Source organism: Salvelinus namaycush, chromosome 4 (assembly GCF_016432855.1).
Source record: "Salvelinus namaycush isolate Seneca chromosome 4, SaNama_1.0, whole genome shotgun sequence".
NCBI classification, from domain to species: Eukaryota; Metazoa; Chordata; class Actinopteri; order Salmoniformes; family Salmonidae; genus Salvelinus; species Salvelinus namaycush.
The window spans coordinates 64,540,170-64,661,120 of record NC_052310.1 but is presented as its reverse complement, the minus strand read 5'-3'; the positions used below and the strand labels follow the sequence as shown (position 1 = coordinate 64,661,120).

General features: G+C 45.0%; 3 protein-coding genes and 1 pseudogene across 3 annotated transcripts; 2 read left to right on the top strand and 2 right to left on the bottom strand.

Annotated features, from left to right (window-relative positions):
• Positions 1 to 11,361: 11,361 nt before the first annotated feature.
• Positions 11,362 to 14,290, bottom strand: LOC120046729 (cystatin). Its single transcript, XM_038992186.1, has 3 exons — positions 13,978 to 14,290; positions 12,274 to 12,384; positions 11,362 to 11,709 (listed from the first exon to the last, which is right to left on the bottom strand). The coding sequence occupies exons 1-3, from the start codon at positions 14,182 to 14,184 to the stop codon at positions 11,629 to 11,631; spliced, it is 399 nt and encodes a 132-aa protein (XP_038848114.1). The 5' UTR covers positions 14,185 to 14,290; the 3' UTR covers positions 11,362 to 11,628.
• Positions 14,291 to 36,496: 22,206 nt separating this feature from the next.
• On the bottom strand, positions 36,497 to 39,724 carry LOC120045691 (MAD2L1 binding protein). Its single transcript, XM_038990634.1, has 3 exons — positions 39,362 to 39,724; positions 38,676 to 38,974; positions 36,497 to 38,373 (listed from the first exon to the last, which is right to left on the bottom strand). Exons 1-3 carry the CDS (start codon positions 39,711 to 39,713, stop codon positions 37,828 to 37,830), a joined length of 1,197 nt encoding a protein of 398 aa, XP_038846562.1. The 5' UTR covers positions 39,714 to 39,724; the 3' UTR covers positions 36,497 to 37,827.
• Positions 39,725 to 44,573: 4,849 nt separating this feature from the next.
• LOC120045960 lies at positions 44,574 to 102,054 on the top strand (annotated as a pseudogene).
• Positions 102,055 to 107,452: 5,398 nt separating this feature from the next.
• LOC120046728 lies at positions 107,453 to 118,215 on the top strand. The gene is made up of 7 exons (XM_038992185.1): positions 107,453 to 107,982; positions 108,389 to 108,676; positions 113,796 to 113,869; positions 114,103 to 114,327; positions 116,458 to 116,587; positions 116,690 to 116,843; positions 116,956 to 118,215. The coding sequence occupies exons 1-7, from the start codon at positions 107,614 to 107,616 to the stop codon at positions 117,204 to 117,206; spliced, it is 1,491 nt and encodes a 496-aa protein (XP_038848113.1). The 5' UTR covers positions 107,453 to 107,613; the 3' UTR covers positions 117,207 to 118,215.
• The last annotated feature ends 2,736 nt before the right edge of the window (positions 118,216 to 120,951 follow it).

The following is a 120,951-nucleotide window of genomic DNA, read 5'->3' as shown; positions in this document are numbered from 1 at the left end:
TGACATTTCCACCTTTAGATTTTGTGGTTTAGAGAAAGTTAAGATATCAGACAGGGGAGGGGATATTAATAATAGTAAAAGAGAATGTTTTTGGATTTTCACTCTCCAGACATTATTTCCTAAAGGACATAATGATGAAATGCCTATGTATGTTATGTTGTGAATTTGAACATGAAATATGTGCCTATTGTAGATTATTCTGACGTTTTTCGTACGATGTACCCAATGACTAATGAAAACTTGCTATGTCCTCATTGAGGTTTTACAGACGTGTTCAATACGCCTTATTTATACACTTTTGTAATATTTATGAAATGCATATTGTTATATTTGGTAGCACTTATTTGTTTTTCCTTTGCCTCCAACCCCCTTCGATGTGTAGAACGGATGTGGGTGGGGTCAGGTCTACATAAGGGTGCAAATTTCAAAAAATCACAAAAGCTCTGACGAAGGCCGTGAGGCCGATACGTAAGCTTATTAAATATCGGTGATACTATCAAGAGCAGTGTGCGGTTTCCTTTTTCCTTCATATTGAATCTAAATACAAAAGCCAGTTTCCCACTTCTTTCTGTGTAGACGACCACAGATAGCACTCAGTCAGTCCATCATGCAGCAAACCGCATACCTTTGACATATAGCCTGTTGTAGTCATTTGTCTGACTTTTTATCAATTTATAAATGAGGTATACAATAGGTATAATGCCTTATAACGTCTTTATAATGTGTTGATGGACTGACTGAGTGCTATCTGTGGTCGTCTCCACAGAAAGAAGTGGGAAACTGGCTATTGTATTTAGATTCAATGGAATGTTCTCGAAATACCTATTATATGTTAGCCTACTTGTGCTATAATTTTTCAACACTGACAATAAGCCTGTCTGTTATTTTGTCATTATGTGATGGGAGTCGAATGTTTATGAAAACTTGTACAATGGAATATTCCCAAAAGTGCAGACTCTAAAACAAACACACTTATTTAGATTCATGCTGCGAACTGCATACCTTTGACATATAGCCTATTGTAGCCCACCGGTGCTGCGGGCGAGCTAAAACAAACACACTTATTTAGATTCATGCTGCGAACTGCATACCTTTGACATATAGCCTATTGTAGCCCACCGGTGCTGCGGGCGAGCTAAAACAAACACACCTACAGTATATACTTACTTGTAACACATCCAATCATAGCTCCGAAGTTGACTCAAAATTAAACATTAACGAAGTTTATACCATTTGGGGACAGTCGAAAGCATAAGTAATCAAGTGATTTGGTTACTTTGTAGGCCTATTACTCCATTGTGCAAGGGTATAGGGTATAATTAGGGTATAATTTCAGCCTGTTTGTGGGTTCCTGTTGTGTGGGTAGTTGGTTTTAGTTCTGCTGACCGTTGTTTTGCTCAAGAATAAAGATTCTGAACTCGAATGAACTGCTGGTTGCTGAAATAATTATTCGATCACATTTATTTAAAATAAAATAAAATGTAATTAAATTTGTCACTGTAACGTTCATCTGGTGGTGTATGAATAGACCAAGGCGCAGCGGGTGATGAATACATAACTATTTATTACAAACAGACGAAACACTGACAAAACACTAGAACAAACTACAAAACAATAAACGAAGGCAACAGACCTGGACTACGAACTTACACGTAACAAAAGAACGAACGAACAAGTACTGACTACAAACAAAACGAACTCACGATACAGTCCCGTATGGTGCAACAAACACTGACACAGGAAACAACCACCCACAAACAAACAGTGTGAAAACACCTACCTTAATATGACTCTCAATCAGAGGAAACGCCAAACACCTGCCTCTAATTGAGAGCCATACCAGGCAACCCATTAACCCAACATAGAAAACACATAACATAGACTACCCACCCAAACTCACGCCCTGCCCAATTAAACACATACCAAAACAACAGAAAACAGGTCAGGAACGTGACAGAACCCCCCCCCTCATGGTGCGAACTCCGGGCGCACCCCTAAAACTCAAGGGGAGGGTCTGGGTGGGCATCTGTCCGCGGTGGCGGCTCCGGCGGTGGACGAGGACACCACTCCACCACTGTCTTTGTCCCCCTCCTTAGCGTCCTTTGAGTGACGACCCTCGCCCCCGACCATGGTCCAGGAACCCTCACTAAGGCCCCTCCACAATAGAGGAGACAACTCAGGACACAGAGGTAGCTCAGGACAAAGAGGTAGCTCAGGACAAAGAGGTAGCTAAGGACAAAGAGGTAGCTAAGGACAGAGAGGTAGCTCAGGACAGAGGGACAACTCCGGACTGAGTGGCAGCTCCGGACTGAGTGGCAGCTCCGGACTGTGGGGCAGCTCCGGACTGTGGGGCAGCTCCGGACTGTGGGGCAGCTCCGGACTGTGGGGCAGCTCATGACTGTGGGGCAGCTCATGACTGTGGGGCAGCTCATGACTGTGGGGCAGCTCATGACTGTAGGGCAGCTCATGACTGGAGGGCAGCTCATGACTGGAGGGCAGCTCATGACTGGAAGGCAGCTCATGACTGGAGGGCAGCTCATGACTGGAGGGCAGCTCATGACTGGAGGGCAGCTCATGCTTGGAGGGCAGCTCATGACTGGAGGGCAGCTCATGACTGGAGGGCAGCTCATGACTGTAGGGCAGCTCTGGCAGCTCCTGACTGGCTGGCGGCTCTGGCAGCTCCTGACTGGCTGGCGGCTCTGGCAGCTCCTGACTGGCTGGCGGCTCTGGCGGCTCCTGACTGGATGGCGGCTCTGGCGGCTCCTGACTGGATGGCGGCTCTGGCGGCTCCTGACTGGCTGGCGGCTCTGGCGGCTCCTGACTGGCTGGCGGCTCTGGCGGCTCCTGACTGGCTGGCGGCTCTGGCGGCTCCTGACTGGCTGGCGGCTCTGGCGGCTCCTGACTGACGGACGGCTCTAGCGGCTCCTGACTGACGGACGGCTCTAATGGCTCGGGACAGACGGGCGGCTCTAATGGCTCGTGGCAGACGGATGGCTCAGAAGGCGCTGGGCAGACGGATGGCTCAAAGGCGCTGGGCAGACGGATGGCTCAGAAGGCGCTGGGCAGACGGATGGCTCAGAAGGCGCTGGGCAGACGGATGGCTCAGAAGGCGCTGGGCAGACGGATGGCTCAGAAGGCGCTGGGCAGACAGATGGCTCAGACGGCGCTGGGCAGACAGATGGCTCAGACAGCGCTGGGCAGACAGATGGCTCAGACGGCGCTGGGCAGACAGATGGCTCAGACGGCGCTGGGCAGACAGATGGCTCAGACGGCGCTGGGCAGACAGATGGCTCAGACGGTGCTGGGCAGACAGATGGCTCAGACGGTGCTGGGCAGACAGATGGCTCAGACGGTGCTGGGCAGACGAGCAGTGCAGGCGGCGTTGGGCAGACGAGCAGTGCAGGCGGCGTTGGGCAGACAGCCGACTCTGACCTGCTGAGGCGCACAGTAGGCCTGGTGCGTGGTGCCGGAACTGGTGGTACCGGACTGGAGACACGCACCTCAAGGCTAGTGCGGGGAGCAGGAACAGGGCACACTGGACTCTCGAGACGCACAGGAGGCTTGATGCGTGGTGCCGAAACTGGAGGCACTGAGCTTGAGACACGCACCACAGGGAGAGTGCGTGGAGGAGGAACAGGGCTCTGGAGACGCACTGGAAGCCTGGTGCGTGGTGTAGGCACTGGTGGTACTGAGCTGGGGCGGGAAGGTGGCGCCGGATATACCGGACCGTGTAGGCGTACTGGCTCCCTTGAGCACTGAACCTGCCCAACCTTACCTGGTTGTATGCTCCCCGTCGCCTGACCAGTGCGGGGAGGTGGAATAACCCGCACCGGGCTATGTAGGCGAACCGGGGACACCATGCGTAAGGCTGGTGCCATGTAAGCCGGCCCAAGGAGACGTACTGGTGGCCAGATATGTAGAGCCGGCTTCATGGCACTTGGCTCAATGCTCAATCTAGCCCTACCAGTGTGGGGAGGTGGAATAACCCGCACCGGGCTATGCACACGTACAGGAGACACCGTGCGCTCTACTGCGTAACACGGTGTCTGCCCGTACTCTCGCTCTCCACGGTAAGCCCGGGAAGTTGGCGCAGGTCTCCTACCTGACTTCGCCACACTACCCTTAAGCCCCCCCCCAAGAAATTTTTGGGTTGTACTTGCGGGCTTCCAGCCTTGCTTCCGTGCTTCCTCCTCATATCGTCGCCTCTCCGCTTTAGATGCCTCCAGCTCCGCCTTGGGACGACGACACTCCTCTGGCTCTGCCCAGGGTCCTTCTCCGTCCAAAATCTCTTCCCATGTCCAATCCTCCTTGACCCACTGCTGCTGTCGTTGCTGTCCGTTAACCCGCTGCTTGATCTGGGTTTGGTAGGTGGTTCTGTAACGTTCATCTGGTGGTGTATGAATAGACCAAGGCGCAGCGGGTGATGAATACATAACTATTTATTACAAACAGACGAAACACTGACAAAACACTAGAACAAACTACAAAACAATAAACGAAGGCAACAGACCTGGACTACGAACTTACACGTAACAAAAGAACGAACGAACAAGTACTGACTACAAACAAAACGAACTCACGATACAGTCCCGTATGGTGCAACAAACACTGACACAGGAAACAACCACCCACAAACAAACAGTGTGAAAACACCTACCTTAATATGACTCTCAATCAGAGGAAACGCCAAACACCTGCCTCTAATTGAGAGCCATACCAGGCAACCCATTAACCCAACATAGAAAACACATAACATAGACTACCCACCCAAACTCAAGCCCTGACCAATTAAACACATACCAAAACAACAGAAAACAGGTCAGGAACGTGACAGTCACGTGCCGAATACAACAGGTGTAGCCCTTACAGTGGAATGCTTACTTACAAGACCTTAACCAACAATGCAGTTTTAAGAAAAATAAATGTTAAGTAAAAAATAGATAAGTAAAAAATAAAATAAATAAAATTAACAAATAATTAAAGAGTAGCAGTAAAATAACTGTTGCGAGGCTATATACAGGGGGTACCGGTACAGAGTAAATGTTCGGGGGCACCGGTTAGTTGAGGTAATATGTACATGTAGGTAGAGTTAAAGTGACTACGGCTGGAGTCATTGACAATTTTTAGGGCCTTCCTCTGACACTGCCTGGTAAAGAGGTTCTGGGTGGCAGGAAGCTTGGCGCCAGTAATGTACTGGGCCGTAAGCACTACCCTCTGTAGTGCCATGCATTCGGAGGTCAAGCAGTTGCCATACCAGGCAGTGATGCAACCAGTCAGGATGCTCTCGATGGTGCAGCTGTAGAACTTTTTGAGGATCTGAGGACCCATACCAAATCCTTTCAGTTTCCTGAGGAGGAATAAGTTTTGTCGTGCCCTCTTCACGACTGTCTTGGACCATGATAGTTTGTTGATGATTTGGACCCAAAAGGAAGCTCTCAACCTGCTCCACTACAGCCCTGTCGATGAGAATGTATACCTTTGACATATAGCCTATTGTAGCCCACCGCTGTGCTCGGTCCTCCTTTTCCTGTAGTCCACAATCAAATCCTTTTTCTTGGTCATGCTGAGGGAGAGGTTGTTATCCTGGCACCATACGGCTAGGTATCTGACCTCCTCCTTGTAGGCTGTTTCATCGTTGTCGGTGATCAGGCCTACCACTGTTATGTCATCGGCAAATTTGATAATGGTGTTGGAGTTGTGCCTGGCCATGCGATCATGAGTGAACAGGGAGTACTGGAGGGGACTGAGCACGCACCCCTGAGGGGCCCCGTATTAAGGATCAGCATGGTGGATATGTTGTTACCTACCCTTACCACCTGGGGGCGGCCCGTCAGGAAGTCCAGGATCCAGTTCCAGGTGTTTAGTCCCAGAGTCCTTAGATTAGTGATGAGCGTTAAGGGCACTATAGTGATGAACGCTGAGCTGTAGTCAATGAATAGCATTCTCACATAGGTGTTCCTTTTGTCCAGGTGGGAAAGGGCAGTGTGGAGTGTAATAGAGATTGCATCATCTGTGGATCTGTTGGGGCGGTATGCAAATTGTAGTAGGTCTAGGGTTTCTGGGATAATGGTGTTGGTGTGAGCCATGACCAGCCTTTCAAAGCACTTCATGGCAACAGATGTGAGTGCTACGGGTCTGGAGCCATTTAGGCAGTTTACCTTAGTGTTCCAGGGCACAGGGACTATGGTGGTCTGCTTGAAACATGTTGGTATTATAGACTTAGTCAGGGACAGGTTGACAGTGTCAGTGAAGGCACTTGCCAGTAGGTCAGCGCATGCTCGGAGTACATGTCCTGTTACTCCATCTGGCCTTGCGGCCTTGTGAATGTTGGCCTGTTTAAAGGTCTTACTCACATCGGCTACGGAGAGTGTGATCACACAGTCGTCCGGAACAGCTGATGCTCTCATGCATATTTCAGTGTTACTTGCCTTGAAGCTAGTATAGAAGTAATTTAGCTCGTCTGGTAGGCTCGTGTCACTTGGCAGCTCACAGCTGTGCTTCCCTTTGTAGTCTGTAATAGCTTGCAAGCCCTGCCACATCCGACGAGCATCGGAGCCGGTGTAGTATTTGGCTGTCCCCATTGGAGAACCCTTTTTGGTTCAGTAGAACCCTTCTTGGTTTTTAGGTGGAACCTAAACTCAGCAAAAACAGAAACGTCCTCTCACTGTCAACTGTGTTTATTTTCAGCAAACTTAACATGTGTAAATATTTGTATGAACATAACAAGATTCAACAACTGCCCCAGACCATGACGGACCCTCCACCTCCAAATCGATCCCGCTCCAGAGTACAGGCCTCGGTGTAACGCTCATTCCTTCGACAATAAACTTGATTCCGACCATCACCCCTGGTGAGACAAAACCGCGACTCGTCAGTGAAGAGCACTTTTTGCCAGTCCTGTCTGGTCCAGCGATGGTGGGTTTGTGCCCATAGGCAACGTTGTAGTCGGTGATGTCTGGTTAGGACCTGCCTTACAACAGGCCTACAAATCCTCAGTCCAGCCTCTCTCACCCTATTGCGGACAATCTGAGCACTGATGGAGGGATTGTGCGTTCCTGATGTAACTCGGGCAGTTGTTGTTGCCATCCTGTTCCTGTCCCGCAGGTGTGATGTTCGGATGTACCGATCCTGTGCAGGTGTTGTTACACATGGTCTGCCACTGCGAGGACAATCAGCTGTCCGTCCTGTCTACCTGTAGTGCTGTCTTAGGCGTCTCGCGGTACGGATGTTGCAATTTATTGCCCTGGCCACATCTGCAGTCCTCATGCCTCCTTGCAGCATGCCTAAGGCAAATTCACACAGATGAGCAGGGACCCTGGGCATCTTTCTTTTGGTGTTTTTCAGAGTCAGTAGAAAGGCCTCTTTAGTGTCCTAAGGTTTCATAACTGTGACCTAATTTCATACCATCTGTAAGCTGTTAGTGTCTTAACGACCGTTCCACAGGTGCATGTTCATTTCTTGTTTATTGTTCATTGAACAAGCATGGGAAACAGTGTTTAAACCCTTTACAATGAAGAGCTGTGAAATTATTTGGATTTTTACAAATGATCTTTGAAAGACAGGGTTCTGAAAAAGGTTTCTTTTTTTGCTGAGTTTATTTGGGTTCCGTCTTACGAAGCCACTCCTTCGTTGCCCGGGCGGTGTGTTTGGGATCATTGTCATGCTGAAAGACCCAGCCACGTTTCATCTTCAATGCCCTTGCTGATGGAAGGAGGTTTTCACTCAAAATCTCACGATACATGGCCCCATTCATTCTGTTCTTTACACGGATCAGTCGTCCTGGTCCCTTTGCAGAAAAACAGCCCCAAAGCATGATGTTTCCACCCCCATGCTTCACAGTAGGTATGGTGTTCTTTGGATGCAACTCAGCATTCTTTGTCCTCCAAACACGACGAGTTGAGTTTTTACCAAAAAGTTCTGTTTTGGTTTCATCTGACCATATGACATTCTCCCAATCTTCTTCTGGATCATCCAAATGCTCTCTAGCAAACTTCAGACGGGCCTGGACATGTACTGGCTTAAGCAGGGGGACACGTCTGGCACTGCAGGATTTGAGTCCCTGGCGGCGTAGTGTGTTACTGATGGTAGGCTTTGTTACTTTGGTCCCAGCTCTCTGCAGGTCATTCACTAGGTCCCCCCGTGTGGTTCTGGGATTTTTGCTCACCGTTCTTGTGATCATTTTGACCCCATGGGGTGAGATCTTGCGTGGAGCCCCAGATCGAAGGAGATTATCAGTGGTCTTGTATGTCTTCCATTTCCTAATAATTGCTCCCACAGTTGATTTCATCAAACCAAGATGCTTACCTATTGCAGATTCAGTCTTCCTCGCCTGGTGCAGGTCTACAATTTTGTTTCTGGTGTCCTTTGACAGCTCTTTGGTTTTGGCCATAGTGGAGTTTGGAGTGTGACTGTTTGAGGTTGTGGACAGGTGTCTTTTATACTGATAACAAGTTCAAACAGGTGCCATTAATACAGGTAAGGAGTGGAGGACAAAGGAGCCTTTTAAAGAAGAAGTTACAGGTCTGTGAGAGCCAGAAATCTTGCTTGTTTGTAGGTGATCAAATACTTATTTTCCACCATAATTTGCAAATATATTCATTAAAAATCCTACAATGTGATTTTCTGGATTTTTTTTCTCATTTTGTCTGTCATAGTTGAAGTGTACCTATGATGAAAATTACAGGCCTCTCTCATCTTTTTAAGTGGGAGAACTTGCACAATTGGTGGCTGACTAAATACTTTTTTTGCCCCACTGTACATGCTTGGCTACCACCTTTAAACATTGGCCACCAGGATTAGCTATTTGTAACTATTCTCTTAATAATTGCAGAACGGTGCAAGATAGAAACATGTTCAATATAGTTATATTGAGAGGTGATGTAACTAGATTCCTCCAAAAACATACAGGGCCTGTTTTTATTCACATTATATTGGAGTCAGATTGATGAATGTAGTTTATTATATTCAACATCATTTTCTTTTAACCATGTGTCTGTATCATCATATCCATTCTCTTTCCTCTACAGTGGCATTGAATTGAGGGTCTCCTCCCTGAACGAATCACACATTGACTTAGTTCGATGGGGACGAGCAGGGCTACAGGAACATTAAACCCATCAGTCACTTACTTGCATTTCCCCAAATAATGGTTAAGGTTAGTACACCCCGGAGCATGTAACATCTACACAGGTCTCACCTGAACCGTACCAAGGGGTGCTTTATATGTTCCCCCTGGGAAACAATTACCAAAGCTGTGGTTCCTATCCTGCTCAAGGTATGTTGTCAATAGGAACAGAGGAAAGGGCCTGGCCAAAGCCCTGGTCAGCAGCATGTCCAGGAGACTCTATTCTCAGGGCTTCCCAGTGTACTGCTTCGTTGAAGAGGAGAATACACTGTCCTACACTTCACCAACCTGGGCTTTACTGAGGACCCTCAATACAGGGCTGCAGGGTACCAGTTCAATTATTAGTGTTAGCCAGGGGCTGTTCGGTCATTGGGCTTCTCGATTATAAATGTGAATTGTGAAATCTAATCTACGCAGAATCACCATATTTGTTACGCTATCCATGTCTATTCATGTTGGGACCAAATAAAACATGTTTATATTTGTTTTAATCAGAAGCCTATTCATTTCATAAAACGTGCTTTTTTTGTTGTCCTGTCCTACTTTTCTTGAATGGCAGGTTATGCAACCATGATTTAACCAACAAAAATAACAATTTTAATTGTATTGAGTCATGGACATGTCTGTAGTCTTGTATTAAGAAGCCAAGACAAGATCTATCTTAGTGACTTGCCAAGCAGAAGTCATCACTGACAGTTAACCAGTGGTGTAAAGTGCTTAAGTAAAAATACTTTTAAGTTCTGCTTAAGTAGTTTTTTTGGGTATCAATACTTTACTATTTATATTTTTGACAACTTTACTTCACTACATTCCTAAACAAAATGATGTCGTTTTTACTCTATACATTTTCCCTGACACCCAGAAGTACTCATTACATTTTGAATGCTTAGCAGGACAGGAAAATGGTCTAATTCACACACTTATCAAGAGAACATCCCTGGTCTTCCCTTCTGCCTCTGATCTGGCGGCCTCACTAAACACATGCATTGTTTGTAAATGTGTTGGATTGTGCCCCTGGCTATCTGTAATTAACACAAAACTAGAAATGTGGACTGCTTTGCTTAATATAAGGAATTTGAAATGATTTACACTTTTGATACTTCAAATATATTTGATCAATTACATTTACTTTTGATAGGTATATTAGGTATATTTAAAACCAAATACTTTCACTGATGTGGTGTTTTATTGGAGTCATTTTCTATTAAGGTATCTTTACTCTTACTCAAGTATGACAAATGGGTACTTTTCCCACCAGTTAACACATCAGTAACGCCGCAGTTATTCAACACTGCTGTAGAGACTGGAATGAGAAAACGTTTCTCAAATGCTTCAACATTTTCCTGCAAATGTCAATTCACGAATATAACCTAGCCTGTACACAACCACGTGCTTAAACTAATTCTATAATATATTTAGCAATAAGGCCCCAGTGGGTGTATACCACAGCTAAGAGCTGTTCTTACGCGCGACGCAATGAGGATTGCCTGGGTTCAGCCCTTAGCTGTGCTTTAGTGCATTTGGAATGTATTCAGACCCAGACCTTTTCCACATTTTGTTACGTTACAGCCTTATTCTAAAATTGATTAAATCCCCCCCCTCTCAATCATTACACAATACCCCATATTGGACAAAGCAAAAACAGGTTTAGACATTTTTGCAAATTAATCAAAATAAAAACTGAAATATCATATTTACATAAGTATTCAGACTCTTTACTCAGTACTTTGTTGAAGCACCCTTGGCAGCGATTACTGCCTCGAGTCTTCTTGGGTATGATGATACAAGCTTGGCACACTTGTATTTAGGGAGCTTCTACCATTTTCTATGCAGATACACACAAGCTCTGCCAGGTTGGATGGTGATCGTTGCTGCACAGCTATTTCCAGGTCTCTCCAGAGATGTTTGATCTGGTTCAGATACTGTGTTGACCTGTTGGAAGGTGAACCTTTGCCCCCCCCCCCCCCCCCCCGAGGCCCCCCATACTGGCCCATTTTTCACAACATAAAAAACGTTTGACAGGCCCACTGGGCTAAAAAAAGACGAGCCCATCTGTCTTATTACATTTATCTGTCACGTCCTGTTTTCTGTGGGTTCTGTGACTCATTGGGCGTGTGACTGGCAGTTGTATTGCTCAACTTTGGACACAGTCATGTGAAAAGAACACATCTAGAACTTACTTTGTAAAGGAGAGGTTTGGGCATATGGCAACAAAATAAAGCAAATAACCACATGTAAATGTTCCAAAACATTTCTTTATTTAGTTAACTGTTGCATCATTTTCATTGTAATACTACATTCTCAAGACAGCAATGTGTGCATTAAGTGCTTATATTAGTGTGGGGATACAATACGTTTGAAAATCTTTTATTAGTGGGATTCTAAGAATACATCCTAGACAAGGAGGTTGAACTGCATTGGTAAGACTAACAAATAACACTAGTACTAGATAATACTAGTTATTGGGTAGACTAGACATTGATTGAAGTTCTCTTCATTGGGTCTTAACTATTGCACTGGTTCTTGACCATCTGGATATCGCTCAGCCAGGGGCGGCTCCACACCTCGAAGGTGCACTTGTAGGGCTGAGGAGACAGAAAGCAACATGAGTTGGCATAGTAACACAACCTTTCAGCAAGCAGAACACTTGACAATGGACTTGTTCGACATTGCAGCCGACTGCCTGATCTACAAATCAACTTGCGTCATAAATAACTACTCATTATTTGTAGATCAGTCACAATTTACACACAATATATCCGTTTTTATGGTCTTGAACATGGCCAAAGGCTGCACACACAGCCTCAATTCGTTAGGGCATGGACTGAATTAAGTGGATTTAACAAGTGACATCAGTTAGGGAACATAGCTTTCACCTGGTCAGTCTGTCATGGAAAGAGCAGGTGTTCTTAATGTTTTGTATACTCAGTGTATAGCAATAACAACTGAACTGAGCAATTTTAAGTAGTTTATCAACGGTTGTCTAAATTCTTAGTTACCAATGTGCTATGACTGTTTTCAACATGTTATAAACAATCTATGGACCAGTCATAAGCCGGACATATAGGAAGCTCTGATAACCGACTGGCACTTAGGCTGAGGACAAACCGATCTGGGAACAGGCTAGTCTAGGCCCTAGTGGTCCTTACCGCAGCCATCTGTGTGTCCTTGTGCACGGGGCAGACCTTCTCAACACCTCCCTTCCTGCATGGGGTCCTGGCCATCTGCACTGTGAAGATGTACTTCATCCCAGATACCACCTGTAGGCAAGAGGGTGGGTTACACAAACAATCTTTATAATCATGGCCATCATTTTATGGGATCATATCATTCACATATACAGAAATCACATCTGCTTTCAAAGTAATTTTGAAAGTTTTATTGATTGTCCACGTCATGTTAGATTAGGCCAGGGTGGCATTCTGTTTCTGCTCTTTTGCCAAATCCTGGCAGAACTGTAATGCAAAACACAGTACAGTAAAGCAAAAACAGATTGGCACTCTGACTATCTTAGGCTATGAGGTTAACTAACAGAGGTGATAAACAGCATTTTGGCCTAATCCTAGATTGGTTCTTCTCCCTATCATGCACGGATGATAAATAATTGAACAGGAAAAAACAGAATCCAATCCATGATCCACCCCTTCCGCATTCTATGCTGTGTTCTCAAATCAGCGCAGATGCTCGCCTGGTTTAGAAATGAATAGTCCTCTGCATAATGGCAAATGTGCACTGATCCAGAGGGGTTGGGAAATTGCCATATAAACACAGACAATCATTGAGCTTTCAATGTGGTGGTACTCTTGTGTTAATCTGATGAACTTCCTGACAATAAGACCCATTCCCATTTTCAGTCATATAGCAGATGCTCTTATCCTTAGCGACTTAGTTCTATTACTAGGCTCATTTCACCTGAGGAATGAAACATGAGCAAACACAATAAGCATGGACAGGCCCCGAGGTCTTTTGGGCGTCTATGTTTGGTTAAGATTTGGTCCTGCCTAGATTGGCCTTGTTTGTCCCAATCATAGACATCTATGTTTCACAGCACAGTACAGTACAGAAGAGCGCAGCACAGCACAGTAGAGAAAATGAGGTACAGTAGAATGTACCATATTGTACTCTACTGAATTAAACTACATTGTACTGTACTCTGAATAGTACTGTTCAAACTTGTGAAACAGCCTTGACGTCTATGATTCTTTCAGATTTGGTCTGGGCCGGACTGACCAAATTGGTACTTGTTTGTTGGCGACTTGTATTAGAATAATACGCAGCATGCCTTGTTCGTTTAAAAAAAAACATTTAGGTCGTTCAGCTTATCCAGAACGACTTACAGTCAGTGCATTCAACTAAGGTAGATATACAAAAATATATCAGTCATAACAATAAACAGTTATTTATATAACCGTTACTATGAATGTTATTGTAGTTGGTTTATTCTTTTGAACATCGCTAACATCTTTAAAGCTATTTTAAAAAGTTAACATAAGTCCATGTGACAGATTGGGTGGAATTTATTATTATAATAAATATGCCATACATCCATAAAATGTTAAATGACGAGACAGAGACATTCATGCGAGTAACCAGCTTTGTTCTGTACATCACAACACACCCGGGTATCTCAAGCACCCCGGTATAAATACATGAGTTGCAGTAATGAACATTTACCAACAGATGGCATCACTGTGCCATCTTACACCCATAACACAAGACATCCATAAAAGACCCATTTTGAACATACCAAAATGAGAAAATACGTATTTTCTACGTCATTTTGCTCACTGGGTAGACTACACAAACTAACAAAATTATCTTGTCGTGAACTAATAAATGGAAAAGGATCTGACCTGTTTCTGTACATTGACAACCTCGGCCACCTGCCTGACAAACATGTCGTTTGTTTTCTTGTTGTGTTCGACCACCGCGAACTGCAGGGCGTCTCTCGTTCCTTGGTCGTTCATATTTGCGGCCACGGGGCCTCCGATCAAACCGGCGCTCGCCACGGTAAAGGCCACCGCGAGCAAAGGAACGACGATCTTCCATTCCATGATCATTTTCCCGTTTTGATATATTTTTTAATCGTGACTCCAATCGTAACAAACAAACAAATCCTTGCCTCAGACGACTCTTATGCTGTTATATAAACACGGTGACGTCACTGTCTGCTTGCTGAGAGTGGGGCTTGTTCTTGATTCCACCAATCACTTCAACCCAAAACCTAAAGAGGAGGACCCAAAAGTTTACACGCATTAAAGTGCGTTTGTTTTGCCAAACGGCTCTTTAAAAAAAATATTTAAAAAATAAAACCAGGCAAGTCAGTTAAGAACAAATTCTTATTTACAATTACGGCTTAGGAACAGTGGGTTAACTGCCTTGTTCTGGGGCAGAATTACACATTTTTAGCTTGTCAGCTCGGGGATTTGATCTAGTAACCTTTCGGTTACTGTCTCAACACTCACCTGCCGACTGGCTTACCCAGTCTTGTTTGCCTGGTTGTACAGCGAAATACATAATTGAAAAATTCTATTATGAAATGTCACGAGACCCTGCTCACCAATGGAGCAGAATTTGATTTGATTTGCATATTCTTGGTACCATTTGAAAGGAAACACTTTTAAGTTTGTGGAAATGTGAAAGGAATGTAACCTCAAACTCATATTGTACAGATGAAGAATTTTGCAAACGATATATAAGTAAACTCAGCAAAAAAAGAAGCGTCCTCTCACTGTCGACTGCGTTTATTTTCAGCAAACTTACATGTGTAAATATTTGTATGAACATAACAAGATTCAACAACTGAGACATAAACTGAACAAGTTCCACAGACATGTGACTAAAATAAATTGAATAATGTGTCCCTGAACAAAGGGGGGAGTCAAAATCAAAAGTAACAGTCAGTATCTGGTATGGCCACCAACTGCATTAAGTACTGCAGTGCATCTCCTCCTCATGGACTGCACCAGATGTGCCAATTCTTGCTGTGAGATGTTACCCCACTCTTCCACCAAGGCACCTGCAAGTTCCAGGACATTTCTGGGGGGAATGGCCCTAGCCCTCACCCTCCGATCCAACAGGTCCCAGACGTGCTCAATGGGATTGAGATCCGGGCTCTTCACTGGCCATGGCAGAACACTGACACTCCTGTCTTGCAGGAAATCATGCACAGAACGAGCAGTATGGCTGGTGGCATTGTCATGCTGGAGGGTCATGTCAGGATGAGCCTGCAGGAAGGGTATCACATGAGGGAGGAGGATGCCTTCCTTGTAACGCATAGCGTTGAGATTGCCTGCAATGACAACAAGCTCAGTCCGATGATGCTGTGACACACCGCCCCAGACCATGACCGACCCTTCACCTCCAACTCAATCCCGCGCCAAAGTACAGGCCTTGGTGTAACACTAATTCCTTCGACGATAAATGCGAATCCGACCAGAGACAAAACCGCGACTCGTCAGTGAAGAGCACTTTTTGCCAGTCCTGTCTGGTCCAGCGATGGTGGGTTTGTGCCCATAGGCAACGTTGTAGTCGGTGATGTCTGGTTAGGACCTGCCTTACAACAGGCCTACAAGCCCTCAGTCCAGCCTCTCTCAGCCTATTGCGGACAGTATGCGCACTGATGGAGGGATTGTGCGTTCCTGATGTAACTCGGGCAGTTGTTGTTGCCATCCTGTTCCTGTCCCACAGGTGTGATGTTCGGATGTACCGATCCTGTGCAGGTGTTGTTACACATGGTCTGCCACTGCGAGGACAATCAGCTGTCCGTCCTGTCTCCCTGTAGTGCTGGCTTAGGCGTCTCGCGGTACGGATGTTGCAATTTATTGCCCTGGCCACATCTGCAGTCCTCATGCCTCCTTGCAGCATGCCTAAGGCAAATTCACACAGATGAGCAGGGACCCTGGGCATCTTTCTTTTGGTGTTTTTCAGAGTCAGTAGAAAGGCCTCTTTAGTGTCCTAAGTTTTCATAACTGTGACCTAATTTCATACCATCTGTAAGCTGTTAGTGTCTTAACGACCGTTCCACAGGTGCATTTCATTAATTGTTTATGGTTCATTGAATAAGTATGGGAAACAGTGTTTAAACCCTTTACAATGAAGAGCTGTGAAATTATTTGGATTTTTACGAATTATCTTTGAAAGACACGGTCCTGAAATAGGGATGTTTCTTTTTTTGCTGAGTTTAGGAGAATATAACACAATAGATCTGGTAAAAGATAATACGAAGAAAAAAACCAACCCTTCTTTTTTGTACCATCATCTTTGAAATGCAAGAGAAAGGCCATAATGTATTATTCCAGCCCAGCTACAATTTAGACTTTGGCCACTAGATGGCAGCAGTGTATCTGCAAAGTTTTAGACTGATCCAAAGAACCATTCTATTTCTGTTAAAAATGGTATCAAGACTGCCCAAATGTGCCCAACTTGTTTATTAATAACTTTTCATGTTCAAAACTGTGCACTCCCCTCAAACAATAGCATGGTATTCTTTCACTGTAATAGCTACTGCAATTTGGACAGTGCAATTTGATTAACAAGAATTTAAGCTTTTTTCCAATATAAGATATATCTATGTTCTGGGAAATTTTCTTCATACTTACAACCTCATGCTAATCGCATTAGCCTACGTTAGCTCAACTGTCCCGTGGACTGGACACCGAACCCTGAACAAGTTAAGTGTAATCCACCCAGCTTTATATCCTATTATATCCTATTCTGTTCTTGACAGTAGCATGAAACCATGAAAACAATACCTTGCATTTCTTCTGGCTAGTCTTTCCTTCCTAGCAACTGGATCTGCGTTAATCTTTTGTCTGTGCCGTGCAGCCCTCTCCTTATTAGACAACAGCATCTACAGTATAAAGATAATGTGCCTTGAAATACCTTAAAATGTCATAAAATTGTTTAAAATTATAATATTCATACAATAAGTAAATATGAATTGCATGATTAAATATAAACTTGTGAAAACATGGGATAACAAAGCTACTGTCCTTCAGTATAACGGGTGACATTGTGGTATAATATTGGTATAACACAACTTTTGTTGTGCTGAAGGACAAAAGTGTGATACTGAAGGACGGATTTCATACATAAACATATTTAACAGGCAGTTCATTGGCCACCTATATAAAGTAATGACCTTGACCTATAAAGATTTCTTACTTTCATATTTAATATAGCTTTTTATAAAATAATAACATTAATAGTATTTTTTCTGTGTTGTATTGAAGGACCTGTGTTTTTTGTTAGAAAGGTTACTAGAGGGTGAAAAGGTGAAATCATCAAATATTTCAGAGAGATTTCTTCACCTCATCACATTGATAGAGGGTCTTAAATGGGTCTTCTTTGTGATGTCACACACTGTCACATGATTATACCAAAATGTCTTTTTACCTTTGTTATACTGAATGACATTGATGAAGCGCAAAAGTCCAGACAAAAGTTATTCATGTTTAAAAATATTTTTTAGATACAGTATTATATATATTGTTGCAAACACTAACACAATTATGCCAATGGTGTTCATTTCTATTTTTAGGAGGAATTTCTCAATTTTACAAACAAGTTTGTCATTAGAATTTACACTGAAGGACATTTTGACACTTTACAGCTCAATAACTCCCTTAATTTAATAGTTTACAACACAAATATTAATGGGTCAAAAGAAGGGTAAGAGTTAAGTAATTTAATATTATATTTATACATATTTATTGGGCGTCAGGTAGCCTAGTGGTTAGAGCGTTGGACTAGTAACCGAAAGGTTGCAAGTTTGAATCCCCGAGCTGACAAGGTAAACATCTGTTGTTCTCCCCCTGAACAAGGCAGTTGTTCCTAGGCCGTCACTGAAAATAAGAATTTGTTCTTAACTGACTTGCCTAGTTAAATAAAAATTATGTTAAATGAATGGCCTTTTGACACATCTCGTCTTTGACCCATATATATAAATAAGTGATAAACTAAATAAGCCTACGACTAGGATTTATCGGCCATTATTGAATAGCTTTAGGGATTATTGGCTGTTTCTACATTCTATTACAGGGGTATTCAACTCTTACCCTATGACAGCGATCATCAACTAGATTCAGCCGCGGGCCGACTTTTTCTTGAGCGGATGGTCAGGAGGCCGAGACATAATTACAAATCATTTGTAGACTGCAAATTGACTGCAAGAAGCCTAAACAGATATATTTGGCTAAAACTTAATCAATTCAAACTTTGCTTACATTTGTATAAGATCACATATATCTCTGTATTATGCGTGGGAATAATTTGGAACAGATTTACTCAATTAAAATTACTTGGATCACTTGGAGATGCTGGTGTTTTTACAGTCTTTTCTGTCCCAAAAATAATAAAGTCACCCATGGGCCTCCAGTTGGGGAACCCTGCCCTACAAGGTATGGAGCCTGCTGGTTTTAACCTGATAATTAATTGCAATCACCTGTGTCTCAGGTCTAAATCAGTCCCTGATTAGAGGGAACAATGAAAAAATGCACAAGGCAGTGGAACTGGCATCGAGGTCCGGAGTTGAGTTTGAGGGAATAACATTATGACAGTGCATGCTAATGCAACCCTGTTCCTGGTGACCTACCTTTCTGTAGGTTTTCGCTCCAACCCCAGTTGCAACTAACCTGATTCATTTGATCAACAACCAGTTTATTCTAATCCGGTGTGCTAGATTAGGGATGCAGTGAAAACCTGCAGGATGATAGATCTCCAGGAACAGTGTTGGAGAGCCCTGCCTAGACTAGATTTGTGAATTGGCTTCTGTGCTTGTTATATAGCCTACAGTAACCTCATCATGACAACAATACACACAGGTTGGAGGAGTTGTAGAAAATCAAATCTTGTTCGCATAAACATATTTAGTAGATGTTATTGCGGGTGTCGCGAAATGCTTGTGTTCCTAATTCCAACAGTGGAGTAATATTTAAGAGATAGTGGCTGAGAAGCTGGTGTTAGAAGGGTATAGAGTCCCATAGTGGAGGTGTCATAATACCCATAAAACCTAGCAGTCAAACAGGGAAATGGTTCCAATCATTTTTTCACCATTCCTTTTTCCCATAGGGGATTTTAGAAACACTTAAAATAAGGTCTGTTTTTGTGTAGGCTTACCCTGGCGTGATGTTTTGATAAATGTGTAAATCTCTCTAGGACAAGGTGACTTCTATCAAAATATTTGCCTGTATTTACCCCCCCAAAATGAAATTCTAATTAGCTGCTAATGTGGCTAAAGAACAACCAATGCTATGGTCCTCTGGATGAAACTGCCGAATCAAGGCAAAAGTAGTATCTGGATTAACTAACGTTAAATTTAGTCATGAATAAATTGGCTACATTTCTTTAAATGGACAATTATGTGAATTGTCTTGTGCAAGTTTTAAATTGACACAATACCTGTTAGCAAAGATGTCAGCTAGAGATGACGTGCAGGAGCTTGCAGGGATTTGTAGTTTTGCATGACGCCTACTTTTATGTGAATTTCCATTCTCGAATCTGAGAGTAAATGGAGCCGAATATATTGATAAAAGTCACCTTTTCCTAGAGATTTACATGGTTATCAAAACGTCACGCCAGGATAATGCTACACGAAACACAGCCCTTATTTTAATTGTTTCTAAAATCTCATAGGGGAAAAATTAATTGTGGAAAAACTATTGGAACCATTTCCCTGTTAGACCGCAAGGTATTATGACTCATACTGTCACAGATAGAACAATGAGACAGATATTTCACTGGATGTATAAATATGGCGTTTCCACTCATTACCAAATATGGTAGTGAGAGGAAGCCCACGGGGGGCAGTGGGGAAAGTTGGAACGAGATGGATTTTGGCCTGCATTCTGCAAATGTTCTTATCGATGAAAACTAGAATCTGTTATGAACAGAGTGGACTAAGTTTTGTAGACTTGAGCCTTTGCCAAGGTTTTTAAAAATCGTGATGTTTAGAAGGAGTGCAAAGTCCAACTGAGTTAGTGTACACTCGAATTTCAAAGAGTAAGCGTTCCCTAACGGAAATATGCAGATGTATGCTAGAACAGGCCAATAAGATCTCGCTAGCTCGTGCTTGGCTCTGCCCACCTACCTATGTGTAGAAAATAGTAAAAATAAAGAAAAACACTTGAATGAATATGTGTCCAAACTTTTGACTGGTACAGTGCATTGGCAGCAGACTCTATGGTGCAGGGTTGAGTAACCGGGTGGTAGCCGACTAGTGACAGTGACTAAGTTCAGGGCAGGGTATTGGGCGGAGGCCGGCTGGTGGTGACTATTTAACAGTCTGATGGCCTTTAGATAGAAGCTGTCTCTCGGTCCCAGCTTTGATGCAACTGTACTGACATTAAATAAGATGGGGCCGAAGAGGATGGCTGACGTTTTACATGCTCATAACCAACTGTGCTATTTTGTTAGTTTTTATGCGTTGTTTGTAACTTATTTCTTTAACTTATTTTGAACATAGTGTTGCTGCTTATGTCTCTTATGACCAGAAATAACTTCTGGACATCAGAACAGCGATTGCTCACCTCGAACTGGAAGAAGCTTTTTCCTTTAACAAGTCCAACGAACAGGCCCAAATCACCCTCATGAAAATGGGGCGCAGGTCGGGCTGCCTTCAGAGAATCCATAGACGAGCGAGTAAACTACCAGTGCCATCAGTTCTACTAGCTAACATGCAATCATTGGGGAAAAAATGACCTATGATTACGATTATCCTACCAATGGGACATTAAAAACTGTAATATCTTATGTTTCACCGAGTTGTGGCTGAACAACAACACTGATAATATAGAGCTGGCGGGATTTTCCATGCACCAGCAGAACAGAGAAGCTATGTCTGTTAAGACGAGTGGTGGGGGTGTATGTCTATTTGTCAATAACAGCTGGTGCGCGATGTCTAATATTAAAGAAGTCTCGAGCTATTGCTCGCCTGAGGTAGAGCACCTTATGATAAACTGTAGACTACACTATCTACCAAGAGAGTTCTCATCTATATTATTCTAAGCCGTCTATTTACCACCACAGACTGATGCTGGCACTAAGACCGCACTCAACCAACTCCATAAGCAAACAAGAAAATGCTTATCCAGAAGTGGCGCTCCTAGTGGACTTTAATGCAGGCAAACTTAAATCAGTTTTACCACATTTTAAACAAGCATGTCACATGTGCAACCAGAGGAGAAAAAAATAAACTCTGGACCACCTTTAATCTACACACATAGATGCATACAAAGCTCTCCCCCACCCTCTGACCATAATTCTATCCTCCCGATTCCTGCTTACAAGCAAAAACTAAAGCAGGAAGTACCAGTGACTCGCTCAATACAGAAGTGGTCAGATGAGGCAGATGCTACAGGACTGTTTTGCTAGCACATACTGGAATATATTCCGGGATTCATCCAATGGCATTGAGGAGTATACCACATCAGTCATTGGCTTCATCAATAAGTGCATTGACAACGTCGTCCACACAGTGACCGTAAATACATATCCCAACCAGAAGCCATGGATTACAGGCAACATCCGCATCGAGCTAAAGGCTAGAGCTGCCACTTTCAAGGAGCGGGACACTAATCCAGGCGCTTATAAGAAATGCCGCTATGCCCTCAGACGAACCATCAAACAAGCAAAGCGTCAATACAGGATTAAGATTGAATCCAACTACACCGGCTCTGACACTCGTCGGATGTGGCAGGGCTTGAAAACTATTACGGACTACAAAGGGAAACCCAGCCGCGAGCATACCAGACGAGCAAAATGCCTTTTAAACTTGTTTCGAGGCAAGCAACACTGAAGCATGCACGAGAACACCAGCTGTTCTGGTCGACTGTGTGATAATGGTCTCGGTAGTCAACGTGAGCAAGACCTTTAAACAGGTCAACATTCACAAAGCCGCGGGGCCAGACAGATTACCAGGACGTGTACTGAAAGCATGCGCGAACCAACTGGCAAGTGTCTTCACAGACATTTTCTGTTACGATGAGTGAATGGGGAGAACCCAAGAGCGGACTCAGCAGAGGAAACCGGGATGAATGCACAAAATGTTTATTGAACACAGAAAATGGGGAGTGCAGAACTGGGGCAGCTCAGATGAGTTGCAATAACCAGGAGTGTAGAGTGAGGTTGGAGTTGACAGCGTGGAACAGGGGAACTGGTCCTGAGGGGAATCCAAGGTGATGGTGGTGAGTAATATCCAGAGCAAGGTGGTTGGTGGTGAGCTGTAGAACAGGAGACAGGAGCCGGAGACAGAGCAGTACTGCAAGGAGAGGACAAAAATGATGTAAGACAGGGAACGAGCACTGTAGAGCAACCAGGATCTTGAGCTAAGACAAAAGTTTAGAATCATTACTGACTGATCAGAGATTACGATCTGGCAGCGTGGAGATGGCAGGAATGAGTTTATGTAGATGTCTTGATTATGGGACGATATGCAGCTGGTAGGGATTTGCTCTGACTCCAGCACACCTGTCTCCAACCACACAATCACACCAAGAGAGAGAGAGAGAGAGAGAGTATACAGGGGGAGATCTGAAGGTTATGACAAAACCGGATGGACACCAGAGGGCGTAGTGGGAGCAGATGTGACATTTTCAACCTCTCCCTGACCGAGACTGTAATACCTACATGTTTCAAGCAGACTACCATAGTCCCTGTGCCCAAGGAAGCGAAGGTAAGCTGCCTAAATGATTACTGCCCTGTAGCACTCATGTCAGTAGCCAGGAAGTGCTTTGAAAGGCTGGTCATGGCTCACATCAACAGCATCATCCCGTATACCCTAGACCCACTCCAATTTGCATACCGCCCCAACAGATCCACAGAAGACGCAATCTCAATCACACTCCACACTGCCCTTTCCCACCTGGACAAAAGGAACACCTATGTGAGAATGCTGTTCATTGACTACAGCTCAGCATTCAACACCATAAACACCTCCCTTTTCAACTGGATCCTGGACTTCCCGACGGGCCACACTGGGTAGGCAACAACACGTCTGCCACGCTGATCCTCAACACTGGGGCCCCTCAGGGGTGTGTACTTAGTCCACTCCTGTACTCCCTGTTCACCCACGACTGCGTGGCCAAACACGACTCCAACACCATCATCAAGTTTGCTAACGACACAACAGTGGTAGGCCTGATCACCGACAACAATGAGACAGCCTATAGGAAGGAGGTCAGAAAACTGGCAGTGTGGTGCCAGGACAATAACCTCTCCCTCAATGTGAGCAATAAAAAGGAGCTGATTGTGTACTACAGGAAAAGGCGGGCCGAACAGGCCCACGTTAACATCGACGGGTCTGTAGTGGAGCAGGTTGAGAGTTTCCGTCAACGGTGTGCGCAACTGGTTAACTGAAGTTAGGTGCAGGAGAGCAGAGATGAGTGAACAGGCACACTTTATTTGGCAGAAGGAAAAACAGTCGGACGCAACTGGACACTCCCGCCAAAGGCAAAAGCGAATAGCACACTCGTCACAAAAATAATGTACACGATACAATACCACGGGTTCCAAACAAGACACGGCGAAAAACCTGCATGAAGCGTCACACATGACACGTAACGTACAATTACACACACGGACATGGGGGGGAACAGAGGATAATATACACGTAGAGTGATGAGGAGATGTAAAACAGGTGTGCGGAAAAACAAGACAAAACAAATGTAAAATGAAAGGTGGAGCGGCGATGGCTAGAAGACCGGTGATGTCGACCGCCGAGCGCCGCCCGAACAAGGAGAGGAGCCGACTTCGGTGGGAGTCGTGACAGTACCTCCTCCCTGACGCCCGGCTCCAGCAGCGCGCCGACACCGGCCTCGGGGACGACCCGGAGGGCGAAGCACAGGGTGATCCGGCCGGAGACGGTGGAACTCCCGCAGCATTGAAGAGTCCAACACGTCCTCCACCAGAACCCAGCACCTCTCCTCTGGGCCGTACCCCTCCCACTCCACGAGGTACTGAAGGCCCCTCGCCCGACGCCTCGAATCCAGTATGGAGCAAACGGAGTACGCCGGGGCCCCCTCAATGTCCAGAGGGGGCGGAGGAACTTCCCGCAACTCAGAATCCTGGAGCGGGCCAGCCACCACCGGCCTGAGGAGAGACACATGGAACGAGGGGTTAATACGGTAATCGGAGGGAAGCTGTAACCTGTAACAAACCTCATTTACTCTCCTCAGGACATTAAATGGCCCCACAAACCGCGGACCCAGCTTCCGGCAGGGCAGGTGGAGGGGCATGTTTCGGGTCTAGAGCCAGACCGGTGCGAACACCGGGGCCTCACTGCGGTGACGGTCTGCGCTGGTTTTCTGGCGCAGCACGGCCCGCTGGAGGTGAACATGGGCGGCATACCATGTCTCCTCCGCGCGCCTGAACCAGTCGTCTACCACAGGAGCCTCGGTCTGACTCTGATGCCAAGGCGCCAGAACCGGCTGGTACCCCAGTACTCACTGGAAGGGGGAGAGGTTAGTGGAGGAGTGGCGGAGCGAGTTCTGGGCCATCTCGGCCCAGGGCACGAACGCGCCCACTCCCCCGGCCGGTCCTGGCAATAAGACTGCAGAAACCTGCCCACATCCTGGTTCACTCTCTCCACCTGCCCATTACTCTCGGGATGAAACCCCGAGGTAAGGCTGATCGAGACCCCCAGACGTTCCATGAACGCCTTCCAGACCCTCGAAGTGAACTGGGGACCTCGATCAGACACTATATCCTCAGGTACCCCGTAGTGCCGGAAGACGTGCGTAAACAAAGCCTCCACAGTCTGTAGGGCCGTCGGGAGACCGGGCAGAGGGAGGAGACGGCAGGACTTAGGAAACCGATCCACAATGACCAGGATCGTGGTGTTTCCCTGTGAGGGGGGAGATCGGTAAGAAAACCCCCCGACAGGTGCAACCAAGGCCGTTGGGGAACGGGTAAGGGGTGTAGCTTCCCTCTGGGCAGGTGCCTAGGAGCCTTACACTGGGCGCACACCGAGCAGGAGGAGACATAAACCCTCAAATCCTTGGCCAAGGTAGGCCACCAGTACTTCCCACTCAAACAGTGCACCGTCTGACCAATCCCAGGATGACCAGAGGAGGGTGACGTGTGGGGCCCGGATGTACTCCAGGTTGTGGTGGTCAGTCCAGATGAGAAAAGGATATTTAGCCCCCTCAAGCCAATGTCTCCACGCCTTCAAAGCCTTGACCACAGCCAACAGCTCCCGGTCCCCACATCATAGTTTTGCTCCGCCGGGTTGAGCTTCCTCGAGAAGAAGGCACAGGGGCGGAGCTTCGGTGGCGTGCCCGAGTGCTGAGAGAGCACGGCTCCTATCCCAGCCTCGGACGAGTCCACCTCCACTATGAACGCCAAAGAGGGATCCGCATGGGCCAGCACGGGAGCCGAGGTAAACAGAGCTCTTAGGTGACCAAAAGCCCTGTCTGCCTCAGCCGACCACCGCAAACTTACCGGTCCTCCCTTCAGCAGTGAGGTAATGGGAGCCGCTACCTGACCAAAACCCCGGATAAACCTCAGGTAGTAATTGGCAAACCCTAGTAACCACTGCACCTCCTTTACCGTGGTGGGAATCGGCCAATTACGCACGGCTGAAATGCGGTCACTCTCCATCTCCACCCCTGAGGTGGAAATGCGGTACCCTAGGAAGGAGACGGACTGTTGGAAGAACAGGCATTTCTCAGCCTTGATGTACAGGTCATGCTCCAACAGACGACCAAGCAACTTGCGCACCAGGGACACATGCTCGGAGCGTGCACCGGAGTATATCAGAATTCATCAATATACACCACTACACCCTGCCCGTGCAGGTCCCTGAAAATCTCGTCTACAAAGGCTTGGAAGACTGATGGAGCATTCATCAACCCGTACGGCACAACGAGGTACTCATTATGGCCTGAGGTAGTACTGAAAGCCGTCTTCCACTCGTCTCCCTCCCGGATACGCACCAGGTTGAGATCTATCGATCTAACTACTGTGATTATTATTTGACCATGCTGGTAATTTAGGAACATTTGAACATCTTGGCCATGTTCTGTTATAATCTCCACCCGGCACAGCAAAAAGAAGAGGACTGGCCACCACTCATAGCCTGGTTCCTCTCTAAGTTTCTTCCTAGGTTTTGGCCTTTCTAGGGAACTTTTCCTAGCCACCGTGCTTCTACACCTGCATTGCTTGCTGTTTGGAGTTTTAGGCTGGGTTTCTGTACAGCACTTTGAGATATCAGCTATGTAAGAAGGGCTATATAAATACATTTGATTTGATTTGGATGTGCACGGTGGAGACCTGGTCTGGACTTTCCACCGTAGTAGCACCAACTGAAACCCCTAAACACCTCCCCGCGCACTCCCGCGACCACCCCGTGAGAGCCCTCTGTTGCCATGAAATGGTGGGGTCATGACGAGCTAAACATGGAAGGCCAAGTACCACGGGAAACGCAGGAGAATCAATGAGGAAGAGACTGATTCTCTCCTCGTGACCCCCCTGCGTCACCATGCCCAGGGGAGTGGTGGCCTCCCTAATCAACCCGGACCCTAATGGTCGACTGTCCAAAGCGTGAACTGGGAAAGGCCTAACCACTGGAACAATAGGGATCCCTAAACTATGGGCGAACGCTCTGTCAATAAAATTCCCAGCCGCGCCTGATTCGATGAGTGCCTTATGCTGGGAATGCGGGGAAAACTGAGGAAATATTACATGCACAAACAGGTGTACAACAGAGGGCTCTGGATGAGAGTGGTGCAGGCTCACCTGGGGTGACTCCAGAGTGCCCTGCCTGCTGCCTCGAACCCCAGAGGAACCAACCCGACAACGACTGGCAGTGTGACCTCTGCGGACACAGATGGTGCACGTGAAGGCCCCTCCTCCGGCCTCCCTGAGCGCAGCACCTCCCAGCTCCATAGGCACCGGAGAGGTGGTGCTGGGAGAGGGAACCGACAGAGCCCTCACTGGACGTCCGCGGGTGACCAGCAGGTTATCCAACCGAATGGACAGGTCCACCAGCTGGTCGAAGGTGAGGGTGGTATCTCTGCAGGCCAACTCCCGACGGACATCCTCGCGCAGGCTGCAGCGGTAGTGGTCGATAAGGGCCCTGTCGTTCCATCCCGCTCTGGCGGCCAGGGTCCGAAATTACAGGGCGAACTCCTGGGCGCTCTTCGTCCCCTGTCTCAGGTGGAAGAGGCGTTCACCCGCCGCTCTACCCTCGGGCGGGTGGTCGAAGACTGCACAGACATGGGGGGGAACAGAGGATAATATACACGTAGAGTGATGAGGAGATGTAAAACAGGTGTGTGAAAAAACAAGACAAAACAAATGGAAAATGAAAGGTGGAGCGGCGATGGCTAGAAGACTGGTGACGTCAACCGCCAGGCGCCGCCCGAACAAGGAGAGCGGGAGTCGTGACAGTTTCAAGTTCCTTGGTGTCCACATCACCAACAAACTATCATAGTCCAAACACACCAAGACAGTCGTGAAGAGGGCACAACAAAACATTTTCCCCCTCAGGAGACTGAAAAGATTTGGCATGGGTCCCCAGATTCTCAAAAAGTTCTACAGCTCCACCATCGAGAGCATCCTGATCAGTTGCATCACCGCCTGGTATGGCAACTGCTCGGCATCTGACCGTAAGGATCTCCAGAGGGTAGTGCGTACGGCCCAGTACATCACTGGGGCCAAGCTCCTGCCATCCAGGACCTATATAATAGGTGGTGTCAGAAGAAAGCCCAATCAATTTTCAGAGACTCCAGTCACCCAAGCTATTGACTGTTCTCTCTGCTACCGCACGGCAAGCGGTACCGGAGTGCTAAGTCTAGGACCAAAAGGCTCCTTAACAGCTTCTACCCCCAAGCCATTAGACTGCTGAACAATTAATCAAATGGCCACCGGACTATTTACATTGACCCCCCCATTTATTTTGTACACTGCTGCTACTCGCTGTTTATTATCTATGCATAGTCACTTCACCTCTACCTACATGTACAAATTACCTCAACTAACCTGTACCCCCGCACACTGATTCGGTACCGGTACCCCCTGCATATAGCCTTGTTACTGTTATTTTATTGTGTTACTTTTTATAATTTTTTACTTTAGTTTATTTGGTAAATATTTTCTTTACTCCTCTTGAACTGCACTGTTGGTTAAGGGCTTTTAAGTAAGCATTTCACGGTAAGGTCTACACTTGTATTTGGCGCATGTGAAAAATAAAGTTTGATTTGATTTGACCTCGCTCTCTGGATGGTAGCGGGATGAACAGACCGTGACTTGGATGTCTGAGTTCCTTAATGATCGTTTTGGCCTTCCCGTGACACCGGGTGCTGTAGATGTCCTGGAGGGCAGGCAGTATGCCCACGGTGATGCGTTGGTCAGACTGACTCACCTTCTAGAGAGCCCTGCGGTTGCGGACTGTGCAGTTGCAGACCAGGCGGTGATACAGCCCGACAGAATGCTCTCAATGATGCATCTGTAAAAGTTTGTACACTAGAAGGTATACTAGTAATAAATGTTCAATGTGAATACAATAAGGAGATTCACGAAGAAGAATACGTTATTGTCCATTGTCATTTTCTGATTCTGGTAATTGATCTTCGTTTTACTTTTTAACCAAGACCCATTCAGCAAAGTCTTACTATTAGTTCACTGTACTAGGACTAGGTAGGCTACTAAGGGCTATGGTTCCTCTGGTGTCATGCTAACTCATTGTATCCGCTCTTCTTCTGTGGTGTCCCTCCCGGCAGACTTTAACACTCTGGATGCAGCGAGGGTCTTCCACAAGCTCACTCATCAATACCAACATGGCCCAGATGAAGCCACAGTAAGAACAGAGTCCCAATTCTCCACTCTTTTCTAGATGTGTGCACTTGCACACTCCCAATCATGGATTTCAAAGCATGTGATTGGTGTAAGCATTGGCTGGAGTGATTTGCCAGCATTGTTTAATCCATGAGAAAAAAAGTGTTCATCTGTATACTTTGGGTGAAAATCAGGACACACCCTAAGAACAGAGAGACAGCTTGCCCCAATTGTTCTTCCCCTTGGACCTCTTCATCTTTGTTGATCTGTTAGGTGTGTTAGGTTCTTATTTTTCAGAGTAAATAACGGACACTAGAGAAGCTTAACCAAATGTAATTCTTACCAAAGGGTCATTACAGCTGTAATTCAGACAAAGACATGTTCCCACCATCACAAGTATATATACTCAACTTTAGACACCCCTCCTTCTCTCCAATCCATACATCTTATAGTTCGACAGGAAGAGGGTAAGAAGATAATAAACCATTATTTCTCCCTTCAAGGGATCTGACCTGATCTCCTGACCTCAACCCCTCCTTCACCTAATCCACAGATGTCTTCTAGTATCACCTATCGCACTCCCGTGACTCCCTCCCGTCCACCCAGCACATTCCACAGCCACTCTGTCTTTCTACAGAGAACCATTAACTTCTGACATAAAAACGAGTCTCTTTCAATCCTTTATATACCATGCTTCTGATCTATCATGTCTTTAGTATATCCATGTTCAAAGTTTACCCCCTGAATCCAACAGGTGGAAGCAAGCAATATGGTGGAAGCGCCACCACTATACTGCTTACACATACCCAGACCCTTCAGATCTGCAAATATCGAAGGGTTAGGGCTGCAGGTACATTAGTGTACACAGATTCAAATGTTTTAAGTGCATTGAACTTGTGTAAAATCCTCAACACTAAACCCCACTAAGCAGACAGCCCCCTTTGTTTTATTCTCTAAATTGAGTGACCACATTCATTGCTCTCTTCCTGTGCTACTGTAGGTGTGTGAAGGGTCTCCACCTCAACATGTTAACTGGCAAACAGAGGGGGTTGGGTGTCCTGTTTACTGTCCTGATTGGTCGCTAACTGCCCTGGCTGGGTTCACCCAGGAGGATGTCAGGAGATTGTATGGCTTAATAGGTTTCATGGAGGGGAACGTACTGTATATGATCCAAAGTGGCGCAACGGTCTAAGGCACTGCATCTCAGTGCAAGAGGTGTCACTACAGTCCCTGGTTCAAATCCAGGCTGTATCACATCTGGCTGTGATTGGGAGTCCCATAGGGTGGTGCACAATTGGTCCAGCATTGTCCGGGTTTGGCTGGGGTAGGCCATCATTGTAAATAAGAATTTGTTCTTAACTGACTTGCTTAGTTAAATAAAACAATTAAATAAAAAAATATGAGATCCTCAGGGAGACTGGCTAGCTGCACATCCAGGCCACCAAGCCAGACTCTGTTGGTGAGAATGTGATCATCATTTTTACCTCACTGTCAAACACACAAACTGCCCATCTGAAATTCAAAGTAGTAATATGATGTATTGTATGATCATATATGTTTTTAACCCGTGATATCCTTCGTGGAAGCAATAGCACTTTTTAATGTCCAAGACACATTTCCCCTCAGGGACAACAAAATAAATACTAAATCCTAATCGAGGCGTTCTGAAGAAACCTACACTGGATGGATTCGAGGTGGCTCTAGTCATGTAAATAAAAATAAATAAATACAATTTGTGGACAATGTCTCCCCTTGCAGGTTGAGGGGTGAATGACTCTCCAGTGGCTCTACAGACTGGAAAAGTTTTCAACCTGGACTGACTTCAACAACAGGGACTTGGGTAACACTTTATTTGATTAGTCCATCTGTAGTTTCTCTACAGACTATCTACAGATTATCAGTAACATTTCAACTATCTACTAAAACTAACCCTAACCTAGCAGTTGCTTATCAAAAGGTACACTGAACAAAAATATAAATGCAACATGTAAAGGGCTAGTCCCATGTTTCATTACCTGAAATAAATTATCCCTGAAATGTTTCATACACATAAAAACCTGTTAGTGAGCATTTATCCTTTGCCAAGATAATCAATCCATCTGACAGGTGTGGCATATAAAGAAGCTGATTAAACAGCGTGATCATTACACAGGTGCACCTTGTTTTGGGGACAATAAAAAGCCACTCTATAATGTTCAATGCCACAGATGTCTCAAGTTTTGAGGGAGCGTGCAATTGGCATGGTGATTGCAGGAATGTCCACCAGAGCTGTTGCCAGTGAATTTAATGTTCATTTCTGTACCATAAGTCGCCTCCAACGTTGTTTTAGAGAATCTGGCAGTACATCCAACCGGGCCTCACAACCTCAGACCACCTGTATGGTGTTGTGTGGGCGAGCGGTTTGCTAATGTCAAAGTTGTGAACAGAGTGCCCCATGGTGGGTGTGGGGTTATGGTATGGGCAGGCATAAGCTACAGACAACGAACACAATTGCATTTTATAGATGGGAAATTTAAATGCACAGAGATACCGTGACTGAGGCCCATTGTCGTGCCATTTATCCGCCGCCATCACCTGTTTCAGCATGATAATGTACAGACCCATGTCGCAAGGAATGACTTGTACACAGTTCTTGGAAGCAGAACATGTCCCAGTTCTTCCATGGACTGCATACTCACCAGACGTCACCCATTGAGCTTGTTTGGGATGTTCTGGATCGACTTATCCGACAGCGTGTTCCAGTTCCCCACAATATACCACTTCGCACACCCATTGAAGAGTGGTTCAACATGCCACAGGCCACAATCAACAGCCTGATGAACTCTATGTGAAGGAGATGTGTTACGCTGCATGAGGCAAATGTTGGTCACACCAGATACTGACTGGTTTTCTGATCCACGCCCTTACTTTTTTTTAAAGATATGTGACCTGTATTCCCAGACATGTGAAATCCATAGATTAGGGCCTAATGAATTTATTACAATAGACTCATTTCCTTATATGAATTATAACTCAGTCAAATCTTTGAAATTGTTGCATGTTGAGTTTACATTTTTGTTCAGTATAGTTTGTTGATAGAACATATACAGTGGGGCAAAAAAGTATTTAGTCAGCCACCAATTGTGCAAGTTCTCCCACTTAAAAAGATGAGGCCTATAATTTTCATCATAGGTACACTTCAACTATGACAGAAAAAATGAGGAAAAAAAATCCAGAAAATCACATTGTAGGATTTTTAATGAATTTATTTGCAAATTATGGTGGAAAATAAGTATTTGGTCACCTACAAACAAGCAAGATTTCTGTCTCTCACAAACCTGTAACTTCTTCTTTAAGAGGCTCCTCTGTCCTCCACTCGTTACCTGTATTAATGGCACCTGTTTGAACTTGTTATCAGTATAAAAGACACCTGTCCACAACCTCAAACAGTCACACTCCAAACTCCACTATGGCCAAGACCAAAGAGCTGTCAAAGGACACCAGAAACAAAATTGTAGACCTGCACCAGGCTGGGAAGACTGAATCTGCAATAGGTAAGCAGCTTGGTTTGAAGAAATCAACTGTGGGAGCAATTATTAGGAAATGGAAGACATACAAGACCACTGATAATCTCCCTCGATCTGGGGCTCCACACAAGATCTCACCCCGTGGGGTCAAAATGATCACAAGAACGGTGAACAAAAATCCCAGAACCACAGACCTAGTGAATGACCTGCAGAGAGCTGGGACCAAAGTAACAAAGCCTACCATCAGTAACACACTACGCTGCCAGGGACTCAAATCCTGCAGTGCCAGACGTGTCCCTCTGCTTAAGCCAATACATGTCCAGGCCCGTCTGAAGTTTGCTAGAGAGCATTTGGATAATCCAGAAGAAGATTGGGAGAATGTCAGATGAAACCAAAATAGAACTTTTTGGTAAAAACTCAACTCGTCGTGTTTGGAGGACAAAGAATGCTGAGTTGCATCCAAAGAACACCATACCTACTGTGAAGCATGGGGGTGGAAACATCATGCTTTGGGGCTGTTTTTCTGCAAAGGGACCAGGACGACTGATCCGTGTAAAGGAAAGAATGAATGGGGCCATGTATCGTGAGATTTTGAGTGAAAACCTCCTTCCATCAGCAAGGGCATTGAAGATGAAACGTGGCTGGGTCTTTCAGCATGACAATGATCCCAAACACACCGCCCGGGCAACGAAGGAGTGGCTTCGTAAGAAGCATTTCAAGGTCCTGGAGTGGCCTAGCCAGTCTCCAGATCTCAACCCCATAGAAAATCTTTGGAGGGAGTTGAAAGTCCGTGTTGCCCAGCAACAGCCCCAAAACATCACTGCTCTAGAGGAGATCTGCATGGAGGAATGGGCCAAAATACCAGCAACAGTGTGTGAAAAGCTTGTGAAGACTTACAGAAAACGTTTGACCTCTGTCATTGCCAACAAAGGGTATATAACAAAGTATTGAGAAACTTCTGTTATTGACCAAATACTTATTTTCCACCATAATTTGCAAATAAATTCATTAAAAATCCTACAATGTGATTTTCTGGATTTTTTTTCTCATTTTGTCTGTCATAGTTGAAGTGTACATATGATGAAAATTACAGGCCTCTCTCATCTTTTTAAGTGGGAAAACTTGCACAATTGGTGGCTGACTAAATACTTTTTTGCCCCACTGTAGTTGAAGTCAGAAGTTTACATACACCTTAGCCAAATACATTTAAACTCAGTTTTTCACAATTCCTGACATTTAATCCTAGTAAAAATTCCCTGTCTTGGGTCAGTTAGGATCACCACTTTATTTTCAGAATGTGAAATAATAGTAGAAAGTGATTTATTTCAGCTTTTATTTATTTCACATTCCCAGTGGGTCAGAAGTTTACATACACTCAATTAGTATTTGGTAGCATTGCCTTTAAATTGTTTAACTAGGGTCAAACGTTTTGGGTAGCCTTCCACAAGCTTCCCACAATAAGTTGGGTGAATTTTGGCCCATTCCTCCTGATATAGCTGGTGTAACTGAGTCAGGTTTGTAGGCCTCCTTGCTCGCACACACTTTTTCAGTTCTACCAACACATTTTCTATAGGATTGAGGTCAGGGCTTTGTGATGGTCACTCCAATACCTTGACTTTGTTGTCCTTAAGCCATCTTGCCACAAATTTGGAAGTATGCTTGGGGTCATTGTCCATTTGGAAGACCCATTTGCGACTAAGCTTTAACTTCCTGACTGATCTTGAGAATTCCTGTCCTGAGATGTTGCTTCAATATATCCACATAATTGTCCTTCCTCATGATGCCATCTATTTTGTGAAGTGCACCAGTCCTTCCTGCAGCAAAGCACCCTCACAAGATGATGCTGCCACCCCCAGGCTTCACGGTTGGGATGGTGTTCTTCGGCTTGCAAGCCTCCCTTTTTTTCCTCCAAACATAACAATGGTCATTATGACCAAACAGTTCTATTTTTGTTTCATCAGACCAAAAAGTACGATCTTTGTCCCCATGTGCAGTTGCAAACCGTAGTCTGGCTTTTTTATGGCGGTTTTGGAGCAGTGGCTTCTTCCTTGCTGAGCGTCCTTTCCGGTTATGTTGATATAGGACTCGTTTTACTGGGGATATAGATACTTTCGTACCTGTTTCCTCCAGCACCTTCACTAGGTCCTTTGCTGTTGTTCTGGGATTGATTTGCACCTTTTTGCACCAAAGTACGTTCATCTCTAGAAGACAGAACGCGTCTCCTTCCTGAGCGGTATGACGGCTGCGTGGTCCCATGGTGTTTATACTTGCATACTATTGTTTGTACAGATGAACGTGGTACCTTTAGGCATTTGGAAATTGCTCCCAAGGATGAACCAGACAGTGAAGGTTTACAATTTTTGGCTGATTTCTTTTGATTTCCCCATGATGTCAAGCAAAGAGGCACTGAGTTTGAAGGTTGGCCTTGAAATACATCCACAGGTACACCTCCAATTGACTCAAATTATGTCAATTAGCCTATCAGAAGATTCTAAAGCCATGACATAATTTTCTGGAATTTTCCAAGCTGTTTAAAGGCACAGTCAACTTAGTGAATGTTAACTTCTGACCCACTGGAATTGTGACAAGTGAATTATAAGTGAAATAATCTGTCTGTAAACAATTGTTTGAAAAATGACTTGTGTCATGCATAAAGTAGATGTCCTAACCGACTTGCCAAAACTAGTTTGTTAACAAGACATTTGTGGAGTGGTTGAAAAACAAGTTTTAATGACTCCAACCTAAGTGTATGTAAACTTCCGACTTCAACTGTATACAGATGGACTATCCGGAGTATCCAAATAAAGTGTGACCGGGACTTGGAAGACGGGGGGGGGGGCTAGAGGAGAAATCCACCCCCTTTTGATGGCCAGTCCTATCAGCTGCTGGTTATAACTGCATCCCAAATGGCACCCCAATCCTTTCTAGTGCACTACATTTGACACAGATCAAAAATAGAGCACTATATAGACAATGGAGTAGCATTTCAGATGCAGACACAGTATTCTTCCTGTTGTCAGAGCTGCTGATTGGTCCTTTCTTTTTCCTATCTTTATGAAGTTCACCCTAGACTACCTGCTGACCAACACCATGATCTACTGGACCACCGGTTCCATCGTCGCTGCCATGAGGTTCTAGAAAGAGAACCTCACGACCAACATCGAGAACAGACTGGATAACGAGTGAGTGTTTGTGTTGCTGCACAGTGCTCCATAATGACATAAGGCTGTTGGCTTTCTCTCTACAGGGCCTGTCATTTAATACCTGTTTAATGAAAACAGTAATGCCACTTAATATGCCATAAGTAACTTACTGTACATTTGTAGTTGTATGTGATCCTTGCAGGACTTGAACTCATGACCAACTTAATTACAGAGCCCTAATCATGTTTGCTTTATGATAGCAGGCTCCCAATAATGAGGGGCTCTAAGTGGTTGTTTGACCTACTTTAGTTGAATGGACTGATTCTAATTCACCCTGGGAAAGAGCGCCTGCTAAATGAGTGTCTGCTGTAAATAAAATGTAATTGTGTTGCAGTGTTTGTTCTCTCTCGTGTCCTCAGGAAGATGGTGTACAGTATGTGCCTACAGGCTTAGCGACATTCCTTAATGAGATAATGCATGTGCCCCAGCCGTAGGAACATCTACTCCCACTTCGCTGCCTTCGAAGAGGCACGGCTCTTGGCCGACAACCTGCTGCAGTTTGTTAGGAAGGTGGAGAAGTTGTAGGGCTGATGCAACAACAGCCAGTCCCAAATTGCTCCCTACCACCTGGCACAAACCACTCGATGCTTGCAGTTCTGTAGATTCTGGATAGGTAGAAGAAGTGCAGTGGTGAAGCTCACACCATATTTGCTGACACCTTAATAAAGATCTGCAGAAATGAAATTAGGGCCAAGAAATGGGTTAGGGCCAAGGAAGAGAGGTAGGAAGCGTTTGGGACCGTCAGGAGAAGGGGTGGGACATGGGTTTGGTATGTAATGAACACAACCCAGGTATGTTCACTGCACTCTCCAGCCAAGTGCCAGGAAGACAACCAACAGCACTTCAGGGACTTAGTGTTATCACAGAGGTGCACAACTAACTACTAATAGTCCAAGTTTCTCTAAAACCATTTTATACTGTTATCAAAGCTCAAAATCAAACTGTCTTATCAAGTCAATATTTGAAATACTCTGTCAAACAATGCTATTATAATTTAAGATCAATGTAATATGAATAAAGCTTAGTCATTTGATAATGTGCACTATCAGTCAAAACATAATTGACCAGCACTAACACATTCAGGTTACAAATGTCTTCCATATTGAACAAGAACTGTGGAAGCAACATATAATCAGATGTTTCAGCTCTTTCCTTCTCCTGTCCTTGTTGCAATAATGCACTACTGCTGTAATCACATCTATTGTGACAACCCTGTAATGTCTGGCTTGTTAAGTCTTTTGTAGTGTCTAATATTGGTGGGGCTGGTTTGCCAGAATAAGTCTAGTCCTGGGATGTATACTATAATTCAGCTTTTAGCTGCAGATGTGTACAATTCAAATGAACCTGAAATAATTTAGTGATCATGCTAAAACTGACAAACAGCACTGTATATTTACAAAAGATTGTTTCAGACCTCCATTTTTAAGCAATTGAAAACCATGACACGTGAATGTACAATACAGGTACAGCCAGTGTTGCGTCTCAACCAGATGAAAAGTAGGCATACTGTCCATAACATTTTTTAAAAGGCTATATTATACACAGTAACAGCACCAACACTGCTTTCATTACAGCACATAGCCAAGCTAAAAGTAAATACATAGCTAAAAGACAACATAATTAATAAAAAATTCTGTACAGATCCCGACAGCTTTCATATGAATTGTAATAAAAACAGTCCCTGGACTAGGCTCAGGGTTACATACGCTGTGTTTACACAGGCAGCACAATTTTGATAATTTTTCAATTTCACATGAGATCTTTTTCAGAGCTGATCTGATTGGTCAAAAGACCAATTAGTGAAAACAAGATCAGAACTGGACTGCCTGTGTAAATGCAGCCAGAGAGACAGGTGTCCCTGAAAGAGAGGTATGGCAAATGTGTAAATCCACTCGGTCAACACTTGGGCTGCTTTTACACAGGTCCATATTCACAAATGGTCTCAGAGTGCTGATCTAGGATCAGGTGCCCTAGGTCCATATAATGTTAGTCATTGTGATCCAAAAGGTCAAACTGAACCTAGATCAGCACTCCTACTCTGAGACACTTCATGAAGACAGGCCCAGTTTTGCCTTCAGATCAGTACGAGTAGGATTATTTAAACAGGGGGGACCTGATCCTAGATTAGCACTCTTACTTTCAGACTCTGAATACAGGACCTTGTCTCATCTCATACTATGCTATGGCTGTGGGTTAGAGTACCTTCCTTGTCCCTTGTATGTCACTTGCTGAAGCCTTTGATAGTCAAGGGGGCCTGAAACCACACATAGTCCTGCCAGGCAGTCTGCCCTCCTCCCTCAGACATCCCAGACCCAGAGACACTACTGGGGTCACAAGACAGAGAAATAACCTGGCTCTTCACCCGTGTGGGGACCTTGAAATCCAGCTTGGGCCGGAACCACCCCACGCCACAGTCCCTATGGGCCAGAACCATGACCGTCGTGGCTGTGAGCCGGACAGGTTTAGCGTCAGACAACAGGTCGGCCACGAAGAGCGTGCGGAAGACTTGGCGCAAACACGAGGAGACGCGTAGGCTCCGGTCGCCGGTGGCTAGTATCACATCCTCCATGTTGACTTCGTACAGCTCCTTGGGAAGGAGGAGGGAGCCGCCGAGCAGGAGGAGCACACGGGGGACCAGGGAGAGGGAGAAGAGCACTTCCAGTTGTTGTAGCACCTGCTCAAGGTCTTGGAGGGTACGCTGGCACCTCCTCCAGTCCAGGCCTTCTGCAGTGGACTGACCGGGCCTCCAGCCCACCGCCTCCTCATTCTGGGGGAAAGAGGAAGAGTGAGGGCCTGGGGTCAAACAGCAACTCATAGATCCTAGAAAACACTGCTAGGAGTAGGGCTATTATAGCAGCCAGTATTTATTCAATTGGAATAAATCTGTATTGCAAGAGGTTCTCAAGGTTCATCCCCTCCGACCTTCTCCAATGTATTTTGAGAAGGTGGTGAGAAGAGATGAAACAAGGAATCAAAGAAAGACAAATTGGGAAAACAGTCATTGATGTTAAATAATTAGTGAGAGAAACATGGTTGAGAACGTTGGAAGCATCACTGCCCAGCACTCACCTGCATGGCAGCTTGCTGTCTCTTCTGAGAGTAAACCAGCTGGTCATAGGTCATGGGCAGCTGTTGTCTTTGGTAAAGGATACACTTCAGTATCTCACTGACGAAGCGGCAGCAGGCCTCCTGTGTGACCAAGCCTGGGAAGACTACCTCCACACGGCCCTCCTCCCTGGCCCTCCGTAGCGTCGCTGCATCGTCAGCCTCAGCCTGCTTGGAGGGGGTCAGAGGGGGGAGAGTGGTGGCTGTGTCTGTGCTGCTGGTCTCGGTGATAACCTGACAGGTACTGTCTGCGGATGACGGATCTGTGGATAGAACACAATAGAATCATCTGATAGGTCCACCTCAGAATTTGAGCAGATCACTGTCAAATAACTTTTTAGGAGATAGGTGCTGGGTTTCCGAGACTAATGACAGCCTAGGCACCATGGTGGCAGGCAACCAGTCAGAGAGACTAGGCTGTCATAAGTGTTGTTGGTTCAATAAGCTTATTTTACAATACAAACAATTTCTACTGCTATGTTTCAAAGAATTGATCACCTGACATATCATGCGTATGACCTGGCTGACTGACGTATGATACATTTATCATCGACACAGAGAGATATCGTAGCTACAAGTACTGTAGCTACCTACGAATAGCAACACGTGAACATCATGCGCAAGTGAATAGGAATAGAAAAGAGACCGACCAACATCAGAAACACAGGAGAGGATGTAGTTTTCCTTATCTTCCGTGGTTACTACGATATCTTTGGATTTAATCTCATCTGACTTTGAGCTGTTTGGTGTGTTACATTTGCTTGTTGTTGTCGGTGTTTCCTGGGATAGTCGCCCCGAGGTTTCCGTAGCTGATTGTTCGTCTGAGAAGTCGTTTGTCCGGCTCGGGACGTTACATTTGGTGTCGGATTTAATGTGTATGTTGAGCCCTTTTCCTTGCGAAGTTGGGAGACACATTTTTGATCGGAGGTTGTGATCATTTGTGAATGTATTCGTTGTCTCTACGCTCCCCGTTACCACCTCCCTGCCTGTTTGTTCCGCCATCGCTGACTCGTTTTGAAAAATTCCACTCAGTGCGTTGCATCATGGGAAGACGAGTGGAAACCGGTCATTGCTTGAAGGGATCCAGCTCATTCTTCTTCTTTGAGGTTCAACCGCGGTTGGCATCAAATACATTTAGCATTTCCGCCACCTACTACACTGGAGTATAACTCCCTTATACTTCGCTTGAATCTTTAAATTAAAAACAAAAAAATACCCTACCATCTAAACCTACCAACCTACTCCACTATTTAAATCTATTTAGTTCTACCTAAGGCCAACAGCCTGAAAGGATGGGACACCACCACTTAACACACCCTGTAACTCTTCTGACGTCAAGTCTCGCACACCCAAATACCTCTCTGCAGCTGCCACCACCACCTCAACTTTCTTCACTGCCTCAGCATAAGACAACTTCTGCACTACTCTAAAACCTGGAAACCTCAACCTGCCTTTCTTGACCAGACATTTTTGATCCCCATCCTCATGGACACCCCTACAATTAACACATACCACTACTTTCCCCAGTGCTACACATTCCTTTGTCTCATGCCCTTCTGCACACTTCTCACACCTAGGAACCTCCCTCCTACATACTGCTGTGACATGCCCATAAGCTTGACACCTGTAACAACGTAATGTATTCGGCACAAAAGCTTGCACGGGATAACTTATATTTCCTATCATCACTATGTCAGGCAAAGACTCAACATCAAAACTGAAAAGGACAGACCGATTCTTCTTTTTCACCACTCACGCCACCCTGTCTGCGTCGCACCAAATGACGAGCATCACAAACACCAGGAATCTTAAGGGATCCAGCTTTAGTCAAATGAACGTCAAAAGTAGAATTTGGGGGGATTTTAACTAACCCTAAACCTTTTCTAAACATTTACCTAATTCTCTTAACCTGCTACATGTATTATCCTAACCTGCTCCCTAAGTTCTCTTAACCTGCTGTGAAAAGTCAAATCTGACTTTAATTTGACAAAAGCTCCATTATGAAAAAAGATTGCAGTCCACCATGCAGTCCACCATGCGACAAATACTGCGTCCAAAATAACATTTTTTTTACTGCAGTGATTTTACATTTACATTTAAGTCATTTAGCAGACGCTCTTATCCAGAGCGACTTACAAATTGGTGCATTCACCTTATGATATCCAGTGGAACAGCCACTTTACAATAGTGCATCTAAATCTTTTAAGGGGGGGGGGGGGGGGGGGTTAGAAGGATTACTTTATCCTATCCTAGGTATTCCTTAAAGAGGTGGGGTTTCAGGTGTCTCCGGAAGGTGGTGATTGACTCCGCTGACCTGGCGTCGTGAGGGAGTTTGTTCCACCATTGGGGTGCCAGAGCAGCGAACAGTTTTGACTGGGCTGAGCGGGAAGAGTGCAGTAGAGTGCAGTATAACTACTAGAGTTATTCTGCAATTACTGCGTCCAAAATACCATAGTCGACTGCAGTTACTGCACTTTGACTGCAGTTTCAAAACTCAAATCTTTTTTTGTAAGGCCTGGATCAAAGGTGTTTATAACTAACCCAAGACAGACCACAGCACTTCTTCTTTTGCTTCTTCTATGATATCATGGCAGACTGCAAACAAATGTTTAAAGTGAATGTAGTCACCTACTGTGCTTGAATGTCCGATCAATCATTATCTGCCCAATTCTATACTACCATGAAAATTCTAAACCAAATAAATCCCTACTAACTTCTACCACACCCTCTCCCCCAAAAAACTGCCCAACCCCATTAAACTTGATCTATATTATGCTGAAAAAATCCACCCTTAGGAGTGTTCAGCATGTCAGCAACCATTTCAACAGTAACGTATGTTACCCACAATATCTCTTCTGCCATCTCCACAATAACCTTCATCCTGAGTTTTCTGCTTTCCACAACCGAGTTGTATTGATAACTTTACCAATTAAAGCTATGAAGTCAACTTTATTAATTATCAAAGTGTCATTTGACACCGCACATTCATGAGTTCAAGATTTTATGAGCAGGCCTCAAAACTATGCCAAGACCAGTAGAAGCAATGACTACAGTTGCTACTACAGGAACATCCATGTAAGCTCCATCAGTCCGCAGTGTAGTTCTACCAATATGTCTTACAGCCTCTGCACATTATGACTGATCCTATATCTCTGGAACTCTCTAACCTCTCTCTGCACCTGGCATCCACCAAATGCTGCACTGTGTTCTCCCCCACAATTACAGCACTTAACCTTCACATTGCTTCCACAATCACCGTAATCATGTTCCTCTCTGCACTTGGCACATCTTTTCTTTCCTTTACACTGAGCAGCTTCATGTCCCATTCTTTGGCATTTAAAACAATTTGTATTTTTTGTATTTAATATGCTGCCAAAGCAGCAGCTACTCTTCCTGGGGTCCAGCAAAATGAAGGAAGTTTATACAATTTTAAAACACAATACATTCACAGATTTCACAACACACTGTGTGCCCTCAGGCACTCCACCACTACCACATATCTCCAGTACTAAATCCATGTGTATGTATAGTGCGTATGTTATCGTTTGTGTGTGTGTGTGTATGCATGTGTCTGTGCCCATGTTTGTTTTGCTTCACAGTCCCCGCTGTTCCATAAGATGTTTTTGCGTCAGTTACTTGTTGTGGAATAGAGTTCCATGTAGTCATGGCTCTATGTAGTACGGTGTGCCTCCCATAGTCTGTTCTGGACTTGGGGACTGTGAAGAGACCTCTTGTGGCATTTCTTGTGGGGTATGCATGTGTGTCCGAGCTGTGTGCCAGTAGTTTAGACAGACAGCTCGGTGCATTCAACATGTCAATACATCTCATAAATAAAAGTACTGATGAAGTCAATCTCTCCTCCACTTTAAGCCAGGAGAGATTGACATGCATATTATTAATATTAGCTCTCTGTGTACATCCAAGAGCCAGCCGTGCTGCCCTGTTCTGAGCCAATTGCAATTTTCCTAAGTCCTTTTTTGTGGCACCTGACCACATAAAAAAATATATAACAAAATTCACCTTTATTTAACCAGGTAGGCTAGTTGAGAACACATTCTCATTTGCAACTGCGACCTGGCCAAGATAAAGCATAGCAATTCGACACATACAACAACACAGAGTTACACATGGAATAAACAAAACATACAGTCAATAATACAGTAGAAAAATAAGTCTATATACAATGTGAGCAAATGAGGTGAGATAAGGGCAAAAAAAGGCCACGGTGGCGAGGTAAATACAATATAGCAAGTAAAACACTGGAATGGTAGATTTGCAGTGGAAGAATGTGCAAAGTAGAAATAGAAATAATGGGGTGCAAAGGAGCAAAATAAATAAATAAATACATGACTGAACAGTAGTCAAGGTGTGACAAAACTAGGGCCTGTAGGACCTGCCTTGTTGATAGTGTTGTTAAGGCAGAGCATCGCTTTATTATAGACAGATTTCTCCCCATCTTAGCTACGACTGCGTCAATATGTTTTGACCATGACAGTTTACAATCTAGTGTTACTCCAAGCAGTTTAGTCATCTCAACTTGCTCAATTTCCACATTATTTATTAAAAGATTTAGTTGAGGTTTAGGGTTTAGTGAGTGTTTTGTTTAATGCTTTTAGTTTTAGAAATATTTAGGGCTAACTTATTCCTTGTCACCCACTCTGAAACTAACTGCAGCTCTTTGTTGAGTGTTGCAGTCATTTCAGTCGCTGTAGTAGCTGACGTGTATAGTGTTGAGTCATCCACATACATAGAAACTCTGGCTTTATTCAAAGTCAGTGACAATGCAGTGCATATGGGACAAATTCTCAAACATTGAAACTAAGGAATCCTATCTGTACATTTTCTTTAATATCATCTATGGACATAGATAGTGTGACCTCTTTGATGACTCCGCTCAACATAGCATAAGCACCAGGTAAGCATTTCACTGTAAGGTCTACTACACCTGTTGTATTCAGCGCATGTGACAAATAAAATGGGATTTGAGGTACATTGCTTTTAATCTTCTTCCCATTAAGTTTTTCCATTTGCAGAATCTTCCCTTGCTGAGCCTGGCTATCCACAGCCTGTCGTTTTCAATGGGAACAAATTAGTCATAGTAGGCAGAACAATGAAGGGGGCAGAGCCAAGCACGAGCACGCGCAACCTGGCTAGCGAGATCCTATTGCCGCGTTCTAGCATGTATTTGGCTATTTCCTTTAGGGAATGCCTACTCTAAAGTGCGCGTGTGTGATAACTCAATTCGCAACTGTACTCCTTCTAAACAACGCAATTTTTAAAACATTTGGCAAAGGGTAAAGACTACAAAACTTAGTCCACTCTGTTCGTAATAAATTATAGTTTTGGGAACAGAAAACTGTTGAGATCAAATGTTTCATCGATGAGAACATTTGTCAGAATTTCGTCCACAATCCATCTCGCTCCATCTTCTCCCACTGGCCACTGGGCCTTCTCTAACCACCATATAAGGTAGTGAGTGGAAACGCCAAGCGGATGCTTCACATTTATACATCCGCTTAAATATCTTTCTCATTGCTCTATCTGTGGCGGAATACCTTCTTGACATGGCCGTGGAAGACTGGAGCCCAATCCTATGAACCCAAATCAAGTAGAGCCACCTAGCGGTGAGTCTGTGCAGACGGGGACAAGCACAATGGCAGCAGCTGCATCACGCAGTTAATCAAGTTGATATCAGTCCGTTCTGAGAAGTAAACTACTGGAAGAGGCCTGCAAACGAGTAAGTTTCCCACAGCTATTAAAGCTGAATCAGTTTATTGCCATTTCAAAGTTAACGGATTGTAGCTACTTATGTGACTGACACGGTGCAGTTCTCAGGTGACTTGGACGAAAGTGCGCTGTGCCATGGCGTCAGTGCGTGTGGCTGTCCGTGTACGACCCTTGATCAAAAGGTCTGTATACTGATGGAGTCAGTCAATACGCACTATGGCAACGTTAATGAACAGTATTTCCAGCACTTCTACACAGTTTGACATTACTTATTATTCTTCTCTTGGGTACATGGAGCGGCATTTTGAAAACAGTATAAGTGGAAAGTAAAAATGTTGCAGTTTTAAAGTAACTGTTCAGTTACTATCTCATATGTTCATATTCTGTTAACTCCTACCCAAATAATGTTGTTGACTCATCCTATAGTGGTATTTGTGGCCAAGGCATACATTCTAGAAAAAACATTTCCAAAAACTCCACCTCAAACAGCCCGTTTAAAACATCAATCAATCAATCAAGTTTATTTTATATAGCCCTTCGTACATCAGCTAATATCTCGAAGTCCTGTACAGAAACCCAGCCTAAAACCCCAAACCGCAAGCAATGCAGGTGTAGAAGCATGGTGGCTAGGAAAAACTCCATAGAAAGGCCAAAACCTAGGAAGAAACCTAGAGAGGAACCAGGCTATGAGGGGTGGCCAGTCCTCTTCTGGCTGTGCCGGGTGGAGATTATAACAGAACATGGCCAAGATGTTCAAAATGTTCATAAATGACAAGCATGGTCAAATAGGAGGCTGGAGGTCATTTTGCAGGGCTCTGGCAGTGCTCCTCCTTGCACAAAGGCGGAGGTAGCGGTCCTGCTGCTGGGTTGTTTCTCTCCTACGGCCTCCTCCACGTCTCCTGATGTACTGGCCTGTCTCCTGGTAGCGCCTCCATGCTCTGGACACTACGCTGACAGACACAGCAAACCTTCTTGCCACAGCTCGCATTGATGTGCCATCCTGGATGAGCTGCACTACCTGAGCCACTTGTGTGGGTTGTAGACTCCGTCTCATGCTACCACTAGATTGAGAGCACCGCCAGCATTCAAAAGTGACCAAAACATCAGCCAGGAAGCATAGGAACTGAGAAGTTGTCTGTGGTCACCACCTGCAGAACCACTCCTTTATTGGGGGTGTCTTGCTAATTGCCGATAATTTCCACCTTTTGTCTATTCCATTTGCACAACAGCATGTGAAATTTATTGTCAGTCAGTGTTGCTTCCTAAGTGGACAGTTTGATTTCACAGAAGTGTGATTGACTTGGAGTTACATTGTGTTGTTTAAGTGTTCCCTTTATTTTTTTGAGCAGTATATATATATATATATATATATATATATATATAAGCCTTAAAAAAAACAGACAATGTTTAAGAGACATATTTGTACAAATATCGGGACCAACTAAAGGCTCTAGAATGGGGATGACATGTTGCACAATGACTAAAATAACAATACCTCTCCTGTTTTATAAATTAATCTAAGCGATTATGCTTGTAGCACCTTTCCAAAGGCACCCCTGGCACTGGCCTGAAGGAAAGAGGCAGACAGTCATTCTCCTATGATTTCTCCTATGATTCTACCGATGTCGGAAGCCCCAACTTTGTGCCTCAGGAGAAGGTATAGAACACACACACACCTCTAAACCTGCAGCCACTCTCAAGCCAAGTGGTAAGCTGTTGGTTACAACTTCATCAGCTATACTCTGTGGTGTTTGTGTTCTCTTTTCTACATGGAGAAGAGGCTGTACATCTTATCTTCAGCTCCAGACTTGAGTCCTGCAGTGATGTTCTTCAAGCTCTTTGTACTCGAGAGCAGAACCCTCAGATACCGACTGAACTCACCCCGTTTTCACACATGCTTCAGGCTTAACCCCTATTTCACCTCTTACTCTCACCCCCAGGGCCCTCTTCAACCACCCCCATCACTGTTGCACCCCATATGATTACATATAGGACACCTCTATGCTCCTCTCTCACCACTCTCTACTAAGATTCCAGTGTTTTGTACACCATGCACTGTCTGAGGCTGTATATAATACTATACATGTTCAAGTAAGACCAACTCTTGTGAACCTGTCCCGAACCTTTGCATACTCTGTACCTAAAACCAAATCAAATGTTATTTGTCACATGCGCTGAATACAATGGGTAGACCTTACAGTGAAATGCTTACTTACAAGCCCTTAACCAACAATGCAGTTTTTTTTTAAATGCCTGGAGAGAAAAAAATGCCTGAAAAAATAATAATATATATAACAAATAATTGAAGAGCAGCAGTCAAATAACAATAGCGCGGCTATATACAGGGTGGTACCGGTACAGAGTCAAGGTGTGGGGGCACCAGTTAGTTGAGGTAATTGAGGTAATATGTATATGTAGTTATTAAAATGACTATGCATGGATGATAACAGAGAGCAGCAGCGATGTAAAAGAGGGGTGGGGGAGGCAGTGCAAATAGTCTGGGTAGCCATTTGATTAGATGTTCAGAAGTCTTGTGGCTTGTTTAGCTGTTTAGAAGCCTCTTGGACCTAGACTTTGCACTCCGGTACCGCTTGCCATGTGGTAGCAGAGAGAACAGTCTATGACTAGGGTGGCTAGAATCGGACAATTTTTAGGGCCTTCCTCGGACACCGCCTGGTCTAGAGATCCTGGATGGCAGGAAGCTTGACTCCAGTGATGTACTGGGCCGTACGCACTACCCTCTGTAGTGCCTTGCGGTTGGAGGCTGAGCAGTTACCATACCAGGCAGTAATGCAACCATTCAGGATGCTCTCGATGGTGCAGCTGTAGAACCTTTTGAGGATCTGGGGACCCATGCAAAATCTTTTCAGTCTCCTGAGGGGGAATAGGGTTCTGTTGGGGTCTGAGAATATGAAATATACTTATTCATGTCACTGAGGGAGAGAGGGTAATGTATAACGTTTACATTATATCAGGTATCCTATTGATATATTGAGTGCAAGGAAGTGATCACATGTGGCAGGCATTGGTAAGGGGAGAGAGCCATGGATTAGTGATGAAGGGGGGTCGAGATCAGGTCAGGTTACATTAAGGGAGAAATAAGTTTATGGCTGTATTACTTTGTCCTGCCTAGCAGTAAAGACAAACAAGATGTTTGTTCAGATGTGTAGGAGGAGACTCAGCCTAGGAGAAAGGGTTAAATGTCAGTGCTTCTGTGAACAATGTCTTTGTCTAATGCAGCTGTATTGATCCTCTGGGAAGAATAAACTTGGTTAAGCTTTCATAGTGTCAGTTGAGTTTTTACTCTGAGAATTAGTACGTAACAGTGCCCTCATCCTGATTGTCTTGGTGTGCATGGACCATGTTATTTTGTTGGTGATGTTGAAGCTCCACTACAGCCCCATCGATGAAAATGGGAGCGTGCTTGGTCCTCCTTTTCCTGTAGTCCACAATCATCTCATTTGTCTTGATCACGATGAGGGAGAGGTTGTTGTCCTGGCACCACACGGACAGGTCTCTGATCTCCCTATAGGCTGTCTCGTCTGTGATCAGGTCTGTTGTGTCATTGGCAAACTTGATGATGGTGTTGGAGTCGTGCCTGTCCATGCGGTCATGAGTGAACAGGGAGTACAGGAGGGGACTGACCACACACCCCTGAGGGGGCTCCGGTTCCTCTCTAGGTTTCTTCCTAGGTTCTGGCCTTTCTAGGGAGTTTTTCCTAACCACCGTGCTTCTACACCTGCATTGCTTGCTGTTTGGGGTTTTAGGCTGGGTTTCTGTACAGCACTTTGTGACATCAGCTGATGTAAGAAGGGCTTTATAAATACATTTGATTGATTGAGGATCAGCGTGGTGGATGTGTTAATCTTACAGCCTGGGGGTGGCCCGTCAGGAAGTCCAGGATCCAGTTGTAGAGGGAGGTGTTTAGTCCCAGGGTCCTTGGCTTAGTGATGAGCTTTGAGTGCACTATGGTGTTGAATGCTGAGCTGTAGTCAATGAATAGCATTCTCAAAAAGGTGTTCCTTTTGTCCAGGTGGGAAAGGGCAGTGTGGAGTGCAATAGAGATTGCATCATCTGTGGATCTGTTGGGACGGTATGCAAATTGGAGTGGGTCTAGTGTTCCTGGGACAATGGTGTTGATATGAGCCATGACCAGCCTTTCAAAGCACTTCATGGCTACATATGTGAGTGCTATGGGTCGGTCTTTTTCCTATTTTGTTGCATTACAACCTGTATTTAAATATATTTTTATTTGGATTTCATGTAATTGACATACACAAAATAGTCCAAATTGGTGAAATGAAAAAAATAACTTGTTTAAAAAAAAATGGAAAAGAGGTGCGTGTACATGTATTCACCCCCTTTGCTATGAAGCCACTAAATAAGATCTGGTGCAACTAATTCCCTTCAGAAGTCACATAATTAGTTAGATTGCACACAGGTGGACTTTATTTAAGTGTCACATGATCTCAGTGTATATACACACACCTGTTCTGAAAGGCCCCAGAGACTGCAACACCACTAAGCAAGGGGCACAACCAAGCAAGTGGCACTATAAAACCAAGGAGCTCTCCAAACAGGTCAGGGACAAAGTTGTGGAGAAGTACAGATCAGGGTTGAGTTCTAAAAAACATCAGAAACTTTGATCATCCCATAGAGCACCATTTAAATCCATTATTAAAAAATGGAAAGAATATGGCACCACAACAAACCTGCCAAGAGAGGGCCGCCCACCAACATTCACGGACCAGGCAAGGAGGGCATTAGAGAGGCAACAAAGGGAACCATAGATAACCCCGAAGGAGCTGCAAAGCTCCACAGCGGAGATTGGAGTATCTGTCCATAGGATCAATTTAAGCCGTACACTCCACAGAGTTGGGCTTTACAGAAGAGTGGCCAGAAAAAAGCCATTGCTTAAAGAAAAAAAATAAGCAAACATGTTTGGTCTTCGGCATGTGGGAGACTCCCCAAACATATGGAAGAAGGTACTCTGGTCAGATGAAACTAAAATGTAGCTTTTTGGCCATCAAGGAAAACGCTATGTCTGGCGTAAACCCAACACCTCATCCCGGGGACACCATACCCACAGTGAAGCGTGGTGGCAGCATCATGCTGTGTAGAGGTTGACAGATTCCGATTTTTCAAAGCCGATACCGATTAATCAGCCATTTTTTTTAAATTTTATATATTTGTAATAATGACAATTACAACAATACTGAATGAACAATGAACACTTGTTTTAACTTAATATAATACATAAATAAAATATATTTAGTCTTAAATAATGAAACATGCTCAATTTGGTTTAAATGCTGGAAAAACACAGTTTTAGAGAACAAAGTATAAGTGCCATGTAAAAAAAGCTAACGTTTAAGTTCCTTGTTCAGAACATGAAAGCTGGTGGTTCAATATACCCAGTTAAGAAGTTTTAGGTTGTAGTTATTATAGGAATTATGACGCATTGACTATTTCTCTATACCATTTGTATTTCAAATACCTTTGACTATTGGATGTTCTAATAGGCACTTTGGTATTGCCAGCCTAATCTCAGGAGTTGATAGGCTTGAACACATGAACAGTGTGTGAATCAAGCATTGCTAAGAGCTGTTGGCAAACGCAGTAAAGTTTGAATGAATGCTTACGAGCCTGCTGCTGCCTACCACTGCTCAGTCACTGCTATATCAAATCATAGACATAATTATAATATAATAAACACAGAAATACGAGCCTTTGGTTATTAATATGGTCAAATCCAGAAACTATAATTTCGAAAACAAAACGTTTATTCTTTCAGTGAAATACGGAACCGTTCCGTATTTTATCGAACGGGTGGCATCCCTAAGTCTAAATATTGCTGTTACATTGCACAACCTTCAATGTTATGTCATAATTATGTATAATTCTGGCAAATTAGTTTGCAACGAGCCAGGCGGCCCAAACCGTTGCATATACCCTGACTCTGCATGCAATGAACGCAAGAGAAGTGACACAATTTCCCTAGTTAATATTGCCTGCTAACATGAATTTCTTTTAACTAAATATGCAGGTTTAAAAAAAATATACTTCTGTGTATTGATTTTAAGAAAACCATTGATGTTTATTGTTAGGTACATTAGTGCAACGAATGCGCTTTTGTTAAAACATCACCCGTTTGGTGAAGTAGGCTGTGATTCGATGATAAATTAACAGGCACTGCATTGATTATATGCAACACAGGACAAGCTATGGTTGATGATATTACTAGGTTAACTAGTGATTATGTTAAGATTGATTGTTTCTTTTATAAGATAAGTGTAATGCTAGCTAGCAACTTACCTTGGCTCCTTGCTGCACTCGCGTAACCGGTGGTCAGCCTGCCACACAGTTTCTGCCTGGAATGCAATATAATTTTAGTCCAAAAATGCTGATTACCGATTGTTATGAAAATGTGAAATCGGCCCTAATTAATCGGTATGGCCAACTAATCGGTCGACCTCTAATGCTGTGGGGATGTTTTTCATCGGCACGGACTAGGAAACTGGTCAGAATTGAAGGAATGATGGATGATGCTAAATACAGGGAAATTCTTGAGGGAAACCTGTTTCAGTTTTCCAGAGATGTGAGACTGGGACTGCTAAAGCAACACTCGAGTGGCTTAAGGGGAAACATTTAAATGTATTGGAATGGCCTAGTCAAAGCCCAGACCTCAATCCAATTGAGAATCTGTGGTATGACTTAAATATTGCTGTATACCAGTGGAACCCATCTAACTTGAAGGAGCTGGAGCAGTTTTGCCTTGAAGAATGGGCAAATATCCCACTGGCTAGATGTGCCAAGCTTATAGAGACATACCCCAAGAGACTTGCAGCTGTAATTGCTGTTAAAGGTGGCTCTACAAAGTATTGACTTTTGGGGTGGGGGGGTGAATAGTTATGCATGCTCAAGTTTTCTGTTTTTTTTGTCTTGTTTCACCCCAAAAAAATATGTTGCATCTTCGAAGTGGTAGGCATGTTGTGTAAATCAAATGATACAAACCCCCAAAAATCTATTTTAATTCCAGGTTGTAAGGCAACAAAATAAGAAAAATGCCAAGGGGGGTAAATACTTTCGCAAGCTGCTGTAGGCAGGTTACCTTAGTGTTCTTGGGCACAGGGACTATGGTGGTCTGCTTGAAACATTTTGGTATTACAGACTCCGACAGGGAGAGGTTGAATATGTCAGTGAAGACACTTGCCAGTTGGTCAGCGCATATAGTTGCAGGTGTTTAAGGACTTGCACTGTGATGTTTCTGTGTCATTGCAGGTGTTTAAAGACTTGGGCTGTGATGTCCTGGAGGCAGCGTTTGATGGTTATAACGCCTGTGTGTTCGCCTATGGACAAACGGGATCAGGGAAGTCTCATACCATGATGGGAAGCCCAGTAAGTCACTTTTGAGAAGCCATGATAATATGCACTATTGTTGATTCACTCCGGTCACAGAGCTGTTTGTTGAGTTAGTGTTTGTGCCACAGAGATCCTATTAAATAATATGCAGTTCTATGTAGTGTTGCCTTCAATTATTTCAATTCAATCAATTCTGTAAGAAACCCTTAAGTTCCAATTTTCCTAATTTAAAACACTTTCTTCCTGAATGAACCATTTCTATCCATTTTTTTAAATATCTCTCTGCAACTGGATCCTGGACTTCCTGACAGGCCGCCCCCAGGTGGTAAGGGTAGGCAACAACACATACGCCACGCTGATCTTTAACACGGGGGCCCCTCAGGGGTGTGTGCTCAGTCCCCTCCTGTACTCCCTGTTCTCCCTGTTCACTCATGACTGCATGGCCAGGCACGACTCCAACACAATCAAGTTTTCCAATGACACAACAGTGGTAGGCCTGATAGCTTATAGGGAGGAGGTCAGAGCCCTGGCTGTGTGGTGCCAGGACAACAACCTCTCCCTCATCGTGGTCAAGACAAAGGAGATGATTATGGAATACAGGAAAAAGAGGACCGAGCACGTCCCCATTCTCATCGACGGGGCTGTAGTGGAGCAGGTTGAGAGCTTCAAGTTCCTTGGTGTTCACATCACCAACATACTATCATGGTCCAAGCACACACAGAGAGTTGTGAAGAGGGCACGGCAAAGCATATTCCCCCTCAGGAGACTGAAAAGATATGGCATGGGCCCCCAGATCCTCAAAAGGTTTTACAGCTGCACCATCGAGTGCATCCTGACCGGTTGCATCACTGCCTGGTATGGCAACTGCTCAGCCTCTGACCACACGACACTACAGAGGGTAGTATGTACAGCTCAGTATCTTACTGGGGCCAAGCTTCCTGCCATCCAGGACCTCTATACCAGGCTGTGTCCGAGGAAGGCCCTAAACATTGTCAGACTCCAGCCACCCTTGTCATGGACTGTTCTCTCTGCTACTGCATGGCAAGCGGTACCAGAGCGCCACGTCTAGGTCCAAGAGGCTTCTACCCCAAACCATAAGACTCCTGAACGGCTAATTAAAGGGCTACCCAGACCCCTCTTTTACGCTGCTGCTACTCTATTTATTTGCTATGCATAGTCACTTTAACTCTACCTAAATGTACATATTACTTCGACTAACTAAAGCCTCACTATTGTTATTTTACTGCTGCTGTTAAATATTTGTTACTCTTATTTTCAATGTTACTTTTTTTTCTTCTTAATAAAGCATTGTTGGTTAAGGGCTTGTAAGTAAGCATGTCACTTTAAGGTCTACACCTGTTGAATTCGAAGCATGTGACATAAAATTTGATTTGTTTCTCTCCACTAATCAGAAAATGTGATGAGTGGAGCCGTCTGAGTCCTGTCCATTTACTGTCTCTCTCCCATATCTCTTCTTGCACAGGAAACACTCAGTACACAAAAGTCAGACCGTCTGAGGCTAATGAGTTTTCTGCTTGTCTAACCACCAGGAGACTTTTATACAAGGTCAACAGCACCATACAGAGCTGCTGTCAACATGTAGGATAATCATACAGGGCTGTTAATAACATTATTCACTATCTGCTGTGTGTGCTAATTAGAAACAAGGACAGGACATCACAAATCAGAGTGGACCGACGTACTGTTACGCCTCAGTGACGCTAACTCCACATTAGATGACCTGGCTGGCTGGCTAGTTGGTATTTGTAGGCTGTTAAAGCAGTTGCCTGAATGGATGAGTCAGTGTGTGTACAGGACAGAAGAGGAGATGGAATATAGGAAACATTTTACCACACACAGCCTCTAATGGTGATCAGGGATAGTACTAAGGTTAATCAAATACAGTTTTCATTTATTTATAATAAATGTAAATAATTCTGAAGGGCTTTATTATATAATTACAGTATGTATGTTTAGCAAATATAAATGTAAGTCCTCTGTCATACTTTCTACTGTTGCAGGGAGTTATAGGTCTGATTCCACGGATCTGTGAAGGCCTGTTCTGTCAGATATCAGAGGAGAGCCAGGGGGATGGGGCCTCCTTCCGCACAGAGGTCAGGTAAGAGTCAGCACTGCTGAGCAACAAACAACAACCAGGATGCTGGCACGGAACATTTTATGGCGACGCAAGAGATGGCTACAAGGTACAGATTTCCTCTGGGGGACCAGTAGCAGTTTAAATACATCTGGCAGACACCGTGGTCCAACGGTCTTGGCTGGAGGGCATATTAATTTAGCTCCTATCTAACAAGTAACTAATTACCTGACAAGTGAGGAATGGACCATGTGCGGCCATCTCTGTTGGTTTTTGCTGCGTTTACCTGGCTAGACTTTTAGCCAGTAGTGCAGATAAGAACAATATGTGGAGGATGCCCCAACTGGAAGTCTGAGGGACAATAGCTAGCTATCCGCTAGCTGAATTAATTGCTTAACCCCATAGAGGAGTGATAGCTGTTCTGACTGCCAATCCTCATAGGAGCTGAGCTAATTGCTACAGTAGCAAACCTGACTGGCAAGCCTTAAGCTTCTGCCTTAATAGACTTCTGCCCATTGTGAATGACTGAGGAATACAGAGTGCATATGGTATGTCTGTATGCCAAGAGCATAAAGAAACGCTGTAATTTAATATCTCCTATCAGTAATAATTATTTAGGCTTTTATGACTAAATAAAAACATTTCCCCAGACACTGTCAGAATAAATGGGTTGTGAGAACTATTGTAATTCAATAAATATCATCTAGGTGTTTTAAAATGTTCTCAGGTGGAAGTTGTTTCAGCTTTCATTTGTGTACTCACAGAGAAATCATTGTGAGCATTAAAGTAGGCAGGTCGTTGACTCGAGTTTTCCAAACAACTGAGCAATAATATTCACTGTCATTTCCTCTCGCTAACAAACGAACAGAATCTCTGTTCAGGCTGTGAATATTATTTGCTCTGAAGTTAGTGTCTCTTTAATCTCTGTCAGTACAACAATCGATGAGAAAAAATCATGGATTTTAATGCGTTTTTCTGACATGGTTTAATTGGGTAATTTGTTAACTGAGAGCTGAAAATGAGCTTGAAAATACCATTTATGTCAGTGGATGATTTGGATCTAGTGATAAGTTGTGTCGATATTATTCTTATGGTTGAATGAAAGCAGCCATGTCAGTGTGACAGACATCAGGAAATGGAGTAGCTTTCTAACGTCTTCACAGACTGACGTAATTCTCTGAGGTGTGATAGTGGAATGAAGACAAGTAGTTTTAACCACAAATGGCAAACCTCTTTAGAGCATGTAGCTACTGAAGGAAGCTTTCGGTAGATTGTTCTGCAGCCCGACGATGGTGACGTGAAATGTTCAATGTGTTTTTCTGTTAGATACCTGGAGATCTATAACGAGCGTGTGCAGGATCTTCTCACGACTAAGAAGAGCCCAGAGAACGGGTCAGGACTCAAGGTCAGAGAACACCCCAAGGATGGGCCGTATGTGGAGGGTAAGACTTCCTCTCTCACAACCATACTATCGCATTGATTAAGAACAGACCAGTGGTATAATCTTAATGTTGACAAGCATATACATACAATGAATAGAGAGGGCATCTCCAGTCAAGTCAATGATGGCATAATGGGTGGACTGGCAGCCGTTTTGAGTATAGGAAGTAAAAGCTGAAAGTGTACCCTTCAATTTGTGCTGTAATTTGTTGAGTCAACTCAACTGACACTACAAAAATACATTCCATTCTAAATTACCATAGCAATCCAGCATCAGTTGATAGAACATTTCAAAATACCATGGACATGATTGCATCACAATACCAGGCAGCCATTACGAGTATACCCATGACTTTACCAGTCAAATTACCAGGGTTAGAGCTTCCAAGACCGTTCTATTCATTATATTACCCTTTACAGACAGAATGCCGGTACAGTGACGTGTCGATAGAAACAATTGATAACCTTTAAGACAATTTAAAAAAAGTTCTGCATCAGAAACATCTGTACTTTTTCAGACAGTAGAATTCTGCTCTGGCATAGAATGTTTTGTATGTTTCCCTGACCACAATAGACACCGCTGATTTTTACTGCAGTGTAATTTTTTATGGTATGGTAGCTAGATGTTTTATTTCTACTAAATGTCTTGGTAAGTCACAGTATTTAATTAACTTTAACATCCCTTTTTTTAGGAGAGTGGTCTGAGTGCTGGCAGCTGGAGATGATTTAATTGACAGTTCTGGTGATGGATGTTAGTCCCACTTCAGAAGCGGCATTCCTTTACAGACAAGTAAAATGGCTGTTCAGTGGCGCTTCGAAACAATCTCCAGAGGTTTCATGGCAGGCATTTAAAAAGCTGTAGTGTACCCTTACAGACAAACAAACATGTCGTAGCCGAGGCGCTTTCAAGGCGGCACGTTCCGTAAGTCTGAAAAGGGTATATTTCTATGTTGACAAGGCTCCTTTCTCTAGTGAGATTCTCCTACTGGTCTGGGCCGTAGACAGACATGATGCTAACCAACACAGACAGGTCATAGTGGCTAACAGGATCTGAGCATGTCAGCATATGTGATGTGTCAGGTGTGATTCTCCTTGGGGTGTGTGTGTTCAGACCTGTCGAAGCACCTGGTTCAGAACTACAGGGATATAGAGAAGCTGTTGCATGCTGGGAAAGCCAAATGCACCACGTCGAGCACGGGCATGAATGATGTTAGCAGCCGCTCGCACGCCATCTTCACCATCAACTTCACACAGGTACACACACACACACTGTCGGTGACCAAGTGTTCAGTACATATATTTTGATTAATATAACAATATATGCTACTTTTATCCAAAGCATCTCACTGTACATTGAGTCATAAAAATGTTTCTCTGTGTCACTGTGTGATCCCTGTAGGTAATTGAACCCACAACCATGCTTACAACCTTCTTATCAAGTGGTGTGTGTGTGGTTGACACTTTTGATTTTGTAAATACATTATCTTCTAGCCTTAGGGTGCAACCAAAGACCAGCCCTCAAGAGCCAGTTAGTCCATTTATTGAGTAAATTTGTCCAATATTAGTATCGAACATGTTTGCTTTGAGCCACATCCAGCTATACATGTTAAGTAGCACAGTATTGATTGTTAGTTCCCCTCTGTTAAATGGATGGTTTGCTTTGGATCTTTCTCTCCCTCCCTTCATCCATTCCCATGGATAACAGCTCTGAGTATATGTACCCATCTCCAGGCTCGTTTTGATGCAGAGCTGCCATGTGAGATGGTGAGTAAGATCCACCTGGTAGATTTGGCGGGCAGTGAAAGGGCTGACGCAACGTGCGCCACCGGTGCCAGGCTGAAGGAAGGAGCCAACATCAACAAGTCCCTGGTCACACTGGGCATTGTCATCTCTGCTCTTGGTAAATGATGCTTAGTACACACACACACACCAGGATTTCTGTTAGCCGATTACATTAAAAAAATAAATAATGTAAAGCCAATAAATAAAATAGCTGCTGGTCAATTGTCCGGGAGAAGAAAAACAATCGAATTGCAAAATGATGCTTTTTAGCCTATTCATTCATGGAAATTCTAGTCGATGGAAATGCATATCACTGTTCATGCTTATCAGTCTATAGGTTAATTTGCATAATTTCGTGAAATTAAATTGTTTTGCGTGTGAAGTATATTCGTTATGGATCTTATTTATCACACGGGTACAGGATACAGAGCCTTTGAGTGGAGAATCTGTCAGACAGCGTGAGAGCAGCTGCTACAGCATCTCAAACTGCATGCGTAGGCAACGCAAGTCAGGCTTCATCAGCGCGTCACACACCACTAATGAGCAGTATGCATTTTGAAAACATATACTTAATTCTTTTGAAACCTGAACGTTTTACTACATGTTATGAGGCATGTCTTGCTTCATAGAAGCCTAGCCAAAACCAGACCATATCCGTGGAGGCAATTATTTTATATAAACCTTCTTTCATTGTCCAGTATCCAAAGGCACAATCCTAGTCATATTAGCAACCTATGTTAGTTGTTGCATATTTGATCTCCCCTCTTTCTAAATGCCCACAAAAAAATGCAGCAGATCAGAACGTTTGGCTTAAAATGTTGATTCACTATTGTTTCTTCACATTATAAACACAGCAATATTTTAACCTCTGTCATATGAAACCGCATTGCTGAGCTTTTGAAAATTGCATTATGGAACGAAGATTCACCTGTAGCCTACTGCCTTGTGCGCATTGCTGAGCTTATTATGTGAAGAAACAATAGTGTATCAACATATTAAGCTAAACAGATCAGATAAATTATTTTAAAAGTTAAAAAAAATTGTACTTTTTACCCATTTTCCTCCCCAATTTCGTGATATCCAATTGGTAGTTACAGTCCTGTCCTATCGCTGCAACTCCCGTACGGACTCGGGAGAGGCGAAGGTCGAGAGCCATGGGTCCTCCAAAACAAGACCCTGCCAAGCCACACTGCTTCTTGACACACTACTTGCTTAACCCGGAAGCCAGCCGCACCAATGTGTTGGAGGAAACACTGTACAACTGGCGACCGAAGTCCATTTACAGGCTCCCGGCCCACCACAAGGAGTTGCTAGAGTGTGATGGAACAAGGACATGCTGGCCAAACCCTTCCATAACCAGGATGACGCTGGGCCAATTGTGCACCGCCTCATGGGTCTCCCGGTCATGGCCGGCTGTCTGTAGTGGTGCCTCAAGCACTGCAATGCAGTGCCTTATACCGCTGCACCACTCGGGAGGCGGAATTACCATATCGCATTTAGAATTTCTAACGACTGTTGGTGGATGCACTAATCATGTTACGCACCCCGGTACGTTTCTCAATGTCCATTTTAAATTAAAATTCTACAGTTCAAATGTCCAGTGCCACAAACCCTGACACAGACATGGTACACACACGTGCCACACCACATGCCTGATGCCAACCATGACACAACAACTTACTCCATTTTAGACTCAGTAAGGCTATTAATAAGTTAATAACACCAATTAGACTCTGGATAAGGATTCATTTTTTAAATCAGTCTGCTGCACAAGTGGTAGCTACATGTACCTATGATTCCATTTCTATCTGTCCAGTTTTGTGGCACATTCTTACATGCTTTTGTAGTTGGTTTTGGAGAGGATGTTTTTGTGTAATTTTCTATTTCAGTGTTGTGTGTGTCTCTACATGGAGGAGGAGTTGGAGGGGTTACCAAGAGGAAAAAGCAGCTCTTTGTCCCCCTATAAAGACTCTGTCCTAACCCCTCTTTCTGTCTGTGTGTGTCCTCCTAGATTATATAATTGGAGCATTAGGGAGTAAGTGAAGGCTCTCAGTCCCAGACCATGGGAAGAGGAGGAAGCAGCTGTTTATCCCCTACAGAGACTGTTCTGACCAGGCTTTTTCTCTATCTCTCTTGGTCTCTCGCTCTGTGTCTGTGTGTGGCTGGAGGAGGAGATGGAGGGGGCTCCCACAAGGGAAAAAGGAAGAAGCAGCACTTCATCCCCTACAGAGATTCTGTTCTGACCTGGCTCCTGAAAGACAGCCTAGGAGGAAACTCCAAGACCATCATGATAGCAAGTATGGTTGATCTTAGTCAGTTGTATTCAAATTGGGGTCACAATCCTATATTTATAAAAATTATAAAAATAAGTAAGAGTACATATTATAATGGACAATATACAGACTTTTTGAGAAGAATACATAGAAAAATAACATTTTGAGTAAATATAATTATTGGATGACTTGATTTTGATGAGATGAAAATGAATTGAAGGTTATTTCTTGTTGATGTAAAAATAGAAATGTACTGATTTTAAAGGTTGCCATTAGATTAAGGGTTGAGGTTGTGAAATAAATGGTGTCCCTACTGAAAAAGTTTGAATAACACTGATCTAATTCCTACCTCTGACACTACACAGTGTAACACATTCTTTGTTCCCTCCACCAAGCAGTTAAGCGATGCCTTTATATGTTGATAAGGTGGAACTAGTAATGTAACCTATTTGGTGGGGAATTTTCATACTATTCCTTTGAGTATTACTGTTTAGCACAGCTGCTGATTTAAATACAGGCTCGAGTTAAAGTTATCCTTCTTTGCGACGGATTTACGTTATATGGATTTCTACAATTTAATTTAGTATTTTTTGGGGGGAGATGTATATTAAATATGAATCCAATATTGAAAAGGACTGGAATTAGTCAACTATCATTTAATACATGATGGTTATTACTTTTTTTTACATGAAAGGGAAGGTTAACACTCGTCGTGCCGGAATTCCAGAACTACTAGAATGGCCATCCTGACCGTTGATATTTGAACTGTGTAAATATTCCAGAATAAATAGTGAAATTAATGCATTTTTTATGTTTAAAATATGTCATATATGAAACCTCAGGACACCAAATGTCAATTGTAATCAGACAAATGTATTGATTGATCCAGAAGCGCATAGACTGTAAATACAAAAATAAGACAATATTGTATTTTCGGCTTGTAAGACAGTAGTTGCCTGCCCAGCTAATGCCTGACCCAAACTACGCCTAAACTATATTGAAACTAAATTTGCACACATATTAGATGTAACCTAAAGACAAGATTAAATTGACAATAGTCTGATGGGTATAAAATTGTCTTAATATCATTTAAAGAAAATAAAAATCTATGACCTTCCTAAACAAAATATTAATGAATTTCTTTGTGATATATTTTAAATGGATTTATTAGACTGGTCTATTGTTACTTGTGGACGGCTGGCTATTTTACTGTTAATATGCATACAGTCATTTTGAGGTAGAAATGCAAAAAGTTTTTGTACTTTTGGGGTATTTATCTCAAAGTACTACTACTAAAATACACATATTTAGGAAAAGTCAGGGACAGGTATGTTTAAGGTTTTATTGAAATGAAGTTATTAAAATGACTAAATTGAAAACGGTCAGATTTTCGTGGTATTTCTACTGTTAACTTGGCCGCAGACAGTCGATCGTCTTACGTTTCAGTCATGGGATTATCATTTGCTTTAACTCCTGTACAGGGGATTTTTAGTAAGAGATGTGTTCCTGTCAATGTTCCCGCCCAGCTCTTTCTCCCGCTGACGTGAACTACAGTGAGACACTGAGCACGCTGCACTACGCTAACCGAGCTAAGAACATCGTCAACAAGCCCACAGTCAACGAGGACAGCAGTGTTAGTCATCAGAAAACTGCAGGAGGAGATTGTCAGACTGAAAGGTCTAGTGGAGAAGAACAACCAGGTAGATGGGGAGGGTGGGTGTGTGTGTTAAAGCATTTGGCTAATATCTGTACATGTGACTCTCCAGCAAAGCAACCAGGTGTGTGTGTGTGTGGGGGAGATTATGTAAGGGTATGTTGAAGTACAATGCTCATACGGTATGGCCTCTCTCGCCAGGCTCGCCTTTCTCCTCAGGATCTCTCCAAGACACTGAAGGTGGAGGAGAAACTTCACAAGAATGAGGTCAAAGTGAGTGCACTCTTCAGGACTACAGGAAGTGTTCCTGGGTTGACTTGTGTATGTTTCTCAGAGTGTGACTCCTAAGGTCTGGGTTCTATTCCTGCTGGGATCGCCATACACATTCTAAAGCTGGATGCATTCACTGTAGCCTATAGCCTATCACTGTAGCCCGTGTCTGCCAGTACCTAGTGGAATGTACTGAATGTGTTTCTCTGCAAATATGAAAAGTTGTATGTCAATGTTTTGTGACTACAGATCTGTTCTCAACAGTTCTCTCAACAACTGGAAATGCATAAGTTTAGCTTTTTTAATTAATTAGAAAATCAACAGTTATTTCTGGTTGTTTATTAAAGTTAGACAGCTAACTCATTGATCCTGCTTTGTAGTAAACTCTTCTGTGCTCTCCCACAGGTGTTAGAACTGACCAGGGAGTGGACCAACAAGTGGGGGGAGACCCAGAACATTCTCAAGGTACGCTAATATGTCATTTTTTAAATATATTTTTTTACAATTTATTTGACAATTGAAAAATGCTACAACCACACCTGTGGACACAATGGATTTCAAATGATGATGACCAAGTTAAACACATTTCCATTGTGGCCCTCTTAACAATTATGGAGATTAATAAAACAAAATTGATAATGCCATTGTAGCTTTTTTTTTTTTTTTTTTGGTGGAAGGAGTATGCCCACTCATGGTGAAGACTGGTGTTTCTGCTGGTAACCCACTTGAGTTTGATGATGGTTTGATGGTGGTGATGCAGTTGGCAATCCTTCCTCTGTTACTGTTTTGGATCTAAACCTACGTACAACATTTTCTCTGACTCACACAATTTTGGCTAGATGAGATATGCTCTCTCTCACTCATCCCCATCGCTGGCATATTGGCTGACTCATAGGTCAGCAACAAAGGCTCTCCACTAGATAGATGATATCATGTTCTCATTTTCTTACATCTGGGGTATGCTGGAATGTAGAAATAGTCTTGGCCGCTGGAATGTCAGTCACTGTGTAAACCTAGTGAACAATAAGACATTTGAACCTTTTCTTTCACTGGCTCTGTCATCTTGTCTCCATTTGTGTGATTATCGGTCACACTTTCTCAGACACATGCGCGTGCGTACACTTCTCCCAGTAGATCAGTCGAACAGATGGCTGTGTGTCAGTGTCTGAGCTTTGGGCTCCGTCTGACCGTCTATCTAGATCAGGGGTGTCAAACTCATTCCACGGAGGGCCTAGTGTCTGCAGGTTTTTGGTTTTTCCTTTCAATAAAGCCCTAGACAACCAGGTGTGGGGAGTTCCTAACTAATTAGTGATGTTAATTCATCAATCAAGTACAAGGGAGGAGCGAAAACCCGCAGACACTCGGCCCCCCGTGGAATGAGTTTGACACCTGTGATCTAGATCCACGGCTCCCTCAGAAGGCCATAGGCGTTTGACATGTATAAGCACTATTTATCTTTTAGGTTGTATCCCAAATGAAACCTATTCTCTTTATAGTGTACTACTTTTGGTCAAAAGTAGTGCACTACATAGGGTGACATTTGGGACTTACACTTAGTCTTGGCTGCCTGGCTTCTCATCTCACACAATTCTGTTGCTAGAATCATCTCTTGTTTGTGTGGCAGCCAAATAAGATTACAAAAAAGTTCTTAAATATCCAGGGACCAATTTGCTGTTGGTTCTGTCAACTCGGAACCTCTATCCCAAATGGCACCCTATTCCCTTTATAGGGCTCTGGTCAAAAGTAGTGCACTGTATAGGGAATAGGGTGCCATTTGGGACGTGGTAACAGAGGCTCAGCGGGCGTCATAGTGCTGTCTGGTGTATGGAAATGAGTTGGTTGATACTCGGCACAGTATAATCACTTGATGTAGCAGGACTTTGGTGGAGTATATTCTAGTTTTCCAGTAAATGAACATTTTGTTTTCTGCTTATTAGTTCTTCTGTCGTGGAGTGATTAGCTAGCTATGCTGATTATGAACTAAATAATGTTGCTTGGAAAGAAGAACCAAATTGTTTGGAAATTAAAGTTGGGGTATTTTGTAAGTAAACTTTGTTTGGAGGATTTTGCAAGATTGTTATAATACAATTGCACTAAGCCACACTGGCCACTTGATTTAATACTAGAACTTGCTCGTCCATGTACCCTTTTGTCTTCTTAACGATCAGCCCTTCGATTGGGTCTGTTAGCTTACCCACTTCAATCAGTGTAGATGAAGGGGAGGAGACAGGTTAAAGAATCATTTTTAAGCCTTGAGACAATTGAGACATGGATTGTGTATCTGTGCCATTAAGAGGTTGAATGGGAAAGACAAAATATTTAAGTGCCTTTGAACAGGGTATGGTAGTAGGTGCCAGGCACACCGGTTTGTGTCCAGAACTGCAACGTTGCTCGGTTTTTCATGCTCAACAGTTTCCTGTGTTTATCAAGAATGGTGTGTATCAAGAATGGTCCACCACCCAAAGGACATAAAAATCAAGCAGCAGTAAAATAACAATAGCGAGACTATACACAGGGGGGTACCAGTACAGAGTCAATGTGCGGAGGCACCGGTTAGTTGAGGTAATATGTACATGTAGGTAGAGTTATTAAAGTGGCTATGCATAGATAATAACAACAGAGTAGCAGCGGTATAAAAAAAGGGGGGGGGGGGGGGGGGGGGGGGCAATGCAAATAGTCTTGGTAGCCATTTAATTAGATGTTCAGGAGTCTTATGGATTGGGGGTAGAAGCTGTTCAGAAGCCTCTTGGACCTAGACCTGGCGCTCCGGTACCGCTTGCCATGCGGTAGCAGAAAGAACAGTATGACTAAGGTGGCTGGAGCCTTTGACAATTTTTAGGACCTTCCTCTGGTGAAGAGGTCCTGGATGGCAGGAAGCTTGATCCTAGTGGTGTACTGGGCCGTACGCACTACCCCCTGTAGTGCCTTGTGGTCGGAGGCCGAGCAGTTGCCATACCAGGCAGTGATGCAACCAGTCGGAATGCTCTTGATGGTGCAGCTGTAGAACCTTTTGAGGACCAATACCAAATCCTGCCAACTTGACACAACAGTGGGAAACATTGGAGTGAACATGGGCCAGCATCCCTGTGGAATGCTTTCGACACCTTGTAGAGTCCATGCCCCGACGAATTGAGGACAAAAGGGGAGGAGGGGGGCTGTGCAACTAAATTTTAGGAAGATGTTCCTAATGTTTGATATACTCAGTGTATATACACAACCGGTCTAAAGTTTTTTTAGAACACCTACTCATTCAAGGGTTTTTCTTTATTTTGACTATTTTCTTCATTGCAGAATAATAGTGAAGACATCAAAACTGTAAAATTACACATATGGAATCATGTAGTAACCAAAAAGTGTTAAATCAAAGTAGCCACCCTTTGCCTAGATGACAGCTTTGCACACTCTTGGCATTCTCTCAACCAGCTTCAGCAGGAATGGTTTCCAACAGTCTTTAAGGAATTCCCACATATGCTGAGCACTTTTCATTCAATCTGCGGTCCGACTCATCCCAAACCATCTCAATTTGGTGGAGGTCAGGTCATCTGATGCAGCACTCCATCACTCTCCTTGGTAAAATAGCCCTTACACAGCCTGGAGGTGTGTTGGGTCATTGTGCTGTTGAAAAACAAATGATAGTCCCACTAAGAACAAACCATATGGGATGGTGTATCGCTGCAGAATGCTGTGGAAGCCATGCTGGTTAAGTGTGCCTTGAAGTCAAAATAAATCAGACCGTGTCACCAGCAAAGCACCCCCACATCATAACACCTCTTCGTCCATGCTTTACGGTGGGACATGCGGAGATCATCCGTTCACCCACACCGCGTCTCACAAAGACACGGCAGTTGGGATCAAAAATCTCCAATTTGGACTCCAGACCAAAGGATACATTTTCCACAGGTCTAATGTCCATTGCTCATGTTTCTTGGCCAAAGCAAGTGTCTTCTTCTTATTGGTGTCCTTTAGTAGTGATTTCTTTGCAGCAATTCGACCATGAGGGCCTGATTCACAGTCTCTGAACAGTTAATGTGTCTGTTACTTGAACTCTGAAGCATTTATTTGGGCTGTAATTTCTCGGGCTGATAACTCTTATCGTCTGCAGCAGAGGTAACTTTGGGTCTTCCATTCCTGTGGGGTCCTCATGAGAGCCTGTTTCATCATAGCACTTGAAAAAACTTTCAAAGTTCTTGAAATGTTCCATATTGACTGACCTTCATGTCATAAAGTACTGATGGACTGTCGTTCTTCACTTAATTGAGCTGTTCTTGCCATAATATGGACTTAGAGCTATTTTGTAAAAGACTATCTTCTGCATACCACCCCTACCTTGTCACAACGCAACTGGTTGGCTCAAATGCATTATATTCCACAGATTAACTTTTAGCAAGGGACACCTGGTTGAGAGAATGCCAAGCATGCAAAGGGGGGTTACTTTGAAGAATCTTAAATATATTTTGACTGGTTTAACCCTTTTTTTGGTTACTACATGAATCCATATGTGTTATTTCATAGTTTTGATGTCTTCACTATTATTCTACAATGTAGACTGTGTATGTATGTCTGTATACTGGAATACTTATAAATGGTCATAAAGCAACCCAATATGGAGTTAGTTGCAGGTTTTCTACATTCCTACATTCCAGTTGCCTGTTTACGAAACAGTCTAACCAGCATTACCCTCTCTTCCTCATTCCGTCCCATGTAACTGCTTCTTATAGTTCCTGTATCCTACCAGCTGGTGTCAGTGTTGCTCTGCTGAACCTCAACATGGCGTTGCTATTTAATTTTCCAGCTATTTAGCTTAAATGGCATCCAGCTGACATTATAGCTGCTTAAATGGTCCTGAAGTCAACATCTGACACTGGGAGAAGAGTGAGGGAGAGAAGGGGAAACTCATCAGACATGCCTAATCGCTTACTCGCTCTACATCCCATATGGCTCATCAGTGTGCCGGAGAGAATTTCCCCCTTCACACTTAAGCGTGCCAGCCCAGAGTTTAGTTGATGCTACTCAGGCCCAAGGAAAGAGTTAGTTGATGTTCACTTCAGCTTCACAGAGATGACAGGTTTTGAGGCAAAAGTTGGATAAAGCGTTCTAGGGGGTGGGGAAAACACAGGTCGCGCAGCCACTCCATTTGAATCTCAATTGCATTTCCATGATTCCTCTCGTCTCCTGCTCAAAACCCATTGGATGAGAAGTTCAGAGGGGAGAGACCTCTGACCTTCTCAATCAATGGGTTTTGATAAGGTGAGGAATCAAGGAAAAGCAGTTGAGTTTCTCACATGGACTTGGCCCAGCTGAGACGAGTTGAAAATGACTCGATTTACTTTCACATTGAAATTGGTTCCACTTCTCAAGTAGGTATTGTTCAGGCCTTCAGTTTTCCTACAGTGTCTACATGGACTAGTCTTAGATGGTGGTGTTTGTTCCCCACGTAAGACAGCAGGGTCATACTCTAAGGCTTGAAAATATTGGGTATAAACCAGTGGAGGCTCCTCAGAAGAGGAAGGGGAGGGCCATTTTCAGTGAATTTCATAAAACAAAAAATAGTGGAACATTAAATGTTATCCTTTTTAGATACAACTATACTACAAATTAAGGAAAAGCGAGAACATTGCTTGCTATATATATATATATAAATAAATAAAATACACAGTTGAAGTCAGAAGTTTACATACACTTAGGTTGGAGTCATTAAAACTCTTTTTTCAACCACTCCACACATTTCCTGTTAACAAACTATAGTTTTGGCAAGACGGTTAGGACATCTACTTTGTGCATGACACAAGTAATTTTTCCAACAATTGTTTACAGACAGATAATTTCACTTATAATTCACTGTATCACAATTCCAGTGGGTCAGAAGTTTACATACACTAAGTTGACTGTGCCTTTAGCTTGGAAATTTCCAGAAAATTGTCATGGCTTTAGAAGCTTCTGATAGGCTAATTGACATAATTTGGTCAATTGGAAGTGTAGGAAGGCCTTGAAGTACATCCAAACTCAGTGCCTCTCTGCTTGACATCATGGGAAAATCAAAAGAAATCAGCCAAGACCTCAGAAAAAAATTGTAGACCACAAGTCTGGTTCATCCCTGGGAGTAATTTCCAAACGCCTGAAGGTACCACGTTCATCTGTACAAACAATTGTACGCAAGTATAAACACCATGGGACCACGCAGCCGTCATTTCGCTCAGGAAGGAGACGCGTTCTGTCTCCTAGAGATGAATGTACTTTGGTGAGAAAAGTGCAAATCAATCCCAGAACAACAGCAAAGGACCTTGTGAAGATGCTGGAGGAAACGGGTACAAAAGTATCTAAATCCACAGTAAAACGAGTCCTATATCGATATAACCTGAAAGGCCGCTCAGCAAGGAAGAAGCCACTGCTCCAAAACCGCCATAAAAAATCCAGACTACGGTTTGCAATTGCACATGGGGACGAAGATTGTACTTTTTGGAGAAATGTCTTCTGGTCTGATGAAACAAAAATAGAACTGTTTGGCCATAATGTCCATCGTTATGTTTTGAGGAGAAAGGGGGAGGCTTGCAAACCGAAGAACACCATCTCAACTGTGAAGGACAGGGTTGGCAGCGTCATGTTGCGGGGGTGCTTTGCTGCAGGAGGGACTGGTGCACTTCACAAAATAGATGGCATCATGAGGGAGGAAAATTGTGGATATATTGAAGCAACATCTCAAGACATCAGTCAGGAAGTTAAAGCTTGGTTGCGAATGGGTCTTCCAAATGGACAATGACCCCAAGCATACATACTAAAGTCAAGGTATTGGAGTGGCCATCACAAAGCTCTGGCCTCAATCCAATACAGAAAATGTGTGGGCAGAACTGAAAAAAATGTGTGTGAGCAAGGAGGCCATCAAACCTGACTCAGTTACAACAGCTCTGTCAGGAGGAATGGGCCAAAATTCACCCAACTTATTGTGGGAAGCTTGTGGAAGGCTACCCAAAACGTTTGACCCAAGTTAAACAATGTAAGGGAATGCTACCAAATACTAATTGAGTGTATGTAAACTTCTGACCCACTGTGAATGTGGTGAAAGAAATCAAAGCTGAAATAAATAATTCTCTCTACTATTATTCTGACATTTCACATACTTAAAATTAAGAGGTGATCCTAACTGACCAAAGACAGGGAATTTTACTAGGATTAAATGTCAGGAATTGTGAAAAACTGAGTTTAAATGTATTTGGCTAAGGTGTATGTAAACTTCTGACTTCAACTATATATATTTCACTTAGCTTGCAATGCAGCTAGCTAGTTTAGCCTACTCAAACACCCGGGTAAAACAGAGAGGGATGCTATGTTAGCTAGCTGGCTTTGGCTATCCAACACTGGAACTCTTCCAAGTCAAAGTAAGCTTTTGGTTTTATTAATTTACGGCATTATGTGGTTACTAACGCAGTAGTTCTAGTAGCCATGTTGACAGACGTTAATATGGTGAAAACAATGTAGGCTTGGTGGTTATGGTATGAATATTTTTTATTTTTTTATTATTTCAGCTGGTCAGACAGCAGTTGTACACACCCTTGATCACACGCATACACAGAACTAGCAGCCACGTATAAACCGCATCACTTTGCTCATTGTATATACACTGCTCAAAAAAATAAAGGGAACACTTAAACAACAAAATGTAACTCCAAGTCATTCACACTTCTGTGAAATCAAACTGTCCACTTAGGAAGCAACACTGATTGACAATAAATTTCACATGCTGTTGTGCAAATGGAATAGACAAAAGGTGGAAATTATAGGCAATTAGCAAGACACCCCCAATAAAGGAGTGGATCTGCAGGTGGTGACCACAAACCACTTCTCAGTTCCTATGCTTCCTGGCTGATGTTTTGGTCACTTTTGAATGCTGGCGGTGCTTTCACTCTAGTGGTAGCATGAGACGGAGTCTACAACCCACACAAGTGGCTCAGGTAGTGCAGCTCATCCAGGATGGCACATCAATGCGAGCTGTGGTAAGAAGGTTTGCTGTGTCTGTCAGCGTAGTGCCCAGAGCATGGAGGCGCTACCAGGAGACAGGCCAGTACATCAGGAGACGTGGAGGAGGCCGTAGGAGGGCAACAACCCAGCAGCAGGACCGCTACCTCCACCTTTGTGCAAGGAGGAGCACTGCCAGAGCCCTGCAAATTATTTTTATTTGAGGAGTGTATAATTCCTTCTTGCATCTATGCTCGCTCTTCCTTTCCCCTTGTCAACTTCAGTGCACAATACAACAGATGTATCCCAATCATGCACTACTGTGTACAACAAGCATGTTAGCAGTTACACTGGCGGGCCCCGGTGACAATATATTAGCCAGCTAGCTAACATAGCATCCCTCTTTGTTTTGAACCGGGTGTTATGAGTAGGCTAAACTAGCTAGCTGCATTGCTAGCTAAGTGAAAGTTTAAAAAAAAATACAAACACATATAGCTAGCTCGCTCTCTCTTGCTTCTTAATTCTAGAAGAAATGAATTTTGTTAAACTATTCTTTCTCTGAACCAACTTCAAACCACATGTTATGCACTGCAGTGCTAGCTAGTTGTAGCTTGTGCTTTCATTACTAGATTCCTTCTCTGATCCTTCGTTCTCTGCAGGAGCTCTGATAGGTTGGAGAATGTACTCTGGAGTTGTCATAATTACTGTGTACGTCTATGGAAGATGGTGAGAACCATGAGCCTCCTAGGTTTTGTATTTAAGTCAATGTACCCAGAGGAGGACAGAAGCTAGCTGTCCTCTGGCTACACCATGGTGCTACCTTACAGAGTGTTGCTGATGCTACTTTAGACCTACATTGCCAAACAGTGTGTTTTTAATCAATTATTTAATATAGTGCCATCTAAAAAGGATAACTTCACTGAGGATGGTCCTGTGAGGAGCCTCCACTGATTCTCGCCAAAATATGTATAGTTCTTGAGTGGAACAGCGTCCACCCTCCATTGCACAGTCGAAGGCTGCATGATTTTATTCACTTTTTTAAAACTATAATTTTTTTTGTTGCCTTTTTTAAAGTATAAAATATGCATTTCATTCCATCTGTGGACCGTTTATAGATATACAAGGGCTAGACCCTCCTTTTTGACTTGTATATTTGTCTGGCCTACTGATGCTGTTGCCTTTTTTGTTATTTATTTTTAATTATTTTATTTGCATCCATTATGTGTGGATGGATTGGTCCCACTAAGAATCTGTTACCATACCTGTCTATACCTCGGAGTTGTGCTTCTTGGTCCTGGTCCTTGGGACCCATCAAACCTCTAATTTGGGTTGGGTGGGGGCCAGGGGAGGGAATATGTGCACCCCTTTGGGTTCCCAGGGCCAGGAGTTGGGAAGCATTTCCCTTCAACAATGTAAAAATGTCTGTGTCTTTGAATGTACACGACCCATCTGAATGCATACAGTACCAATCAAAAGTTTGGACACACCTACTCATTCCAGGCTTTTTAATTGTTTACTATTTTATACATTGTAGGATAATAGTGAAGACATCAAAACTATGAAATAAGACCTATGGAATCATGTAGTAACCAAAAAAGTGTTAAACAAATCAAAATATATTTATGACTCTTCAAAGTAGAAACTCTGCCTTGATGACAGCTTTGCACACTCTTGGCATTCTCTCAACCAGCTTCAACAACAGTTGTGTTGTGAAAAGGTAGGGCAATCATCTGTATACCACCCCTATTTGTTAAGAGACCAAGTCCATATTATGGCACGAACAGCTCAAATAAGCAAAGAGAAATGACAGTCCATCATTACTTTAAGACATGAAGGTCAGTCAATGCTGAACATTTCAAAAAATTTGAAAGTTTCGTCAAGTGCGGTCGCAAAAAACAAGCGCTATGATGAAACAGGTTCTCATGTGGACCGCAACAGGAAAGGAAGACCCACAGTTACCTCTGCTGCAGAGGATACGTTCATTAAAGTTACCAGCCCAAGTAAATGCTTCACAGAATTCAAGTAACAGACACATCTCAACATCAACTGTTCAGAGGAGACTGCGTGAATCAGGCCTTCATGGTTGAATTGCTGCAATTAAACCACTACTAAATAAGATGAAGAGACTTGGACATTAGACCGCTGGAAGTCTGTCCTTTTGGTCTGAGTTAAAATGTGAGATTTTTGGTTCCAACCGTTGTCTTTGAGATACAGAGAAGGCAATGCAAATAGTCTGGGTGGCCATTTGATTAGATGTTCAGGAGTCTTGTGTCTTGGGGGAGGAAGCTGTTTAGAAGCCTCTTGGACCGAGACTTGGCTGGAGTCTTTGACAATTTTTAGGGCCTTCCTCGGACACCGCCTGGTATAAAGGTCCTGGATGGCAGGAAGCTTGGCCCCAGTGGTGTACTGTGCCGTATGCACTACCCTCTGTAGTGCCTTGCGGTCGGAGCCTGAGCAGTTGCCATACCAGACAGTGATGCAACCAGTCAGGATGCTCTCGATGGTGCAGCTGTAGAACCTTTTGAGGATCTGAGGACTCATGCCAAATCTTTTCAGTCCTGAGGGGGATTAGGTTTTATCGTGCCCTCTTCACAACAAAACCCTTGAATGAATAGGTGTGTCAACTTTTGACTGGTACTGCGCGCGCACGCACACACACACCACACACACTCTGATATGAAGCCTGGCCATGTTTTTCCATGTTAAACGTTCAGCATGGCACCCTGTGACACCCGGTCTGAAAGGCCACTGTACTGGCAAGCGGCAGGCATACTGATGTTGCCATAACGATAAGTGTTTGATGAACAGCTTTATGGATTTGACATTTTGTCTTCTGCTATATTTGAATTCTGTGCAGGGTGACGAGTGGTAGAACCAGCCATGGAGCCAGGGGTACGGTGTGGAATGCAGGGGATGTATTAGTGGCTATAGTGTGTGTGTGTGTGTGTGTGTGTGTGTGTGTGTGTGTGTGTGGAGACGGGTTAATTCTGTTGATGAGAGCTGCTTCGCTTCTTCCTGAAAGGAAAAGGCTGTGAGGCTCCCACCATGGAGCCAGGGGTACGGTGAGGAATGCGGGGGACATATTAGGCTCCCGCTCCTCGTCGTTAGAGAAAGAGAGCAGTGTAAACACAATGTTAATGCCATTTCCCAGGTAGATTTAGAATGCAAATGGCACCCAATTCCTCATTTAGTCCACTACTAAATGAGTAGTGCACTAAATAGGGAATAGGGTGGCATTTGGGACGCTGTCAAAGATTTGTTGCAGGGTTTGTGGGAAAGGTAATTTTAAGAGATTGTTTGAAGAGCAGCCTCTTGGAGGGAAGTAGGGAAGAGGTAGAGGGAGAAAGGTAGAGGGAAAGATACCAAAATGTTCTTATCTCCTGCTGTATCCTACAAGAACAGGCATGCACACAAGATTGCAGGATGTACCTGCACATGTTTGGAAAGAGGTGGCGCAGATGAATGCAAACCTGTTCTTGTAGTGTTGGTAGCATCCCAAATGTAGCCATATCCCCTATATCGTGCACTACTCTAGTTAAAAGAAGTGCACTATATACGGAATAGGGTACCATTTGGGACACACACTTGGAATGAGGAACATGATGAAAAAATATGAGGGGCTTTGCCCTCTTGATTTGCGGAAAGGGAGACTGTTACTTTCTGGAAGTTTTATATTGTCGTGAGAGCCAGTGCCAACGGGGCTGTTACTTGGGTTGGATGAATCTCTCTCTGTCTCTGTCTGTGTGTGTGTGTCTCGCTCTCTGTGTGTCTGTCTCTGTGTCATCAGACTCCTTTGAACGTGCTATGATAAGCACATCGGACAGTAGAGATTAAAATATGTAACCATCGGTTCTGATACTCCCAAATGGCACCCTATTCCCTATATAGTGTGTGTGTGTGTATATATATATATATATATATATATATTTTTAAAAAATAAATAAATATTTTTTAACACATTTTTGGTTATTTTCAGTTTTTAAACAACTAGTTGAATTCCATTTCTTTCCGATTTCTTTTCTGTCAGCTCAAAGCGCACATCGCACAGTTTCTCTAGAGAAATCACATCCAGCCTGAATTATGCAATGTAGCAGGGAGTTGTAGTTTCCAACAGGCTAATATTCTACGTAGTTTAGCGCATAAAAAGTGGTGATTTAACTACATTGCGCATCTACTTGTCCGGTCTGTGTTTCAAAAGAACAAACGCCTGCTACAGAAGAGACAGTAATCCGTGATCGATCGTGAGGAGATCTAGATAGGGAGCTGCTGTTGCTCTACCTGAAAATACATGATCAAAGTGATTTTGAAGAACTACAAAATGGTGATTTCTGTCAGAGCATACGCAGCAGCTCTAAAGAGATGAGATTATGACTTGGAATAAAGTCTTCAAATAAAACAAATGTAATATATATATATACAACATTAAATATTTTAGGAAAGTAATGTGAATAAAATACTGGTAATAAGTGATAGACAGTAATGGGCATTCACTACCATCATGGGGCGTTTATGTATTATTTATTTTTTATTCTCTTACAGCATTCAACCCAAATAATCGAAATCGAAAAATCGTGATTGTTTTTGATAGTCGAACCGACCACAAAAAGCACAAATCGCTCGCTCAGCACTACATCTGGGTGATCCCCACAGACTGTCTTCTGTTCTTCCGCCATTGTCTTTGGTCTGTCATTTCTACATTATATTTAATCATTAAGGGATTCCATGACATTCTAGTATCCACCCTGTCAGCAGTTAGGCCTTGATGTATCATTTGAGATGACCTTTGTGATTGTTCTATCTATAACCTTTACATGAGCGATAGAGCTCAATTTCAGATGGCTTGACTCGACTTGACTCGCAGTGGAAATCAATAAGCATTCAAGTTGCTGCTGTTTTTGAGCCCTTAACTTCAATCAAGTCCACAGTAAATCCCATTAATGCCTAGATCTGTAATCTATGAGCTTCATTCTAATGTCTTTTTGGAGACTTCCCTTAGACCTGCTCCGAATGGAGAAGTCTTGTGCTCTTTTATTGAAGTGTTTCAGTATGGGTTTCTGTACGCGAGCTGGACAGACGGGTGACTTTCTTGCAAGCTGGACAGGTGCTTTGCTGTCCTACTGTGTAGTTTGTTTGTTTGATATGTAGGGAAACTCCTAGGTGTCTGGAGATGCTCAGAAACCCGTTTAAAGATGGAATCTGCATGTAGGGGATACGGCGCAACTGTCGGTCCCACGGCAATTATTGTTTTGTTGCCGAAGCAGAGCTGGGGAGCGTTGCACATCGGCATTTTTTGTTGTTGTTGCAGTACATATGCTGCTGTTCTATCGTGTGTGTGTGTGTGTGTGTGCAATGATGTCGGAGGTGTAAAAAAACAGCACTAGCAGTAACTTTTTTTGTTTAAATATCGCAAAAGGACATGCAAGTTTCACCATTATGGAGTCTAGCTTTAAAGACATCTGCAGTTGGGTGACATTTTAATAATGCAATGTTTGCTCTCAAAGCCTCAAGCATTTTGTTGCAACTCCCAAATATAAAACCCAATAATGCAAATATCTGTGATGGGTGAACTTAATTTCAACTTCTTTGAAGAGATATCCCCCCAAGTTACCACAGTACTGTTCCATTTTGAGATGGCCTACTACCCTACTCTGCCCTGTGCTATCTCTGTGGGAGGAGTTTTTATTGATGTGTTGTAGTGTGGGCTCCTGACGCACTGTAAAGTTTGTGCCATATTTTATAAAATATATTGGAAATCTTACTCACTAGTTTTCCCATCATAGCTCTCCGATGGATAGAAGCTCTCATCAGAGCTCTCATGGACAGGTGGTGGGCTGACCTTGCAGTGTAGTTACTTTTAATTTATGTAAAGTGAAGTAGGGAAACTCTGAGTGGAAGTGCTCACAAATGCATGAAAGCCATCATCTGCAGTTGGGTGAAATTTTAATGCGAGTTTAAATGCTGCCCAAGCCTGGCTGATAGATGAGGTGTGTGTGAGTGTTTGTGCCCAAGCCTGCCCAAAAGATAATTACGTCCACCACCTGCCTCAATCAAGGGATGGAGAGCGGCATCATGCTGCATGGCCTGGCCCTATATTCTGATTTGGTCTGACTAAGAAAGAGAATCTCATCTACCCATCCTGTCTCAGGGAAGTGTGTGTCCAGGCCTGTAGTTAATTAAAGGGTTCCTTCACAGACTTCATTAGAGGTGAATAGAGGAGCCTGGCAGATTAATGCACTGTGTCACTTCACTGAGACAGGACTGGGAGATGAGACACAGACACACACTGAAGGAGTTAGTTTGTTATTCAGCAGGAGCCACTGACTGAAAGGAAAAGGCCGTTTAGCCTTGAACCCAAGGTGGGAAGTCTGCTCTGTTTTTAATGTCTGGTGCCATTTCATCAATGTCAATAGTCATAACACTGGTGACTTGTATTCTGTTTGTTTTTCAGCCTCTATTATAGAATAAATATACACACACACACACACACACGGCTGTCGACTCCCTCTCTCAGGACAGTTTCCTGACATTAGCCCAGCTCCCGTACTGTGGGCAGTGAAGCAGACAGATCGCCGATGGAAATGTAGTTGTAGCTCTCTGTACTAAAGCCTTAAAAATGTCTTCCACAGATCAATTGCATTTATCCTGCCTCTTATCACCCTCTTCTGACGTGCAGAAACCTAAAAAGCATTAAATACATATTTAGCAGGGATTTCTGGACAAGCGGCATGGATTTTTCCACCTGAACATTCATTGATTTGAGGCTGACTTTTGAGTTTCTGATGCGACTAAGGCTAACGTGGGGGTGTGACTGCCTGTAAGACTGCCTGTAATGTGAATGTCAGCACTATAGGGCAGCATTCATCACACACACACACACACACACACACACACACACACACACACACTAGGGTAGCATTAATCAGACTCGTGTGTGGAGTATGGACGTTAAAAACCCTTCTATTAGTCAGTGTTTGACATGGAGGTTTCTGTGTGAATAAATTTAAAAAAGGAAAATGGTTGATACGGCCATGAAATTGTTCAATAATGATTCATATTCACCCGATCCTTCAACCTTTCCTCAGGAAGATGGTGCATTGAAAGATATTTTGGCGCAGAGAAAACACATCACTTATTGTATAATGGGCTTAGAAGTAAGCATTTCACTGTAAGGTTGTATTCGGCGCATGTGACAAATGCGATTTGATTACTAGGAGGGCAACATGCAGTGCCTTCAGAAAGTATTCCTGCCCCTTGACTTATTCCACATTGTGGTGTTACAGCCTGAATTCAACATAGCATACTTTTTGTTTCTCTCACCCATCTACACACTACCCCATAATGACAGTGAAAACATGTTTTTAGACATTTTTGTACAGAAATATCTAATTTACATAAGTATTCACACCCCTGAGTCAATACATGATAGACTAAAGCTGTGAGTCTTTCTGAGTAAGTCTGTAAGAGCTTTCCATACCTGGAAAATTCTTAATTCTTTGTTAAGTTGGTTATTGATCATTGCGAGACAACCATTTTCAGGTTTTGCCTTAGCTTTTCAAGCCGTATTAAGTTACTTTTAACTTGGCTACTCAGGAACATTCAATGTCGTCTTGGGAAGCAACTCCAGTGTATTTTATTTTGCCTTGTTTTAGGTTACTGTCCTGCTGAAAGGTGAATTTGTCTCCCAGTGTTGGTTGGAACGCAGACTGAACTAAGTTTTCCTTTAGGATTTTGCCTGTGATTAGCTCTATTCTGATTATTATTATTATTATTTTTTAAATACTCCCTAGTCCTTCCTGATAACGGGCATACCCATAACATGTTCCAGTCACCACCATGCTTGAAACTATGAAGTGGTACTCAGTGACGTTGGATTTACCCCAAACATAACGCTTTGTATTCAGGACATAAAGTACATTTATTTACCACTTTTTTGGCAGTTTAGTGCCTTATTACAAACAGGATGCATGTTTTCGGAATATTTTTATTCTGTACAGGCTTCCTTTTCAGTGTCATTTAGGATATTAGCCTAGTAGTTTGAGCATTGGGCCAGTAACTGAAAGGTTGCTAGATCGAATCCCCAAGCTGACTAGGTATCCCCCTTTCCCTAGTATTGTGGAGTAACAATGTTGTTGTTCCATCCTCAGTTTTTTTCTATCACAGCCATTAAACTCTGTAACTGTTTTAAAGTCACCATTGGCCTCGTGAAATCCCTGAGCAGATTCCTTCCTCTCCGACAACTGAGTTAGGAAGGACTCCTGTATCTTTAGTGACTGGGTGTAGTGATAGACCATCAAATTATAATTAATGTACTGTTTGCTTTGGTATTTATTTATTTTTACCCATCTATCAATAGGTGCTCTTTGTGAGGCATTGGAAAACCTCCATGGTCTTTGGTTGAATCTTTGTTAGAAATTCACTGCTCAACTGAGGGATCTTACAATTATCTGTATGTGTGGGGTACAGAGATCAGGTAATCATTCAAAAATCATTTTGAACACAGTGAGTCCATGCAATTTATGTGACTTAAGCAAATCTTTACTCCTGAACTTATTTAGGCTTGCCATAACAAAAGGGTTGAATGCTTATTGACTCAAGACATTTCAGCTTTTCATTTTTTATTAATTTGTAAACCGTTCTGAAAGCATAATTCCATTTTGACATTATGGGGTATTTTGTGTAGTCCAGTGACAATCTCAATATATATATATACATTTTAAATTCAAGCTGTTACACAACAAAATGTGGAAAACATCAAGGGGTGTGAATAGTTTCTGAAGGCACGCTATACCTTTATATTCAGAAGAGGTGAATGGGGTTTGGAGGGTGTGTTTAGAGTAACAAAATCGCTGCCAAGGCAACGTCTATTCTTCCTGGTGTCCAAACAGGAAACACAAATAAAATGAATAATATACGGTACATAATACAATACAAAATATATGTTTGTCTCTGGCGGGAATTCCACTAACGGTCCGTATGTAGCCAAACGTAACTGCTGTTCATTCCGTTTGCTCGAAAATGGTTAAAAAAGTAAGGCCTGTGTCCATAGACACATACCAGCTCTACTGGTAGTACTGCTACTACACCTGCACCTGTCGACGACACAAGTTCTGCTTCCACGAGCAGATCCAATGCTTGCATCAGTAATTCTACATTTTGTTGTTAGCCCAGCTAGCATGGACACTGGCAGTTGTGAATCTGATGCAGTCGAAGAGCTACTGCCCTCATACCCGGGAAAGCACCGAACAGCAGACAGGGACATTGGGGAGCTACTGCCCCCTTACCCGGGAAAGCACAGAACAACAGACAGGGATGTTGGGGAGCTACTGCACCCTTACCCGGGAAAGCACCGAACAACAGACAGGGATGTTGGGGAGCTACTGCACCCTTACCCGGGAAAGCACCGAACAACAGACAGGGATGTTGGGGAGCTACTGCACCCTTACCCGGGAAAGCACCGAACAACAGACAGGGATGTTGGGGAGCTACTGCCCTCTTACCCGGGAAAGCACCGAACAACAGACAGGGATGTTGGGGAGCTACTGCCCTCTTACCCGGGAAAGCACCGAACAACAGACAGGGATGTTGGGGAGCTACTGCCCTCTTACCCGGGAAAGCACTGAACAACAGACAGGGATGTTGGGGAGCTACTGCCCTCTTACCCGGGAAAGCACCGAACAACAGACAGGGATGTTGGGGAGCTACTGCCCTCTTACCCGGGAAAGCACCGAACAACAGACAGGGATGTTGGGGAGCTACTGCCCGCTTACCCGGGAAAGCACCGAACAACAGACAGGGATGTTGGGGAGCTACTGCCCTCTTACCCGGGAAAGCACCGAACAACAGACAGGGATGTTGGGGAGCTACTGCCCTCTTACCCGGGAAAGCACCGAACAACAGACAGGGATGTTGGGGAGCTACTGCCCTCTTACCCGGGAAAGCACCGAACAACAGACAGGGATGTTGGGGAGCTACTGCCCTCTTACCCGGGAAAGCACCGAACAACAGACAGGGATGTTGGGGAGCTACTGCCCTCTTACCCGGGAAAGCACCGAACAACAGACAGGGATGTTGGGGAGCTACTGCCCTCTTACCTGGGAAAGCACCAAACAGACAGGGATGTTGGGGAGCTACTGCCCTCTTACCTGGGAAAGCACCGAACAACAGACAGGGACGTTGGGGAGCTACTGCCCCCTTACCCGGGAAAGCACCGAACAACAGACAGGGATGTTGGGGAGCTACTGCCCTCTTACCCGGGAAAGCACCGAACAACAGACAGGGATGTTGGGGAGCTACTGCCCTCTTACCCGGGAAAGCACCAAACAGACAGGGATGTTGGGGAGCTACTGCCCTCTTACCCGGGAAAGCACCGAACAACAGACAGGGATGTTGGGGAGCTACTGCCCTCTTACCCGGGAAAGCACCAAACAGACAGGGATGTTGGGGAGCTACTGCCCTCTTACCCGGGAAAGCACCGAACAACAGACAGGGATGTTGGGGAGCTACTGCCCTCTTACCTGGGAAAGCACCAAACAGACAGGGATGTTGGGGAGCTACTGCCCTCTTACCTGGGAAAGCACCGAACAACAGACAGGGATGTTGGGGAGCTACTGCCTCCTTACCTGGGAAAGCACCGAACAACAGACAGGGACGTTGGGGAGCTACTGCCCCCTTACCCGGGAAAGCACCGAACAACAGACAGGGATGTTGGGGAGCTACCGACCTCTTACCCGGGAAAGCACCGAACAACAGACAGGGATGTTGGGGAGCTACTGCCCTCTTACCCGGGAAAGCACCGAACAACAGACAGGGATGTTGGGGAGCTACTGCCCTCTTACCTGGGAAAGCACCAAACAGACAGGGATGTTGGGAAGCTACTGCCCTCTTACCTGGGAAAGCACCAAACAGACAGGGATGTTGGGGAGCTACTGCCCTCTTACCTGGGAAAGCACCGAACAACAGACAGGGATGTTGGGGAGCTACTGCCTCCTTACCTGGGAAAGCACCGAACAACAGACAGGGATGTTGGGGAGCTACTGCCCCCTTACCCGGGAAAGCACCGAACAACAGACAGGGATGTTGGGGAGCTACCGACCTCTTACCCGGGAAAGCACCGAACAACAGACAGGGATGTTGGGGAGCTACTGCCCTCTTACCCGGGAAAGCACCGAACAACAGACAGGGATGTTGGGGAGCTACTGCCCTCTTACCCGGGAAAGCACCGAACAACAGACAGGGATGTTGGGGAGCTACTGCCCTCTTACCTGGGAAAGCACCGAACAACAGACAGGGATGTTGGGGAGCTACTGCCCTCTTACCCGGGAAAGCACCGAACAACAGACAGGGATGTTGGGGAGCTACTGCCCTCTTACCTGGGAAAGCACCAAACAACAGACAGGGACGTTGGAAAGCACCAAACAACAGACGGGGACGTTGGAAAGCACCAAACAACAGACGGGGACGTTGGAAAGCACCAAACAACAGACGGGGACGTTGGAAAGCACCAAACAACAGACGGGGACGTTGGAAAGCACCAAACAACAGACGGGGACGTTGGAAAGCACCAAACAACAGACGGGGACGTTGGAAAGCACCAAACAACAGACGGGGACGTTGGAAAGCACCAAACAACAGACGGGGACGTTGGAAAGCACCAAACAACAGACGGGGACGTTGGAAAGCACCAAACAACAGACGGGGACGTTGGAAAGCACCAAACAACAGACGGGGACGTTGGAAAGCACCAAACAACAGACGGGGACGTTGGAAAGCACCAAACAACAGACGGGGACGTTGGAAAGCACCAAACAACAGACGGGGACGTTGGAAAGCACCAAACAACAGACGGGGACGTTGGAAAGCACCAAACAACAGACGGGGACGTTGGAAAGCACCAAACAACAGACGGGGACGTTGGAAAGCACCAAACAACAGACGGGAACGTTGGAAAGCACCAAACAACAGACGGGGACGTTGGAAAGCACCAAACAACAGACAGGGATGTTGGGGAGCTACTGCACCCTTACCCGGGAAAGCACCGAACAACAGACAGGGATGTTGGGGAGCTACTGCCCTCTTACCTGGGAAAGCACCGAACAACAGACAGGGATGTTGGGGAGCTACTGCCTCCTTACCTGGGAAAGCACCGAACAACAGACAGGGACGTTGGGGAGCTACTGCCCCCTTACCCGGGAAAGCACCGAACAACAGACAGGGATGTTGGGGAGCTACCGACCTCTTACCCGGGAAAGCACCGAACAACAGACAGGGATGTTGGGGAGCTACTGCCCTCTTACCCGGGAAAGCACCGAACAACAGACAGGGATGTTGGGGAGCTACTGCCCTCTTACCCGGGAAAGCACCGAACAACAGACAGGGATGTTGGGAAGCTACTGCCCTCTTACCTGGGAAAGCACCAAACAGACAGGGATGTTGGGGAGCTACTGCCCTCTTACCTGGGAAAGCACCGAACAACAGACAGGGATGTTGGGGAGCTACTGCCTCCTTACCTGGGAAAGCACCGAACAACAGACAGGGATGTTGGGGAGCTACTGCCCCCTTACCCGGGAAAGCACCGAACAACAGACAGGGATGTTGGGGAGCTACCGACCTCTTACCCGGGAAAGCACCGAACAACAGACAGGGATGTTGGGGAGCTACTGCCCTCTTACCCGGGAAAGCACCGAACAACAGACAGGGATGTTGGGGAGCTACTGCCCTCTTACCCGGGAAAGCACCGAACAACAGACAGGGATGTTGGGGAGCTACTGCCCTCTTACCCGGGAAAGCACCGAACAACAGACAGGGATGTTGGGAAGCTACTGCCCTCTTACCTGGGAAAGCACCAAACAGACAGGGATGTTGGGGAGCTACTGCCCTCTTACCTGGGAAAGCACCGAACAACAGACAGGGATGTTGGGGAGCTACTGCCTCCTTACCTGGGAAAGCACCGAACAACAGACAGGGATGTTGGGGAGCTACTGCCCCCTTACCCGGGAAAGCACCGAACAACAGACAGGGATGTTGGGGAGCTACCGACCTCTTACCCGGGAAAGCACCGAACAACAGACAGGGATGTTGGGGAGCTACTGCCCTCTTACCCGGGAAAGCACCGAACAACAGACAGGGATGTTGGGGAGCTACTGCCCTCTTACCCGGGAAAGCACCGAACAACAGACAGGGATGTTGGGGAGCTACTGCCCTCTTACCCGGGAAAGCACCGAACAACAGACAGGGATGTTGGGGAGCTACTGCCCTCTTACCTGGGAAAGCACCGAACAACAGACAGGGATGTTGGGGAGCTACTGCCCTCTTACCCGGGAAAGCACCGAACAACAGACAGGGATGTTGGGGAGCTACTGCCCTCTTACCTGGGAAAGCACCAAACAACAGACAGGGACGTTGGAAAGCACCAAACAACAGACGGGGACGTTGGAAAGCACCAAACAACAGACGGGGACGTTGGAAAGCACCAAACAACAGACGGGGACGTTGGAAAGCACCAAACAACAGACGGGGACGTTGGAAAGCACCAAACAACAGACGGGGACGTTGGAAAGCACCAAACAACAGACGGGGACGTTGGAAAGCACCAAACAACAGACGGGGACGTTGGAAAGCACCAAACAACAGACGGGGACGTTGGAAAGCACCAAACAACAGACGGGGACGTTGGAAAGCACCAAACAACAGACGGGGACGTTGGAAAGCACCAAACAACAGACGGGGACGTTGGAAAGCACCAAACAACAGACGGGGACGTTGGAAAGCACCAAACAACAGACGGGGACGTTGGAAAGCACCAAACAACAGACGGGGACGTTGGAAAGCACCAAACAACAGACAGGGACGTTGGACCATCGAAGAGGCGCAAATATGATGAACTACATTGATTTGGGGTTGACTTATATTGGGAGTAGTGCCTTTACTCAGCCAAAGTGTGTTTTTTATATGTGCAAAAGTACTATCTCACAACTCGATGAAACTCTTGTGCAGACATTTAGAAACAAAAATAAGCCACGGAAGTTTTTTGAGTGAAAATTAAGAGTAATTTTTCGAGTAGTAAGACATGTATAAAAGCAACAGATACCATGACTGAGAAGGGGCTTGAAGTGTCTTATATGGTGAGCTACTGAGTGGCTAGGACAGGCAAGCCCCATACTATTGTGGAGGACTTAATTCTTCCTGCTGCCACGGATATGGCTGGGACAATGCTGGGGGAAAAGGCCCAAAAAACTGTACAGACAATGCCTTCATCAAACAACACTGTTTCACGACGCATCAGTGACATGGCAGGAGCTGTTTTGAAACAATTACTGCGTTGCGTACAAGCCAGTGAATTCTAAGCGTTACAGCTGGATGAGTCAACCGACTTGGCGGGCCTGGCACTGCTCCTGGTATATGTCCGTTACGTTTCTGGGGTGTCAATTGAGGACATCCTCTTCTGCAAACCATTGGAAACCAGGACAACAGGTGAGGATATTTTTTAAAGTACTGGACAGCTTTGTGACATCAAATGGACTTTGTTGGTCAAGATGTGTTGGTACATGTACTGTGATGGCACAAAAGCCACAAAATAGTGGAGTGGTAATGCACGTGCAAGCAGTTGCTCCCTGACGCCACTTGGGTACACTGCAGCATCCACCGAGAGGCTCTTGCTGCCAAGGAAATGCCTGACAGCTTGAAAGACGTTTTGGACACTACAGTGAAAATGGTTAACTTTGTTAAAGCAAGGCCCCTGTGGTATGCAATGATATGGGCAGCGACCATGTAACTCTTTTACAACACACATAGAAGTGTGCTGTATGTGTCTGACTATGTATGACTGTGTCTGACTGTTATGTACGATCATACATACACTACCGTTCAAAAGTTTGGGGTCACTTAGAAATGTCCTTGTTTTTGAAAGAACTTCTCGCATGGAATAGCCTTCATTTCTCAGAACAAGAATAGACTGATGAGTTTCAGAAATTGTTTTTGGCCAGTTTGAGCTTGTAATCGAACTGTGACTGTCTGTGACCCTGACTGTGTCTGATTCTGTGTGTCTTTGACTGACTGTGACTGTGCTGATGATCCAGATACTCAACTAGTCTATTGCATGTTTTGTTTATTCCGTGTGTAACTCTGTGTTATATGTGTCGAACTGCTTTGCTTTATCTTGGCCAGGTCGCAGTTGCAAATGAGAACTTGTTCTCAACTAGCCTACCTGGTTAAATAAAGTTTAAATAAATAAAAAATAAAGGCCAGTTTTATTGCTTCTTTAATCAGAACAACAGTTTTCAGCTGTGCTAACATGATTGCAAAAGGGTTTAAAATTATAAACTTGGATTAGCTAACACAATGTGCCATTGGAACACAGGAGTGATGGTTGCTGATAATGGGCCTCTGTACGCCTGTGTAGATATTCCATAAAAAATCAGTTGTCTCCAGCTACAATAGTCATTTACAATGTCTACACTGTATTTCTGATCAGTTTGATGTTATTTTAATGGACAAATGTGCTTTTCAAAAACATGGACATTTCTAAGTCACCCCAAACCTTTGAACGTTGGTGTGTATGAGACGACAGTGTTGGACTCTTACCTCACCTGTCTGTTAATCTCCTGGTATATAGGAGACTGTAGCTCTGAGGAAGCAGGGTATAGGCGTAGAGCTGGGTTAACATGTTATCATAATAGTAGTACTACCCTGTTCTGTGTCTGGTACTATATAGGAGGAGACTGTAGCTCTGAGGAAGCAGGGTATAGGCGTAGAGCTGGGTTAACATGTTATCATAATAGTAGTACTACCCTGTTCTGTGTCTGGTACTATATAGGAGGAGACTGTAGCTCTGAGGAAGCAGGGTATAGGCGTGGTCATGGACTCCAAACTACCTCACCTAATCGGCATCAATGATGATCTTCTCAGCACTGGCATCATTCTCTATCATTTAAAAGTGAGTAAGACAAAGACATGTATAGAGTATACTGTATACACTAAGTGTCTAAAACTTTATGAACACCTTACAAACTTTCATTTGCACTCCCTTGTGCCTTCAGAACAGCCTCAATTTGTCAGGGCATGGACTCTACAAGGTGTCGAAAGCATTCTACAGGGATGCTTGCCCATGTTGACTGCAATGCTTCCCACAGTTGTCATTGGCTGGATGTCCTTTGGGTGGTGGACCATTCTTCATAGACACAAGAAACTGTTGAGCGTGAAAAACCCAGCAGCGTTGCAGTTCTTGACAAAAACCGGTGTGCCTGGCATCTACTACCATAGCCCATTCAAAGGCACTTAAATATTTTGTCTTGCCCAGTCACCCTCTGAATGGCACAGATACACAATCCATGTCTCAATTGTTTCACGGCTTAAAAATCCTTTAACCTCTGTCCTTCCCTTCATCTACACTGATTGAAGTGGATTTAACAAGTGACATCAATAAGGGATCATAGCTTTCACCTGGATTCACCTGGTCAGTCTGTCATGGAAAGCGCAGGTGTTCCTAATTGTTTGTACACTACTAGCCAATAATGTAGCTTGTTTTAAAACTACTGCTAAATGTGGAAAATCCATATTAGTTTATTCACTACTGGTCTCTTAGTCTACATCCCAAATGTCACCCTCTTCCCTTTAAAGTGCACTCCTTTTTACCAGGGCCATGGTAGTGCACTATATAGGGAATAGGGTGCCGTTTGGGATGCATCCTTAGATTTGGATTCTCCTGTGAGCAAATCAGCTTACGATCAGGCAGACCTAATGACATTGGCCTTGTGATCTGATTGCAGGAGGGCAGGACGCTGGTGGGTCGAGACGAGGCTTCATCCAATCCGGATATAGGTGAGTCAGTAGGCAGACAGGATATCTGCTGTGGGCTGTTGCTTGGGGTTCATGTGAGTTTAGTGTTATTCCTGAGCATTAGGCACTCATTTCCCTGTGTCTTACACTGCTCATTATATGATCAAGATAAGTGATTCTGAGCCTCACCTCAACTGACCCCCTTAAACTCACGCTTTTTTTTACATCAACCTCTGACCGCTTCCCTCCCTTTATTCCCTGCAGTGCTCCATGGTGCTGGTCTGCTGGAGGAACACTGTGTGTTTGAGAACCGTGATGGAGTTGTTACTCTGATCCCCCAGACGGGGGCGCTGTGCTCTGTCAACAGACTGGAGACGACCCAGCCCTGTCAGCTGACACAGGGTAATGATCTGTGTGTGTGTGTGTCATCTCTCATCTCCCGGTCGTGTGTGAGTGTGTGGAGACTCTGCAGGATAATGTGTACAAAATCCTCTCTCTGACCCTGGGAGTTGGAGGCACAAACTTTGAGGCTTACAAACCTTGCGACTGGTCATTTACATCCTCTAACTGGGGCGCTGGGACAGTTGGTCATTTACGTCCTCTAACCGGGGCTTTGGGACAGTTGGTCATTTACGTCCTCTAACTGGGGCGCTGGGACAGTTGGTCATTTACGTCCTCTAACCGGGGCTTTGGGACAGTTGGTCATTTACGTCCTCTAACTGGGGCACTGGGACAGTTGTACCTATAATCTAAACCTGCACCTCTCTTTCAATGAGCCTGTGTGGACTTGGAAGACATGCTAAACCTATAGTGGCTGCTCCAACTTTGGAGACCTCATCTTTCCCCCTCTTACTTTGGGACTAGACAACACAACTCTTAACTTTCAGGCAACTTGACAAATAAACCGAAAAAGTTTTACTCATTTTCTCAGTCCTTTGCCGCGGTAAAGTGAATACATTGCCATGAAGTACACAATCTCTCTGACATGATTGGCTTTCGTCAAGACCCCGCCTGGGTGATTTACCGAAGGTAATAGGCTAGAAAACTCTAGGATGTGTTGTAAAGCTATGGAATAGAGGCTGATATTGGGGCTTATATATCTAGCAGGCTCACACTTATAAGATTTTCTCCAGGTCTCCTCTCTTTCTCACACGCACGCTCTCTCTCCTTTCTGTGCAGAAAATACTAATCTTGCTTCGATTAATGGCTTCTGACTAGTGACAATACACCTGAGCTGCAACAGGAGTAGAAATTACTATCATTTGTTGTGTAGAAAATGGCCTGAGATGCAGTTGCTTCGGAGGGGCTATTGGGTCAATTGAAATGGCTATGAAGGAGTATTGGCAGGGACCTTTTGATGTGGGGTGCTGGGACTCTCACTCTTTCTCCTCTATCCACACACACACACACACACACACACAGCTGTTCTTTATATTTCTGAGCCAGAGCGGGTTGGTGTAAGCGAGGCTACGATGGGGAAAAAAGCTCACAGGCAGACAGACCTGGCAGAGCTAACTGAATAGTGGGTTTTTCTATCGGGGCCAAAGTTAGCTCTTCAGCTCTCTGCCTGCCTGGCTGGCTCTATTCCCACTTTTCTGTAAAGGTTGATCCTGGTCTCTACTTCAGAACCCACTCTGCTATCACCACCATCTGCCAATTGACCGGAGAGGCCTGGAGCTTTGTTCAGGGCTTTTTCCAAGGCCTCTCGCCCTCAAATGTTTAGTAAAAGAAATGTCCTCTGCCCTGTGGAGAAGGGATGGGAGCGTGGTTCACATCCACTCTTGACTGGTAACACTGAATGCTTCAGAGGGAGACAGAATGCAGGAATTTGAAGTGGATACCATGGGAAGAGGTGAAGAGGCAGCACTTTAATCTTAACATTTGGGAGAGATGTGTTGTGTGCCTCCCACTAAAACTGAACCCACTATCAGCTTTTAATACTGTTCCAATTACCAACCATCCACTGCCATAGCACTCAACTCAGGGCTGGTTTCCCAGACACCGATCAAGCTTAGTCCTAGACTAAAAAGCTATTTCAATAGAGATTCTCTTTCGTCCAGGACTAAGTTTGATCTGTGTCCAGGAAACCAACCATCGGTATAAAACTTTGTTCACGGTATAATAACTTATGTGCCATTTACATTGAGTATGTTTGTCTCTGTGTCTGGTTGGTTTCAGGTGCAGTAATCCAGCTAGGGAGAGGGACTATATTCCGTTTCAACCATCCTAAAGAAGCTGCACATCTCAGAGAGCAACGCAAGGTGAGTCACACCACAACCACTCTTACTAACCCAAACCCCCCAGACCACACCACAACCACTCTTACTAACCCAAACCCCCCAGACCACACCACAACCGCTTTTACTAACACAGACCACACCACAACCGCTTTTACTAACCCAGACCACACCACAACCGCTCTTACTAACCCAGACCACACCACAACCGCTCTTACTAACCCAGACCACACCACAACCGCTCTTACTAACCCAGACCACACCACAACCGCTCTTACTAACCCAGACCACACCACAACCGCTTTTACTAACCCAGACCACACCACAACCGCTCTTACTAACCCAGACCACACCACAACCGCTCTTACTAACCCAGACCACACCACAACCGCTCTTACTAACCCAGACCACACCACAACCGCTCTTACTAACCCAGACCACACCACAACCGCTCTTACTAACCCAGACCACACCACAACCGCTCTTACTAACCCAGACCACACCACAACCGCTCTTACTAACCCAGACCACACCACAACCGCTCTTACTAACCCAGACCACACCACAACCGCTCTTACTAACCCAGACCACACCACAACCGCTCTTACTAACCCGGACCACACCACAACCGCTCTTACTAACCCGGACCACACCACAACCGCTCTTACTAACCCGGACCACACCACAACCGCTCTTACTAACCCGGACCACACCACAACCGCTCTTACTAACCCGGACCACACCACAACCGCTCTTACTAACCCAGACCACACCACAACCGCTCTTACTAACCCAGACCACACCACAACCGCTCTTACTAACCCAGACCACACCACAACCGCTCTTACTAACCCAGACCACACCACAACCGCTCTTACTAACCCAGACCACACCACAACCGCTCTTATTCTCTTAGAGCCAGTTTCCCGGACACCGACTAAGCCTATTCCTGGACTAAAAAACACTTTCAATAGACAATTTACATTGAGCATGCTCTTTATTCCAGGGCTAGTTTTGTATTAATATTTTTGGGAAACCAGTCCTTGCAACCCAACCAACTCTTATTTCCAGACCAGAGTAAACTCAGCCCAGAACATAACCTTACATTTCCCTAACTTTCCTGTTATAGATCAGTTAGCTTGTGATTTCTGCTCAAGTTTATCTAACCCAGTACGTAAAGTCATTTGCATTTCTTAGTCTCGGAGTCATAATTAGTGCTGTGCCGTCGGATATATATCAAACAAGGAAAAAACACATCTTCAAAGAAATGCATCTTCCACTTCCTCTAAGCTATCACTGTAAATACTGTATCTCCTCCTACTTTACCATGTCTGTACACACCACACACACACAGAGAGATGTGAAGCACTTCTGGTAACACCTGCTGGCATAATACTTCATAGCTTGTTATCAACAAGTATTTATTTATAATGTCTTATAATAAGGCATATAATATGCTCTCAAGGTGGCTGGTATTTAGTCAGGATCATGAGATGATTCTAAGACATAAGGGGGTCATATATTGTATGCTTATGACAAGTCTAGTCTAACTGAATTAAAATGCATTATATACCTGCTGGTTTTAAGTACTGTAAAGTGTTACCGAACTGCTTCTTTGGATAATGGGCTGTAACTGGCAGGTTCCAGGCTCAGTGCTCTTTATAGTGTACTACTTTTGACCAGGGACCATAGGGCACTTTGTAGGGAATAGGGTTCCATTTGGGACGCTGACATCCATCTACTGAGGCAGGTTCAGCAGGTAATGGTAGAGTTCCAGGTTGTTAAGTCATTTTAATGTAGAGTATATTTCATGAAGCCAGTGACTGATGCAAGAGTTTCTATACCAACAATTATAGTGCTCACATTTGTAGTTATTAATTTGTATTGTGGACAAAACATTTTTCTTCATTATTTTAAATTGGGTAAAAAAAATGGATCACAAAAATAAATTGCGTTGTGGGTCTTCCTTCCTGTATGCATTTATGTGGGGTTGAAATTAAGTTAACCACAAGTCAAGAGGTAATACTAGCTGTAAGCACCTTTTGGCAGCCATTACATCTGTAAGCTCTATTGAATAAGATTGTACCAACTCTTAGGTCAACATATATACAAAAAGATTCAGTCCAATTGCTCAAGCGCAATAAATTTGCTTGGGAATCATTGGACAGCAATGACGCTGGAGGAGATGGTTGCTGTTTTTAGGGGCTCCTAACCAATTGTGCTATTGTGTAATTTTTAACTTGTACATAATGTTTCTACCAACGTCTCTTATGACCGAAAAGAGCTTCTGGATATCAGGACAGCGATAACTCCCCTCGCACTGGACGAATATTTTTTTCTTTAACGAGTCGAGGCAAAGGATTTAAATCCCAAATCCCTGTCAATCGCTTGAAGAGACGCAGATATCGGGGACGTAGTTTGGGATGCCTTGTAAGGATCCGAAGGCGAGTAGGTAATCTGCCTCTACCATCAGTCCTATTAGCCAACGTGCAATAATTGGATAATAAAATCGATGAGCTCCGATCAAGACTAACCTACCAACGGGACGTTAAAAACTGTAATATCTGATGTTTAACCGAGTCGTCGTTGCTGAACGACGACATGGATAACATACAGTTGGCTGGGTTTTCCATACATCGGCAAGATCGAACAGCTGCCTCCGGTAAGTCAAGGGGTGGCGGTCTGTCTATTGTTAAATAACAGCTGGTTCACAAAATCTAATATTAAGGAAGTCTCAAGGTTTTTTTCATCTGACGTAGAGTATCTCATGATAAGCTGTAGGCCACACTATTTACCAAGAGTTTTCATCTATATTTTACATAGCTGTCTATTTACCACCACAAACCGATGCCGGCACTAAGACCACACTCAACAAGCTGTTTAAGGCCATAAGCAAAGAAGAAAATGCTCATCCAGAGGCGGCGCTCATTGTGGCCGGGGACTTTAATGCAGGGAAACTTTTAAATAAGTTTTACATCATTTCTACCAGCATGTTACATGTGCAACCAGAGGGGAAAAAACTCGAGACCACCTTTACTCCACACACAGAGATGCGTACAAAGCTCTCCCTCGCTCTCCATTTGGCAAATAATATGATCATAACTAAAGCAGGAAGTACCAGTGACTCGCTCAATATGGAAGTGCTCAGATGACACAGATGCTAAGCTACAGGAATGTTTTGCTAGCACAGACTGAATGTTCCGGTATTCTTTTAATGGCATTGAGGAGTACACCACATCAGTCACTGGCTTCGTGAATAAGGACATCGATGATGTCGTCCCCACAGTGACTGTACCTACATACTAGAGGTCGACCGATTATGATTTTTCAATACCGATACCGATTATTGGAGGACAAAAAAAGCCAATACCGATTAAGGGGCCGTTTTTTTTTTTTTTTTTTAAGTTTTAAAAATATATATATCATTCACACACACACATTTTTGTAATAATGACAATTGCAACAATATTGAATGAACAATGAACACTTAATATAATACACACACACGCACACAGCTCTGAAGTGACAATGATACTGAAGAGTCTGCTTAGGAGACAAATACTCTCAACTGTTTGAATAAAAATAGAGTTTAAGTTACCTGTGATGAATGTTGAAAACAAAAACTTTAATTTCTATATGCAGGAAATCCTATTTTAATAATGGGCATGGTAAGAATTGACAACCAAAGTGCGAGTCATAATTCCCATGACACCTTCTAGCAAAATCTGAAAAGCGGTTCCTTCATTTATTCCATAGGATATTTTTAGATTCACTTAAAATAAGGTTTGTGTTTCGTGTAGGCTTACATCACCGTGGCAATTTTATAACTGTGAGATATCCATAGGACAAGGTAACTCTGATCAATATTGGCTAAATATAAGCGAAGATACATTTTTTTGTAGAGTGGATTTATGAAAATATGTTGACAAACGTTACCTTATCCTAGTGAGATTTACACTGGTATCAAAACATCGAGGCGGTTTAAGCCTGCACGAAACACAGACCTTATTTGAAGTAGATCAAGACATTCTCTATGGAAGACATGAACGGTAAAATAACGAAAGAACCCCTTTCAAATTCAGCCGCAAGTTATTACAGGAATTATAACGCGTCAACTATTTCTCTCTAAACCATATACCTTTGACTAATCCGGAAACTATCACCTCGAAAACAAAACGTTTATTCCGTTCCGTATTTTATCGAACGGGTGGCATCCATGAGTCTAAATATTCCTGTTACATTGCACAACCTTCAATGTTGTCATAATTACGTAAAATTCTGGCAAATTAGTTCGCAAAGAGCCAGGCGGCCCAAACTGTTGCATATACCCTGACTCTGCGTGCAATGAACGCAAGAGAAATGACACAATTTCACCTGGTTAATATTGCCTGCTAACCTGGATTTATTTTAGCTAAATATGCAGGTTTAAAAAATATATAATTGTGTATTGATTTTAAGAAAGGCATTGATGTTTATGGTTAAGTACACATTGGAGCAATGACAGTCATTGATTGATTGTTTTTTATAAGATAAGTTTAATGCTAGCTAGCAACTTACCTTAGCTTACTGCATTCGCTAACAGGCAGGCTCCTCGTGGAGTGCAATGTAATCAGGTGTTAGAGCATTGGACTAGTTAACTGTAAGGTTGCAGATTGGATCCCCCGAGCTGACAAGGTTAAAAATCTGTCAGGCAGAACGTTCCTAGGCCGTCATTGAAAATAAGAATCTGTTCTTAACTGACTTGCCTAGTTAAATAAAGATTAAATAAAGGTGTAAAAAATAAAAATAAGATAAAAAATAGGCAAATCGGCGCCCAAAAATACCAATTTCCGATTGTTATGAAAACTTGAAATCGCCCCCGATTTAATCGGCCATTCCGATTAATCGGTCGACCTCTACTACATACCCCAACCAGAAGTCATGGATTACAGGCAACATCCGCACTGAGCTAAAGGGTAAAGCTGCCTCAATCATGGAGCAGGACTCGAACCCGGAAGCTTAGAAGAAATCCCGCTAAGGCCTCCGACGAACCATCAAACAGGCAAAGCGTCAATACAGGACTAAGATTGGATCGTACTACACCGGCTCCAACACTCGTCGGATGTGGCAGTGCTTGCAATCTATTACGGACTACAAAGGGAAGCACAGCCGCGAGCTTCCCAGTGACACAAGCCTACCAGACGAGCTAAATTACTTCAATGCTCGCTTCGAGGCAAGCAACACTGAAGCGTGCATGAGCACCAGCTGTTCCAGATGACTGTGATCACGCTCTCCGTAGCCGATGTGAGTAAGACCTTTTAAATAGATCAACCTTCACAAGGCCACAGGGCCAGATGGATTACCAGGATGTGTACTCCGAGCATGCGCTGACCTACTGGCAAGTGTCTACACTGACATTTTCAAACTGGCCCTGACCGGCTCTGTAATACCAACATGTTTCAAGCAGACCACCATAGTCCCTGTGCCCAAGAACACGAAGGCAACCTACCTAAATGCCTACCGACCCGTAGCACTCAAGTCTGTAGCATGAAGTGCTTTGAAAGGCTGGTCATATCTCACATCAACACCATTATCCCAGAAACCCTAGACCCACTCCAATTTGCATACCGCTCCAACAGATCCACAGATGATGCAGTCTCTATTGCACTCCACACTGCCCTTTCCCACCTGGACAAAAGGAACACCTACGTGAGAATTCTATTCATTGACTACAGCTCGTGTTCAACACCATAGTGCCCTCAAAGCTCATCACTAAGCTAAGGACCCTGGGACTAAACACCTCCCTCTGCAACTGGACTTCCTGACGGGCCACCCCCAGGTGGTAAGGGTAGGTAGCAACGCATCTGCCATGCTGATCCTCAACACGGAGGCCCCTCATGGGTGCGTGCTCAGTCCCCTCCTGTACTCCCTGTTCACCCATTTCTGCATGGCCAAGCACGACTCCAACATCCTTACGCTTGCCGACGACACAACAGTGGTAGGCCTGATCACTGACAACGATGAGACAGCCTATAGACCTGGCAGTGTGGTGTCAGGATAACAACCTCTCCCTCAACATGATCAAGACAAAGGAGATGATTGTGGACTACAGGAAAATGAGGGCCGAGCACGTCCCCATTCTCATCGACAGGGCTGTAGTGGAGCAGGTCGAGAGCTTTAGGTTCATTGGTTTCATGTCACCTGTCACCAACAAACTATCATGGTCCAAGCACACCAAGACAGTCGTGAAGAGGGCACGACAATGTCTATTCCCCCACAGGAGACTGGAAAGATTTGTCATGGGTCCTCAGATCCTCAAAAGGTTCTACAGCTGCACCATCGAGAGCATCCTGACTGGTTGCATCACTGCCTGGTATGGCAACTGCTCGGCCTCTGACCGCGCCCCAGTACATCATCACTGGGGCCAAGCTTCCTTCCATCCAGGACCTCTACACTGGTGTCCGAGGAAGGAAAGCCCAGAAATTGTCAGACTAGTCACTCTAGTCATAGAATGATTCCTCTGTTACGCACGGAAAGCGGTACCGGAATGCCAACTCTAGGTCCAAATTGGCACCTTAACATTTTCTACTCCCAAGCCATAAGACACCCGAACAGCTAATCAAATGGCTACCCGGACTATTTGCATTGCCCCCCCCCCCCCCCCCCCCCCCACCATTTGTTATGCTGCTGCTACTCTGTTTATCTATGCTTAGTCACTTTACCTTTTTTTATTTACTTCAGTTCATTTTAGTAAATCATTTCTTAACACTTATTTTTCTTACAAGCCCTTATCCAAGAACGTATTTAAGTAAGCATTTCACTGTAAGGTCTTCACCTGTTGTATTCGGTGCATAAAACTTTTATTTAAAATTCTCTGCTTTTCAAGCAAATTTAATTCAGGACTGAGACTGGAACACTCAACACCTATTGGAAAGCCATTCTGGCCTGACTTGGGCATTAGTTTGATTGTCCTGCTGAAAAATATAGACAGAAATAACTTATTTTTTTTAATGATTTGAAAGAATTTCAATACATTTTCTTTCACTTAGAAAATGTGGAGTAGATTGGTAGGAAAATATCTAATGTAATCTTTTTTTTATTACATTTTAAGGTGGTAAAATGTGGGGTGTTGACTTTCACTAAGCACTGTAATTGCCCGGTCTTTGGAAGGACGACAAGTGTATAGATCAGGAACAGCATGTTCGATGTCTCCAAAACCATTTGGAGCTTAGTTTCCATTATGTCCATGAAGTCCTTTGGTGGGACCTCTTATGTTTGCAATATCCAGTTGTTTTTACGAGTGAAAGGGTGTGTGTAATACTGTGTATCTTATGTTTTCTCCCAGAGTGGCCTTCTCTCCAGCCTTTCCTTGACCGACTTCTCCAGGCTTTTCCATTCTGGGTGAGTTAACACGCATGCATGCATGCATGCACGCACGCACGCACGCACGCACGCACGCACGCACGCATGCACGCACGCACGCACGCACGCACACACACACACACACACACACACACACACACACACACACACACACACACACACACACACACACACACACACACACACACACACACACACACACACACACACCCCTGAAACCCCTCTCCACTCCCACTACATTGCAACTACACAACCATGGCATTTGATGGGTATTCTAAATTCTGGGTAAGAATTAGATACCTTACTGTAACGGTTTTCCATTTAAAATGGTAAAAAAGACAGGCGGTAGTTTCATCAGCTGTTGTGCAATATGATTTTTGAATGCACAGGGCCTATAAAAATAGTAGGCTTCTCCAGTCAAAGATGACGTTACATGAATAAAAAATTGAGGATCGAAACACCATAAAGGAGGAGGCTTATTTACATTGTGGTCCTCCTCGGCATTGCTTATTGCCTAGTGTTGGTCAGTCTGGCATGAAGACCAAATAAAACCCATTCCTCATTGTTCCATCTGTCTGGCATGAAAACCAAATAAAACCCATTTGTCACTACTCCCTGCAATTGAAGTGTAAGTGGGGAGCGTACACACACACACACACACACACACTCCTGTAGACCACTGATGGAGTAGGACACAGCAGGCTTCTCTCAGCCTCTGTGTGGGAGGGATCACAGTAGGCCTGTGTTCTTTGGCTCCTAGGCCTGGTTGTGTGATCTGATATTCTGGTGTTACAGCTACTACTCCTGTCTGACTTGTAACTTACTCCGCAAGACAACGTCCCCTAACAACGGCACAGCACTTTCTCCTGCAGGCTTTAGACAGAAGATATGATTTGGAGAGGGGATTGAGGGAGATGGAGGGAGAGACGAGGGATGGATGGAGGGAGGAAGATGTAGTGGGAGGGAGCGTCTGCGAGGGAGTGTGAGGAGAAAAGATGGAGGGGGAGTGAAGGAGACAAAGATAGAAGACAGGAGATGGAGAGGACGAGCTAGTCAGATGAGATGGATGTCCACTCGTGCTAGTGGGTGATATTGAGAATGCAATCTTGGAGAAGTTCAGAGGTCGTATATCCTTGTGGATTTCAGAGAGATAAGATACAACCAACACATCTCCAACACTGAAAGATAGCAGACAGACAAAACAAAGCTAAAACAGAGATATGACAACATGCAGCCACCATAGTTACCACACACTGAAGCCGGGTGGACAGTTTCTCACATTAAACCACTTTTTTTTTTGTCTTGCCAACGTAATGGTGCGCAGACTAAACTATGTAGCACAGACGGGTGTCGCCCACTACAAGATTCTTCACTTGGTCGTGAGGATTCTCGAGCTGTGGCTAAAATCAAATTTTATTTGTCACATGCGCGAAAATACAACGGGTGTGGACCTTACAGTGAAATGCTTGTTATTGACTGTACTTTTGTTTATCCCACATGTAACTCTGTTGTTTTTTGTCACACTGCTTTGCTTTATCTTGGCCAGGTCGCAGTTGTAAATGAGAACTTGTTCTCAACTGGCCTACCTGGTTAAATAAAGGTGAAAAAAAACAATGCAGTTAAAAATAATTCAAATAAGAAACAAAAGTAAATAATAACAATAGCGAGACTATATATACAGGGGGGGGGGGGTACCGGTACAGAGTCAATGTGCGTGGGCACCGGTTAGTTGAGGTAATATGTACAGTGGGGCAAAAAAGTATTTAGTCAGCCACCAATTGTGCAAGTTCTCCCACTTAAAAAGATGAGAGAGGCCTGTAATTTTCATCATATGTACACTTCAACTATGACAGACAAAATGAGAAAAAAAATCCAGAAAATCACATTGTAGGATTTTTTTATGAATTTATTTGCAAATTATGGTGGAAAATAAGTATTTGGTCAATAACAGAAGTTTCTCAATACTTTGTTATATACCCTTTGTTGGCAATGACACACACTTGCTGGTATTTTGGCCCATTCCTCCATGCAGATCTCCTCTAGAGCAGTGATGTTTTGGGGCTGTTGCTGGGCAACACGGACTTTCAACTCCCTCCAAAGATTTTCTATGGGGTTGAGATCTGGAGACTGGCTAGGCCACTCCAGGACCTTGAAATGCTTCTTACGAAGCCACTCCTTCGTTGCCCGGGCGGTGTGTTTGGGATCATTGTCATGCTGAAAGACCCAGCCACGTTTCATCTTCAATGCCCTTGCTGATGGAAGGAGGTTTTCACTCAAAATCTCACGATACATGGCCCCATTCATTCTTTCCTTTACACGGATCAGTCGTCCTGGTCCCTTTGCAGAAAAACAGCCCCAAAGCATGATGTTTCCACCCCCATGCTTCACAGTAGGTATGGTGTTCTTTGGATGCAACTCAGCATTCTTTGTCCTCCAAACACGGCGAGTTGAGTTTTTACCAAAAAGTTCTATTTTGGTTTCATCTGACCATATGACATTCTCCCAATCCTCTTCTGGATTATCCAAATGCTCTCTAGCAAACATCAGACGGGCCTGGACATGTACTGGCTTAAGCAGGGGGGCACGTCTGGCACTGCAGGATTTGAGTCCCTGGCGGCGTAGTGTGTTACTGATGGTAGGCTTTGTTACGTTGGTCTCAGCTCTCTGCAGGTCATTCACTAGGTCCCCCCCGTGTGGTTCTGGGATTTTTGCTCACCGTTCTTGTGATCATTTTGACCCCACGGGGTGAGATCTTGCGTGGAGCCCCAGACCGAGGGAGATTATCAGTGGTCTTGTATGTCTTCCATTTCCTAATAATTGCTCCCACAGTTGATTTCTTCAAACCAAGCTGCTTACCTATTGCAGATTCAGTCTTCCCAGCCTGGTGCAGGTCTACAATTTTGTTTCTGGTATCCTTTGACAGCTCTTTGGTTTTGGCCATAGTGGAGTTTGGAGTGTGACTGTTTGAGGTTGTGGACAGGTGTCTTTTAAACTGATAACAAGTTCAAACAGGTGCCATTAATACAGGTAAGGAGTGGAGGACAAAGGAGCCTTTTAAAGAAGAAGTTATAGGTCTGTGAGAGCCAGAAATCTTGCTTGTTTGTAGGTGACCAAATACTTATTTTCCACCATAATTTGCAAATAAATTCATTAAAAATCCTACAATGTGATTTTCTAATTTTGTCTGTCATAGTTGAAGTGTACCTAAGTGTACCGATGAAAATTACAGGCCTCTCATCTTTTTAAGTGGGAGAACTTGCACAATTGGTGGCTGAGTAAATATTTTTTTGCCCCACTGTATGTCAGAAGGAATGGACCAAAATTCAACCAACTTATTGTGGGAAGCTACCCGTAACATTTTAACCAAGTTAAACAATTTAAATGCAATGCTACCAAATACTAATTGAGTGTATGTAAACTTCTGACCCACTTGGAATGTGATGGAAAAAATAAAAGCTGAAATAAATAATTCTCTATTATTCTGACATTTCACATTCTTAAAATAAAGTGGTGATCCTAACTGACCTAAGACAGGGGATTTTACTAGGATTAAATGTCAGGAATTGTGAAAAACTGAGTTTAAATGTATTCGGCTAAAGTGTATTTAAACTTCCGACTTCAACTGTGTATGTATACATACATACATACATACATACATACATACATACATACATACATACATACATACATACATACATACATACATACATACATACATACATACATACATACATACATACATACATACATACATACATACATACACACACACACACACACCTGTCTTGCTGTACTTGTGAGGACGTTTTGGGGATCAACAATCTGTTTCAATTCAAAATACTATTTTCCCTAACCCTAATTCTAACCCCTAACCTTTAAACTTAACCTCTAAGCCTAAAATAGCCTTTTTACAAGTGAGGACCGGCAAAACGTCCAGACTTTAGATTTTTTTTTGTTGGTTTACGATTCTTATGAGGACGTCTAGTAAAGTATAGTAAAACGTGTCGCACGCATGCTCGCGCACACACTGTTCGATTTGAATAGCAAACAGCCCCAATGTCTGGATAAGGATTATGAGACACTCAACTAGCTGTGAAGTGAAGCAGAATGACTGTGTGCGTGTAGATTGGAGGATTAACATAAAGTACAATACTGGGTGTGCGTCCCAAATGGCACCCTATTTCTTATGTTCCCTGGTCAAAAGTAGTGCACTTTACAGGAACCAGGGTCGTATTTGTTACTCAACCTCTATCTGGGAGTGTGGGGGGGAGGAGAACACAGAGCGAAACCAAATATACAGCTCAAGAAGATATCTGACAGCAGACTTAGCGAGGGCTAAATGTATTATGCTATTAGTGTGTGTGTGTGTGTCTGCACATGTGCATGAGTCTCTTGTGTCACAGCATGAAACTAATTTAAATCGCTTTTGGGAAAAAAGGTTACTGCCAGCGGGATAAACCCCCAATTGCTCTGAACCTCCACCCCCCTCGTCTTTTATATATTGTTAGGTCCTCATTTCTGAGTAAAAACTTGACGGACACTATGAAAGCTTAAACCAAGTTTATTCTTCCCAGAGGATCAATACAGCTGCATTAAACAAAGACATTGTTCACACAAGTACTGATATTTAACCCTTTCTCCTAGGCTGAGTTGAGTCAATTTCTCCTACTGCTAGGCAGGAAACCAAATAATTTGCCCGTAAACTTTTCATTCTCCCTTAACGTGACCTGACCTCGACCCCCTTCATCACTAATCCATGGCTCTCTCCCCTTATCAATGCCTGCCACGTGATCGCTTTCCCTGCACTCAGCACATTCCAAGCTTAATTGCACATGCTATATACCTTCCTCCTACAGATAACCATTAACTTCTGGTGTAGACCCTCTAAACCTAAGCACTCAATATTTCAATAGGATACCTGATAATTAACCCTATCCCAAGTTTAGGAGTTAGTACCCAGAGTCTATCGATCTAGAGAGGGAGAGAGAGATCCATGTCCTCTGGCTTAACCGCTGCCTTATCGAGATCCTATTAAATTACTTTACCAATATGGATGATTTCTAGTGTTCTAATTCTTAATTATATGGCTACCTCCTTCTCCACCAACAGGATGGATGTGTTCGCTGTAGCAGGAGAGAATGGAGACTATAGACAACAGAGGAGCTCTGTGCTCTCAACTACAGACCTGTACGGCTATGGTACGTACACACAGTGACATAAACACGTACATTCATAGATGGATACTGTGCTAGTGGATGGGTAAACCTTTTACTAACTAACAATGGGGCAAATTTGCAAAATGTTTCTAACAAAAAGGTAAAATAGAGATTAAGGGTATAAGATAAACCCACTTCACATGTTGTCTAACTGTCAGACTATGGTGTAGGCTGCGTATCTATCTCCACAGCATGCCCAATACATTGCTTTATTCCATGTGTATGTGAGTGCTCTGAACGTCGCCATCTCAGCTCTAGTCAGGTCGGGTTTCACATCTTCTTCTTTGCAAATTGTTAGATAATAATATAATGGCTACTCCTGTCCCCTGCCTCGGCCTAATGCATTCACGCACGCACGCACACACAGCCTAATACAGACTTTTATGGAGCATGAAATGCCTGTTCCCTTGGCTTGTTTTCTTTGTTTAATATGCACATATTTCAAACCCATTACCTTCCTGCAGGGTTTTCAGAGCCGACCTCAGAGAAAACAACTAGCGTTTTGTGAAAGCACATTGTACACAAAGCAAGACGTTAGTGTGTTTACATCTCTCCCCGTCTCTCTCTCCTGCTCCCCCTCTCTCTGATCCTCACTCCATTGGCTTGTTAATGCTTTGATTAATGGTTTTTCTACAGAAGAAAACAGACATGCTTTAAATACTTGAAAAGGTTTTTTTATTTTTATTGGCAATGTGGGTTAACTGTAGCTTTCTTATCAGTCCTTTTACTTTCGAATGAACAATTTCTGTTAAAAACAAACAGGCTACCTGGTTATATGAGGAATGACTTGTTTCAAAAATGTGAAACATGAAGCCGAAGTTATTTATCATGTTTTTCTCTCTCACCCAGACAGAGGCCATGTCTATGGAGGCTCCTGTCTCTGTCTCTCGTCATCCTTCAGCGTGTTATGCTGTACCTCTTCAGATTGGAGCCGGAGCCCCTCAGCATCTTCAGGCCGTCTCCTCTCTGCATGCTGGGGTAAACAGGTGGAGCTTCGGTGCTGCTGAGGGCCGTGAACGGCCCTGCAGTAGTGCTAATGAAGAGAGCCAGAGGAGGGCCAGGGCCTCCCCAGTCCACCGGACAGGGACTCCTACTCTCACTCCCACTGCCTTGGAACGGGATAGCCTGCAGCAGGGATTGGAAGGAGAGGTGGAAGAGTGAGACTCGTGTCATCAATCAGGGTCTGGGGTGGGAGTGTCTGATAGGTGGCTGGAGAGAGCTCTACCTCTGCGTAGAGCGAGGGAAGAGGGAGGACTCTATTGGGGTGAGGAGGCCTGGTCTGGACCTGGGGACAGAGACGAGGAAAGGAACCGAGCCCTCCAGCAGACACCTGTCCTCCTGGTCCAGCAGGCTGATGTATATACCGTTGGGCCGGAGGGGCTACCGGGGCCTGCTAACAAGAGCCCAGGTGTCCTGTCAGGCCTACCTGATGGCTGCAGGGTCCTGGGAGGGGTCCTGGCAACTGACTGCTGCAGAGGGGACTTGTCCAGGGCCGGAGCCCGCTACGGTGGCCCTGCAGGGACCTCATTAGGCACTGCTGTATCCTATCTGCAGAGAGGAGACGGAGGAGGAATAGACGGGTGGACGGAGGAACGAACGGACCGTGCCCACCTCCCACAGGCCAGCAGTAGCTCAACATACACACAGACCTCTCCCTCTCGGTTTGACACACACACTCCCTCTATGTCTCAGCTCGACAATCACAGCCAGGCAACACACACTGCCACTCGGCAGGACAGACACAGACGTAGCCAGGCGGTACGCGGCCTACCGCTAGAGGCTTTGGAGGGCCAGTTCAGTCGTGTCATGATGGATCGATCCAGGATGACGGTGGAGGGCCACAGGGAGAACGACAAGGAGGGGGAGGCTGGGGCTAGGAGGGAAGAGGTGGAGCAGAGCTTCAGGCTGGGCACTCTGGTCAGCAGGGTGTTTAGGGAGGAGGAGAAGCAGTTCTCTGTCTCTGGACTAAGTGCTCTGGTTAGAAGGGTATGCCAGATCTCTGGGATTGGAGGGGAGCAGGAGCTAGACTCTCTGGGGGAAGAGGTCTCTGGGATGGGTTCTCTGGTCAGCAGGGGGCTCTCCTGGATGTTTCCGGACACAGGCAGTCTCCGCAGCTCCACCCCCAGGATCCTGCAGCAGGTCTGGGAAGGTACAGGAGTTCTGCATCCTTGAGCTGGGGGAGGAGCCAGCTCCAACTGGTCCAGTCAGGTTGTGAGGGAAAGTCAGGTGCTGTCGGTGGTCAAAGATAGCCAGGTCTTCTCATTGGTCAGAGAGAGTCGCATGTACTCCCTGGTCCGAGACAGTCAGGTGTTCTCTATGGTCAGTGAGCTGCCGTTTGTGCATCACATCAGCACAGAGCTAACTCAAGACATTCACAATGAGCTCACTCAGGTTCTTCAGCCAGTGGAGTCAACTGGACTCCAGCAGAAAGCTATTGACCTCAACACAACACCAGAAATAAAACTGCCCCTAGTCCACAACACTGTCCTCAGCACAGTACCAAGCCTGTACCCAGCCCACAACACCATAGAATTTGCAAATAAACAGAGCACAGGTAAAGAAGTGGATTGGAGAGCAGAGGACCAGAGTCCCATCAGTGAACTGGCTTGTACATCGGAGCAGGAGGGTAGAGAGGAAGCTCTAGCTAAGTCGGAGGAACAGAGTCATGTCAGAGAACTACAGTGTACATCAGAGCACGAGGGTGGAGAGGAAGCTAAGTCGGAGGAACAGTGTCCCATCAGAGAACTGGAGTGTACATCAGAGAACGAGGGTGGAGATGAAGCTCCCGCTAAGTCAGAAGAACCAAGTCACATCAGAGAACTACAGTGTACATCAGAGAACGCGGGTGGAAATGAAGTTTTAAGGAAGTCGGAGGAACAGTGTCCCATCAGAGAACTAGGGTGTACATCAGAGCAGGAGGTCAGAGAGGTGGCTCTACCTAAGTCAGAAGAACCAAGTTCCATCAGAGAAGTGGAGTGTACATCAGAGCTGGAGGGCAGAGAGGAAGCTCTAGCCAAGTCAGAAGAACCAAGTCCCATCAGAGAAGTGGAGTGTACATCGGAGCAGGAGGGCAAAAAGGAAGCTCTAGCCAAGTCAGAAGAACCAAGTCCCATCACAGAATTGGAGTGTACATTGGAGCAGGAGGGCAAAGAGGAAGCTCTAGCTAAGTCGGAGGAACAGAGTCCCATCACATAATTGGAGTGTACTTCAGAGAACGAGGGTGGAGAGGAAGCTCTAGCTAAGTCGGAGGAACAGAGTCCCATCACAGAACTGGAGTGTACATCAGAGCGGGAGGGCAGAGAGGAAGCTCTAGCTAAGTCGGAGGAACAGAGACCCATCACAGAACTGGCGTGTACATCAGAGCGGGAGGGCAGAGAGGAAGCTCTAGCTAAGTCGGAGGAACAGAGTGTCACGCCCTGGCCTTAGTATTCTTTGTTTTCTTTATTATTTTAGTTAGGTCAGGGTGTGACATGGGGAAGTTTGTGTGTTTGTTGTATTGTCTAGGGTGTTGTATGGTTTAGGGGGTTTAGTAGAGGAGATGGTTTAATGTTTAGTATAGTTGTCTAGCTGTGTCTATGGTTGAGTGTAGGTGTTTAGGAAAGTCTATGGTTGCCTGAATTGGGTCTCAATTAGAGACAGCTGGTTATTGTTGTCTCTGATTGGGAGCCATATTTAAGGTAGCTTTAGCTGTTTGTGGGGAATTGTCTATGTCTAAGTGTTTAGTGTCAGCACTTATGTTTGTATAGCTTCACGGTCGTCTGTTTTGTTGTTTTGAATAGTTGTTATAGTGTTCGTATTCTTTCTTCAATAAAGAGGATGTACTTTCCACGCGCTGCGCCTTGGTCCTCTCTCAGTCCCTTTGATGATCGTGACAGAATTCCCCACCAATGCGGGATCAAGCAGCGTGAAAAGCGGCAACAGGAGCAGCGCAAGGAGGAATGGAAATGGGAGCGTAATATGGACTACACTACGTGGGAGGAGATCGACAGGTGGGCGATCGACCCAGGGCGAGTGCCGGAGCCAGCCTGGGATTCTCTGGCGCAGTGTGAGGAGGGATACCGGCGAATGGAGGCAGCACGACGACGCGGTAGGAAGCCTGTGAGTCAGCCCAAAAAATTTCTTGGGGGGGGGCTTAGAGGTAGTGGGCCGAGGGCAGGTAGGAGACCTGCGCCCACTTCCCAGGCTAACCGTGGAGAGCGGGAGTACGGGCGAACACCGTGTTACGCAGTAGAGCGCACGGTGTCTCCTGTACGTGTTCATAGCCCGGTGCGGGTTATTCTACCTCCCCGCACTGGTAGGGCTAGATTGGGCATTGAGCCAGGTGTCAGGAAGCCGGCTCAACGCGTCTGGTCTCCAGTGCGTCTCCTCGGGCCGGCATACATGGCACCAGCCTTACGCATGGTGTCCCCGGTTCGCCTACATAGCCCGGTGCGGGTTATTCCACCTCCCCGCACGGGTAGGGCGACGGGGAGCATTCAACCAGGTAAGGTTGGGCAGGCTCGGTGCTCAAGGGAACCAGTACGCCTGCACGGTCCGGTATTTCCGGCGCCACCTCCCCGCCCCAGTCCAGTTCCACCAGTGCCTACACCACGCACCAGGCTTCCAGTGTGTCTCCAGAGCCCTGTTCCTCCTCCACGCACTCGTCCTATGGTGCGTGTCTCCAGCCCTTTACCACCAGTGCCTAAACCACGCACCAAGCCTCCTGTGTGTCCCCAGAGTCCTGTGCGTCCTGTTGCTGCTCCCCGCACTAGCCCTGAGATGCGTGTCCCCAGTCCGGTACCACCAGTTCCGGCACCACGCACTAGGCCTAATGTGCGCTCCCAGGGTCCAGTATGCCCTGTTCCTTCTCCCCGCACTAGCCTGAAGGTGCGTGTCTTTAGCCCGGTGCCTCCAGTCCCGGCACCACGCACCAGGCCTACAGTGCGCCTCATCCGGCCAGAGCCATCCGTCTGCCCAGTGCCATCTGAGCCATCCGTCTGCCCAGTGCCATCTGAGCCATCCGTCTCCCCAGCGCCATCTGAGCCATCCGTCTCCCCAGCGCCATCTGAGCCATCCGTCTCCCCAGCGCCGTCTGAGCCATCCGTCTGTCCAGAGCCATTAGAGCCGCCCGTCTGTCCCGAGCCGTCAGAGCCGTTAGTCAGTCAGGAGCCGCTAGAGCCATTCGTCAGTCAGGATCTGCCAGAGCCGCCAACCAGACAGGATCTGCCAGAGCCGCCAACCAGACAGGATCTGCCAGAGCCGCCAACCAGACAGGATCTGCCAGAGCCGCCAACCAGACAGGATCTGCCAGAGCCGCCAACCAGACAGGATCTGCCAGAGCCGCCAACCAGACAGGATCTGCCAGAGCCGCCAACCAGACAGGATCTGCCAGAGCCGCCAACCAGACAGGATCTGCCAGAGCCGCCAACCAGACAGGATCTGCCAGAGCAGCCAACCAGACAGGATCTGCCAGAGCAGCCAGCCAGACAGGATCTGCCAGAGCAGTCAGCCAGCCATGAGCGTCCAGATCCGTCAGCCAGCCATGAGCAGCCAGATCCGTCAGCCAGCCATGAGCAGCCAGATCCGTCAGCCAGCCATGAGCAGCCAGATCCGTCAGCCAGCCATGAGCCGTCCAGCCAGGATCCGCCAGAGTCGTCCAGCCAAGATCCACCAGAGCAGTCATCCAGCCAGGATCCGTCCCTCAGTCCGGAGCTGCCGTCCCTCAGTCCGGAGCTGCCCCTTATCCTGGTGCTGCCCCTTATCCTGGTGCTGCCCCTTATCCTGGTGCTGCCCCTTATCCTGGTGCTGCCCCTTATCCTGGTGCTGCCCCTTATCCTGGTGCTGCCCCTTATCCTGGTGCTGCCCCTTATCCTGGTGCTGCCCCTTAGTCCGGTGCTGCCCCTTAGTCCGGTGCTGCCCCTTAGTCCGGTGCTGCCCCTTAGTCCGGTGCTGCCCCTTAGTCCGGTGCTGCCCCTTAGTCCGGTGCTGCCCCTTAGTCCGGTGCTGCCCCTTAGTCCGGTGCTGCCCCTTAGTCCGGTGCTGCCCCTTAGTCCGGTGCTGCCCCTTAGTCCGGTGCTGCCCCTTAGTCCGGTGCTGCCCCTTAGTCCGGTGCTGCCCCTTAGTCCGGTGCTGCCCCTTAGTCCGGTGGGGTTAATGGGGAGGGTGGTCATTTGGAGGAGGCTACGTAAGCGGGTAGTGACTATGGTGGGGTGGGGACCACGACCAGTACCGGAGCCGCCGCCGTGGAAGGACGCCCACCCAGACCCTCCCCTAGACTATGTGCTGGTGCGCCCGGAGTTCGCACCTTAAGGGGGGGGTTATGTCACGCCCTGGCCTTAGTATTCTTTGTTTTCTTTATTATTTTAGTTAGGTCAGGGTGTGACATGGGGAAGTTTGTGTGTTTGTTGTATTGTCTAGGGTGTTGTATGGTTTAGGGGGTTTAGTAGAGGAGATGGTTTAATGTTTAGTATAGTTGTCTAGCTGTGTCTATGGTTGAGTGTAGGTGTTTAGGAAAGTCTATGGTTGCCTGAATTGGGTCTCAATTAGAGACAGCTGGTTATTGTTGTCTCTGATTGGGAGCCATATTTAAGGTAACCATAGGCTTTAGCTGTTTGTGGGGAATTGTCTATGTCTAAGTGTTTAGTGTCAGCACTTATGTTTGTATAGCTTCACGGTCGTCTGTTTTGTTGTTTTGAATAGTTGTTATAGTGTTCGTATTCTTTCTTCAATAAAGAGGATGTACTTTCCACGCGCTGCGCCTTGGTCCTCTCTCAGTCCCTTTGATGATCGTGACACAGAGACCCATCAGAGAACTACAGTGTACATCAGAGAACGAGGGTGGAGAGGAAGCTCTAGCTAAGTCAGAGGAACAGAGACCCATCAGAGAACTACAGTGTACATCAGAGAACGAGGGTGGAGAGGAAGCTCTAGCTAAGTCAGAGGAACAGAGTATAACCAAGGAGGCGCAGTGGCCATCAAAGGACCAGATCGAGATCGTGGAGGACCAACATTGTGTCACTTGTGGAGCCAAGAGCACCAAGTCACAGCCCCCTCCAGAGCCGCGTAACAACACCAGTTCCACAGCCCCAGAGAATATCTTTATTCCTGGGCATGGGAATCAGAGGACTGATGATGTTCAGGTGTATTATGGGGTGTGTTTTCTTTTCGTAAAAAAAACATATATAATAATTGTAAATTGTGATTAAATAATTCAGCCTTCGCTGCTATTGATACCATGGGTGCGTTCACTACGAGAAAATGGTTTCCAACGTTTAATTCAATGGAGATGGCACTGTATTTAACGACCAGAACAGTGTGATTATGGTGGCCCAGAGGGAGATTTTATATGGTGTTTTCTGCACGAGTTTTACGATTTCAAATGGTCACACCCATATTGATCTGGCCACACCGCAAAGGCTGCTGAAGAACGATGTGCGCCGTTTTGGGTAAACGTGTCGTTCAGTGCAAACGTCAAGCAACGTAGCAAACGTTGAATCGAACTGAACGCACATATGTAACTTTGCTTTAATAAAGTAAACCATTTTCTCTTTCTCTCAGAGCCTGGTGGAGTTCCCAGGGGCTCTTGTTAAACTCCAGTCCCTTCCCGTATCCACCCTCCTGGGCTGTCTCCAGTCCGTCCTCCCCTCCGTCTTCACCTCACAGAGACTACTGGCTCTCTACTGGCTGGGCGTGACTAACTGCAGCCAGCCCCACCCACGCCTCGCCCTTGTTCTCCTATTGGAGTCCTGCCTCTACGCCCTGACCTTTGACCCTGACACGCCAGATCAGACCACGTCTCTGACAGTGTTCCACCACCTCCCCCTGCTACAGGTTAAGGAGATCCTGGTAGGCTGTTTTTTTATTTGAAAAAATGTATATTATATAAATGTTATTGTTCTACCAATTAATAATTATTCTTTGTACCTAGTAAGATTTTTATATTTCTTTATCAGCATTATCAGCATCCAGATGTTTTTATATATTCACTATATACACTACCGTTCAAAAGTTTGGGGTCAGTTAGAACTGTCCTTGTTTTTCAAAGAAAAGCAAATTTTTGTCCATTAAAATAACATCAAATTGATCAGAAATACAGTGTAAACATTTAATGTTGTAAATGACTATTGTAGCTGGAAACGGCTTATTTTATTTTTTAAATGGAATATCTACGTAGGTGTACTATGGTGGAAAATTTCAAGATTATGTTATAATACTTTTATTGCATCAAATGGTTGTTTTATGCATCAGAATAGAGTATTATTATAACTATTGTGTGTGTGTTCTACTGAGGATGGGCCTCTGGGAGATAACACTAACAGGAGATTGTCACGATCGTCTTGCGGTGAGAGAGAGGACCAAGGCGCAGCGTGTGCAAAATACATTCTCCTTTTATTTAGAGAAGGGAAAAACACGCAACGAACACTATAACAAAACAAAACAAAACAACAAACGATCGTGAAGCTATAAACGTAAGTGCACACACAAGCTACAAACGTACAACATAGACAATTACCCACAAACACCTAAAGCCTATGGCTGCCTTAAATATGGCTCCCAATCAGAGACAACAATAAACAGCTGTCTCTGAGAACCAAATCAGGCAACCATAGACTTTCCTAAACACCTACACTGAACACAACCTCATACATACTAAAACCCCCTTAAACAATACACACACCCTAAACTAGACAAAACACACAAACATCCCCCATGTCACACCCTGACCTAACTAAACTAATAAAGAAAATCAATAAAACAGAGGCCAGGGTGTGACAGTACCCCCCCCCCCCAAAGGTGCGGACTCCGGCCGCAAAACCTGACACAGAAGGGGAGGGTCCGGGTGGGCCTTCCTATGGTGGCGGCTCGGGTGCGGGACGTGGACCCCCCTCCACCATAGTCACTAACCGCTTTAATGGCGCCTTTGGAACGGCGAGTCCCGGACTGAATACCATCCCAGAGGGCAGCTCCGGACTGAGGGGCAGCTCCGGACTGAGGGGCAGCTCCGGACTGAGGGGCAGCTCCGGACTGGCAGATGGCTCTGGCGGATCCTGGCTGGCTGACGGCTCTGGCTGGTCATGGCTGGCTGACGGCTCTGGCTGGTCATGGCTGGCTGACGGCTCTGGCTGGTCATGGCTGGCTGGCGGCTCTGGCTGCTCCTGGCTGGCTGGCGGCTCTGGCTGCTCCTGGCTGGCTGGCGGCTCTGGCTGCTCCTGGCTGGCTGGCGGCTCTGGCTGCTCCTGGCTGGCTGGCGGCTCTGGCTGCTCCTGGCTGGCTGGCGGCTCTGGCTGCTCCTGGCTGGCTGGCGGCTCTGGCTGCTCCTGGCTGGCTGGCGCCTCTGGCTGCTCCTGGCTGGCTGGCGGCTCTGGCTGCTCATGGCTGGCTGGCGGCTCTGGCTGCTCATGGCTGGCTGGCGGCTCTGGCTGCTCATGGCTGGCTGGCGGCTCTGGCTGCTCATGGCTGGCTGGCGGAAGGCTCTGGCTGCTCATGGCTGGCTGGCGGAAGGCTCTGGCTGCTCATGGCTGGCTAGCGGAAGGCTCTGGCTGCTCATGGCTGGCTAGCGGAAGGCTCTGGCTGCTCATGGCTGGCTGGCGGAAGGCTCTGGCTGGCTGGCGGAAGGCTCTGGCTGCTCATGGCTGGCTGGCGGAAGGCTCTGGCTGCTCATGGCTGGCTGGCGGAAGGCTCTGGCGGATCCTGGCTGGCGGAAGGCTCTGGCGGCTCCTGTCTGGCGGACGGCTCTGAAGGCTCATGGCAGACGGGCGGCTTTGCAGGCTCAGTACAGACGGGCGGCTTTGAAGGCTCAGTACAGACGGGCAGTTCATGCGGCGCTTTGCAGACGGACAGGTCAGACGGCGTTGGGCAGACGGGCAGTTCAGGTGCCGTTGGGCAGACGGGCAGTTCAGGCGCCGTTGGGCAGACGGGCAGTTCAGGCGCCGCTGGGCAGACGGCAGACTCTGGCCGGCTGAGGCGCACTGTAGGCCTAGTGCGTGGTGCCGGAACTGGAGGTACCGGGCTAAGGACACGCACCATCAGGCTAGTGCGGGGAACAACAACAGGGCACACTGGACTCTCAAGGCGTACTATAGGCCTGGTGCGTGGTACCGGCACTGGTGGTACCGGGCTGAGGGCACGCACATCAGGGCGAGTACGGGGAGAAGGAACAGTGTGTACAGGGCTCTGGAGACGCACAGGAGGCTTGATGCGTGGTGCCGGAACTGGAGGCACTGGGCTGGAGACACGCACCACAGGAAGAGTGCGTGGAGGAGGAACAGGGCTCTGGAGACGCACAGGAGGCTTGGTGCGTGGTGTCAGCACTGGTGGTACTGGGCTGGAGACACGCACCACAGGGCTAGTGCGGGGAGCAGTAACAGGACGCACAGGACTCTGGAGACGCACAGGAGGCTTGGTGCGTGGTGTAGGCACTGTCTTAACCAGACGGCTAGCACGCACCTCAGGACGAGTATGGAGAGCTGTTCCCGGTGACATTAACTCACAAACACGTTCAGTCGGACGGATGCCGTGCCTCATGCACCAAACCAGTACATCCCTCATAACTCTCTCCTCCAATTTCTCCATTAACTCCTTTACTGTCTCTGCGTCACTCACCTCTAAATCCGCCCTCACCGGCTCCTTACGTAAAGCAGGAGGAGTTGGCTCACGTCTCCTGACTGACCCAACTACACTCCCCGAGAGCCCCCCCCCAAGAAATTTTTGGGTTTGACTTACGGGCTTCCAGCCTTGTTTCCGTGCTGCCTCCTCATATCGCCGCCTCTCAGCTTTAGCTGCCTCCAGCTCCTCTTTGGGGCGGCGATATTCTCCTGGCTGTGCCCAGGGTCCTTTGCCTTCTAGGTCGTCCTCCCATGTCCATTTCTCCAAATAGTGCAGCCTCTCCTGCTGCCGCTGCTTGGTCCTGGTTTGGTGGGTAATTCTGTCACGATCGTCTTGCGGTGAGAGAGAGGACCAAGGCGCAGCGTGTGCAAAATACATTCTCCTTTTATTTAGAGAAGGGAAAAACACGCAACGAACACTATAACAAAACAAAACAAAACAACAAACGATCGTGAAGCTATAAACGTAAGTGCACACACAAGCTACAAACGTACAACATAGACAATTACCCACAAACACCTAAAGCCTATGGCTGCCTTAAATATGGCTCCCAATCAGAGACAACAATAAACAGCTGTCTCTGATTGAGAACCAAATCAGGCAACCATAGACTTTCCTAAACACCTACACTGAACACAACCCCATACATACTAAAACCCCCTTAAACAATACACACACCCTAAACTAGACAAAACACACAAACATCCCCCATGTCACACCCTGACCTAACTAAACTAATAAAGAAAATCAATATAACAGAGGCCAGGGTGTGACAGAGATTTACGATGTCTTTTGGGTGATAAAACCTAAAGGTCATTCCAGAGCATGACCCATTCTATACATCTGTTGTTCGTCATGTAGGTTGAAAGGGGTGTATCTTGGCTATAAAAGACCTTTGTACTTTTGTCTCGGGGCTCTCAACGAATCATCTGAGCGTGATTTGTCGAGCAGCCATCGCTATTGCAAAGCTCTCACTAATAAAGATTTAGTTTAAGTATAACTCTGACTTGTGTGAAAAGTTTGTCTCTCCTCATTTGATAATACAGAAATTAACCACCACAGTACAGAGGCCCATTATCAGCAACCATCACTCCTGTTTCAATGGCACGTTGTGTTCGCTAATCCAAGTTTATCATTTTAAAAGGCTAATTGATAATTAGAAAACCCTTTTGCAGTTATGTTAGCACATATGAAAACTGTTGTGCTGATTTTAAAGAAGCAATAAAACTGGTCTTCTTTAGACTAGTTGAGTATCTGGAGCATCACCATTTGTGGGTTTGATTACAGGCTCAAAATGGCAAGAAGAAATGGCCTTTCTTCTGAAACTCGTCAGTCTATTCTTGTTCTGAGAAATTAAGGCTATTCCATGCGAGAAATTGCCAAGAAACTGAGGATCTCGTACAACGCTGTGTACTACTCCCTTCACAGAACAGCACAAACTGGCCCTAACCAGAATAGAAAGAGTGGGAGGCCCCGGTGCACAACTGAGCAAGAGGATAAGTACATTTAGTGTCTCTTTGAGAACAGACGGCTCACAAGTCCTCAACTGGAAGCTTCATTAAATAGTACCCGCAAAACACCAGTCTCAACGTCAATAGTGAAGAGGCGACTCCGGGATGCTGGCCTTCTAGGCAGAGTTGCAAAGAAAAAGCCATATCTCAGACTGGCCAATAAAAATAAAAGATTAAGATGGGCAAAAGAGCACAGACAATGGACAGAGGAACTCTGCCAAGAAGGCCAGCATCCTGGAGTCGCCTCTTCACTGTTGACGTTTAGACGGGTGTTTTCCGGGTACTATTTAATGAAGCTGCCAGTTGAGGACTTGTGAGGCTTCTTTAATCACCACAACAGTTTTCAGCTGTGCTAACATAACTGCAAAAGGGTTTTCTAATGATCAATTAGCCTTTTAAAATGATAAACTTGGATTAGCTAACACAACGTGCCATTGGAACACAGGAGTGATGGTTGCTGATAATGGGCCTCTGTACGCCTATGTAGATATTCCATAAAAAATCAGGCGTTTCCAGCTACAATAGTCATTTACAACAATGTCTAAACTGTATTTCTGATCAATTTGATGCTATTTTAATGGACAAAAAAATTGCTTTTCTTTCAAAAACAAGGACATTTCTAAGTGACCCCAAACTTTTGAACAGTAGTATATATACAAAAGTATGTGGACACCCCTTCGAATGAGTGGTTTTGGTAATTTCAGCCACACCCGTTGCTGACAGGTGTATAAAATCGAGCACGCAGCCCATGCTTTTGGAATGAGATGTTTGATGAGCAGGTGTCCACATACTTTTGTTCATGTAGTTTATATCCATCTGTTCATCTATTCATTTATCCATCCATCCAGGTGGGTTTTGGCGGTCAGAGCCTGCGTCTCAAGGCCTCCAGTGAGGAGTGTGTCCTCACCCTCTACACCCACAGGTAAAGGACAGAACCAAGGTGCTTAACTCTTATCCTCTAAACAAATGAATGGGTGCTTGGAAACAACACTGGATCAAGAACGATCGTCAATCAAATGGTCCATTTTTTTTCCAGATAGGCCAGCACTTGAATATAAGTAGATTGTAAAGTAGTTTACTAAGAAATGTTGCTGAAATATATATATATATATTTAAACAAAGCTTCAGTTGCACCCTATACCTCCAAACCCACAGCCAGACCCTCACCCAGGCCCTCACCCACACCCTGCTTGGGGTACTCTGTCCTGGGGACCAGCGAGTGTCCCAACACCCCCTCCTGGTGGAGAACCTGATGGTTCTGTCTCTGGACTGGAAGGCCCAGGCACCTGACCTGCTGTTGAATGCTGAACTCAGGCTGTCTGGCCAGTTCCACAAGACCCTAGCTGACCTGGTCTACCTCGTCCACGGCAACATGAACCGGTATGGTAGTAGTAGTAGTAGTGGTGGTCTTAGGCTGTCTGGCCAGTTCCACAAAACCATAGCTGACCTGGTCTACCTCGTCCACGGCAACATGAACCGGTATGGTAGTAGTAGTAGTAGTTGTGGTCTTAGGCTGTCTGGCCAGTTCCACAAGACCCTAGCTGACCTGGTCTACCTCGTTCACGGCAACATGAACCGGTATGGTAGTAGTGGTGGTCTTAGGCTGTCTGGCCAGTTCCACAAAACCATAGCTGACCTGGTCTACCTCGTTCACGGCAACATGGCCAGGTAGTAGTGTTTCCTGTTCTTGAAAGGATAGCTCAAATATTATAGCTCTATTTCTTCTATTCAGTGTCTGTGTTTCAGGGAAAGCAAGTAAGTGGGCAGTTGAGAGGTAAAGATCTAGATCGATAGATCCTATCTATCTAATCTATATACACTGCTCAAAAAAATAAAGGGAACACTTAAACAACACAATGTAACTCCAAGTCAATCACACTTCTGTGAAATCAAACTGTCCACTTAGGAAGCAACACTGATTGACAATAAATTTCACATGCTGTTGTGCAAATGGAATAGACAACAGGTGGAAATTATAGGCAATTAGCAAGACACCCCCAATAAAGGAGTGGTTCTGCAGGTGGTGACCACAGACCACTTCTCAGTTCCTATGCTTCCTGGCTGATGTTTTGGTCACTTTTGAATGCTGGCGGTGCTCTCACTCTAGTGGTAGCATGAGACGGAGTCTACAACCCACACAAGTGGCTCAGGTAGTGCAGCTCATCCAGGATGGCACATCAATGCGAGCTGTGGCAAGAAGGTTTGCTGTGTCTGTCAGCGTAGTGTCCAGAGCATGGAGGCGCTACCAGGAGACAGGCCAGTACATCAGGAGACGTGGAGGAGGCCGTAGGAGGGCAACAACCCAGCAGCAGGACCGCTACCTCCGCCTTTGTGCAAGGAGCAGCACTGCCAGAGCCCTGCAAAATGACCTCCAGCAGGCCACAAATGTGCATGTGTCAGCATATGGTCTCACAAGGGTTCTGAGGATCTCATCTCGGTACCTAATGGCAGTCAGGCTACCTCTGGCGAGCACATGGAGGGCTGTGCGGCCCCACAAAGAAATGCCACCCCACACCATGACTGACCCACCGCCAAACCGGTCATGCTGGAGGATGTTGCAGGCAGCAGAACGTTCTCCACGGCGTCTCCAGACTCTGTCACGTCTGTCACATGTGCTCATGTGCTCAGTGTGAACCTGCTTTCATCTGTGAAGAGCACAGGGCGCCAGTGGCGAATTTGCCAATATTGGTGTTCTCTGGCAAATGCCAAACGTCCTGCACGGTGTTGGGCTGTAAGCACAACCCCCACCTGTGGACGCCGGGCCCTCATACCACCCTCATGGAGTCTGTTTCTGACCGTTTGAGCAGACACATGCACATTTGTGGCCTGCTGGAGGTCATTTTGCAGGGCTCTGGCAGTGCTACTCCTTGCAAAAAGGCGGAGGTAGCGGTCCTGCTGCTGGGTTGTTGCCCTTCTACGGCCTCCTCCACGTCTCCTGATGTACTGGCCTGTCTCCTGGTAGCGCCTCCATGCTCTGGACACTACGCTGACACACAGCAAACCTTCTTGCCACAGCTCGCATTGATGTGCCATCCTGGATGAGCTGCACTACCTGAGCCACTTGTGTGGGTTGTAGACTCCGTCTCATGTTACCACTAGAGTGAGAGCACCGCCAGCATTCAAAAGTGACCAAAACATCAGCCAGGAAGCATAGGAACTGAGAAGTGGTCTGTGGTCACCACCTGCAGAATCACTCCTTTATTGGGGGTGTCTTGCTAATTGCCTATAATTTCCACCTTTTGTCTATTCCATTTGCAAAACAGCATGTGCAATTTATTGTCAATCAGTGTTGCTTCCTAAGTGGACAGTTTGATTTCACAGAAGTGTGATTGACTTGGAGTTACATTGTGTTGTTTAAGTGTTCCCTTAATTTTTTTGAGCAGTGTGTGTGTGTGTATATATATATATATATATATATATATATATATATATATATATATATATATATATATATATATATATATATATATACACACACAAAATAAACCTAAAATGTTTTCGTCTTTTCAGAGAGAAGCCTCATCTGGGAGAGGTTAGACTGCTGCTTTACACCAGCGTTGGTGTGACAACGACCCCTGACCCCAGACCTGACCCCTGGGCCCAGCTCCTCCTCACAGACACACACCTGGGACTGGTGCAGGTACATTAACTATGTCAAATACATTTCTTAATAAATTAATACATTCATTAATTTATGCAGGAGGATGCCATGCGCAAAGCACTCACTCACTCGTTCACTTAGGAGGATACAGTGTTCCACCACGTCCCCCTGCTGTCCCGCCAGGCCCAGTTCAAGGGGGTGACCCTCCGTTGCCTCTCCGACGTCCGCTGTGTGATAGTCCGAGACGGGGTTGGGAGCTCGACCAGTGTGGGTGGAGATGGAGCCGGGGATGAAGGTATTTGATTTATATGGCCATTTTAAAACACAATTCAACCACACATATGGATACAGTTTATTTAAATTAATCAACAAAAACTGTTTAACAACTTATTTCTGTATGGTCTTAGGTGGGGCAACCAGGCTGGACATCATCCTGTCTCAGGACTGGAGGACCAGGAGAGAGAGGCCTAGAGGTCACCCTGAAAGAGGTGCTGTTGCTGAAGCTGATGGAAGTGCGGTAGGGAGGGTAGCTGGAGCTAGTGTCCTGTCTGCTGCCTCTAATTCATGTCCTCCTCCGCAGCAGGCTGAAGTATGGAAATTACATTTCAGCTGCTCCTCCGAGGCCGCCTGTCTGATTAATCACTTGTCAAACGTCTGAATGGTCACTGATCAAGGACTAGAGGACTGGACAGAACATAATGAACTACAGAACAGGTACCAGTTCTGTCCGGTCCTAACTCTCATCGAGAGGACGGCAAGGTGTGTGTTTGCTCACGGAGTGGCAGTCAAGGGTCCAATGTATCTCAAACAAACAATGGAGAATATCGCTACCATTAAACTCTTTAGGGCCAGTTTCCCGAACACAGACTAAGCCTAGTCATGGACTTAACAGCAGGCTCAAAAGACAACCTCCTTATTCCTTATAGTCCAGGGAACAGGCCCATAGAGTATAGTAATACATTGATGATGTGTTTAAGTTTTGGTGAATGTTTCCATGCACATAGTTCTAGGCAATTTCTAAATCAAATGTTCCACTTTCACGTTCATTTAAAGAGACTCCGGGACATTACGTCGTAGTGGTCCTTAGTGGGTCAATTTCCGCAAAAACTAAGAGCATTGAAGCGTGAGGCTCAACTTCTCCGCTGTCTTGGTGCCCTAGCTACCAGCGAACACATGCGCATGAGCAGATATTGTGTGACTGAGAGCGAAGTCCTGAATCTCGCTCATCTCAATATTTGCGGAGCTGCTTGTGGCCACATCATTTCGCAGTCTACCTTTTTAAGTCTTTCTGAAATGCACTATATTTGTTTCTTCTGTTCAAGGCTGTGTTATTGTTAGTCTGTTCATACTGTTTTTGTTCACATTGTGGAGGGAATACAGGACACTTGGTTCTACAGAATGTAAGCCATTTTAAGGGAAGATGTGAAGGGCACAAATAATTGCAGGGTAAGCTTTTTAAGCATATTTGAACATTTGATCACAAAACAGACCAGTGTTAAATATTTTTAAAAAATAGCGTTTTATGGACGTGTGTAAACGATGAATGTATTTTATACCAAATAAAGTCATGCAATTGAAATTAAATATATTTTGAATATTTGCCTGTCATAATTTGACACTCGTGTGTAAAAATACATGTATTAAAATGATCATGTTTACAATGCTGCAGGTGGCAAGGCTGTTTGTTTTTGTTTGTTTGTAAACTAATAAAAGTAATTATTTTTTGATTTGTCAATCAATTGTTTATAGTAGACTTGTGTGAAGGGTTGAAACTCATCAGAATGTAGCTGACGCTGCTCATTCTTTGAATCTCTCTGGCGCCATGATTTAATTTCCCTTTGTTTTCCTGTCTTTCACACAAATTCTGTCTCATCTCTCTCTCCATCTCTGTCTGGCTGTCTTTCTCCCCCCCTCTTCTGTCTCTGTGTCGGTCTGTCTCTTTCGCTTGCGCTCGCTCTCTCTCTCTCTGTGTGTGATAACTCTGTCAGTAACTTGCTTCCTCTTGTCCCTCAGGACCCAGCCTAGGGTAAATCAGTATTCTACTCCAAGCTCGGCACCACACACACACACCTGTCTAAGTGCCTGAGGTCAAGGTGAACCTCTTAACTGCTATTTCCCAGCTCCTACACCCAATACCCAATAGATTTTCCCATGCCTTTCCAGTTAACATTGCGCTGCACCAATGGATAGGCCTTTTGTAGTGGATAAAAACTGATGATGTTGGTTTAACAGCTAATCATCATGGTCCGTCTAAGAATTTGAGGTCAAACTAATTTATAAGCTGACAGGTAGACAGGCTGAGTGCACATACACTGAGATCAGGACTGACTGTGCTCCAACACAGCCGGCTAAATTACAGGCCCAGCAGCAGAGTGCAATAAGTCCTGCTTTCTCTTCCTCCCCTAGTCTGACTGGGATGATGGGGAGAAAAGGGTATCTGCATAGGGACAGGAGGTTTGGGCAATTTGAGGCACTATGCTTTTACTGGTATTTCCAGCATTGTCCACTAGTTTTCCTGCAGGTAGGAATCCTAGGAAATGTTCTGCGATTGACACAATGTCTGGTTTGTGCGTGTGTGTTTGGCAGGGGGATTGCCTAAACCAGGGGAAGTGTAGCTCTGCGACTCAATCGCACAAAGCCTATTTGGCAGGGAATACTATTAAATAGATAAGTGATTCTACACCTCGCTTTGTTCAAACTGATCAACTCCAACAGACTTGGGAAGTTATAGCTAAAAATGTGTCAATTAGGCATAGTTAATGGGTGAGTTGATTAAACTAACCAATGAAGTATGATTTTGTGAATTTGGGGGTAGCCCTGACCAGGACTCAAACCCAGGTCCAGCGACCGTTAAGCCAACACCTTAACCATTTGGCCAAGAGGACCAAACCTATTCGCATACGGTTAAAGTTTTGGCTTGACAGTCGCTGGGTTTGGGTCGGGGCTACCCCCGAATTCACTGCCCTTTTAACTGTTCCTAATTTACCATTTTTTCCCCCCGTAACTTCTGAGTCCATTGTCCTTTCAAATGATCAAAGATTGATGATGAGTTGGTTATTTGAATCAGCTGTGTAGTTCTAGGGCAAAAACCAACATGTGCACCACTTGTGGTCAAGAGGAAGGAGTTTGGCAAACCCTGATGTAGGGAATAGGGTGCCATTTGAGGGGTGGGCCCTGTTCTCCCCTTCACATTAGACCAGGCTGTGAATGTACACGAGACGTATCACACCTCTTTACAGGTCTCAGTTTTAGACGGGCTGAAAGTATAAAAAGGCTCTCTACTTTCTCTCGTCCTCTCTTCCTCTCCTTTCTCTTCCTCCCTGTTCTCTTTCTCTCCTGAGCGCTGAAAGACATTTCATTAGTGCACTCAAACCATCCATCTGTCCTTCGTTGTGTATTTTGTCATCCCCTTCATCCCTCTCTTGTATCAAACACCAACAGGATGAGAAGAAAAAAGAAATCATAACCTAATGTTGCGTTTAAAATGTAGATCCATGCTCTAACAACGTGCAAGGAACATTTGAATTATGGCTTCATTTTCTTCGCCCCTGGCTCATTTCTAAATTCTGAACCTATATTGGAGGGGGGCTAATGTATTGCAAATATTTGTACAGGTCCTGAAAGGGGTTGTTAATATACTGTAGATGAGAGAGGAGACTCTGTCCTCTAGTAGATAAGCCTATAAAGTGGAGTCTGTAATTGAAAATACAGCGTAAGTTCATTCAGTTCTGAATTAGGCTTCACCTCACACACACTTTATGAAGGTCCATATAACAAACCAGTTGAGATTTGTGATTGAAAAATAATCATGGATCATTCTCTCCCTCTATGTCCCAAATGGCACCCTATTCCCAATCTAGTGCACTACTGCCCTATAGTCCCTGATTAAAAGTAGTGCACTACATAGAAAATAGGGTGCCATTTGGCACACATTCCATCTCTTAGTAGAGAAGCAGTGAGAGAAGGACTGTTCTGTCTTACGAAAACCAGTCACTCTAACATTTCATCTTCAATAACCCCTCGTGTTCTCTTCTGCCATATCAACCTAAGAGACCTTCAAAGTTTTTCTTTGTAACTGCTGCTTTGAACATTCATGGGGAAAAAAAATATCTGTGTAAAAACGTGTCTAATCTTTCAGTGGTTGTCATCTTGGTATCTCTCTCAAAATAAAATAAATAGTGATTTTGTTTGGGTCATAAAGTTCAGACGGTTCTGTATCATAATGCACTGTATCAATCATACCATCACTAATGGCACTGACTGAATATTTTATCAGACTGAAAGTATAAACGTGTTGTAGGCTAAATGTCCCTGCCCAGCCTGGTCAGCGCCAAGTTTTGGTGCCAACAGATCATTCCTCCAGCCTACAGAAAATGTATTCGTGGTTGTCAAAAAGTGATCAG

Coding starts and splice junctions, on each gene's coding strand:
- LOC120046729 (XM_038992186.1), bottom strand. CDS start 14,184: ATGATCATGGAATGGAAGATCGTCGTTCCTTTGCTCGCGGTGGCCTTT. Junction 12,385..13,977: donor TTGTCAATGTACAGAAACAG/GTCAGATCCTTT, acceptor TCTTGCCTACAG/GTGGTATCTGGGATGAAGTA. Junction 11,710..12,273: donor AGGACACACAGATGGCTGCG/GTAAGGACCACT, acceptor CTGTCTCCTCAG/CCCTACAAGTGCACCTTCGA.
- LOC120045691 (XM_038990634.1), bottom strand. CDS start 39,713: ATGGCGGAACAAACAGGCAGGGAGGTGGTAACGGGGAGCGTAGAGACA. Junction 38,975..39,361: donor CTCCTGTGTTTCTGATGTTG/GTCGGTCTCTTT, acceptor TTCTATCCACAG/ATCCGTCATCCGCAGACAGT. Junction 38,374..38,675: donor GACAGCAAGCTGCCATGCAG/GTGAGTGCTGGG, acceptor TCTTTCCCCCAG/AATGAGGAGGCGGTGGGCTG.
- LOC120046728 (XM_038992185.1), top strand. CDS start 107,614: ATGATCGTGACACAGAGACCCATCAGAGAACTACAGTGTACATCAGAG. Junction 107,983..108,388: donor ATGTTCAGGTGTATTATGGG/GTGTGTTTTCTT, acceptor TCTTTCTCTCAG/AGCCTGGTGGAGTTCCCAGG. Junction 116,588..116,689: donor CACACCTGGGACTGGTGCAG/GTACATTAACTA, acceptor TCGTTCACTTAG/GAGGATACAGTGTTCCACCA.